Consider the following 144,179-nt stretch of genomic DNA (forward strand, 5'->3'; position numbering starts at 1 on the left):
ATAATGAATACATAAAGATAATTATATATATATATATATATATATATATATATATATATATATATATATATATATATATATATATATATATATATATCCTTCAAATCGAACATTTCCTTGTCGAATTGTGGTAGAATGCATACATAAATATCTTTCAAATATTTTTTGTTATAAAAAGATTTTGATTTTTACCATGTAAAGTCTCACATGCTGCATTTTGTATGAATTTCCAATCATTTAACTTATTGACGTTTATACTGTCCATACTTTTCCCTTGTATATCGCAACCAGTATAGACAGCTGCTTTTCACAATAAGAGGCTGATTCAGTGTACTGAAAACTATTGGTAATTTACGGTGTTCACAGTCTGAAATTTGCGTTTTCCTAACAAAAATTGTATGTTTAAACCAATTGTAAACATCAGGGTCCACTTTTTATATTTTAGAACTAATACAAATACCGGCTATGTAACCAGGACCATAATAATCAATGTAAAGTTTATAGATGCACGAAGACTCATGCTAATTACATTAAAATCGCGCATATCAAACAATATTCTGTACAGTATATAATTTTTTTAAAAATTCATTTCTGTTACATTCTGTAAGAGCCTAAACACGTAATACTGTTAGCACCTAAAGTGTTGGTCGTGACATAAGTCATGCAGACGTATGGTAGCGCTTGTCGGTACATCTATTTCTTTCTAGGCAGTTAGTTTTGTGTGCATCTGGGTCTATGGCTTGATATGAATGGTTGCTAAAGTGTTCTCACGTTGGGCTCTGGAACAAGCACTCTACCGAAAATATTAGTGTTCGTCCTCTTCGTGGAAATTAAAGATGTTATTTTGCAATAGTTTTCTTAATTTCGTGGAAATACACACACACACACACACACACACACATACACACACACTCTCTCTCTAAGGCATTGAACAAACCGGGTTGAGTCATGTGGATTTATTTTGTCACTTTGTCTGAAACACATCTCCACCTGTCTATTTTTAAAGCCGATATCGTTAAAATACTTATTTGTCGATTTCCTAAGTTGCGTGCCTTGTTAACCGTGCAACGTTATCTGGAACGGAGGAACTGTACGCACCGCAAATCTTTTCTACCTTATAAATGTGCTCACGCAATAGAAATGGAAAAAAAAGAAGAAACAAGCAATAACTTTATCTCAGATATTGTGTGTATATTTAATTGGGAATGCATATGGTCACAACAATTTATAATGTTATAAAATGCATCTCAAGAAGTTGTATTCACTGAAACAGTCGCATATGACATATTAATATATAGAACTAGAAGAGAAAATAGTATGTCCTGTATATCACAGCCTTGATTGAACTTCGGATACAGATCTGTAATGTATTCATTGGTTTGTACGTTTACTTACAACTGCCAATTTGGGAATGAAGATCATCAGAAAATGATTCCTTTGGCTGACACATTTATTGGTCAGGCTTTTAATTAAATGTGTCAGCCAAAAATGAGTAATGCTCTTTCGCTCCTGATATTGATCAATGAAAAGATTATGATCAACGTGATACCCCTTTTACCACTTATTGGCTCGTCCCCTTTTACCACTCGTTGTCTCATCCCCTTTTACCACTCATTATCTCATCTACTTTTACCACTCATTGTCTCATTTCTATCCAGTGTGATCCCTTTTGCCACTCATTGTTTCATTTCTAACCAATGTGATCCCTTTTAACACTCATTGTCTCATTTCTAACCAATGTGATCCCTTTTACCACTCATTGTCTCATTTCTAACCAAGATGATCCCTTTTACCACTCATTGTCTCATTTCTAAACAATGTGATCCCATTTTACCACTCATTGTCACATTTTCTAATCAGGGTTAGACACGAAAATCGCTTGGTGTCAAATATGACCAAGGTCCTCAGATCTTCTGGGTAATAACAAAAGTACCAACCTGCTTTTTTCTGAAAATTGGGTCCTCGTGAGAAAATGGACACCATCCGAGGTACCCGTTGGTGATGACTGGTCAGTGTGCTATTGTTCTTAAGTCATATAGACAGGAAATTCGTATTTTGGCACATCAAACTCTAGTGGCTGGTCATTTGGTTAATAAGACTTATCACAAGATCATACATCATTTTAATGGCCGAATATTAGAAGTCATGTTTCCAAATAATGTACAACTTGTTATACTTGTCAAATGGCAGGTTTTGCTCTCCTTGAATCAGTTTTTTAATACATATTCTTCATGGACCTTTGGTGTTTCAAAAATAGAAAATTTATTTGCATCGGATTCAGAGACTTATCTTTTATATTATGTCTCTGACTGTGAAGTAGCAAGAAATAATTTTCAGTCTGCTAGCAATAAATAATTTTTAGTCTGCTCACTCTGAAATAGAATTAAAGAAACTCCAACAAACAAGATTTATCATGATATCGAAATTGTGGATTCTACACCTGTAAAACTATAACCTTACAAGACGAATCCTCTCAGACAAGAGTGTGTTAAAAAGCAAATGGAATATTTGTTGGAGAAAAACATTTATCTTCTTGACATTAGATTGAATTTCTTTTTTGTAACGCGTAAATAATGGACGAATTTGTCAGTCTCAGTACTAAGGAAAATTATACACCTCATTTGGAAAACATGTCTAGAAGGGACATGTATACACATCATTTTTGGGAAACATGTCAAAAAGGACAGTTATACACATAATTTGAGAAACATGTATAACAGGGACAAATATGCACCTAATTTGGGAAACATATCGAGAAGGGAAAATCATTCAGCACCATATCTGTATGTGTGTTCAGATCATGTTTCATTTTTTGCGGGGTGTGTGTTATTTTTGTCTCGTTGCTCTTTATTGCTTTCTTTGGTCTGTTTTCTTTGTTTCTATTTTATGTGTGCTGCTTAACTAAAACAAACATTAGTTGGTTATGAATTTGTTAACAAACAATAAAACTATATATCAAAAATAAATATTCATCACTCATAAAGGAAGAAAGGTGAGAGAAATCGATTTGCATATGCATTGTTATATTGGGAATGACGTCATCTCTTTACGTTGCACACTTCGCACGTCATGCAGCGGTAGTGATATCCAGTAGCCGTGTCCACATACACTACGCATGGTTCCAGACTGTGTGTTAGGTCCATATAACGGACATACATGGAACACCTAAGGTAACTAAATAAAAATAAATAAAAAATAGATGAATAACTAAATAAAGAACTATTCATTGTAAGTGCACTGAATATCATGCCTGTACAAATAATTCAGAATATGAAAACATAATATCAGACTGATAATAGCCTTACAAAATGTGAATTAGCTAACAGCTATAGGTATACACACACACACACACACACACACACACACACACATGTATATATAAGACACCATTCGTACCAAGTGAATGGGCTGACACTATGAAAGGTACATCTATATAAAAGATACCATAGCTGTATGTTGGGTCCTGTTAATTGTCTTCTTAATATATTTAGATTAAACACATTCAACATCGCAATAATGCACGAATGAAATCTTTTTTTTGTGTTGATAGTTCGGAAATGTAATCAGACATGATGTTTATCGCATTAACTACAGTCAATCATTGGTGCTTTGTTAATATTTTGGACATATTAAAACAAATTTGATCTGTTGTTGTTATTGTTGTTGTAGGGTTTAACGCCATTTTTCAGCACACGATAGGCTATACATGGCGGCCATTATTATTGGTGGAGGAAGAACCCGGGAAAAGCCCGGAAAGAACCACCGACACACGAGAAGCTACTGGCAAGCTTTCTCACATACCCACACTGGCCGAATCCGAGACCCGAACCCACGCAGACAGAGGTGAGATGGCAGTGATCCTTAACGGAGAGCGCTTTAGACCACTCGGCCACTCGGGGCCCCCAAATTTGATCTATTTGTGTTGATCAATATCCATGCCGATTTCGTTTGCTTATCTGGCTCGACATCAGTCTAGAGAGGTCATTTTTATATTCGTGATAGTAGTACATAACGTTTTCTTCCCTGAGTTTGTTTCATTTTTGATCACGTTAGTCAATCTCCCGTTTTGTCTTCCTACACATGCAGAATTAAATTTCATATGTGCCTTTTTATCTTCATATTTTACTGGACAGCTGTCCTTCTAAATTGTGTTTCGGCGGCCTTCAAGATTTGCGTCAGCATTATGTAAAATTGATTCAATTGCAAAAATGAACCACTTTTTATCAATATTTATGACAATACGTGCTTTTGGTGTCCAATCAGATATATATATGATTGATTTTTTACTCTATGTTCATAATTATGTAATTTACCGCGTCAGCTTCCCGTTTCGTGCTCGGCGATCATTTGGTCAAATTGAACGAATTTATTCCAATAAAAGCATACATGCTAAAATTCCCCTCTTGCTTAAATCTGTGAATGTATCATCGTTTATATTTGAATAAGTAGCTCATGAAATTGTTCCATAAAATGAAAAATGTCAATTAAATGTTATTCATCTTTCATCAAATTCGTCTTTCTTAAATCTATCAACTATAAAATCCTTAATTATAGATACACAGTTTTCTCATATTTATACAAACATCTCTAGAAAGAATTCTTTCTAAAATGTACCAGCTATAAAAGCATTATATTTATTTTTTATGAATAGTATTTATACGTTTTAGTCTGGATCTTTTTATTCACTAAGACGCTGATACATAGATAACATACATTGGTGTAAATTTAATGACTTTATCATTATTAATGAATATAATTTCAACATGTTGGCATTACTACTGATGTTATTACACTTTACCCTAAATATCAATACAATTGTACCATTCCGACTATTACTGTGTAAACTATTGGTTGAGTTAATTTAAGATAGAGACAATGTTGGATGGCATGTGTTTGGCTGCTTTTATATCCCATGGCGTTGGAGGTCAGGACTGCTTTGTAGTTTTATTTAGTGACATTTATTTGCTCAATTATGCTTTAAAATCACAGTAGTGAATAAAAGGAGACTTTCGGTGAAGTTTGGCAGTTTTGTAAATTTAAGACAGAACTAATTTACCATCATATATATTGTCTTTCATGAGCAATTGTTTGTTCTTGTACTTTGATTTGTAATTTGTTTTGAAAAGCCAACCGCGTTTTACCAAAGAATTTTTGTCTTCCTTGATGGTCAACGTGAGTGAAATCATTTTTCAAAAGACCGTTATTCAGCAAGAATGATACTGATCCCTTCAAATACTATGAAACGAACTACTTCTTTGTTTAATTATATTTGATTATTTGAACTTGTCTGATTCGTTTATCTGCTTATTAATAAACGTTGACCGATATATTCAATTCATTTTCAAATATAAAAGAATAATTGTCACCTTTATTAGAAAATTACAAAACCAATGTTTATATCTGTCAAGATTATACTTGTATGGCCTATACGGATTACTGATTGAAAATAGATTTGAATGCATCCACAAATTTTGTTTGCCTTTTTCAGTCAATCTTTATTTGTTTTTCACGTGATTAAACTTAATCCATTTAAGTTTAGTTTTAATATTGATCCTATTAATATCGGTATATATACTGGTTTTCTGATCACAAATTGTATTGGGATTACCAAACAGTTCTTCATTTTTACTTTCAGTTTATTGATTTATAGTTTCTTATGTGCTATGCTTGGATTTCCAGTGAAACCTAACATCGTAACAATCATGACGTACTCCATCGTTACACATTTAATTTCCTGTGAGTCGAATTGAAAAATCTAGCCGAGCCTTTATTGATTCTAAATGTCTCATTTTCTCATGTATGAGTTTGTGCTAAATCTTCAACATAAAATATTCCTTCATTATCCTATCAATTAAAGTCTTCTAACTTGTATACCGAAGGGACACCTACACTTACTTTTCAGTTTAGGTCTTCTAACTTGCATACAGCAGGGACACCTACAGCTATTTGTCAGTTTGCGTCTTCTAACTGGTATACCGCAGGGACACCTACAATTATTTTTAAGTTGAAGTCTTCTAACTTGTATACCGCAGGGATACCAACACTTATATTTCAGTTTACGTCTTCTAACTTGTATACCGCAGGGACACGTACACTTATTTTTTCAGTTTACGTCTTCTAACTTGTATACAGCAGGGACATCTACACTTACTTTTCAGTTTACGTCTTGTAATTTGTATACCGCAGGGACACCTACACATATTTTTCAGTTCAGGTCTTCTAACTTGTATACCGCAGGGACACCTACACCTATTTTTCAGTTTGCGTGTTCTAACTTGTATACCGCAGGGACCTACAATTATTTTTCAGTTTATGTCTTATAACTTGTATATCGCTGAGACACCTACAATTATCTCTCAGTTTAAGTCTTCTATTTTGTATACCGAGGGACACCTACAATTATTTCCCACATTATACAAACTTGTAGTGAAATTCTTCTTGTTTCAAATTCAGTAAAACACTTCCACATTCTTGTTTTATAAGTCTAATAAAATATGTTTCCTAAAAATATTTTTGTCAGACTAAGCGGAAAATTGTCAAATATTTTCTGGTTCCAGTACGTTCTTGACTGTTTTTACTTCCTTACACCAGGCTTATTTTGTTAAGATATCTATCATTGTCAAGATATATATATATATATATATATATATATATATATATATATATATATATATATATATATATATATATAGGGAGAGAGAGAGAGAGTCTCGAACAGTTGGTCAAAGTTTGCGTGTAAGAAAGGAATATTGGTTCTCGTTTGACCTAATGTTGCCATATATTTTTCGTCTTTCTACATTTTCAATATAAAATACTTTGATCACAAACAATTACTCTGGTCTGAAAATCCATAATAAACTCCCTTTACAATAGGTAGCCCAAAATTGTTCTGAAATGATGCTTTAAAGCTGAGGGGCTATATCTGGCAACAGTGAAAAGGTACGTTATGTTGAAGGCCCAATTTTTGACTCAGTGTTGGTGAAAATAGTTTCATATTTTTGCCCATCCTTCTTCCTACAGAAACGCATTGATATCTTTGTTCATCCTTCTTCCTACAGAAACGCATTGATATCTTTGTTCATCCTTGCTCGTACAGAAATGCAGTGATATATTTGTCCATCCCTGCTCGTACAGAAATGCATTGACATATTTGTCCATCCTTGCTAGTAGAGTAATGCATTGATATCTTTGTCTATCCTTGCTTGTACAGAAACTCATTGATATCTTTGTCCATCCTTGCTGGTACTGACATATATTGATATTTGTTCTTAAATCGGCGTGTCTCCCGCCTAAATATGCAGAAATGTAATTATTGTGAAGATATATATTTCTCAAGATCCCATATATTGCACACATAGCTGTTTGGCTCTCTCTTGCGGGTAACCTGCAGTGTACGTAGAGCAAATATGGCGTCGCCTCAATTCCTCTTCAAAACGTGTATTTCATTTCTTGTGAATTATGTCAAGTTATTATATCTGTTAATTCTCCTTTACTGAAGAAGAGTGGCATCTTAATTTACTGTGCAATAATGTATTTTTTAGTGTATCTAGCGTCCATATCTTGTGTTTGTAAAAATTTGAGTCATTGAACCAAAACCAAAATTTTTGAAGTCCGCTGCCCGAGCAGGGGGACGGGAGCGGAGGGAAATAATTTGTGCCCCAATGAATCTAATCTTCATCTTTATAAATTATATTACCTGTATAAGATTGGCAGTCACATGCACATATTGTAGTTTACACCCGATTTTCCCAGTTATAGTTTACATTTATAATTTGGGTCGTGGCTACATATCCGGTACATGTATTAGTTCTACAATGTAAGAGGTGGACTGGGATATTTGTAATTGGTTAATATATGCAATATGCACACCATTTGCTTCATCCTAAATATAATTTGTGCCTAAGAAGCAAATATCGCATACTTTGCACACACCTTAAATTACAAATAGGTTTTCAGGACCTTTAGTCAGTCTTTAATTGTTTACATCAGCAGTCAGTATTCGCTGACTTATGAAAGGAAACAGATAGATAGGATAAACGTCAATAATTTAAATGATTGGCACTTCATACAAGATACAAGAATTGAGACTTTACCGATCATAAATTATGACCTTTTTTTACACAAAGAGTATTTGAAATCCATTTTGGATAATATATGAAACAATTTTGACAAGAAAAATGATCTAGTTGAAACCTAGCTATTATAGGATTATCCAGTTTTTTCCACTATTATCCGCGTTTCAGTTAAAAAAATCAAGTACGTATACAAGCATATACATACATTGCACAAAATCCAAAAGGAGATTGTAACAACTTAAACACTCTTCAAGACAGCATTTCATAAGGTCAAGTGACATGCGCGAACTTCACGCGTGCAAACAATGGGTTAAAAGGTCGGCAAGCTCAAGTAAAGAGATACAATTAAGAAGTAAAGTGTACTCATCTTCAACCATTGCACACAGACTTTACACCTTTGAATATATCACATCTGATACATATATCAATATTACGCTTTCATTATGGCCGCATTTAAATTAAATAAAATATTCGTCCTAATCTGAGGCTCGGTATTTGTCTAAATATTCGAATTAAATCTTATTAGAGTTTTATTGATAATTTGTAATAAAGGTAACACCTTTCAAAAATACAATCTTTCCAGTGGACACATGTTAATACTTATACACATTTAACAGTGATCTCGGGACGTCATTTTAGGAAGCTTGGAATATACAGAAAGTGAATAAAGTTAAACAAAAACATACAGACAGACATATAAGTGCAAATGGTCCAGGAACTTTCCTCAAATGGTCGAACTTTTTGTCTGCAAGATTTTTCTAATGACCTAAATATGATTCAAGCTTGAATAAGCTAATTTATTCTATATTTCTAATGAAATGCGTTCTGTACATTACGTGTACCTGCCCTCGATTGCATTTCGTCGTCTACAGCGGAGTGAGCATGAAGATTGTGTAGATTGTTTCGTTTGTTATTTTTTAAACGTTTCCACCGTTCTTGCTTTACCAAATTACAAACCTGAATCCCCTACAGCGTCTGAACCAATTTGTATTTATTAAAAACCCTATTTTGCTATAGCCCAAAGAAAACACTTTGTTGCTACAGCCCCAGAAAAACCCTATTTTGATACAGCCCAAGGAAAACCCTATTTTGTTTTGACCCAAGGAAAACCCTATAATGCTACAGCCGAAGGAAAACCCTATGCTGCTACTGCCCAAGGAACCCCTATACTGCTATAGCCTAAGGAAAACCCTATGCTGCCACAGCTCAATGAAAACTATGTGGTGCTGCAGCCCAAGAAAACCCCTATGATGCTACAGCCCAAGGAAAACCATGTATTGCTAGAGCCTAAGGAAAACCCTACATTGCCACATACAAGGAAAACCATGTGGTGTTACAGCCCAATAATACCCATACGCTGCTACAGCCCAAGGAAAGAAATTGAAATCAAAATGGCCTCTTATTTCTAACAATTTATGATACATGGCCTATTATTTCTTAGAGTTATGATACATGACCTATTATTTCTTAGAGTTATTATACATGGCCTATTTTCTTTTTACAGTTATGATACATGGCCTGTTATTTCTAACAGTTATGATACATGGCCTATTATTTCTAACAATTTATGATACATGGCCTATTATTTCTTACAGTCATGATACATGGCCTATTATTTCTTTCAGTTATGATACATGGCCTATTATTTCTAACAATTTATGATACATGGCCTATTATTTCTTACAGTTATGATACATGGCTCATTATTTCTTACAGTTATGATACATCCTCCGCATCAGATAGAAAAGCCAATGCCTTGTCAATACCTGAAAATTGGTCGCACTTTTTATTGTTTGATTCCACTCATTTCGATGTAAAGCTTTATATAATTATTGATTTAGATGAATTAAATTAGATACTCAATAAATTATGGCCACTTTTTGCGAGCTATGGTCCATATTTGTCTAAAAATAGATATTCAAACGGCACGCTGGCAATCAAGCTTGCTGACATTACTTCAGATTTCATTGTTACAAGATCGTCGATTTAGTCATTGATATATTTTGGTATTTATCGGACGTTTTAATCGTCTAATTTCATACATCATTACAACTTTCGAATACTTTTGGCTTTAAACTTTTATTTCTATTTTAAATGTAGCCAATTTATCTGCCAAGTTCATTCTTAAAACGGTTGAAAATAACTTGGAGATTAGTCTGCTGTTTAAAGTGAACATATAACTGGCTTACAGATACAATACTCCTGCAGCACCGTTTTTAATTGTAATAGTTTATGAAGATTCATTTATAGAATTCCCGGTCAGTTCGATTTTGTTCATCATTTTTGCAAAGATATTGCCCTTCTTCTATCTAAATTACATCAAATAATTGTGACTATTTCACAAATACAGTTTTGATAATTCCAACGAAATCTATAATGCATCACAATGTACCAAGGTCGTGAAGTAATTGTAAGATTTAGCTCGATTTTGACATATTTTGCCGAGTTCCTTCCTTGAAGTGACACAGGACACACAAATGATGCAAGCATTTAATATATTACCCGAGGTAGCAACATCTAAATACACGGATACAATAAAGATTGATCACTACGTTGATATTGTAGATGGAGATAGAAATAAAGTTGTGATATGGCAATTTCATATCAATGAGAGTAAACGTGCAAGCTGTTCTAGCAAATACGGTGTGAAATTTAATGTGGACGCATCCTGGTCGTATGTTTTTATTTATTTTGTTTGGTTGTGCCAGTGAATGCTAGTTCAATCTAACTTTGTAATACTGTATTACCTCTTAATCTTACCCTGTTTGAGCCCTTTGAGCAAGCGGCCTTTAAATAAGCCAACTTGATACAAGCGACCTACCCTTTTTTGCTTATCATTTTTTTTTTCTTTTTCTTTTAAAGTTATAAGGTTTTCTTTTCCTCTTGCCGTATGCTATCAAAAAGATAAATTTTGTGGAGACACATGTCGACTAGGAACACATGCCTGTACGGATCAACAGCTAATCACATCGAACATCGAACGATATACAGAGGACTTCATTTTCGTTTGAGTTGCAATAGTATATCAAAATATTGAATATTGCGTGAACGTGGATATGTAAAACGGATGCTGGCTATTGAGATAACGACACAGGATGTCGCCTCGAGGAGCATGAATCTTATAAACACATTCCTATTCTAACTTCATGTTCATGTCAAGATGCCTATAAAGTAACGAAAATGATCTTACGTCCTCATGTATTAACTTTACGACAAGAAATGACAAACACATATTAGATAAAAACAATTCCTTAGATTAAACTTGAACCATTTAAATTCCATTATTAGCTAAACAAAAAAACTATGATAACCACGCGTCATTAGTGTTGAGTCAACCGTCAGTCCAGGTCAGAAGGAAAATCTCATGTATCTTCTGTTTTCTCATAAAAAACTATTATATGCATTATATTACCATAAATAAGGTAAGGAAACATACATATCCCGGCTCTAAATAGAAGTTCAGAATCCCCTCCCACGTAAAGTAATATGTCGATCCCCTATACTCATCAGAGTGCAATGTCGCAAGAATGGTCTGCCCCACCTTCCTAAATCAGTGCAGTCTTGAATAAGTCAGACATTAATTTGTCAAAACGCAGTATTCGCGAAATGTAAATTATGAACAGTGGTATACAAATACGAGTTATCTAACTACTGTAAGAAATAATACACGTGTGTGTCTGTGTGTATGTGTGTCCGTGTTTGCACTTTTTGAGTCATATATCTGAGGAGTGTGTGTATGTCCGTGTGTGTGTTAGGTATTTTAGTCATATATCCGAGCAATTAAAAGCACTGACAAAACCCAATTGCTAATGCTGTATACTGCCGTTGATTCCTTTAACACAATTTTATTAAACCCATGTCGATATTGGCGGACTAACCATAAACAAATGGGACTACACTGTAGCATGAGCACTGAAAAACTGTTGCGATATGCTATATTTGCAGCTGGTGTATGTTTACTTGTATGAGTTACCATCAGTCAGATTTGCTCCTTTTGAAACTTCCCATGTCATTTCATAAGATATTCTTTTGATTTGTTATCATTTTCATCGGTTTCCGTGTATCACTACTTTTCCAAGCAATGCTCTGATGCTAGAGTCGTTTTCTTTTCTGTGTGCTCTAATAGTCGCTTTTAAATGGTTGACATTGGTACCTGAGTTTATTTTTCGTTTTATATGATTACACATATCCTCCAATATCATCTTTTTTATTTAATTCTGTCAAGTAAAGCACAACTACTTAGCTAGCTGCTTCATGATAAATTTAAATATGCAAGGTGACCGTCCTGCAAGTGATTGCACACTAAGGTTGACAAAGCGATTAGATAGATCTGTTTCTTAAAGAAACTGGTTCTATTTTAACCGACACATTTATTGGTTACTATTCTTAATTGGACTAAAGCGTCATCTCGAACTTGAGATTAAATATATGTTGCTTTATTAGCTTGTGCTCACTTCGATTAACGGCTGCATAGTCGGATATATGTTGTTGATGATGTTGTTGTTATTGTTGATGATGCAGTTGTTGTCGAGTTTTATGCCATTTTTCAGCACATGATATTCCGTACATGGTGGACACTATAAGTGGTGGAGGAAGAACCCGGGAAAATACATGTAAGAACCACCGTCCCACGGTAAGCTACTGGTCAGCTTTCTCACGTATCCACATTGGTCAAGCCCGAGACTCGAACCCAATCAGACAGAGGATAGACGGCAGTGATCCGTGACAGTGAGTGCGTTAGACATCTCGCCCATCCGGGGCCCCTGGTTATATAGGTAAACCAACTGTGTTTCAAAACAACGCCCTGAATGGAATACCGCCTTCTCATTGGCCAACTGAAAATAAGTCATAAATAAATAATGGACGTCATTTTCTTTTAACCAATAAGAGGACAGTATTCCATTAGGCGCTTTGTTCTTGCAAATTAAGAGGCGCGATCAGGTACATGTCGAGCGGTACAGTGGGAAAATGATTTGGCATTCCTTAAAGGTATGATGTTAAGTCAAACTGTTAATAGTGGTACACAGTCGAATGTCTGAGCTAAACATCGGTACAAAATTTATTACGCTACGCGAAATGTGGCTTGAAATAACAGCGTTTATTCTTAAATGGGTCGCGCGAGAAAGGAGAGAAGTGTCCTCCGTCGTAGTTATTATATATACATGCATGACAGGTCAATTTTAAGGAACGATACGAGCCTCAATGTATTACACGTGGTTCTAATATTTAAACATAGCTTAGTTGTATTTCATAGGAATAGTAGTATACTTGGTGCTAAAATTTCGCTAAATGCCCGTTGCAAAATAATTCAACTCAAGTTAATATAGAACTCATGACAATATAGAAGGCATGACAATTTCTACTCCATTTGTTCATTTCTACGCTGTACAACATTTCAACATTTCTAAAAGAATGTGCAACATTTGTACTTTAATTTCGTAACTCGTATTAACTGTGTGATATACGGAACGCTTACAGCAAGTTTTCTCATTATTGATTCATTTATTCATATCCGGATACTCTCTTTCGGTGACACAGATATCATGTGGTGACTTTAACAACGAATACATTTTCCCGAAGGGTGACATTTTAGAAAGAAAAAATATGTTGTCCTGTGCATGAAGTTTCAACAAAACACTTACATCAAAGGAATGAGTCGAATATAATTGCATCCTTATGTTTCGTATGCGTTTCACTAGCTCATGTGATTTGTCTTGAAAACAGGTCAATGAATGCACTTGTTACTGCGTACATGCCGTCTAGGTCCCGGCCAATGTAAGCTCGCGAAAAAGCTTGCCGATAGCTTCCTGTGGGTCGGTTTACCGGGGTTCTTCCTCAACCACTTATAGTGGCCGCCATGTATAGCCTATCATGTGCTGAAAATGGCATTAAACCAAAAATAACATCAACAACAGCAACAACAACCATTATTTGTTTGCTACAATGACTATTATCACCAGTACACCTATGAACTGTTAAGTATGGCACGTTATGTTGTCGAGTTTTTTTATTCTTACGTGTCTATAATGCTGATGATAAATAATGAGTTACAGTAAAGCACGTTTGTGCACGAGCAAACAACCGATATATATTCCAAACCCCAGGTTGATCTAGGACACTGACCAAACAAAACCAGTACAATGATTCCTGTTGTAGACAGATTCGTTAACGAACTTGGTTATTATAATAATAATTTCGTACAACCGTTTATATCAAAGAATAAAATGTCTAAGGAAGTAATTTCATACGCTTCATGCATTCATCTGTATTCGCAGTTAGTAAGTCTCATTATTATTGTTATTATTATTATTATTATTATTATTATCATTATTATTGTTATTATTATTATTATTATTATTATTATTATTATTGTTATTATTATTATTGCTATTATTATTATTATCATTATTATTATTATTATCATTATTATTATTATTATCATTATTATTATCATTATTATTATTATCATTATTATTATTATTATCATTATTATTATTATTATCATTATTATTATCATTATTATTATTATCATTATTATTATTGTTATTATTATTATTGTTATTATTATTATTGCTATTACTATTATTATTATTATCATTATTATTATTATTATCATTATTATTATCATTATTATTATTATCACTATTATTGTTATTATTATTGTTATTATTATCATTATTATTATTATTATTGTTATTATTATTATTATTATTGTTATTTTTATTATTGTTATTATTATCACTATTATTGTTATTATTATTGTTATTATTATCATTATTATTATTATTATTGTTATTATTATTATTATTATTATTATTGTTATTATTATTATTGTTATTATTATTATTAGTATTATTATTATTATCATTATTATTATCATTATTATTATTATTATTATTATTATTATTATTATCATTATTATTATTATTATTATTATTATTATTTATCTAATATGTCCTTGTTCTCAATTTAGAAATATTGTAAAAACATACCTTATTTTTATTCTTGGTTAAATCTCTCCAAAACAAATATTTAGTTTTTCCATTGGCAGAAAAAGTCCAATGCATAAAAATAAACATTCCATCAAGATTCAATACCGATCTTGAAGAAATACTAGTTTCACAGATAAATGAATTATTTTGTGAATTCTGTATTTCATCTAAGAATAGCAGTATTCGTTAGGGGTAGAGGCCAAGTGTTTAAAAGTTTATATATATATATATATATATATATATATATATATATATATATATATATATATATATATAGAGAGAGAGAGAGAGAGAGAGAGAGAGAGAGAGAGAGAGAGAGAGAGAGACTTTAGTATTTTATCGTGTGTGTTATAATGTATGTTCAAGAAAAGGACTGCGACTTGTACATTAAACAAACCTCTGGCATTGATTTTATGGGGATTTTAACAAGGATTTGCATGGACCATTTTTGTTACACAGCTTTTTATTGGCCTTTACTCTTTGACAGGGAATGTGCCAATATACCGTTAAACCCTAAATATGCATGCATACATTCAAACATATCTACCACATACATACTCCATATATAGTCTTTGTGTTTTCATTTAATGAAATTGCGGTTATTTTTTATTGAGAATGTAGAAACAATAAAACGAATAAAGTGCAAATGCTTTGAGTTGCGGTAGATTGTTGACGCGCTGAATGGAACTAATGTTCTCTACTTTGTATATTAAGATAATAATGAACATTTAAAAAAACACAAAGAGTTTGACGCTTTGGTAATGTCAATATGTACATTAGATTAATTGTATGCTTTGGTAATGTCAATATGTACAGTAAAGGAATTGTATGCTTTGCTAATGCCAGTATATACAGTACATGAATTGTATGCTTTGGCAATGCCAGTGTGTACAGTAAATGAATTGTATGCTTTGCTAATGCCAGTATATACAGTACATGAATTGTATGCTTTGGTATTGCCAGCATATACAGTAGATGAATTGTATGCTTTGCTAACGCCAGTATGTACAGTCAATGAATTGCATGATTTTGTTTGGTAATGCCAATATATACAGTAAATAAGCTTTGAAATGCTTAATGGCGTATATTATACATTAGTAATTTTTGGGAAATATTGTGGACTACGATATAATATCAATGGAGTTGTTCCCCTTTAAAAGAAAATTCTCAATAAAGAAGTAAATACATTCTACCACCATACTCCATTGTTATTTAGTTTTAGTTTAATCTTATATGTATCAGTAAGTAGTCAAAACCTGGAGTAGTAAAAGGGGGAGGGATGGAACGTGATTATATTTTTCAGAACTAGATTTACAAGTCGTTGCTATACATTATGCAAATAATGATGATTTAGATGTGAAGAAATATATCACTGATCAGACGGATGATGATGATGATGATGATGATGATGATGATTACTGAAATATATAGCTGACAAAGGCAGCTTGTGAATGTCGGCATTGTTGACATGTGTCTTTTTAATATATTTAACACCGTATTGGAATTTAGGCATACGGGCATGTGTATTTAACACCGTATTGGAATGCAGTCGTCCGGACTGTGTCTTTTTGATATATTTAACACCGTATTGGAATGTAGGCATCCGGACATGTGTCTTTTTAAGATATTTAACACCGTATTGGAATGAAGGCGTTGTTGACATGTGTCTTTCTAATATATTTAACACTGTATTGGAATGTAGACATTGTTGACATGTGTCTTTCTAATATATTTAACATCGTATTGGAATGTAAGCATCCGTACATGTGTCTTTTTAATATATCTAACACCGTATTGGAATGTAGACATCCGGACATGTGTATTTTTAATATATTTAGCACCGGATTGGAATGTAGGCGTTGTTGACATGTGTCTTTCTAATATATTTAACACTGTATTGGAATGTAGACATTGTTGACATGTGTCTTTTAATATATTTAACACCGTATTAGAATGTAGGCATCCGGACATGTGTCTTTGTAATATATTTAACACCGTATTGGAATGTAGGCATCCGGACATGTGTCTTTATAATATATTTAACAACGTATTGGAATGTAGGCATTATTGACATGTGTCTTTTAATATATTTAACACCGTATTAGAATGTAGGCATCCGGACATGTGTCTTTGTAATATATTTAACACCGTATTGGAATGTAGGCATCCGGACATGTGTCTTTATAATATATTTAACAACGTATTGGAATGTAGGCATTGTTGACATGTGTATTTTTAATATATTTAACACCGTATTTGAATGTAGGCATCCGGACAGGTGTCTTTTTGATATATTTAACACCGTATTGGAATGTAAGCATCCGGACATGAGTCTTTTTAATATATTTAACACCGTATTGGAATGTAGGCATCCGCACATGTGTCTTTATAATATATTTAACAACGTATTGGAATGTAGGCATTGTTGACATGTGTCTTTTTAATATACTTAACACCGTATTGGAATGTAGACATTGTTGACGTGTGCCTTTCTAATATATTTAACATCGTATTGGAATGTAGGCATCCGAACATGTGTCTTTTTAATATATCTAACACCGTATTGGAATGTAGGCATACAGACATGTGTCTTTTTTAATATATTTGACACCGTATTGGAATGTAAGCTTTCCGGACATGTATCTTTTTAATATCTATAACACCGTATCGGAATGTAGGCATCCGGACATGTGTCTTTTTAATATATTTGACACCGTATTGGAATGTAAGCTTTCCGGACATGTGTCTTTTTAATATATATAACACCGTATTGAATGTAGGCATCCGGACATGTGTCTTTTTAATATATCTAACACCGTATTGGAATGCAGGCATTGTTGACATATGTATTTTTAATATATTTAACACCGTATTGGAATGTAAGCTTTCCGGACATGGGTCTTTTTAATATATTTAACACCTTATTGGAATGTATGCATCCGGACATCTGTCTTTTTAATATATTTAACAAAGTATTGGAATATAGACATTGTTGACATGTGTCTCTAATATATCTAACATCGTATTAGAATGGAAGCTTTCCGGACATATGTATTTTTAATATATTTAACACCGTATTGGAATGTAGGCATCCGGACATGGGTCTTTTTAATATATTTATCACCGTATTGATATGTATTCATTGTTGACATGTGTCTTTCTAATATATTTAACACCGTAATGGAATGTAGGCATTGTTGACATATGTCTCTCTAATATATTTAACATCGTATTGGAATGTAAGCTTTCCGGACATGTGTCTTTTTAATTTATTTAACACCGTATCGTAATGTAGGCATCCGGACATGGGTATTTTTAATATATTTAACACGGTATTGGAATGTAAGCTTTCCGGACATGTGTCTTTTTAATATATCTAACACCGTATTAGAATGTAGGCATCCGGACTTGTTTCTTTTTAATATATCTAACACCATATTGGAACGTATGCATCCGGACATCTGTCTTTTTAATATATTTAATATATCAGGATTGTACGTATGAAATTCACAGAGACAGGATCAAATGCTGCTAATGGTTGCCTCTCAAATTCTGTATCCCAACTGTATGGTGACGACGAGTCAATTGAAATTGTGGTGTCAAGCTTGTCTTATAGTTTGTACTTTGTCACGGAAGAAATTTGCAAACATGTCCGGAAGGTCGACTGGAGAGAAGGTAGTTGAAAGTGGTGTACATTTGTTCCTTGACATTAGCTTGTTAGCAATCTCGAAGAGCTCATTGCAGCTGAAACTTTCCATGACCTTAGTAGTGTAGTGGGCTGATTTCTCTGCATGGACTATATTTGTGACGTTCTTCTTAGCGGCTTCATAGATTTGTTTATGAATAGTGAGTCTGATGGAATACTATATCAATGTCGTGATCTATTTCGCGTACAATACAAGATCGAATACACCCATTTTAGCCCATATAAATACATTGTCCACAAAGCATATTGTTCTTGAATATTTATGTGACAATTATTTATGTTTGTAATGAGTAAAGTTTAAATTTTATGTACTATACCTTTTAATTGGATGTACCACACCCACCCACCCTTTTAAACCTATTCTTATTATCGAGAACCCTTAAATACACACAACGGCAGCAGTCCTGGCTTTTAATGGGTACGATTTGAACCTACGTGTCTTTCTAACCATTCAGCCATCACGTATTCATACGAACTCCTGATAATACATAACAAAGATGGTATACATAAATTATAAATTACCACGACAACGCTTTACAAACTTGCTTGATATCGTCCTCCCGATCTGTCTGATCTTCCTTCGATGTTACCATTACTTCAACCGCTACTACCACTACTACTGTTGATGCTATTCTTTCTCATATTACGTCTGCTATTTATGGTATTAATTTTTCCAATACGCCCTACCAAAAGTATATACTATACATACTATATATGTACCAATACGCCATACCAAAAGCATGTACTATATATGCTATATATGCCAATACGCTATACCAATAGCATGTACTATATATACCATATATGTACCAATACGCCATACCAAAAGTATGTACTATATATAATATGTATGTACCAATACGCCATACCAAAAGTATGTACTATATATATATATATATATATATATATATACCAATACGCCTTAAGAAAAGCATGTATTATATATGCTATATATGTACCAGTACGCCATACCAAAAGCATGTACTATACATACTATATATGTACCAATACGCCATACCAAAAGCATGTACTATATATGCTATATATGCCAATACGCTATACCAAAAGCATGTACTATATATGCTATATATGTACCAGTGCGCCATACCAAAAGCATGTACTATATATATTACATATGTACCAATACGCCATACCAATAGCATGTACTATATATACTATATATGTACCAGTACGCCATACCAAAAGCATGTACTATACATGATATATATGTACCAATACGCCATACCAAAAGCATGTACTATATATATTACATATGTACCAATACCCCATACCAATAGCATGTACTATATATACTATATATGTACCAGTACGCTATACCAAAAGCATGTTCTCTATATACTATATATGCCAATACGCCATACCAAAAGCATCTTCTGTATATGCTATATATGTACCAGCACTCCATACCAAAAGCATGTACTATATATACTATATATGCCAATGCGCCATACCAAAAACATGTACGATATATGCTATATATGTACCAGTACGCCATACCAAAAGCATGTATTATATATACTGTATATGCCAATACGCCATACCAAAAGCATGTACTTTATATGCTATATATGTACCAGAACGCCATACCAAGATCATGTACTTAGTTTTATATGGTACATAGATAACTGATAAAAAAGTTAAGCACCTAGAATTAGCACGCGTACTTCCTTCGATGTGAACTACTTCTTACCAGTTTCAATAAAGTGCTGAACTGTCTTTATTTAAACTTTGATTTTATTTTGTTTTAGCAGATGTTATTTTACATGCACATTTGCCCCTACTGCTCCTCCCCCAAACATCCCGAATTTGCTGGGTTTCATACTTCATTTTGGTCAGTGAATTCACAACAATTTGTATGTGGCATAGTCAGAAGCGTCCATTATTACCAAAGTATCGTTACTCTTGTTCCCTCATGGAAGATGCTTGTTATTTTGATCATAATATTTGACAAAAATATTGGCCGTCACGTACAACTATATAAATATCAATGCAAAATCTATCTGGCAATGTATTGCAGATACAATTTTTTTGATAATGTGTGAAATGTGTACTATTTCTAAATCATGTCTTACCCTCTCCATTCATAGAAGAGGGTTGACATTTTCATTTTAATCTTTGGCAAAATAAAGGTTGTAGTATATCAACTCATACCAAATGTGTTGTAAAATTTATCAAGGAATCAGCTAGAGTGGGAATGTTTAGGATGTCGCAGCGCAAAATGTATACCGTCACGGAGTAAGGCAATAAAAATTAATTTGATATGATTTAAGAACAATATGATTTATTAACTGCATAGACGCATACACCGTTACCTAGGGTGGTTCATTTATTTTTATTGATGTTGTTTACTGATTTTTTTATATTTTTTTTTTTTTTTTTTGTTTTGTTTTGTATGACTGAACAATAAATACATGCATCTCATCGTAGATCGATCGCGGTGAAATTCTCTTATAGCACGGTGTGCACGGATACTTTTCCCTTGATCATGTACATTTATTTTTCTCGTGTATTTATATGAGTCTTATTGTTATATGCGATACAGTGATCGCTTGGATCTTGTCAGGGAGTGAGAAAACACTTACTTTGAACTACAGCCATATGAGTAAGTGTTAAATGTGATACATTTCCAGTTTGTAAGCGTATTTTTATAGTCTAAATTCCTTACATCACTTACTGCCTTTGTTATTCTGCGAATTAATACGCTAGAAAAACAGTCGGTATGTTACAATTTATCGCTAAGGGCTTTATTTGACATAACACAATTTAGTAACATATTTATGGATTTCTATTCTGTATTGTGTGTATTCCTTGTTATGACCAGATTCGTTTATGTATAGCTGTCTGTCTGTCTGCATGTATTGACGGATATACGGATAGACTGGCTAGAATAACCAGGATGGTGAGGCTATTATCCGTAGTATGGCAGTGAAGGCATTTTAACCGACTTTTGTATCTGTTGCATGATGGGAATTGTTGGATATGGACGTATAATTCTGGAGAAGGACCAAGAATTACGACATGAATTAAGTCTTAAATAAGGACTATTACGTTGTGTTATTTATACAAGGACGTATTTGGGAACCATATTTAATTTGCTTTGTTTCAAGTGGTTATTTGAACCTATACTTAATTTAGTTTGTAGCATATGGTTGTGAATCATACATATGTTTCCACTGTTATCATATGGTTGTGAACCACTTAGTTTTCATTGGTATTAAATGGTTGTGTGAACCATAGTAGTTTTATTAATGCATCATACGATTATGTGAATCATACACGTGTCCGTGTCTCGTATGACTCCGTAAATATTCCTTTCATTGTGTACACTATCAATGTGAGAACCATTCTCGTATTGTTGCACATACGGGTATCTGTAACATGTTCAATATAGTAGTAGTGGGTGGGTGTGCGAGTCAATCTGCAAATGCGTTGTAGTGATACTTTATTTATTCATCTTTTATTTGTTTCATAAACTTGAATACCCCCACATTGTGTTGCGTTATCATTCAATCCATGCATCCATTCGATTTAAATCTTGTTACATGCAAGTAGGACTACTCATGCACCATTAATAATACATCGTTGTGTGCGCTTTTTCGCGTATTCGTAAAATTAAAGACAAAAAATATGTATATGACCGAATAGCTAATTAAGCTTAAGATAGCGACTGCTGTAGATCAAACCGAAAGTATTAGTGAAGTTCGTAACAAGTCGCTGACGAACATACAATTAAAGGAATAAAACCGTCACGGTTTGATTACGAAGCCTTATCCATATGTGGTCATTGTCTTTTGATCACATGACGATATGGTGTTATCATTCGCCTGAATTCGAAACAGACCTTGGCGAGCTAGCATTTGAAAGACTGAAATCAGGCCAAGCTGTATAGTTTATTTCTAAACTTAGATCCGTCAATCATAAAAGATATAAAAAAATAAAGGGAATTTACAGTTCTGTTTAATAATTCCTAAGGTATATAAAAGGCTTTGGTTATGTAGTCATTATAGTCGGGTCCTCCCTGGGACCTGGGAAATTCGTTTTCTTTAAAAATATATTCGCATACAAAAACTGTACAGCGCCACCATAGAACAAATATGACAATTTACTCGATGATTTTTCTTATGTTCATATCATGTAAGATGTTCTTAGCAACGTACTGTGGCTGAATTTTATGTGGATATTATACTTTTAGAAATCGTACATGATCTAAGCATACATGTAACCAAAATGGCTGATCACATTTACTAGAATTGATTCAAAGTATACTATATTTAGCAGTTATTAAAATAGGGAAAACAAATCTTGACAGACTAGACAATATCAGCCTCTGAAAGTGCAAGTAACGAATTACAAAATATATAAAAGTTAAACAAGGTATCGGCGTTTGCTACCATTTCCTTATGACGTCTAGGAAGTGAAAACGGACATGCGGAGCTATGTGTTTTCACAGATGCACATCTGAAGATAAAGCTGGATACTCTATAACCCCAAATTACCTATCTATCTACACGTATCAATCATGATACTCTATAACCCCAAAATTACCTATCTATATACACGTATCAATCACAAGCCACAATAAAAGAAATTAAACCTTCTTTTAACAGTACAGGATAGCTCAGGTGGCCTAAGTGGTTTGAGCGTCTCCCTCGGATGCGGGTGGGCGCGTGTTCAAACCTCAGCCGAGGGATACCAAAAACTTGCATAAAAAATGATACAAACAGATGCCTCGCTTGGAGCTCACTTTTAAAAGGTTATTGTTAGGACTGGTCGGCTTGGTGTCAGGATAATGTGGCGGGTTGGGACATGATGCCGAATGTCACCTGTATGATGCATCAGTACTAGGCATCACTACAAACTCCTACACTGCAGACATCGTAGCGACACGACTAAAACTCTTTTAAGATTGCTTTTTATATTGTACTACCTTCGGTCTTCCAATAGTTGTCTCCATTAGGATGTCATAGGAATTGTGTCCCCATGCAAGCATTCAATAGTCAGATGGTGATCGCATATGTGTGCTCTTTAAAAATATTCAGAATAGTTGTATTGCCCATTTAACAAATGAAATCAAAAACTGGTATTTGTTCATAAAAAGCAAGCTGTTTGGTGCAAAATAAGTGATTACTTGTACCAAGAAATGTCTCCTTTAATCTTTTAATCCCGTAATCTCCCAAAGTACTTTATCAGAAATTGACTCTTTCACAACCCAACGAGTAATATGGCAGATACCATGTTAGCATACCACTTGTTCTCAGCAGATCAAGTGCTACATATGGTGATGAAACCATTGTTGTCAAAAACGTAATGGGAAATTTTACCACATTTCTAGAAAATAAAATCAATGCAATAGACAAAATGATATAATTCGCGATACTGAGCTAAACGAACTATGTTAGAAACATAACCCGACACACCTTACTTTGAAACTCTTTTTTTGTTCCCCAAAATGTACTGGACAACGTACTGGACAGAAATGGGATTCTAACAAATGTATTGATCAGAATGTTTCTTGAAGTAATCACCCTCCGACACTACAAAAAAGATCAAGAGCTTAAGTAGCCCTCCCAGGTTTGAACTCAGCCTAGATTAACAAATGACTCCAAGCAATCCCCCCTCCGGTCTTTTGTCTGACATCAGCGACCACTGATGTCAGACATAAAGGGAGGTGAGCAACTTGCTAGACTAGCACTTGCCTAGTCAGACTGATGCTTTAAAAATACATTAAATATTACTTGAACTGTTAATGAACGTAGTTTATTCGAATGTGTTTTATATCGTATAATGAAGACTGACACTTACAAAATCTCCATACATCCCTTCAAATGTAAACTTTCTGAATTATCCTCTTTTCTTCTCGATCAGGCAAGGTCCTTTTGCTATATACATATCCACCATTCACTGGAGACACTGATGTTACACTACATTAAGACTCAATGATGAAGTATTCATAATACATAATGCCTTGCAATGGTTATGGAACTAATTAATTTACCAACTCATAAGCTGACAATAACCTATGATTACTATAGAGTATATCTATTAAATGTGAAATCGGATAAGCTGACATCGTGCACAATAACCGATGATTGATATAATCTATATCAGTTAACTGTGAAATAACCCATTAAGCTGACATCATGCACAATAATCTATGATTAATATAGATTATATCAGTTAACTGTGAAATAACTAATTAAGCTGACATCATGCACAATAAACTATGATTAATATAGATTATATCAGCTAACTATGAATTAACCAATTAAGCTGAATCTGGCACACATATATATATTATATCAAGACTTAATCCATTTACTGGGAAATAAACGGAAAATCATTTCAATATAGTGACAACTTTACTAGAAAGGTCGAGATCAAAGAAATTTACGGAAATCTCACCTGAACACATAAACGGACACGTCATATCCGTAAAGTGGGCGGACTAGAAATCAAAAAATAATAAATTTGCCTGCAGTGCGAAAACAACCGAGATAATGAGACGACCACCCGTCACTCGGTGTCAGCCATTTAGAAACAGATAACACAAGTGATGAGTTAGTTGATTCTAACTGATAAATATATATATATATATATATATATATATATATATATATATATATATATATATATATATATATATATTAACTACTTACGCCTATCAATATTAAAATTACGATGTGACTGCAGATTACGATTTTGAGTTTGGGTTATTCAGCAGATTAAATGAGATATTAGAAATTATATTAAAGGAATGACGATAACAAGGAGAAAACATTAAAGAGGCAGATCAGTTAAATAAATAATTACGCTAGGTACTTAACAATAAACAAAACATAACAAGCATCAGATGAACAAACATTATATATGTATCGTTATTTCCGTATTATATCCAATACCCACTCTGAAGAAATTATAAATGCAGTAATACATATTAAATTCATATTAAATTCCATAAGAAAAGTAGTAGGAACTGTATGTATTGCCATTTCTTATCTCATTTGGGGTAATTTCCCCGTCCTCGCCTCTACCCCATGATATATTTAGCCCCTACCCGACCGCTTTACCCACCCAAGTGATTTGGGTCATCCAGTCATGGAGGTTAGTCTCGTCCGGATGGAAAGTCCCTCAAAAAGGTTTGCAAAAGGGCGAAACCCATCATTTCATATTACTATGTTGTCATCGTAGAAACAAAATCCTGCAATATATGAAAGCCTACGTTAGCGATCGATTTGCACACACTAGTCATATATGCCAAGACATTATTGATCGCAACTATACCACCTACAGAGGCTGTGTAGATTTATTTGCAGCAATGCATACACACTGACAAAGAATAATTTTAAATTGAAGACATGCTGCAGTCGTTTATATGTAAATGTCTAATACTCAATCAATAGGCATCTAGGCTATTTTGAACGAGGATATTGACGTTTCTAAACATGGAATCAATTTTCCAAAAGAGTGGATTATAAGAGATGTGGCAGAAAAGACTGAACACACTGTATCGACTGAAGTCATCATCTAGGTTCCTTAAAGATGTGATACGCCATCTCCAAATTCTTTTCCTTAATATACTGATAAATTGGTTCACGTGGGAGTGATCCTTGAAACGGAGCTGAATAAATTTGGGTAGATTTACAAGCAAAAAAGAATTTGTTGAATACTGAGCGCGAAAAAGTCGAGCCACAAAAGAAATTTGATATAATTGGATTGAAACGTACAAAGCGTGGCCATATTCGAGTTGGCGTAATACTCACTGACGGGTGCTTTGAGCTTAGTCATGGGTCATTAAACTCGTTTTGACTGATGAAAGGATTAATTATTTTCATCTTATTTGTGTTTGCAGATGAATTTGATAATTAAATTGATAATCACTATCTGCTTTATCCAAAACAACCTAATTGGAAACTTCGAGTTACCATACGGGAGCGTAATTGACTTTGTAAGGCTTACATTCCGCCTAGCCTTGAAATTAGTGTCACCTGATATGGAGAAAGAAATGAAAGCGGCGACGGGCACAACTGGAATCAGTGTTACCGCAGTTAGACAAACGCTTGTGTTTGTTTAGATAAGACGCTCCGTAGCTTTGGAACGCAACACATGCTGTGGTAGAATATGCCAGTATTGATATTGTAGAACACATATGGAAATATCACGTTATGGTCTGGGGGGCACTACCCTGTCTCTAATATGTCACCGGTGTCAAGACACTCAACCAACTAACAAGTATTATAAAACGCGTAGGTACAAAGAAAAATCACAAACACCTCTGGCTGTCAAAGCACAAACAGTTATAATACAAACAACACTAAAACAGAAACAAAATAAATAATATCCAGCATTGAAGCGATTACAGTTTCTGATCCTGATAAAATACCAAGTGTAAAGCAAAACATCCCCCAAAAAATTCCCACTTAGAATGACGCTTCACTCTCTCCTGGACTAAAAGCATGCCCACATTGCCACAGCTAAAGCAGCTCGCACGACAACACGGAATTTATCATACCAATTCGTATGAATGAAGCAGATATATTTGAATTATTAAAATCCATATTTGTACTGACTCCACAACTATTACCACCACCATCGGTTGTCAGTGACGAAGCAATAACAACAACAAAACCTAAGACAATTTGCACGAGAGTGTTATATCGGAATACCCAAAGGTACAATAGTAGACAAGCATGAACAAAACCGTCTCCGTACTGAAGGATGAACTGAACATAATCTTGTATCTGCCATTGCTCTGATGCTACACAAATACCAGAAATTTAAGATTTTCCAGATATTAGTATTTGATTGTCTCTACAAGTGAACTGTGGAATCATGGAAATTCACTTACACTTCACTCTGTGACCTTTGCTCCTAATAATTGGCTAATTATTTCGGGCTAGGAATATTTATATTGCTCCGAAATCCAATAATCACACAAGTAATCACACAAATCTAAGAATTCCTTAAAACGGGGCGCTATAACCAAATGTGCATGCTCCATATTTATTACACTAATATATCATGCAGAGAAGCGCCTTCTCAGCTCCTATTTGTAACTTATTGTTTATATAAAAGGAACATATCAACCTCATTCTTTTTTATATGAACGATATTATGCATATATCCTCATTTATTTTTTATGGACGGTATTATGAATATATCAACTAGCACAGCTCTTGTTTCGTGTACAAATACACCATATATTGGATACAGGCTCTCTCTCTCTCTCTCTCACTCACTCACTCTGTCTGTCTGTCTGTCTCTCTCTCTCTCTCTCTCTCTGTCTCTGTCTCTCTCTCTCTGTCTCTCTCTCTCTCTCTCAGTTGGCTGATCAGTCAGCAAATGGGTTTTACCACAATGTCTGATCACGTTCATTCTTCCGAGCAAGATACAGTCTAATATCCCCGGAAGAACGACTATAGAGTATTGTCAGCTATGTCGTGAATCTGGACCTATCAATGATGTTTATCAAACCGGCCAACGAAAAGGGGAAACATATCAGCGGAGGATAAAAGCATGTGTATGGTCGGTAGCAATGTTAATTAAACTAAAATAATGACTATATCAAGCTAAAATACATTTTAATTTCGAATTACCTCTTGTTGATTTATGTCATCGCTTAGTTTATCGTTTCAAAATGACATCCGGTAAATTAATTATTTCGCATTTAGTCTTCAAGATATTTGTCATGCTTGTTTGTAGTGCACTACTTTCTCCATTTTAACCATCCTCCATGTTTAAATAATATGTCTGTTATATTTATTCCATCAATATGAATGGACATACAAGTTCAAGAAAGAATAAAAGTGGGAACTAATCATTCTGCAAAGAGAACAGTCGGTAGGTAAAAACATGTACGGAACTAAATTTTGTAACGTACACACTGAGCATGGATGTGAAGAGTTGATTCACTACGTCAATGTGCAATTGTCTTTTATCAGTTTTATTACCGTTGGAAATACAAGTATGTTTAGGGAAATGTTGCATCAATTACATTTTTGTATAGAATAATGCAATCTTCATTTGGGTATGTATAGATCATCTGGTCATGACCCAGCTGAATGTATAGAACGGTCTGTCGTTTGCTATAGATCCATTTGTTATGACCCAGTCGAATTTATAGGACGGTCTGTCGTTTGTTATAGATCCATTTGTTATGACCCAGTCGAATTTATAGGACGGTCTGTCGTTTGTTATAGATCCATTTGTTATGACCCAGTCGAATTTATAGGACGGTCTGTCGTTTGTTATAGATCCATTTGTTACGACCCAGTCGAATGTATAGGACGGTCTGTCGTTTGTTATAGATCCATTTGTTATGACCCAGCATAATTTATAGGACGATCTGTCGTTTGTTATAGATCCATTTGTTAGCACAAGTTTGTTATCGGTATTTTAGTTAGACTACTTTGAAAAATGCCATGAAACTTGATGACATTTATCTCATGGTCTATTCGTCATAAATATAATTGGTACCACTCGGATATTCAGCATGGCAACCACAGTGGTCATCTTTTTATCACTACTACTCTTGAATAGATGGAGTCATGGACACCATTGCTACATCAATAACCTCTGTATGCTACCTAGTAGATTGTAAATGAAATGATGCAGGTCCTAAGTGCAATATGGTTACCGCATTCGCTGTCGTGAAAATCTGCTGGTATTGTACCCCATGCATTTATTTTCATAGGAGTTTTCACTAAAAGAATTTTCAATTATGAATACGTGTCCTAAACGAAAATGGTGCCGATTGGATATCAATTATATCGAAATGAAGATGGTGACATCTGGCATCCGTAATATCTTTATTATCCTTTACAAAAGTGTGACAGTGTGACATCCATTATACTTGCAATGTTCTAAATAAAAAATGTGCCAGTGTGACATCTATTATATTTGCAATGTTCTAAATAAAAAATGTGCCAGTGTGACATATATTATATTTACAATGTCCTAAAAGAAAATTGTGCCAGTGTGACATCTATCATTTTTACAATGTCCTCAATGAAAATTGTGCCAGTGTGACATCTATTATATTTACAATGTCCTAAATGAAAATTGTGCCAGTGTGACATCTATCATCTTTACAATGTCCTAAATGAAAATTGTGCCAGTGTGACATCTATTATATTTACAATGTCCTAAATGAAAATTGTGCCAGTGTGACATCTATTATATTTAAAATGTCCTAAATGAAAATTGTGCCAGTGTGACATCTATTGTATTTACAATGTCCTAAACGAAAATTGTGCCAGTGTGATATCTATTATATTTACAATGTCCTAAATGAAAATTGTGCCAGTGTGACATCTATTATATTTACAATGTCCTAAATGAAAAATGTGCCAATGTGACATCTATTATATTTACAATGTCCTAAATGAAAATTGTACCAGTGTGGCCACTAAATCTCATTACTAGTCATGATCATATTTAAGATTTTGTAGTCAGCTTAATGTCAAATATCAGCCTTACACCACCACCACTACCAAGACCACCAAATTTCAGTATTAGTTATGATCATATTTAAGATTTTGTAGTCAACGTAGTGTCAAATATCAGCCTTATAGCACTACAACCACCACCACCACCAAATCTCAGTGTTAGCAATGATCATATTTAAGATTGTGCAGTACTCTTCATGTCAAATATCAGCCTTATAGCATTACAACCAGCACCACGACCAAATCTCAGTATTAGCAATGATCATATTTCAGATTTTGATAGTACACTTAATGTCAAATATCAGCCTTATACTACTATGACCAGCACCACGACCAAATCTCAGTATTAGCAATGATCATATTTAAGATTGTGCAGTACTCTTAATGTCAAATATCAGCCTTATAGCACTACAACCACCACCACCAAACATCTCAGTGTTAGTAGTGATCATATTTAACATTTTGTTAGTACACTTACTGTCAAATATCAGCCTTATACCACCACCACCACCACCAAATCTAAGTGTCAGTAATGACCATATTTAAGATTTTGTAGTATACTTAAAGGTCACCTGCCACCTATATTGTACAGATGTGTGATTTTATTATAGTTATAAACAAAACGAATTGGTTATGTATGCACACCATAAAAATGTTTAATTAGACTTAAAACCCAACTTTATAAAATGAAAAAAGTATTCGGCAATCTCCGTAAACAATCGGTAGTTTCCGCGTGCCAAAACCGGATATGACGTACATTTATCCCTTCTATTCAACCTAGCCATTCAAGTGCTTAATTTCCCCACGTAAATGTCTATGTGATATAGCGTACGATCGTGCTTTTGTACAGCAAATATGGTGCACTGTGTTGATTACGTATGTAACCAAAAGAGTGATGATGGGGAAAAAGCGTTCTTTCTTTTTCCGAAAAACCATGTTTACCAGAAAAAAGTGTATTTAATCTGTGGGATCGAACTGGGGAGGGATGGGAATGTTGTATCATTTATGCTGAATTATAGTGAATTTGGCCCAAAGACAATTCGGCCCAACTCGAAATACAACTCGGCCAAACTTAACAATAGTTTGTACGTTCTTTTTTTAAACAAAAAGGTAGGTGCTATGTAATATAGGTTTTAGGGAAAAAAATAAATTTAAACAAACTATTTTGATATTCTTTGAAAGAAAATAATCATACTTCGTAACGTGCATATTTATGAGAGAAAACACAAACTGACATATCTTGCTTGTCCTAATATTTATATACATTTTTATGCTAACAAATATATGCATCTGCACAACGACATTCTCAATTTAAGTCTTCCGGTCAAATTATGAATAATCATCTATAAAACAAAAATACGTAACAGATAATATTCTACATAATACGTATACATTTTGCTAAGGGTAGTGTAGATGAGATATTATAACAAATATACTTCATTTCAGGCTTCACGTTGTAACACAGCTGCATACAATACATACTAGATTACACATGAGAGAGAGAGAGAGAGAGAGAGAGAGAGAGAGAGAATAATATTGAGCATTTTGTCAGTATTTAGTTTCTGCAATATGAAGCTCTTACCAGTTAATTTTATTGTTTGTTTTTATTTTTCAAGTTGTCTTAGTGTTTGCGCGCGTAAATTGAAAGCTTGTCATTACTGGTCAATATCGTCAATCATATTTGCTCCATTATTCCGTACAAATTAGAAAGGAAATAATTTTGTGTTTAATTTGTGCCCCCCCCCCCCCCAAGGTACAAAATAAATTGATAAACATACACTTGTTTGAAAATAAAATGGAAGAAATTAACCTTGCATTGTTATCATATATTCTTTCTTTTTTCATCATGCGAAAATTGTTTTCTAAAAATATATGTTCACGAACTCCGTCTATGTAGCGGATGCCGGCTTGCGTATGCATCCTTAGTGTAGTGTGTATCGCTTATGTCAAATAACAAAATCGCAAATGAGACGAAAGTATCAGCCGATTGTTTGAAGGCACCTGCCATTTACGCATGATAAGTTATTTATTGCAAACTGACCCAGACTGTATTGTAACCAGGTTAACTATAAGTCGGTATATCGCAAATAAAATAAAAAATCATTATTTTAATATACATTCAATGTGAGTGCAAATGATAATCTTTTTGCTGGCATGGGTTACAAAAGCATTATTAAAGCAAACATCAATTATGATTACATATGGCAAACGAATTGAAGCCCGGGCGATAAACACGACTGGCATGGAGCAATAAACTCATTGTTTAAACTTACCGACAGGATACCAAATACATAGGTTATTTTATTACAATGCAAACCAACCCCGGAAAATTGACTTTGATATCTTTTATTGTGCCGATTTTTTCTTCTGTAGTTGGCCGACAAAAGGAAGTCAAGTTTGGTGCCTTTGGATTCTTTAATCGTGCCGATTTCTTTCATTTTTTTTTATAAAGTCTGCCGACACAGGGAAGCCAGCATTGATTCTTTTTACCTGTATTAACAGGAATTTTCAAAATAAATTGAAAATTGGAACAGTTCTGAAAGCGACACAATCTAGTCCGTCGTGCACGCATACCGATATAAAGATGAACAGTAAATTAGTTTTGATTAGTTTCATCTAAAATATTCCCTATCCATAGTTTATAGTGTTTTATTTTTCGACAACAAGAAGCATGTACGTCGTCTTGTAGGGATAAATGTACGTCATTTCCGGTTGCGTCCTCTATAGGTGGGAAATCGTAACTAAGGGGAAGTAACAGCGTTGTATACTTCTATTTCGAGTAATTAAATTATTATTTCTTCTTTACCCTTGATAATTTTTTTTCGTTTTTTTGTGTGCGAGTATAATTATTTTTAATCATGTAATGCAAATCTGATATAAATAGGAAAATGTTGGAGTATGGCCGGTGACTATTAATGTCAAATATCAGCCTTATACCACCATCAGCAGCAAATCTCAATGTTAGTAGTGATGATATTTAACATTGTGTTGTACACTTAATTTAGAATATCAGTATTATGCTAATACCACTACCATATCTCGACACCATCACCAGCTTTACACCCTCCCCTCATCTTAATGTTGGTATTGATCAAATTTAAGATTTGTAGTATACTTAAAATAAAATACAAGCCTTAAACCAAAATAGTCTCATTGTGGATAGGCTATTCATAGTATCACAAGATGAGGTCAATAGCTGTAAAGAATTACTGGGTGTTGTAGATTTATCTAGAAAGCCGTACGACAAAACACTTTATGGGAATGAAGGTCCGTCATGTCAAACTGTTTTCAAAACTCTGGATCATGTGTACATTGGGAAAACTAGTTTTGTGCTTGTAAATCGTGTCACTGTTACTCCTGAGCGGATCATCATATCAACATTGGATTTTCATTGAAAAATTTCTTGTGATGTCTGCTTGGTTTAAAAATGTAAATCGTGCCAATCTGATCTTTAGTATAATTTTGTTCTGAACTTGTTTTAGACCAGAATAACGCATGGACGGGTCTTCTGTCCACCGTCCACCTTTATGTTAGAACAAGTTTGTTATCACACTTCTTCCTAAATTTCATGTAGACTTGCAATTAAACTTTGCACAATCATTGATCCTGTCATCTAGTTAACCCTAAATAAAAGCAGTGCAGGTTAGTCGTTGAAAATGGCCTGGAGCTTAGTCATCTTGTAAATCTTGTCCTCCTGAATGCATCGTTGTATCAACATTGGATTGTCACTGACAGAATTCTTGTGATGTCTGTTTTGTCCTAAATAAAAATGGTGCCAATCTGATCGTTATTATAGCTACTACAGCAGCCATTTTGAATTTAGTTATTATTGCTACTTTCCTGAACATATGTTCATTTCAACGTGGAGTTTTCTCTGAAATATTTATCATATTTTGTTGGTCCCTAATAAAAATGGTCTGGTGCTGTTTTGATCTTCAGTATGGTCATGACATCGGTTACCTTGAAAATATTGCTATTATGACACCTCTTGAGCAAAAAATAATATTGCCTTCAGATTTTGCGCCAGAAGCTTTCTTATGATGTATAATTGGTCTTAGATGAGAATGGTGATGCCGTGTTAAAAATCTTATTATTATCATTCGTTCTGAAAGGATGGTCATATCAACGTAAAGATTTTACGAAATAAATTATTAAGATATATTGTTGGTCGAAATGTAAATAGCGCTCTCTTGTAACTAGTTCTGAATGTTTGGTCATATGACCATGGTGATTTTGCTGAAAGACATTCTATAGTGACCATGTTTGAAATCTTGTTATTGATATTTCTCTTAGATGCTGGTATATGGTCATATTGATATTGTTCTTTCATTAAAAGACTTCTTATCTTGTCGTACTGGTCCTAATTGGAGATGATGCTGACCTGATATCCAATATGGCTACCTAGGCAGACAGCTTGAAAATCTTGTTATCATTGCTTATCCAAAAAATAGAAAGTCTTCTAAACACGATGTGTTGGTCATAATTGATGCCTTGTTGTTCCTTAATGTAAATGGTGTTTATCTGACATCCTATATGTCCATGACAGCAGACACTTTGAAGATTTTGTTAATGTTATTTAAATATCGTTGGGTAATATTGAAATGCAATTATTGACATGCGGTGTAGATTGGGTAATACTGAAATACAAATATTTACATCGACTGTTGATAACGTGATATTGAAATATAAATACTTTCATACAGTGTAGATAGCGTGATATTGAAATATAAATACTTACATAAAATGCATATAGGGTAATATTTATATACAAAATTTTGACATCCGCTGTAGATACAGTGAAATTGAAATATAAATATTTGCATACAATGTAGACAGGGTAATACTGAAATACAGTTACTTACGTAAAATATAAAATGTATGACCTAAAATATGACATGAAGAGATGGGAATGATTGCCATATTGAAATGGTTGACATAAACAGGTGATTTGAAGTGTATAATTTTTCCTTAAAAGATACATATTGGGTTAAAAGGTGGAATGAAACTTATGCACAACAGATTTTTGGCCCTTATGTGGGGTTCTCTAAAGTACAAACATTAATAATCGCAGACATGGCACGTGCCTGCTTATATTGCTTAAAATACAAATTAAAGAATCAGTTAGAGTTTTCATATTCTATTATTAAAACATTAATTAATAAACTAGTTATATCTTGAGATCCATTATTTTCTTCATTGTTAAAATGAAATGCACTGAGAAATTAGCTGAGGTTTTTGCATGGTCTAAGACCCTTAGCATAGTGGAAGTTTTTAAACTTGTCTGTAGTACTCTAAATCCTTCTTTTTCAATATTCTTGGTGATATTGATGGGCTAATCTAGAACTAAAAACGAAGAAATGAAATTCCTTCTATATTTCAAAACTGAGGTTGCGAATTTTTAAGCTTAAAGTAGGATTTGGTAGACAGTTAAATGGTGAAACAAAATTCCCACTCATGCATTTATTTTGAAGTCAGTTGTACACATCCACTTAACTTAGTTAAATTTGAATTTCTGAAAGATCAGCTTGTTTTTCATTGATTTCAGATCCTGGATAATGTCTTCGGAGTTTACATCTTTCTGCTGAGTACTTTCCATGTCATAAAAATTCATGAGGTTATCATTGACAATTCCAAAGTTAATTTTTGGGGTGTGGGGGTCTGAATTTAGAGAAGTTTTTTGGGGTGGGGGTCTGCGTTTAGAGGAGGCTTTTCTGTCTCCATGAATTTTATGCTAGGTTCATCACTTGCATATTTTATTATATGAAGTTTAATGTATTTAAAAAATCTGCTTTTTTAAAGAGTATATATGTTTAGCTCTGCTGATCAATGACTAGAAGAACTTTTAGGATGGGATGGCGATAGTCACGTGGTGGTGCTTGTACGAAATCCATCATTGATCATTTAGGACCTCAGGACTGTGGTTATTAAGGCTTGTAACATATATATTTTTAACTGCTTGCTTGATATATATTACAGTACAAGCCTATTGGTATCTTAATATTTCACAATTGTTGCTAGACGTTGAATATAATTTTCGGTTAAACCATTAAAGCTTCTAAAACACAAATGATAATAGTTTAATCCTTAAAACGTTTGAAAAGCACGCTGAAGTAAAGTCTTTAACCTTTAAAATCTCGACAAAGCAAACTGATGCAAGTAAAGTTACGGATGCCTCTGAAAAGTGCACAGATGCAAGTAGTTTAAGACTTTTTTCAGGGTTTAAGAAAAACCACTGATGGAAGCAGATTTAACATTAAGGCCTCTGAAAAAAACACTGATATAAGCAGATTTAACATTAAGGCCTCTGAAAAAAACACTAATGTAAGCAGATTTAACATTAAGGCCTCTGAAAAAACACTGATGTAAGCAGATTTAACATTAAGGCCTCTGAAAAAACACTAATGTAAGCAGACTTAACATTAAGGCCTCTGAAAAAAAAAACTGATGTAAGCAGATTTGACAGTAATGCCTCTGTTAAAACACAGATGTAAGCAGATGTAGCATTATGGCCTTAGAAAAGCACACTGATGTAAGCAAATGTAGCATTAAGGCCTTTGAAAAGCACACTGACATAAGAAAATGTAGCTTTGTGACCTCTGAATAGAACACTGATGTAACAGGACGAAGCATTAAGGCCTCTGAAAAGAACACTGATGTAGGCAGATGTAGCATTATGTTTTCTGAAAAGCACACTGATGTATGTGGTGTTATTCTTAAAGCCTGTGAAAAGCACACTGCTACAAGTAAAGGCACTGATGTACACAATTTAGTCATTAAATCTCTTGAAAGCTGGATAAGAAGATTAAACATTAAGGTCTCTGTAAAGCACATTGATGTAAGCAACTGTAGCAAGAATGCCTCCGAAAAGCACATTGTTGTAAGCAGGTGTATATTAAGGCCGCTCAAAAGCATACTGGTGTAAGTAGATGTATCAGTAAGGCCTCTTTAAAGCACACTGATTTAAGCAGATGTAGCATTATGGCCTCCAAAAAGCACACTGACGTAAGAAAATGTCGCATTAAGGCCAATGAAAAGAACACTGATGTAAGCAGATGTGGCATTAGGGCCTTTGAAAAGCACACTGATGTAAGAAAATGTAGCATTGTGGCCTCTGAAAAGAATACTGATGTAAACTGATGTAGCATTAAGGCCTCTGAAAAGAAAACTGATGTAAGCAGATCTAGTATTATGGCCTCTGAAAACCACATAGAAGTAGTAAGCAGATGTAGCATTACGTCCTTTGAAAAAAACACTGATTTAAGCACATGTGGCATTTAGGCCTCTTAAAGGCATACTGATGAAAGCAGATGTAGCATTAAGGCCTCTGAAAAGCAAACTGACATAAGTGGGGTTTTTTGTAAAGCCTGTAAAAAGCACATTGATGCAAATAAAGACACTGATGTCCACAATTTAGTCATTAAATCTCTTGAAAGCACACCAATGCAAGTAAAGACAGCAGTGTACACAATTTAGTCTTTAAAACCTTTCGAAAGCACACTGATGCAAGCTGGTTAATCCTTGAAGTCTCTGCAGTTGAATCATTAAAGTCTGTGAAAGCACAATGATATTAGTAAATTCAAAGAAGTTTAATCCGTAAAGCCTCTGAAAAGCACACTGATGTAAGGAAATGTAGCATTAATGCCTCTGAAAAGCACACTGAGTTAAGCAGATATAGCATTAAGGCCTCTGGAAAACACACTCATATAAACAGATGTAGCATTAGGACCTCTGAAAAGCACACTGATGCAAGTAAAGCACACCGATCGAGGAAATCACACTGATGCAAATAAAGCACACTGATGTGAGTAAAGCACACTGATGTGAGTAACCTATACTGATGTAAGCAAATCACACTGATGTGACTAAAGTACACTGATGTAAGCAAATCACACTGATGTAAGTAAAGCACGCAAAGGCAAGTAATGCACACCAATGCAAGTAAAGCACATTGACGCAAGCAGGTTAAATAGTGCAATTATGGAAGCTGTAATTGACTGTTCCATAGTGCAAACACGGTGTTTTAGGTTTATTCAACTGTTGAATACTTTCCACAAGGTTTGAATTTTAAAGTGAACGAGTTTTCCATATGCCTTACTTCGTAATCCTGTTTTTGATTTAAAGACATTGAACTTTTCGATATTTTAAAGTCTTTAATTTTGTTTATTAGAAGTATCACTCAAATACCGTTTAAACAAAAGATCCCATATATACATATGTATTTTTAAAACAGCAAGCTGACTACAGATTTCAACTAACTAATACCATTAGATTTTCCTCCCTGGCTCATTACTAACGGAATAATGTAGGTCGGCCCAAAGCAGTAGTATCATTGTTAGCGTTTTAGAATTTGGTGCTGATGTAGGTCGACGCACACTATGCCCCACAACTTTCCATTAAATCACACGACTGTACGTGCTTTAAGAGAATGTACTTGAACCAGCGATGAGCCTAGTATTCCAAATGAGCCTCAAATGAAATTGAGATAAGAGACAATGCACTGACAAACTAACCAATTTGGTATCTGTCAATGAAGTCGCCTGAGGTTTTCCATTTCTGCCAAAACAATCTCAAATTCAGCTGCAGTATTTGTTTTTTTATCTTCGATACATATCGAGTACAGCTGAGTAATTGTTCTAAGACTAGTATGGGCAACCGATAGAATTTCTAAATAACCACGTATTAGGTTACATAAATGTAACGACGAAATTATATTATCAGCATCACCAGCCATATCGTTGCTATCAATATATCATCGACATCAATTTCCCATTCCAGCCAGGCCAAGTCAAGTTAATGTTGCTGTGGCGATTCCAACAAATGCATCGACTATTTCTCACATCGGTAACACTGAGGGTCTATCATAGTTATTTTCTCAAGTCGGTAACATCGAGGGTCTATCATAGTTATTTTCTCACGTTGGTAACATTGAGGGTCCTTCGTAGTTTTTTCAGTAATGTGATCGATATTATAATTGCTAGACGGGTAAAACCTCTCCATCCTCATCACGTGTGGACACGGTATGCACTTCACAACAATTATTCTTTTGTTCTGGTACAAATGTCCAATAATCATAGAAAGTCACATTCCTAGGGATACCAATGAGATATAGAAACAAAACAAATCAATTACATCATTGAATGGTGTGTGAAACACTTGTTCTCGTCTTTGTCGAAAACAATATTATCTGAGCAGGTGCGCCCCTGGTGAATAACAATGTAGATTTTTCTCTTCTTGGTTCAGTCAACTTTATTGTAATATATTTAACATAGAATGCAACCATGGTAGACACGGAGGTCAATCTCGCTTCATCCTGGAAAAAAAACATTTGCCTAATTTTGCAACTGACGGTGACGTATCTTTCTCTCTGGCGTTTTCACCTGCATATGCCATGACTGCAAGCTAGCCTCGATTTGGCAGGTGGTTCCAACTGTCTATTTCTTTATTACATTCTTCTTTAGCATATACTATTGCGTAGTTACTCCATTTTGAAACAGAAAATTACTATCAATGTTGGCATCCCTATAAGATGGTTCAACAAACCGTCACCAATTGCATCGCCACATTCAGAATGTATCATAATATATAATAACAAATATTAACCGCTGGATAATATCCTCAAGTCGTGTTTTCTCTCAATAACAACACGCATGGATATCACACGTCGATGCATAACTTGCTTTATAATGTGCAGCTCTAAGATCTCCACACAGGATCTAATATCTTCCAAAATTTGCTACACAGATGGTTTCGTTTCTTTGGTTTGGTGCTTTAGAGCACAGCAAACAAGTAGGTAATTTAGTACTGAGGCAAGTCGAGTGAAGTGCCTTGTCCAAGGACTCATCATGTTAGATGACGCAGGATGGTCCCTTATTATGATTCCACCTGTACCATTTCGGTTGTGAGTCCGACACCCTAACGACTGTAGGATTCGAACCTGCACCCATTCAGTTGTGAGTACGGCACGCTAACCACTGTGCCAAAGCTTCACCGGTTCCACCGAAGGTAAAAATCCAAACAGAACCAAGCCGTGAAAGCTACATTTGTAGAAGATCCGCATTCATAATTACCACTGACGGTATCACATGTTAAACATATTTGAATCGTTGAGTTGTTTTTTCGAAATGTCAGACACGATATTATATCCCTCGCGTAAAACTATTTTGGCCAAATAAAATCTCGTCAGACCAATCAATAATTGTTTCTTTTGACGATCATATGATCAAGCGCGTACAGTAATATTCAATAGAAATGACAGGGCTGATGGCAGGCTCAATACTTTATTAAAATTACTTTTGAAATCCCGCTTCCTGTTGCTTCAGTGTAGTTTTCTTGGATGTATAATATACCAATATACTACATATGAACCACATACTACGTATGTACCACATAGGGAAACACGTGAGAGCACAATCTATCCAGAATTCTATAACTTCCTATTTCGACTGCTTCGATTAGTATTTTTTATTTTAAAGGAAATTCTTAAATGGTCTTTCTATAACCAATTCAAAACCGTATTCTATACTTTGAAGGAAATCTATAAACAATCTTTCTCCAGCCAATACAAAAACGTATTCTATACTTTAAAGAAAGTCATCAACGTTATACTTCTAACCTAAGTGTACTAGGATCATCAGATACCGAATGTAATCCCAGATATACGACTAGTAATGAACTCCAGGTTCCGAGATCATGGGACCAGCTATCCCATAACTACAACTAATAATGAACTGCAGATTCAAAGGTTGGGGAACCAGCGATTTCAAAAGCTCTTCTGCTGTAAAAGGACCTAATTTTTAGAGTTCTCCACCCTTAGTGACGCGTATTTCAAAATCCTTGCTTCGATTAAAATGTATTGATGAGTTGGAAAGGCATATTAAGGCCCCACTGTACAGCATTTTATCTGTGTGTGTACGTGTGTATGTGTGTTTTATTTTGCATACGTTTGTATGATTTCTCATATGAAGAAATGCAGATACATGTGTAAAGTATTTTTGAACGTAGCGTAGTTTACTTCAGTTGAAATTAACGAATGCATCATACATAAACGGCAATGGACACGCAAGTATTAAATATATTTTCAAACAGGCATTATTCAGAGAAAGAGGCAACCTCATCGAATGTAGGGATCATTTGCAAAAGAATTTATATTGTCACATAACTGTTTCGTAATAGGAAATAGAATTGCATTTATATAATAATTCTTCCTGGCACTTAATAACTTTTATCCAAATATAGAATTCAACACAATTTAAGTGAAATAAGCTTTCCATTCCTGGACATATTATCCATATCGCTGCTGATTTGTATAGTAAACCCACATCTAGACACATTAATGTGGACTTTAAATCGTGTAATTCCATATTGATTTGTATAGTAAACCCACATCTACACACATCAATCTGGACTTTAAATCGTGCCATCCCATATTGATTTGTATAGTAAACCCACAAATGCACACACCAATCTGGACTTTAAATTGTGTCATTCCATATTGCTTTGTATAGTAAACCCACAGCTATACACATCAATCTGGGCTTTATGTCTATATATTGAAAGTGTGTGTTGACACGGGTAGTAAACTCATCACATCACTTACACGGTATGTCAGCTACAAACTGTCGTTACACATACAGTTCTTTAGGAAATACTTATTGTACTTACAGCTTGAGTTTCTATTTACATGTATAATGATGAAATTAACCAAAGTGACTCTGAATACAAATATTAAACCTTGTCTTAAAGAAGAAAGTACAGCAGTACAAACACTGCATTGCTAACTCCGCATTCGATCGAAACAAGTGGAGAATAAAATAAATAATGAACCAGCAAGAGGAAATTCCAGCATTTACATTTATTTACATTTGAACGACATTATTATTATTCTTTACTTGTAAATTCAACTCATAATACACTGTTTGTATTCTCTCTCTCACTTTAGCTCCGCGAGAAGTGAATAGGGATACTATAGCGACAATGGGAATTAGCATTACAGACCGCCCCCCGGGAACATATAGCGACAATGGAAATTTAACATGGAGAAAAATCGTGGGACTGTTGAGCGACAAGGGAAATTAACATGGAGAAAAATCGTGGGACTGTTGAGTGTCAAGGGGAATTGAACATGGGAATAGGAGACTGTATATCGTCAAAGGAATTTAAACAGGGTGGGACTGTATAGCGTCAAGGGAAATTGAACATGGGATTTTTTTTTTTTTTTTAAAAATTAAAAAAAGGGGTAGGCAATCGAAAGTCATTCTCTTTTCGAGAAATGTGGGTGGCCCTGAAAAGGGCCTTTGGTTTTCTTCTTCTTCTATTTTTTTCTATTTCTCCACCAACTTCTTATTTTCTCTCCTACACTCTTTCTTTTCTTTTCTTTCTATTGTTTTCTCCTCCTCTTCTTTCTTCTCTTCCTCCTCTTCTTTCTTCCTCTTCTCATTTTCTTCTTCTTTTTCAATTTTTTCATTCCATTCTCTTATCCTTATCCTTTCCTCTTCATCCTTCTTCTCCTCCTTTATTTCTTTCATCACACCACTTATCATGTCCTTTACTTTTCTTAAGTTATTAATCTCCATCTTTACTCGATCGCGACTATAAGAATAGTGGTCTTCATGTAGTCTCACTAGCTTTTGTTCCATCATGCCCAAATTGTCCAGGACGTCTTGTAATGTTTGCATTTTATCCAGTTGGTTTGAAGCCATCTTCTCTGTAGAAAGGTTTGAACGACGAATACTGTGGGTTCTTACACGAAAAGCGCGGACGTGATGGAAAACATCCCCCTAAGACATAAAATTGATATTACCTAGATCATGACCAAACAACGCGCGTACATGAAGGAAAACATCCCCCTACTTTTCTCATGTCATATAATATACTATCCACATAAGTGAAGCAACATTTAACAAACCCCAAATCTACTATTTACGCACGCAAATCATTAAAACAAAATCCATAATCTACTATCCACACAATCGTACGTGAGCTGTTACAAAACCCAAACTATACTCTCCACATACGCTAAGAAACAATAAACAAACCCATAATCTACTATTCACACAAACGTACGTGAGCGCTTACAAACACAAACACACAAACACATACCCTCAGACAAAAAAGAGTCAGTGTTTATATTCACACTACTCTACCTACACACATTGGCAAATCGATGGTTATTTCTTTTCTAGAGTAATGGGTAGCCCTGAAAAGGGCTGTTGTTTTTTTTAAATTCCAGATGCACCTATCTAATGCTGGCACCTTCCTGGCCTGGCACCACACACACATCTTCTTCCCCAGTCTCCTTTCACCTTTTTTCTTGGGAGAGCAGAGCCGGGATATGTGGCTTCAGAATCCCAATTTTCTGTCTCTGGGATTCTGAAATTTTCTCTCTCTTTTTCCTCCTCTTCTTTTCTTCTTCTTTCCTCCTCTCTCATCCTTCCCTCTTCGACAATAGCCTCCGCGGCCAGTTCGTTCAACAGGCACCTGGCATATTCCAGGTGCATCTGGAGTTCTAGCAGTTTCACACTTCTGGTGTTCATTCTGGTGGTGTTGATCAATCAACAAGGGTAGCTAGACTGCCGAACGAGTTTCAATTTATAGTGAAAGCGCGGACGTGAAGGGAAACATCCCCCTAAAAACATAAAATTGATCTTACCTAGATCATGACCAAAACAACGCGCGGACCTAAAAGAAACACTCACTCACTTTTTTTTATACTACCCATTCCTATTCTAAAAGAATTATTTTCATTAATCACTTCAATATACTATTCACATACGCAAAGCAATCCAATCAAACCCCCAAATCTACTCTCCCCACACCTCTAAGAGCAAAAAAAAGAAAGACATGATCTTAATCTACTATCCATACCAACGTACGTGAGCACTTACAAACACACAATCTTATACACAAACGCATACACTCACACTATAAAAAAGAGTCAGTGTTTATATTCACACTACTCTACCTACACACATTGGCAAATCGATGGTTATTTATTTTCTAGAGTATTGGGTAGCCCTGAAAAGGGATGTTTTTTTGTTTGTTATGGCAATCTTTTAGTTTCTAAGAATGCGTCGTCCTCTGAGGATAGACTTTCTGACGATAGGTCTGCTTCTTCGGAAAGAGAAGAAGAACTCTTTGGTGTCGATACGACAATCGACAAAGCCTCTCTCAGGTTCAGGTTCCTGCTGCTGCTGCTGCTGTTGTTGTTGTTGCTGTTGCTGCTGTCTCTGAAGTCTGTACTTCTCTGTCCATTATTCTTTCTCCCTGTTCACTTCTTCTCTGAAGAGCTCTTCTATCAGGTCTTCAGTGACTTTTAACATTCTCACATTCTCTATCTCTTCAGCTTTCGGTATTAGACTGTGTCTGACCCTATGCAAATTCACGTAGGCTTCGTTTAGCTTAGGTAGTTTGGAGCACATCTTCGTAGGAGGATGAGTCGACAATGGATGGTTAGACTGGAAACTACCCCGGTTCTTAAAGTCAAAGCGCGGACGTGAAGGAAAACAACCCTCCACGGTTTTCGAGCCGGAACGTTCAATGAGTGACATGAGAGGGATAGTAAGATGTCAAAGAGTATGAATCAACATTCTTATAGCCAAACAAACGACAAAGGCATTTTTTTTCAAAACACAACATTTTTTATTCAAAAATCACTTAACACTAACCATCAACTCTAACATTTTTAACAATAATCCAACATTATAACATCAAACATTTTTTTTCTAATCACAAACATTTTTTTCAATTTACAATCTACTTTAAACAGGGCTGACAACGTTGTGAATGAAATTGTGATTTCCTCTGTTGGAAGTCATTAGGCCATTGATGGACACTACGTTTCCTAGCTTGAGACAAAAGATAAGCATAATGGTCACAAAACCATCGATCTACATTCACATCGTTTCTAGAAGAAGAACGAGGATCAAAATGAGTCACTAAATGTTCTAAGGAATAGCCCAGGCTGCGATGATGCAGAAAATACACACAGTACTGTCCACACACCAAGGAATCTGTGCCTTGTAATTTCACATTATTGAATCGGGTGGTCTGAGCATTTCTTCTCATAAAGTCAATGATATCGTCTTTCAAAGGGGGCAATCCGTACGAATCGAAATATTCCACACAGCCTTCTTGAGGAAAGTAAACGGCTACCCAGTGGGTTCCTGGGAGATGACTGTTGTCCGTGTTGATCACATAAGCTAGATGGTCTTGAGGTTTGCGATGAGGGAATTCATCTTTAGCTCAGACGACAGGATTCCAAGAAGCCGTATACGAACTGTGGTTCAAAAGGTAATAAAGTTCCCACGTATCCATTTGTGTATGTTTTTTTTTTCTTCTTCACAGGTAATGATAAGTCATCAATTCGATCCTGACTTTTTGCTTGAAAATGCCTGACAAGTAAAAGGCGTTTGGCTCCGACTTCTTATTCTGGTCAAAGAGAGATTCGATGTGACGACGCTCCAGAGACGTTAATGGAGGAGAAGAATGTTTATCAAAGCCTTTATACCACTCGTTCAACACGAATTCTATCTCGATGACACCCCAAGCTTTGTCCAGATATTCGTCCAATTTTTCTTCTTGGCTCAACATCAGACATTTGTCATGTTGAATTTGACTGGGATGATCGTTGTGACATCCATAGCACTCTTCCTTGATCAATTCTTTCATTACATCTGTCAGGAATGTAGCAAAACAGGAAACTAAATGGGCTTCTTGTTCTGGCCATCTTGACTTCATCATGATAACTTCTTCGTCTTTGTCTTGGGATTCTTCCTCCACAGTTTCCTCACATTCCATCTTCAAAGTTTCTCCACTAGGTAAAGAGGGATAACAGTCTTCCATAGCTTCTAATAATCTAGAATGACTTCTCTCAAACTGTTGATTTCTATGGTATTGTCAAATTCCGCATACAGGATGACGTTGACTTGTTCTCTGGGGGTAGTGCACTCGCAAACTGAATTTCCACACGAATCTGGCCGGATTGTATAGGGTGGAAATGTCCCTCGTCGCTGTCTTGGTCTGGAGTGAAATCGAAAGCCCACAAAGCATAGCCTCCTGCATAATCCTCGTACGTAATACCGTGACTGGTGTTGGTTCCTAACTGACCAGTGGCTTCGTACAGGGACAAGTACGATCTCAAATAATTCCTGTCACCGAACTTAGGCTCAAAAGGTCGGGTACACAAGGTCTTGCCGTCGCGACTGACTTCAATCTTGGACACATTGTAATGTTGAAACTCAAAAGGATTTTCATGGTAGGCTCCGTTGAAGGCTGAATTCTTGACGATACCAACAATCAAACGCTTGGGTAACTGTCCTTGGAACAGATGATCTTCGATCATGGATCGCTGTCCAGCAGGAATGGTGAACGTTTTCACTTCCACTCTTCCTATCGGATACTTGGCAGTCGTTCTGCTCAACGTCTGACTGACGTCGTTTCCCACTTTAGGTAACACTTCCACACGACGTACGTAGAGTTTGGCTTCTTGGATGATGGTTTTGTAAGTGGAACCATCAGCAGCCATCAAATGGAAAGTGGCACTGCTGCGATTTAGTCTCAAGCGCATATCCACCCCGTTCAGCAAATACTTTTCTTGTAACCACATGTCTAGATGCAAGCGATCCATCAGTTCTAAACTACGACTTAGATGAATTTTCGCTCGTCGTTCTACAAATCCCGTTGTATTTTGGGCATCCCCAGCAACTGTAAGGCTGTTGAACTTAGTCGCTTTGTCAGGTTTCCATACCACGCAGGCATCCAGATGAGTGTTCTTGGCTTCTTTTCCGTACGTCAAGAGATTTTACAGGTAGGCACGGTAAGGGTAAGTATCCATGCAGCTGCTGACTAGTTTGTTATTCAAGTACAAGTCCACTTCGCTAAACAAGGAATGCATGAAATTATTGACGGGAGCTACTACATCATCATTGTCTATGTTAGCGTTGGGTGGTTCGATCACTTTCACTTTCAAGTACAGGTAACTGCTATTCAGATCGATGTAATCTTCGGGCTGTCCTTTGATTTCAAACTCGATGGGAGCGGAATCCGTCAAAGAGGAGAAGGGATGAAATTCCACCCATTGTGATTCTTGCATGGTCATCATGGTGGGGGGCATGGCAAACAGATCCAGTTCCGACTTGGAACAAGCGCAAGACTCTCGGTGCATCATTTTTTCTCTTTCTCAATAATTGAAAACGTCTAAGTCTCGAACGGTTCTTCTTTTCTTGGTCTTTCTAGTTTAGACGTGTGAAGTCTGGTGAAAGGATGTTTTCTTCGTCGTCTCTTTCTGCCTTGTCCTTGCTGAATGCCTGACTCGGTAGCGTGCAGGGCATTTATAGGTGTGTCTCGTCGGCCCAAAAGGTCTTTGCCCGTTTGCAGCAAGACATTTTTGGCTGCCCTCATGAAGGCTTATTTAGGGTTTTGTTTGTCGATGATGACATTTTGAGAAATTCTTTGCCTTGCGTCAGTGCCGCATCTTTCAAGGCGCGCAATCCGCGTGTCACCATCGGTTTCAACACCGGGGCCACCGAACGAAACGCCGATTTTAACATATCTCCTAAACCGTGTCCTCGCTGTCGAGCAACACCTCGGTACACTAGATACATGACTTACGAGTCGTGAGAGAACCGTTTTCGAAAATGGAGTTTCACCGTGACTTTTCCTTTGGTGAATGGAATATTTTGTCCCAGATCTCCTTTTATAGCAATGTTGACCGTGTCCAAATACGACTTGCTGACAGGCAAATAGTGAGGATGTACAAATTCGCGGTGGACGTGATAAGTGTTTCCACCTTCCTCGTCAGCGTTCGTAGCAGAATCCACTTTGAAAGGAATGACACGCAGTAACGGCACAGAGGTGTGTCCCACCACGTTGTACTCCACCACATCGGAATACACGAACATCAAATTCAGTCCTTGGTTCAGTTCTACCGGGGCACGAAATAACTTGCTAAAAGACTCGTTGTCGTAAATGATTGGTAATTCCTTTTTCTTGATCATGGCCATTATCATGTCCATGTTTCCGCCCAACATGTCAACCAATTCAGGACAAAATAAAATGGACAGGATTTTACTCCCGTCAAATTTCATCAAGAAGCGACGAGCTGCTTTGTGGTATTCCATGGTGACACTTTTTTTGACACTTTCCAAAGCTTTCAGAAACACGACATTAAACCTGGAGGCTATGGTGCTGACCAAATGTTGGCCACTAAAATAATAGCCTGGAGGAATGAACAAGTGATAGGTGGTTTACTTTTGATTTTTTGTGCTAGGGGTTTTCTTGTCATATTTGCCATAGGTATCCAAGTACTGTTGCAATGGTTCGTCATGAACTTCCACATCAAAAACATTTTGATTGGGAAGGACATTGAGGACTTGGGTCGGGTGAATGATTTCTACTAAAGCCACTTCCCAATGGGCTTCGTGATCTAATGGGATGGCCTGAGGTAATTTGGCCGTGTAACAGCACAACGTGTTGTTGGGAAACAACTCCATGGAACTGTCACTGGGTAAGGTTAAGTAAAATTGGTTTTGGTGACTCATAATTCCAGAGTTATGTGGCTGTCCGAGGGGTTACTGGACGTCAGAGGCGTGTCTCCTCCTAAAATGGGGTCGTTGTTGTTGTTATTGGAGTGGTGACTGGCACTGGCACTGGACACAAGGTTCCCGTGGTTCACGTTCGAAGAGAATTTCAGGGAGGGATTGGGAAGCAGGTAACCGATGCAACTGCTCAATAAAATGGTCCACAATTGTTTGTCTCCTTGTTGCAAACTCAAATTGGCAATGGCTACCCCGATGACACAATACACCACGAAGATTTGGCAGAAAAAGACGATTTGCGTTTTAGGCACACGTTTTCCACACCACACCCACAAGGGTTGTTTTTGTAAATCTTGCACAGAAGAACTGGGTGAAGGAGTGGTCGACGCAGCTGCGTCTGTGTGAAAGGGCATGATGGTCACTTCTTTTTATAGTCGATGACTTGCGAAGCATCGATCCAAGAATCAAAACTGGGTGGATATCCTTTCCAACGTACTTTGACTTCTTTGACACGTCGTTTGCCCACTTTACGGGTTCTGCGTTCGAGAATGCTTTCGATTTCGTACACGTCGTCTTCTTTTTTGGTGACACGTTGTAACTCGGGCAAATAAAACGTTCCTTTGAGCACTTCTCCGTTCATGTCTTCCAATTTATAGACGGTAGGATGACGGCCATGCACTCGTCCAGTGACGCGAAACAATTCGGTCGTCCATTTAGGTAAGTAACCTTTGTCAAAAGTGCGTTTGGTTTTGCCAATGCGCACCCAATCTCCTACGGTCAACTCTCCACTTTTCTTGGGGACAGCCCTCGTCGGGGACGTACCAAACGGACGCTCAAACACCAGCACTTCGTTGTCGGGAGTTACTTCTTGCGGGGCACGTCCGATGCTTCGATGGTAAGATTGGTTGTAAGCTTGCACCAGGTGCGGTAAGATGTCGATGTACTTCAGAGTGTGGTGATGCGTAAAATATTTCCACATGCGTTCTTTGAAAGTGCGTTGAAAACGTTCCACGATGCTGGCTTTGGTTTCGGGATTCTCGGTGGTAAAGAAATGAATGTCACGTTTCTTTAATTCTTTTTGGAAAGCTTGTTTCAGAAATTCGGTGCCTTTGTCCGTTTGCCATCGAAGAGGGTGACGACCGCTTTGTTTCAACACCCGTTGCAGGGCTCGCACTAACTCGCTGCTCGATTTGGAAGTCAAGGGCACGACCCAGGCAAATTTGGAAAAGACGTCGATGACACAAAACAAATATTTGTAGCCACGATTGTAGCTGGCCAAATGAGAGACATCGGCTAAATCGGCTTGCCATTGATGATCGATGCCTTCCACTCGGGTGCGACTTCTGGCAAACTTGCGTCGAATGGGTTTGTGTAAAGTGTAGGTAGCTTGTTCTTGTAACCATCGTTGCACTTGAGGTAAACGGAGACTTTTCAGTCGAGTTTTGGCAGCACGATACAATTTTTGAACTCCTGCGTAACCTGCAGAATGGGAGGGATCGTAGTAAATGCTGGCTAAGACTTTTTCCATTTTTTTTTTTTTGTGTTTGTTTGTTAATAAGACACCCACTCTTGGAGGATGCTACTCTTTTTCTCTTGGGGTATTTTCTTGGATTGCAATGCTTTGCGTGTGCGACCAGCAATAGGTGTTGAAGAGGAGGATGTCTGAGCGGGGGATATCGGTTCTTGTTTCACTTCTGTCTTCACTTCTGTCTTCACTTTCTTTTTCTCTTGTGAGGAGGAAGGGGTGGCCATCATCTTTTTAATCCATCCAATTCTGGAGGTAGGTGGTGTTGTTAACTTGCGTACTTTTTCTGGTGGAGTTTGAAACCCTTCTTCTTCTTCTCCTTTTTCTGTCTTGGTCACTGGTAGTGGTGGTACTGGTACTGGTGATGGTGCTGGACTTTTCATCAAGGTCTTAAAATCTTTCAGAGTGGGTAGAGCTGTTTCGTCTAAAGCTTTTTGGTGAAAGAGTTGCCGTCGTTACAAGAGTTGACCGTACTTTTGCGATTTTTCTGTTTCGGACAAATCTTGGCGATCCATCAAGGACTGCAATTCGTGTTGTAACTGGGACATCTCGCTCAAATTGGGATTGGGAGGTAAATGCGGGGTGCGTTGTTCTTGCCACCGATGGTATTCCATCCATCGTTTGTAAGGCACTAAAGCTAGTTTTCGTCCTTCCATGGGGTTGTCAGTGGTCGATTCTGAGATCTTGGGACTTCCGAGGGTCTTTTTATCTTGCTCCCACCAGTCCTCTCAACATGGTTCCCAAGACTTCTTTTAGCAAGGGACCTAACAAGAGGGGTCAAATGCCTCCACGTTGGACCAACATCTTCTTCTTTTGACGAATGGGAATTTTCTTTTGAACCATTTGGCGAAGAACGTGACGATGTTTGCCTAAGCATTGTTTCTGGTGTTTGGACAAAGGGATCGTGCCTTTCAAGACGTTCAAACAACATTCGCACACGGTATCGATGACCTCTTTGGAGGCCGATTGAATGAGTTTTTTTCGTAGGGGTGGAGAAGCTTTGGACAGGACAGATAACATGTCCCCATGTTTGACTAAACGAGGAGGTAGTCCTTTACTTTTCTTTCCTTGGGGTTTTCTGGAGGGTGACATCTTCAGGAGCACCAAAACACTGATACCCCGACTTGGTCACAGGCCTTTTTTTATACTGGAACGCGTCGCCACTGATTGTCTTTACGTCGTATCAGTTTGAAGACAGGCATGACACGTCGTGCAGGGGTACGTAACGGACTAAATCGAGCCAGTTCTTGCTTGGACAAATCCAGTAAACTTTGTAACATGCCCGATCTTTCTTGGACTTTGATTTTGGGAGAAGGTACTTTGTGAGCAGCAGCCACTGCCACTAAATTGGAGGGTCCTGCGACTGGGGAAGTTCTTTTTGGGGTCATCAACGGAGAAGTTCTTGGTGTGATCAACGTCTCCAAGTACTCTTCAGTTCTATGTGTCATTAACGGAGAAGTGGATGAACGTGAGGCTGCCGGAGACGCAGTTACCGCCGTGGCAGGTCGTGGTTTGCGAGTGTAAGGTTGCGTCCAGGCCGAAGTGCCTCTCCTGCGACTAGTTTTCTTCTGTGGGCTTTTCTTTTTCTGGCGACTTTTTCTCTGTTTCTTTTTCTGGGGGCTTCTTTTCTTTTTCCGGGGTGGTGTCTGGTAAGAGGAGGGTCCCGCCACTGGAGAAGTTCTCCTTGGGGACCTGGTCTTTTTCTTCTTCTTGGAGCTTCGTTTGACTTTTTTCTTGGGGAGAAGTTTGGGGGCATTAGGATCCCATCTTAAGAGAGAACGAATGATGACCCCTCCTAGAGTACCGCTCCCTCCAGGTTTCAAAATGATTTGTTTTTTGGTTTGAGTGTCGATGCGGGGATCGGCCAGTTGGACCAAAGCGACTTTGTTTCGATCGAAAAAGCGTTTGGTTTGATGAGGAATCTGAATGATTCCTTGGAGTATTTGACATGCCGTCACCGTGAACCATCGTAAGACTTCTTTGAGACTAGCTTCTAAGACACGAGCTCGTATTTGTGGATTTTTTTCTCGACTGATGCCATACAAGGCACGAATCAATTTGACGGGAAGATGCGATTGAAGGGACGTCATGTTCAAAATGTGTGAGACAGACGAAAAAGGGTCTGAGGTTTTTATAGATTTTTTTGTGGAGTGAAATTAAGTCATTAAGTCAAGGATGGAGACGTGTACAGGACAGGCCCTCCGTCTTGGCACCAGTGGTGAAACAAGTGGGTACGAAATCGCAAATCCTCGGGGGTCGTAGGTTTCAAATCGACGAGTAAATATGCGTGTGGAGTTTGAGTGGCATCGTCGTACGCCTGAGTCAGCCAAGGCGTTCCTAACTGTTTGGCTAAGACTTGCACTTGCGATTTATCTCGAGGGCTTTTAAACAAGACCATGTAATGCGCATTGAGACTGATGGTGCGATGGGCTTTACTTTGTTGAAACAAATTTTGGTGATGTAAACGACACTGGCATTACGGTGATGCCCTTTGCGCGTGAACCACAGTTTAATTTCTTCATCGTCTTCTCCTAACATGTCGTCGAAAATGACCAAATGGGTTTGACGGGAGTCCGAGATGATGCCGTCGTCTTCTTTAGGAATGCCTTCCACAAGCACGATGGAATCGCCTTGACTTTCTCGCAAGAGGCCGTACGCCCATTGCCACTCTTTGTAACACCACACGATCCGTTGAGGCGGCCGATCGATCAAATGATGTTTATGTTCGATCAAACGTTTGACGAATTCGGTTTTGCCTGAACCGCTAGGTCCAGCAATGAGCATGTTAAAGGGATGGCGAAGATACAAAGCCTCCCAACTGGCACGATCTAAGTGTTCGTCGATGACTTTGACAATAGAGGAAGAGGGAGCAGAGACAACAGAGGTAGCCATAGTGTGAGAAATGTCACTTGTGACACGAAAACAAACAAGACAAGAGTTTATATACTTTTTTCAGAACACGTTTATTGAATGTTTTAAACATGAATACGAAAGACAAATATACATAAAAGCCAAAGGCTTAAGTACAAGGATAAAAGGCACATGATAACCATTAACGTGGAATAAAAACAAGTGTCTGTACAACATGTTTTGGGGAATGTTCTAACCAGTTCTATAGTAGGGGGTAAGGTCACACAAGTGTCCTCCCGAAAGGGTCTTTCAGGCCTGTCCACGACAGTCCTGTCCTGAGTGACGGGTTCTTCTGGTACCGTCACTAACACAGGTTGAAAAGTAACTTTTTTCCTTGAACAACTCTCGTGCATACTGGGCCACTTCTTGGGTCCAAGCCTCAAAATCCCATTCTTTCCAGGCACGGACATCTGTCCAATGGGGATGTAAGTCACAAGCTACACACACATCGTCATACACGTCTTGGGTAGCTAAAAGTTTAAGACCATTTGGGTGGTAAGTACTGATCGTAAAGAGTCCACAAGGAATCGGCTGGTAAACGAAATCCCAGAAAACAAGTCACTAAGACACACATTATACGTCGTCCCAAATTGATTGGATACAGTTTTTGTAATAATTGATGGTAATGATCCACGGTTTGAATATTTTCATTGAGTTCCTTCCACGGAATCTGTTCAATGATATGTGACATAATCCGTGGTATGGCAGCCTGATTAGCAATACAGGTAATTTCTAACTAGACATGTTTGTTCTCCAGTAGGGAATTTAAATGTTACATACTGTAACCGAAACATCAGAGTTTGTCTAGATGTTTCGTCTTCCGCTAAGCAGATTCCACGTAACAAATGTTGGTAATCCTTTAACTCGTCTTCCTCAATACGTTGCAGTAGGTGAATCTCGAAGTAACCAAAATTACGAACGTCTAGTTCATCATTCACAAACTGAAAGTGTTCAACAAGGTCTGACCACTGAAAAAATTTCTGACGAATCAGTCCTCTTATACCATTCAGGTACCAGTGGTTAAAGATCTGGTGACGTAACGGATGCAATTGTTCTTTACGTTTGACTTGTATTTTCACCAGCTCTCGGTAAATCCTTTCTCTCAACTCCTCAGGCAAGCCCAAAATGTTCTCTTGTAAAGTATCCATAAGTATATACACTGTTTTTGGAATCCTTGGGTGGTGGATAATAGCCTCGTTTACCTTTGTGCCTAATGTAATATCCACTCATAATCAGTCTTCTTATACTTTGGAACAGAGCATACTTTAAAAACGGTTGAATAACTTTGCGTTTGCGTTTCACTTGTATTTTGATCAGTTCTCGGTAAATGCGTTCTCTCAACTCCACAGGCAAGGCACGAATGTTCTCTAGCAAAGTATCCATGAATAGGTCATACTAAATCCTCTTTTGTCTGACACAAGAAATGTATTGTTTGCACATACATGGTTTTACTTCAGAGTCGAATTTAAATCGTTTAGTTACTAATTTACACATTACAATTCGTTCAGAAGTTTCCTCTTTCACTAAGTTGACATTGTGAACAAGATCTTGGTAATTCGTTAACTCTTCCTCTGGAATTCGATGCAGTAAGTTTACAATGTAGTAGATATATTCATCCAGAGCAAACCAATCCTTTTTAAAACTAGGGGATCGTTGATCAATGTCTGTCCAATGGAACACTTTCAACTGAATCAGTCCTTGTATAGCATTCAGGTACCAGTGGTTCAAACACCGGTGACGTAACGGATGCAATTGTTCTTTACGTTTCACTTGTATTTTGACCATCTCTCGGTAAATGCGTTCTCTCAACTCCACAGGCAAAGCACGAATGTTCTCGTGTAAAGTATCCATGAACAGATTATGGTAAGTTACTTCAATCTCTCGGTCCCACTAAGGGTAAGTAATGACAATTCGGTGACCATCGAGCATGTTCTACGTAGGCCGAATCTTGCGGTTCCCAGTGGTGAAGTGACACACCGCAACTGAAGCACTTGACTTTATCTCCTTCGCCCAAGTAGAAAAATCCGGCTCTGGCTAATTCTTCGGGGGTCGGTACTCCCAGATACTTAGGCCATTTTCCTTTGAACGATTGAAGACGATTTTCAAAGTCGCAGTATTCCGACAAACGCACAGGAAACGAATATTCGTCTTTCACAGGTTCGTTTCGATGAGGGTTGGGTGACATGAACAGGAGTTTGCTCAAGGCTGGATGACATCCGTAGGGGGGTAGACGTGAAGGTGAACATTCCCCTTTAAAACGAAACCCAGTAAAATGTCCAAGAGGACGAGCGGCATCACTTTCGCATCCCTCAGGTTTGACACGCACAGCATCACTTTCCATGATAGGGGTAGTGACAGTAAAGTTCCCATGATGCTTTACGGCATCGCTAAGGTCACAACGTACAGCATCGTACCCATCGCAAGGCTCACAATCGCATTCCACTTCAGAAGCCCCACACTTGAATTGTGCCTTTCTAAACAACTTGTTTTGTGTTTCTCTGAAAGTATTCATCTTGTTCGCTCGGGCTTGGTAGTCACAATGAACTATCGATCTTGCCTAGGGTTCCTTTTTATATACAGACCAATACCGACGTGTCCATACGGTAAGGTGAAATGATTGGGAATTCGAACTCGCTTCTGGTACACGATTTGATAGACTTTTTCGAAGGGTCGACTGACGATGTGGTGAGTGGGTAAACGTACAATCTTGTTCGGTTGATAGGTGGTCACTTTAAAGTTTGCATCCTCTCACAATTGCAACGCTTCTTTCAATACCCCAAAGTTGACCACACGACTGGTACGATAATTCAGAGTCAGTCCTTTCACTTTGCACGTCGTGTGCACTTCTCCTTGTGGGTCCCGGTATTCGTAGCCGTAATTTTTGGGACCGCCACTGACGAAACTTAGAATCTTGTCGTCGGGATGCTCGTCTGTCCAGGCTCCTAAACGGTCTCCTTCGATGTCAGGGTGCTGTTGACTCGGGTGATGGATGTAAATGCAACCGTCCGTGTCAAAGTACAGGACGAGTTCCCCTAACAGTTCTAAAGCGTCGTACAATTTTAAGCGAGCATGAGCTGTCACGTAAGCCGCAATGATGACATTTCCAAAAGGGTCGTCTTGTACAAAGTCCAGATCTTCTTCGTAATTGACCAAGATCAAATCCTCGCGAACGACGTCCACGTGTTTCATGTATTTGGTTTTGTCGTGAATCATCTGGAAGTAGCGGGAAGGTTCTGTCAAATATTCCGTCTTGGGTAAACACGGTCGTTGTGCCATTTTACCCCACAAGCAATTTAACATCACTTTGGCAAACGATCGCCTGCCTTCGTTTTTCTCGATGTGGTCTAAAGAGACGCCTTCTTGTTCATAGTATTTCTCTTTGAATTGTATTTGGTCTTCGGGAGTGTAACACCAGGACGGATAGCCGCTGGCTTCTTGCTTCCGTTTCAAAAAGGCATCCACGTAGTCGGCAAAAATGCCTTTCTGAGTGGGGTCACCCTTGTGGTATTGTTGTTTCTTGGGAAAGTGGCAAATTTCGTACACTTCTAACAGTTGGTATCCCATGTCCAGAGCTTTGAACAATTCTACGCTGACCCAGGTTCCCGTCAAAGCCCGTTCTTCCTGGGTGTGCTGACAAGGCTGATCTTGGTTGCACGTTTCGGCACAAGTACGGCACAATGGAAACATCAGTTTGCCTTGGCAATGGTGAGGTAACACGGGATGGTACAAGTTCGTGGGAGGCAAAACTTTACACTTGATCAGACCTTCGTATTGTCGAATGTTTCTCAGGTCGATGTGTTCCGTGAACAATTGTGGGTGCCCTGCAGGAAAGCGACAATATTTGCACACGTGGGGATACAGCGAACACACGTCCAAGTATCTGATTTCTTCTCCTTTCTCTTCGTCGGCTTGGTACAGTAAACAGGTGGCATTGGTCCTTCCTCCGTACAAACTATCCCTCGGGTTCAGCGGGTCCATGAACTGGTAACTTTCCACGAGGCGTTTAAACTCGGGATCGGTTTTCATACGGTGATCGTACTCGTGTTCCCACATTTCCACCACTTGGTATCCTTCCTCTTCCAACTTTAGGCGTCGCTGACAAGTGTCCTGGTACAAGTCTTCCATGGTTCGTTGTAAAAACTGATTTTTAGTGCCACGGTCAGGGTAACAGACGGGACATCCGTGAAATAAGCAACCGTTAAACTCGTACACGATCTTGGGGTTCTCTAAGTCCCAGCCATCGACCGAATGCGTTCCAATGGTCTTTTCGCCCCCTCCGTTGCGGGCATGCTGAATCCATTTGTCTTCCTTGTCGCACAAGTAATGTAACCAGCGTAGGGCTTTGACCGAGTATTGACGTTTGACATAGTAGGTCGTTTGAGGACTGATGACAGCTACGGTGTTTTCAGGCATGAATCGTTGTCGATACACTAAGGAACACGCTTTGGCAATGGTGCAAGCTTCTTTCAAAGGATCGACCCCTCCGTGTTCCATGAACAGTTCTCGAAATTTTCCACAGCAACGTTGTAAAATGTCCACGTCAGAACGACAATACTTTAACATTTCTTCCTGAAAGTCGAAAGGGTCCGAGGCGTGAGCCTGGTACCAAGCGTAGAAAGCTTCTCGTTGTTCGGTACGAATGTTGTCGGTGTCGTAATAGTGAGCCTCAGGTAAATGGGGTAGAACGGCATGTTGATTGGCTTCCGTATTGAAAAAGTGTGGAAAGTACCCTTTAGCCATTTCTGTCATTCCAAACGTTTTAGGCATTCGGCTCAAAGGCATGGCCAAGTAACTCATCGAATCTTTAAACTGTACTTGTCCCACTTGCATGAAAATGATTTTGGCTCCGTTCAAAGTCACTTTAGGACGCTCGGTGCCTTGTTCCGTATAGTATCTCAAAAGAAACTGTCCATCTTCTCCGGAGAAATTGTGAGCCATCACCGTGGCATGACGATGACAATCTCCGTAACGTTCGATGTCCTCTTGGCTCCACGTCTTGTCAATGGGGTCTAAAACCCATTGGGCAAAATCGGCTAACGTGTTCGGTCCTCGAAAGATTTTTTCACGCCCTCCGGGAATTTTGCTACAGTGAGGGCAATGACTGAAGATAGGTTCCTGAATGCACTTCTCGCACGCTCGATGAGCCATGCAGAAATTAGGAATGTGAATACCGGTCTCTTGCATGCATTCGAAATCAAAAAAGATGAAATTGCCTTTCTTCTTGTGACCGTCCTCTTTCTCTGGTGGAGGTTGGTATTTTTGCACGTAGCATTGGTGTCCCAAGTCCACGATGTGGTGACAAATGTGACATTTTTTCTTTCCTCGACATACGTGTGCCTTGGCAGTATTGGTACATATGCCTTGTCCACACGTAGGGCACAATCTCAGGAGTTTACAAGCACATTTCTGCTGTGAACCTTGCGTCTTCAGATGTTGTTGGTAACAGGTAGGGCTGACAAACGTGCGCAGACAAGTTGAACAAGGCACTGGTCCTTCGCTCAGACAGGGTGGAGAGGCCAAACATCCTGAGCATTTCAATCCGCAATGTTTGTTTTGCTCTCGATTATTATAACCATGGTCACATTTCTCACAGTAATAACCGTATCCCAGGAATGCAGTGATACTGGTAATGGTATCGAAATGGTCATCATGATAATAGACACGAATGTATTTTCCGTCCTTAAAGTCTTGGTCTCGAAACAACAGAGGTCCGCGCACTTCTTGAGGGTGCACTTTCAAGGTGTAGCGTAGAGCTAGGGCATCTTGCAATTTTTGCATCTCAGGAATGCCACAGGGTGTGTCTTTGGATAGGTCAGCTTGTTGCAACAGGAGTTCTGCTTCGTTTCGTTGTTTGACTCGGTCGGATCGTTGAATAGTTTTCCAGGTTCTTTTCCATTCTACCGTGTCGTTCTTGTTGGCATAGGTTCGTCCCACCACGATGGCTCGGGCTAAACACATCTGGTCTTGAGAATTGTGAATTTGGACGAGACTACGCTTAATGCTGCGAAGCTCGTTCACCAATAACATCTTTTTGCGTCCAGTCCCTTGACGAGGAGAGACGTGGGTCATGTCCAGTGTGGCTTTTCCATCGGTGATGTCAAACTGATCATTGGATTGTTGCACGTGTTGAATCTTGTCCATGACTTTGGAAGCGGTCAATTCTGCAGGGGTGCTAAACTCGATCCAAACAGGGGATCTCAAACCGTCGTGCTGTATGGAAAGTCTCAAGCGATCGTCTTCTTTGGGTTGACATTGTCGCTTGAGTTCGGTGAGCAAAGAATCCCACTTCCCGTAATGAACCCTTCTGCTTTCTCTAACGGTACTTCGGACTTGAAATCTTTAAACTTCACTGTGTATTTGTAAGCCGTGGTTCTAAATTTTCTAGAGGAGCGCTTTTCCGTCTCTCGAATGGAATAGTATTTTTCAGGGTTGACTAAGGGTGGTGAACTTGGTTTAGAGGGTTCGGATTCTGGTTCACTCGTGTCCTCTTCAAAATCACTGGCATGAATTTGTGCCAAGACTTCAGCCCTGGTACGAGGCGATAGATCACGTTTCTGCCCCTTACTTTCTTCTTCTTTCTTCTCGAATGAATAGGATCGTTTCATCTTGAATAAAAAACGTCAAATGACTCAAGTTTAAACACCATGGACTAATTTATAGTCATGGCAAACCAGCGTATATAAAAGGGTGTGTGTCTTTGTCCTTTCACTATTCATTTTACTCTCTAACTGAGCACAACGATGGAAGAGACTAGCCAAATCGAACGTTTCATCAGAGCTTTGCGAGGGGTCATTAGAAAATTCTCTTCAGACCAACCCACGGACTACTCTCCTTCCTTTCGAGATAAAAGTCAAGATACTTGCTATATCTGTCAAAAGAAAGGGCATTGGTCTTCAGAGTGTCCAGACCGTCAAAAAAGAAAAAAAGGGGCTAAAAAAGACAAAAGTCAAGATACCTGTTATTATTGTCAAGAAAAAGGACATTGGTCTCCAGATTGCCCAAAAAAGAAACAAAAGGAGTCAGAAGAAGAGAGGGATTCTTCAGAAGAAGAGAGGGATTCTTCAGAGGAAGAAAGAAGACAATTCTATTTACAAGAGGCAAAGAAAAAGGAGAAGCAAAGAAGAAGGGAAGAAAGTGAGGAAGAGGATGAAAAGATTGTGACGGTGAAGAAATTTAAAAAACAGAGACTAAACAAGGAGACAGAAGAAGTTTATGAACTTTTTAAAGTGCTCTGTTGTGAATTGTGAATTGGATTGTAACTATGGATAAAATAATAAATTAATTATATAAGGTAAGTGTCTTTGAGTTTTGATTTTAAAATAAGAAGCTACACTCACGCACGCATATACACGTACTATAGGGGTAAAATAGGTTGTTTGTTTTTTTGTTGAGTTATTGGCAAATTGAAAGGCTATCTTCGAGAAACGTGGGTGGCCCTGAAAAGGACCCTTTTTTGGTGTAGGGGTGAGTTTAATCAATCAACTTTAAGGGCCGTAAGCCTTTGCCACGGCCAAGGCCTACTTCTGGACTGCGTACTGTTGATGATGATTGGGTTGAAATCACTAAGGGTGGTACGGTAGTCTTAGTCACAGGGTTGACGTGTTTAGCTCGGGAAGGTTGTATTCTCTTTGGTCGTAATAAAGAAGTCTGATACATTTGTTTCAGACTTCTTAACTCCGCTAAAATGTCCAACAGTACCGTGACCGTTTGATTTTCACCCTCTTGTTTCTTTGCTGCTACTTCTTGTTGTTGTTGTTTTTTTCTTACCTCTTCTTCTTGTTGCTGTTGCTGTAGGAGAAAAGCTTGTTCCGCTTCCTTTTGTCGTTGTATAAATTTCTCCAATTCTTCTTTCTGTCTCTGTCTGAAATTCTCCACTTGCGGTAATGAAGAAGTTAACGAAGGTTCCGGAACAAATTCTTGCGAGGTAAGAAAATCCACAAAATCCCAATTCACCTCTTCTGAAAGTAAGTCCGGGTTCCCTTGGGCGGTCTCCACTGCTGGTGCACCCCAATGGATCGTTTTTTGAGTTTCCGTCATGTTGAATCACTGTCGCATAGATTGACTGCACACAGGCGCTAGCGAATCTATATAGACCACGTGACGTCACAGACTGCTCTCTTCGGATTGGATGCGGGCTGACTGAATTTTGTAACGCGTGTTGGGATTGGTGAATGAACTCAATCCGTTTCAATCCTTCCTGTACCTATAAATAAGCGCAGTTCACTGCATTGATTCATCTGTTCTCGTCGCCTCAAGATGTGGACCACAGTTGAATCATCCACCCTTGTGTCTTCAATGATGTTTAGGACAGACATGCTCATGTATGTCCGGTCCAAGTGGACTGGTGTTGTTAGGACAGATACTAGTCAATGGATGAGAAGAGTTTACATAGAAAGACAGGGATGTCTCAAGAGAGTACTTGTGTATGGACCTGCAGTTAGAAGGAGTTTAAGAAGAAGAAGAAGATGTGACAGATGCCATCTATGTTAATATTAATATTAACATAAACCCAAAGGCCCTTTTCAGGGCCACCCACATTTCTCGAAAAGAGAATGACTTTCGATTGCCTACCCCTTTTTTTTTTAAAAAATTTTTTTTTATTAAAAAATCCCATGTTCAATTTCCCTTGACGCTATACAGTCCCACCCTGTTTAAATTCCTTTGGCGCTATACAGTCCCCTATTCCCATGTTCAATTCCCCTTGACGCTCAACAGTCCCACGATTTTTCTCCATGTTAATTTCCCTTCTCGCTCAACAGTCCCACGATTTTTCTCCATGTTAATTTCCCTTGTCGCTATATTTTCCCACGATTTTTCTCCATGTTAAATTTCCATTGTCGCTATATGTTCCCGGGGGGGGGGGGGGGGTCTGTAATGCTAATTCCCATTGTCGCTATAGTATCCCTATTCACTACTTCTGCGTACAAATTACAAATTTCCGTTTCAAAGTAAATAAATTCTGCTTTCAGTTATTAGTTTTTAGTACTGAAGTATGATATAAATAGTTTAAAAACGCAAATTTGAACGTAAAAATCAAAACGTGAAAATACAAGTAAAATAACTGCGATGAGCAATGTTAAAAGAAAGTTTGAACATAAAACTACACAAAGTATTAAAACAATTTAGGATGCCACCACGAGGTTTAAACTCGCGACCTCTTATTTGGCAGGCGTTACACGTAGAAATAACGACACATGTGGCTCTTTATATCCAATATTCTAATGCCAGGACACATGCTAATCACAATTTCATAAACCGACTGTATTGATTTATGAAATTACTTTTTACCAACAGTTTAAAAACCACATTACTGCAACACACAAGTGCCTCAAAACTGAATCATACAACAAGCGTATCAGTCTGGCTAGATGTCGTATTTCACCTTTTTTCGAAAGACCTTAAAACAACGGCTACTATCAGCTGAAGAATTCTTAAACGCGCAAATACATTTTCTCTAATCATCTAGTACCACACTGTGACTTCACACTTGCATGGCTTTTCGTGATTTACATTTGAATGACCCACTAGCAAGACCCACTAGCAAGCGTTTCATACTTGCATGGCTTTTCTTGCTTCACATTTGAATGACCCACTAGCAAGGGTTTCACACTTGCATGGCTTTTCTTGATTTACATTTGAATGACCCAATAGCAATGATTTCACACTTGCATGGCTTTTCTTGCTTCACATTTGAGTGACCCCGTAGCAAGGGTTTCATACTTGCATGGCTGTTCTAGCTTCGCATTTGAATGACCCACTAGCAAAGGTTTCACACTTGCATGGCTTTTCTTGATTTACATTTGAGTGACCCACTGGCAAGGGTTTCACACTTGCATGGCTTTTCTTGATTTACATTTGAATGACCCACTAGAAAGGGTTTCATACTTGCATGTCTTTTCTTGCTTCACATTTGAATGACCCACCTGCAAGGGTTTCGAACTTGCATGGCTTTTCTTGATTTACATTTGAATGACCCACCTGCAAGGGTTTCACACTTGCATGGCTTTTCTTGCTTCACATTTGAGTGGCCCACCAGCAAGGGTTTCATACTGGCGTGGCTTTTCTTGCTTCACATTTGAATGACCCACCTGCAAGGGTTTCAAACTTGCATGGCATTTCTTGACTTACATTTGAATGACCCAATAGCAATGATTTCACACTTGCATGGCTTTTCTTGCTTCACATTTGAGTGACCCCCTAGCAAGGGTTTCATACTTGCATGGCTGTTCTTGCTTCGCATTTGAATGACCCACTAGCAAAGGTTTCACACTTGCATGGCTTTTCTTGATTTACATTTGAGTGACCCACTGGCAAGGGTTTCACACTTGCATGGCTTTTTTTGATTTACATTTGTATGACCACTAGCACGGGTTTCACACTTGCATGGCTTTTCTTGCTTCACATTTGAATGACCCACCAGCAAGGGTTTCACACTTGCATGTCTTTTCTTGCTTCACATTTGAATGACCCACCAGCAAGGATGTCAAACTTGCATGGCTTTTCTTGATTTACATCTGAATGACCCACCGGCAAGGGTTTCATCGTCTTTGATTAATACTTTATGCCATGCACCAACAATCTGTACCAACCACTCAATACTAATAGTGATTTATATCTTCAAATAATTAACACGTACACATACAACTATATCAAGATAATTCCCAATGTCACGAAATTCGGGAAGGTCCACTGGAAGAAACTAATAAGTGCTACCATAAAGTCGCGCACGCGCGCGCGCGCGCGTGTGTGTGTGTGATTTTGGATTTTAACGTAGCTTTAACAGTGTTTCAGTCATATTTCTACGATGTCTGCAGTGTGACAGTTTATAGTGATGTCTAGCACTGGGGCATCATGCAGCAGACATGTACCGTGATCAGGGCCAGCGCCAGACCCGGCCAGACTATCTGGCGCCCTAGGCAAGATTAGATTCTGGCGCCCCCCTCCCCCCGGAAAATATCAATTTCAAAATTTATAAACAATACATTTTTTTTAAAAAAAATGCGCCCCTTGAAATCAGCGCCCTAGGCGGCTGCCTAGTTTGCCTATATGGTAGCGCTGGCCCTGACCATGATCACCCACCCAGTCACATTATCCTGACACCAGGCCGACCAGTCCTAACACTAACCTCTTAATGCTGAGCGCCATGCGAGGCATCTGTTAGTATCATTTTTGTAAGTCTTTGGTGTGAGTCTGATGGGGATCGAACCATGTGTACGTGTGTGTGTGTGATTTGGATTTTTAACGTAGCTTTAACAATGTTTCAGTCACTGGGCATCATGCCGCAGACATGTAACATGATGTCCCATTCAGTCACATTATCCAGAGATCAGAACGACCAGTCCTAACACTAACCTCTTAACGATGAGCGCCAAGAGAGGCAGCTGTTAGGACCATTTGTATTAGTCTTTGGTATGACTCGGCCGGGATTCGAACCCACGACCTCCCGCGCACGCTATAACCACTAGGTCACATGAGCGGTTCAGCACAATGTCTTGTAAATACTGCACATTATGATGTTTCCAACCCTATCCCCAAAATTAGTATTTGCTCAGAACGAATATAGCTATGAATATGTGTGTTTATGTGTATGTTTATGTGTGTGTGTGTATGTTTATGTTTATGTGTGTGTGTATGTGTGTGTGTATGTTTATGTGTGTGCATGTGTGTGTGTGTGTGTGTGTGTGTGTGTGTGTGTGTGTGTACAGCTAAACAAGCTCGTCATAAGGGATTACACAGCTTTCATGTACAAAACAAAATACAAAATGCTAACCCCCAAATCTAAGAAGAATTATGGACTCCTGCATTTTAGATTCATTATGAAAAATTTACAACATGAGACATAAAAATAAAAATTCGTGTTACAATAATAAACCAGTAGTCTATTGCGTTTACCAGAGAGAGAACCAACATATCTTGTCATAATTCAGGGTTGGGGACAAACGGCGGTAACACAGCCTGTCGAAAAATCAACGGTTTTTACAAGATTTGCTAACAAAATTATATCCCGGAAGAGTTGTGGCTGTAACATAGCGTGTCGAAAAACATCGGTGTTTACAAGATTTCTTAACGAAATTATCTCCCGGAAGTGTTATGCATCACGGGTCTGAAGGTTTTTCTCAGTTTAACGTCTTTGTTTATCACATGATGTACATGGCGAGGAATATCCTTGATGGAGGAAGAACCCAGAAATACCCCGGCAAGAACCACGGACCCAAGGGAAGTAACTGAGCAGCTTTATCGCACATATTCACGACGGCCGAGGTGAGACTCGATGCCATGTGAACGGAGGTAAAAGGTTAGTGATTTGTAAAGGCATTTTCCAGGGTTCTTTCAACAAGCAAACATGGCGCTAATAAAGAAACATTGCATTACCGATATGAAACTTCCATGTTAATATTGAAATATTTCTGGAGCAATTTCAGTTTTTTTTCTTTTTCTCTCACGCAAGCAAGACCTTTCACAGTCAGATAATAGCTAAAACATCACAGATAAACGGCTAAAACCACCGAATAAACACCATGTCAACTAAACGACAGGTACACGCTAGCTGTTGTAAAGCAAAAGTAACTTATATAGTGCAGATTGACACAGGTGCAACATTATCAAAGCCATGTACGTTCAGTAATATACTTTGGGGAAGCAATTTAGAATGTGTAGTAAGCTGTAATATTCTTAAGCAATTTATATTTGGCAGAAAGGTTTATCTATACTTCTGGAAAACAATTTAAAATGGGCAGTATTTGCCACTAGGAATTGTAATACTTACCGACTTCAAACAGAATAATCACAATGTCTCTTTTCTGCCAATGTCTTCATCATATTATAACATGGTATTTTGCCGGTTATTGATTAATAATGTAATAACGGTACAGGTTGAAGGAAAACAAGATCCGTTTTGTGTTCTGGTGGTAATGATTTGTGAGTGATTACAGCACAAAATCCGTAATTTTAATTGATTGGACCCAGCAGTTGATACACTTCTACATTAATGATTGAATGGTTTGTTCTACTATGACGTCGCTAATAACATCACCATCACCAAAGACTTAGTGAAGGGAGGTAATATATATATAAGCCCAGTACTGAGTAACAAAGCTAATTTCACGATATAGGGGATGATCTTCACAATCTGTGTATACAGGACATTATGACTCTAAAGTGGCACCTTTGCTAAATGTGGAATCGTATTGAGAATATACTTGTTGCTTCCTATATTTGTGTGCTGTATAAAGAGTGCCTCACGAAACAGTAAGAAAAGCGAACTTGTAAATATTTGTTTAAACTATATCCTACTTTTGATCTTTGTTTACTTTCATTATCTTGGCAACGTTTCAAATACTAAACTTATAAATGATGTTGTGTGAAAAGCTGATTGTTGTATATAATCATGAGAACTTACAACTCCTCGATTTATCTCAGTTGAGATCTCCTCACAGACAGGCTGTTCAGTTTCATCTGTAATGAAATCTGGACGATCATTTTGATATCCTAAACATAAATGAAAATCATCTCATCGTTAATAACTGGGCATACTAATTTAATACGAAATAATATATTAAACTGCGTACAAATAAACGATTGCAGTCAAATTGTCTGTGACAGACAGTTAAAAATATGAGAGTTAATTTGACAGTTAATTTGGTTTGCAAATAGTTATTTGTCATCCAAATTTAAAAGATGAATATTTAAATCAGCATAGTCATCATAGTTATCATCACCTTTATCATTCACTAATATTATTATTATATAAATCAGAATATTCATCAACTCCACAGTTATCATTCATCAATAGTGTTATTATTAAAATCAGCATATTCATCACAATTATCTTTCATCAATAGTGTGAATATATAAATCAGAATATTCATCACCACCACAGTTATCATTCATCAAAAGTATGGTTATATAAATCAGCATATTCATCAACACCTCGGTCATCATTCATCAAAAGTATGATTATGTAAATCAGCATATTCAACCTTACCGCATTTATCATTCATCAATAGTGTGATTATACACATCAGCATATTCATCAACACCACATTTATCATTTATCAATAGTGTGATTATACACATCAGCATATTCATCAACACCACATTTATCATTTATCAATAGTGTGATTATACACATCAGCATATTCATCAACACCACAGTTATCATTTATCAATAGTGTGATTATACACATCAGCATATTCATCAACACCACAGTTATCATTTATCAATAGTGTGATTATACACATCAGCATATTCATCAACACCACATTTATCATTCATCAGTAGTGTGATTATACACATCAGCATATTCATCAACACCACATTTATCATTCATCAGTAGTGTGATTATACACATCAGCATATTCATCAACACCACAGTTATCATTTATCAATAGTGTGATTATACACATCAGCATATTCATCAACACCACATTTATCATTTATCAATAGTGTGATTATACACATCAGCATATTCATCAACACCACATTTATCATTTATCAATAGTGTGATTATACACATCAGCATATTCATCAACACCACAGTTATCATTTATCAATAGTGTGATTATACACATCAGCATATTCATCAACACCACAGTTATCATTTATCAATAGTGTGATTATACACATCAGCATATTCATCAACACCACAGTTATCATTTATCAATAGTGTGATTATACACATCAGCATATTCATCAACACCACATTTATCATTCATCAGTAGTGTGATTATACACATCAGCATATTCATCAACACCACAGTTATCATTTATCAATAGTGTGATTATACACATCAGCATATTCATCAACACCACATTTATCATTTATCAATAGTGTGATTATACACATCAGCATATTCATCAACACCACATTTATCATTTATCAATAGTGTGATTATACACATCAGCATATTCATCAACACCACAGTTATCATTTATCAATAGTGTGATTATACACATCAGCATATTCATCAACACCACAGTTATCATTTATCAATAGTGTGATTATACACATCAGCATATTCATCAACACCACATTTATCATTTATCAATAGTGTGATTATACACATCAGCATATTCATCAACACCACATTTATCATTTATCAATAGTGTGATTATACACATCAGCATATTCATCAACACCACATTTATCATTTATCAATAGTGTGATTATACACATCAGCATATTCATCAACACCACATTTATCATTTATCAATAGTGTGATTGTACACATCAGCATATTCATCAACACCACATTTATCATTTATCAATAGTGTGATTGTACACATCAGCATATTCATCAACACCACATTTATCATTTATCAATAGTGTGATTATACACATCAGCATATTCATCAACACCACATTTATCATTTATCAATAGTGTGATTATACACATCAGCATATTCATCAACACCACATTTATCATTTATCAATAGTGTGATTATACACATCAGCATATTCATCAACACCACATTTATCATTTATCAATAGTGTGATTATACACATCAGCATATTCATCAACACCACATTTATCATTTATCAATAGTGTGATTATACACATCAGCATATTCATCAACACCACATTTATCATTCATCAGTAGTGTGATTATACACATCAGCATATTCATCAACACCACATTTATCATTTATCAATAGTGTGATTATACACATCAGCATATTCATCAACACCACATTTATCATTTATCAATAGTGTGATTATACACATCAGCATATTCATCAACACCACATTTATCATTTATCAATAGTGTGATTATACACATCAGCATATTCATCAACACCACATTTATCATTTATCAATAGTATGATTATAAAAATCAGGATTTTAGTCACAGTTGTCATTCATCAAAAGTATGATTATATAAATCTGCATTTTCATCAACACCCAATTTATCATTTATCAAAAGTGTCATTATGTCAAGCAGCATATTCATAAACACAACTGTTGTCATTCATCAATAGTGTTTTATATAAATCAACATATTCATCAACACAAAATTTATCATTCAACAGTGGTACGATTATTTAAATCAACATTATCACCAACACACCATATTTGTCATGCATCAAAAGTGTTATTATATAAATCAGGGTATCCATCACAGTCATCAGTCACCAATAGTATTATTATACAAATCAGCAAATTCATCACAGTTATCATTCATCAATAGTATGATTATACAAATCAGCATATTCATTGACATCATGGTTATCATTTATCAATTATATGATTATATAAATCAGCATATTCAATACCACTACAGTTATCATTCATTAATAGTATGATTATATAAATCAGCATATTCAATAACACTACAGTTATCATTCATCTATAGTGTGATTATACAAATCAGCATATTCATCACAGTTATCATTCACCAATAGTATGATTATAAAGTCAGCATATTCATCAACACCACAGTTACCATTCGTCAATATTATGAAAATATCGACTTGCATATTCATCACAGTTATCTTTCATCAATAATGTTATTATATAAATCAGCATATTCATCAACACCATAGTTATCCTTCATCAATAGCTTGATGATTTAAATCAGCATATTCATCACAGATAGCATTCATCATTAGTATGATGATAAAAATCAGCATATTCATCAACACGACATGTATCATTCATCAATAGTATGATTATAAAAATCAGCATATTCATCAACACCACAGTTGTCATTCATCAATAGTGTTTTATATAAATCAGCATATGCATCACAGTTATCATTGATCAATAGTATGATTATAAAAATCAATATATTCACCACAGTTATGATTCATCAATAGTATGATTATATTAATCAGCATATTCATCAACACCACATTTATCATTCATCTATAGTATGATGTTTGTGCTTTTTGTTTCGCTTTTGGTCAATGATACCTTCATTATACTACCATACCAGACAAGAACGATCAAAGATTTCCGTGTAAATATATTGATGTATATGTAGCTAAAAGGCTCGTCATCAGCAATGGGATTTTGACGGTGTTCAGTCAGATCCTGACAGAAACTCATTTCAAGAGAAACTTGTTTCAGCAAATTGAAAATTCATTATATTTAAATACCCGCTACATATAAAACTTCATCGGCATACATTCTTAGTGTCCATACCGTTATGGGAGAACAAATTGCGTGAATGATGACACGACAAGTGCAGATTAACATGTCTTCATCAGTCGTGAGCATAACCGCTCCTCTCTCTCTCTCTCTCTAACGAATTCGATTTGATACATTTTGTGTTCATTTGGCATGTACATATTATTATCTTTTGATATTGTACTCAATCTAATTTTGATCCACGTACTTTATAATGGGAAGAACTAATAATTCAGTCCCCCCTGTGTCTCGCTCTCTCTCTCTCTCTCTCTCTCTCTCTCTCTCTCTCTCTCTGGCTCTGTCTCTCTCTCTCTCTCCCGTATATGTGCCACGTGCACACTGCGTGGTAAACAGATGAATATCAACGAGAATTCGTGGGTTGCAGAGTGGACATATGGGCTGTACTACAACTAATATTTTGTTATAGCAAATTTCTAAATAGTATGCTCTGTCGTTGCTAATTTTGTTGATGTATCTGCCTTTGAATCCGCTCGAAGACCATATCATCGTCATGTATCTAAGAATACCATATCAGCCCACACAAATTCAAATTAAGATCTGATCTCATCATATTGCTTAAGTACGTACATATTGTTTGGCGTATAAACAAGGTATACGCATTGTTTTGCCAGGATCTATTTGCATTATTGAGGGGTTAAGATATACGTAAGATAAAAGAATATGCATGCTATATGGAGCTCTGACAATCTGTGTGGCCGCAAGTGTAATAATTTATGCAGCGCGTGGAGACATGCCTTGCAGTTCATTAAGGCGCTGTGGCTGCACATTGTTTTCTAAATTATAGAAATTACCTCGCAATCTATTGTCTAAAGACCACATAGCGTTACTTCCAAAGCAATGGATGTAGTCTTGAAAATTATGTTTGAAATAGTTTGGATGACAAAGGATGATGCAATTGTGTTAACGAAAATGTTGTCTCAGTCAACCCATACCTTGACTGTGTTTGTTGGCAACTTTCTTTTGGAGACTGTCAAGACCAAAATTGAGTTTCAGTCTATGCAACAAAGAGGATGGTCCCCTACCACTGACATCTTCTGAAAAGAAAATGAATGCATTAGATAGCCCCTTCAATGAAAACCTTAACCAAGAAGGAGTGATGGATGGACGGATGAATGGACAGACATAAGTAGGTAGCAATATATACTCATGTCATTGTCATTGTGGACCATAAATACAACCTAATAAAAGCCTAAAAACATTACAAACACCCATGTGGGATGTCACTGCTTTCTAAATATACTTGATCCAAATCTATGCACGCAGGCCTGCCTAGAAACAAGATATGTGGTATTCTGTGCTTAGTTCTTTGCCAAGACAGCGTAATCACTAAAATTCCAAGCAAGGATTCTATATAATATGGACATTCTCTGCTAATGCAAACATAATGTAGGGTTTAACATATTTCTTCTTAAATCACCTTGTCTCTCGGCCAAAGACAAGTTGTCTGGAATGTTTAAATTTAAGACATGACCCCGCCCATCATGACGATAACTAACCTATATTTCTACAATATATGACAATATATGCACACATGCAAGAGGAAAAAAAGAGTGATAAGTAGATAGACTGCAGCAAGATAAACGTGGTAGTAATAGATGGATTCCATGATGCTGGTTAAGTTTACTAAACTTGTATGCAAATTGTTATTTTGGACTGTATACATGTGTGCGAATTAATACCTAAAGATAGCGAGATATCAAAAGAGAAAAGCATAAATTGTTTGCAGTTATAATTTTCCTTGAATAGTGCCTTGCATGTCGCTACGATGTCTGCAATGTGGCAGTTTATAGTGATGTCTAGCACTGGGGCATCATGCCGCAGACATGTAGCATGATGTTCCACCCAGTCACATTATCCATACACCAGGCCGACTAGTCCTAACACTAACCCTTTAATGCTGAACGCCATGCAAGGCAGCTGTTAGTACTCTTTTGGTAAGTCTCTGGTATGACTTGGCCGGGGATCGAACCCACGACCTCCCGCATCCTAGGCGGACGCTCTAACAACTAGGCCACCGGAGCGGTAACTCATTGTCTGGAATCAAAGCATAAATGTTCAACCACTCCGTATAAGTGCTGTATGATGTTCGTTTACTGACTCTAAGGAGTACTGAAAACATCAAAAGCGCATGTTCGGACAATTCAGCTGCATCGTTAAACATTAATGTGTGTTTGTAGTCGAAAATAGTATTACGAGCACCTCAGCAACACCCACATATGTGAAAGTGGAAAGTAATAGAAAATTACAGGGCATCGTTACGATGTAGGGCCAAGGTTTAATCTCGTGTTGGCTTTAATGTGTTGATTCACTTCTTTTATAATTTCGCTGGCTGGAGCTGGCATTGCAACTGTCGACGGTAAGTGGAAAAATACCATTGGAAGTACTCTTTCAACCAAGCGTCGTAATCGATCTCTAATCGATAACACCGCCTGCAATCCGATTTTGTTGTGACCGATCTGCAACTACGTTTATGATCTATCAGCAACTGTTGAGTGGTCTGTGTAAAGCTCGAATACGAGGTCATGAGCATATTTGGTGTGCGAGTGAATAGATCACTGGACAAAACGGCTAAGTCCAGTTATTTTATGTCGTGCAAACAAGTTTCCACGAGTCAATAATACTCAGGGCTTATATATATCCACACAAAACTGCCATTATGTTAGACTGGTTGATCTCTAATGTTCAGATGTAAGGTCAAGTTCTCACCGCGAAATACATCATATGCCCATTCGGGTCGATAATGGTGAAAGGAAAATTCATCAACCGTTGATTGTTACATTGAAGATACACGTGAATTGGAGTAATTGATTTTAGAAAATTCGCTTCCTCAGTCGAGGTAAATCGAAACAATATATAACCCTGCACCAATTTTTAATAACTGGAACTGATAGAGTTCTACAATTTAGTGAAATAATGTAATATCTGCAGTTTTAAGATTTCGGAGCAAAAGCTTGTTGAAAGCTTTAATTAGGTATTGTATGTAATATCTATGTGTGTTTTGCAGTCTACAACAGAAATGCAGCAATACTTACACAAAGAAAGTTTATATTTTTATAAACTGTTCCCAGTTTAGTCAAATAAGACCTTGATGCAATCATAACATTAAAAGTATGTATATACATTTTTACAATTAAATATATCATTGAAAATTAACCTTTGCTGTTCACAAAGTATATACTAATAGGGCCTTGTTTCTTTTCCATAATATTGTATTTATCGAGACTATAATAAAAAGCGGAAGCTGTAGTTGTTTTTCTTGGTTTCGATTCATTAATACCGTATATCCATTATAGCAGAATGACAATGAGGACTGTATATCCATTATAGCAGAATTACCATGAGGACTGTATCAATTTCTAAATCTTATTTAGGCATACTTCAATCATTGCAATACAAACTTTGAAAAACGTCCAGTCAAACACACCTTCTGGAATTTAAGATTTCACAAAAATGGATTTGCTGGTCATACATTTGATTAAGATAGATACGGTTTATTGGCGTCATCATGCATGTACTAAAATTGGAATGTTATCTGAAAATATGGCCAATCTTAGAAATGCTAGATATCTTGTACCGACATATGAAACTAATACAGATACTACTCATAATGAACCCATGCATTTACCAATCTCGTGGCATCATTTATTATGCAGAAAGAACCATGAATGCTTCTATGGGAATGATAGGGGCCATAATTAAAAGTTATATCCACTGAAAAAATGTTATTATACTATAAAGATTTTTAGAAAATATACAAAATCTAAAGTTTTAGAGACAAAGCTGGGAACAGAATGACAATATTTAGATATTTAATATAATAATGTATGCAGCCTGCTATAATAATACTTAAATTAGGAAACAATCATACAACATATATAGTGAAGAAGCAATACAAAATAAATATTGTAAAACTATTGAAAAGAAATGACCGATAATCATTCATTGGTTGGAACAACCTATTTACTTAATATAAATGCATTACTCTAATAACCAATTAAAGTTTGTTTTGAAAAGTCGATTGATACCGATAATTTTGCAGACAAAGTGGCTAGCAGACGTGCAATATAATGACAACGTCCATTTACTCAACAATTAGGAGCATCTTATAATATTTACAGAAATCGCCCTAGTAATTCTATTTACATTTACCTAACTGATTACATAATATAGCCAATCACCCTAATCATATCAAACTTCAGCAACACTTTCTGCACTAGATGACGTTTGAGAAAGCCTTGAGATGTCAACAAAGACTGGCCAACAAGAAAAACAACATTAATGATTCATTTGTTTCAAATCTATTAAGCAAAAACGAAAAACTAGAATTCTTTCACAAGGTAATTTGCAATATAGGACACACTTGAGAGCTTAAGAGTAAGAAATTAGCATACATCTTTTACATACGTATTTCATTCTCTTTCATCCTACCAATGGATATGATAATTTAAAATACTAAATCAAAACAAGCACATCTATAGTAGTGAGTACATCCATTGGGTTTATTTGATATATAAAATAAATTTGCACATTTCACTTTATGCAAGACATATCATTTCATAAAATATGACAGATGTCTTCTCATCAAGTGATCCAATTGAATGTTTAGAATGTAATATCATGCACATATTTTAAATAATCTATTAGAACTGCAGTGAATGTTATAAGGCCTTTAGGAGACGACATAAGGCCAACCAATCTCGTAATCAAGGTCAGTCAAATGAGGCATGATGGTAACGTTGTGATATTTATCTGGTTTATATTACCAGTCAGCGGAAAGATATAAGTCAGGCTAAACAGAGCAAGCAGGATATAACCATTTATACATTTACAACTGTATACGATTCATCCGTAACTAAACAACAATATATTGCCAGTCGCACCATTAGGAATAATGGTAAAGGTTTCAATTAAACATTGAAATTTCCATTTCATGTGAAGCGGGGGTATTTTATAGTTTTATATAGGATGGGATCCAGAGCCAAATATGTTTGAAGGGCAAGAAACTAGTTGCATTTATGTTAACAATAGCTGACCCAACCGTCATTGATGTTGCATACTGCAAGCAATCAGGTCCACCTTCAAAGATACTCGCACACTACCAGGAGCGTTGCTCATCGGGCGACATTTGTCCCAGTCAAGTAGAAATATAATGTTAGATTAACATCAATACAATGGTTGCGACGTCTGTTTTACTTTAGAGTCGACACAGTAAACATCAATGCTTTAATAATAATGGTGAAGATTAATCCTAAGCGTGAAGAAAAAGAGGGAGATTCCAATAGTTATATTTTTAAATGAATGATAATAACATAAGAAATACGGATTACCTTTTCCACCGGAATAAACAGGTTTGTATCGAGAGATCATATTACTCCTCTGGCTTGTGACATAAAGGTGTCCATCCTGCTGGTCCCAGAATAAGTCATTGGGATCCCATGGTATTTCACGACTGTATATGGTCACCAGTTGACCTTTGGATGTAAGATGATGAATACAGGGAGGTAATACTGGGTGGTTATTACACACAAAGATAAACCCTCTTGTATCAACAATTATGCCACCCGGATTCTTCAGATCATTATGTGTGTAAACAAATTTAGGTTTACTGGGATTCTGAATATCATATGCATATACACCTATATCAGGGTAGTCAGAACCAGCATAACGCGAAATATAGATCATATTGTTTATTGTGGCCAAGTGACTTTTACTATAATGATAACCCTTACAAATCTCGTGAATTTTGTCAGTATTTCCATCTTTGGGGGACACAATACATAGGCATAATATACCGTCATTCTCACCAAAGACAATAACCTGATTTGTCAATGCTACTACTCCATGCAAATTATCAATATATGGATGTATATACATTGTCCTGACCGGTATGATGCAACATGTGCCACGTGTACACCGTATCAACATGATTTCTATTGCATTGTTATTCAGTAGTGCACATATTTCCATGTCATTTACAGTACATATTCCACAGGGTTGTGAAAGTAGGTTGTGTGATACAGCTATTAATTTCCCGTCCTGACGTCGGTAAAGCTGTATATTACACGCGCTTTGGTCTGCGACAATTATCATGTCTCCGGATACCACAATACCTCTGTAGTCGCAGTCAGAGTTGGCTGTGAAAAAGTAAAGATAAAATATAAAATCAAAGACAAAACCTATTAGAGTGAATAGTAACTTAAAATACAAAACAACTTATACACATATTCATTAGATGAATTGGCTGTTTATGACCTTAGACAATAGTCTCATCTCGTAACTATAACCACCACAATCATCGAAGTCATCAGCGTCGAATAAATGTATTACTTGTATTATTATATTATTATTTGTGAAAAATAATTTTATCGCTCGAGCATTTGTTACATATATTATATATAATTTCAATTCGATCTAAGTTGTGTTTCATTTGATTTGATTGTTTGTGGGTTTTGAAGTCTTTGTCAGTGAAATGTAAAATGTACTATGAATTTGATATTTTCCAGAAAATGCAATGTGACCTGAGTTTTATCTTAGATATATAATAATATAAACACTTGTTTCTATTTTTGATTTAGTTCCTGGCCTTGATTGAGGGTCAAGTAAACATCTTTATCTCAGAGTAAAATTATTGGTTCTTATCAAGAAGATACAGGAACTATGTGACTTCTACATATAAACATGATCACGTGATCCTCTATTTCGCAAGGGGGCATTTCCAGAACTGCGAAATACTTAGTATTAATAGTGATATTTAAAGAGAGAGAGAGAGAGAGGGATCAGAGTTCATGCATTTAAACACTTGATGTCAAGTTGTTTCATCTCTTGTGACCAGTACTTGAGTTTTTGAGATATGTGTTAATTTCTCTTCAGATTACTTGGACTCTAAACCAGAAATTCGTTTATCTGGAAATATTATTGAATTCATACAGAACTCTTGAACACTTGAACTCTTTTATTTGGATTTCCAAGACCGGAGGATTAATTATTATGTTTCTACAAGGAACTGTAGGTGTCACCACATTACAGGCTACATCATTTGCCATCGCCTTCCATCTTGGATTTTTCGTCGGGACTCGAACTTGAAATCATTAGAACATTTCAATATGAGGACTTCGAAAGCTGTATTCGTGGAGAATTATTAGATTATTTTTGGAGTTGATTCTTAATATCATACATTCGTCTATTTGTTAATTTTTTACAGTATTCTTCTAGGGAAATAAATGATTTGTTACATTTGTTCAAAGTTTGTTGTTTTCACTCTTTCTTGTGTTACTGTTAATTCGAGCCTAAACACGTAACATATTATCAAAAGTGTATGTTCTATTTACGTACAGTCACGAGTGTTTAATGTCCTTGAATTCATCAGCCATAGTTTTGTGGCTCGAAATGTTGCTTTCATATTTAGAGGTGTGATCCCGACCTTGTTGGTGGAAGTGGTTTTGCATACATGTTCGATACATCCCTACTTGTATGCCTCAGATGTCGAGTATGACAACAACAACCCCCCCCCCAAAAAAAACGAAAACAATACGGTTAGATTCAACGCTCACAATTAGGCTACTGAACGTATTTGCATAATGGCGCCACCTCATGTACATTGTAGGTTTGATTACTCGCACAATTAAGTACATCCCTTGAAGTCGAATCATGGACACCATTGCGCTCAACTTTTATAATATCTCCAAAATACAATAATAAAGTTTCGGAAATAATGCTTCGAAAACTATGCTGATACCGTAAAAGCTGAGTTGTTGTTTGCTTTCATGTAAGCGACCTTAGACCATACCTGCCAACATTCATGCCGGGAGGAAAAAAAAAATTCCGATCTGTGGGGTCGCTCCTCGCCTACCTCCCGATTTCATAATACCTTCCGATTTTTGCAGGGAACTCCTGATTATTACATTGTCTTTGATTTTCATTTCTTCTAAACAAGAAAAGTCCTACATGTTCTGCTGTATCACCTGTGAATTATTGTTGTGACGGAATAATTATTTTAGAATAAAGACTTCGCCTCTTCACTAAATGTAACGTTAAGTTTAAAAATTATTCACCTAAATTAATGATCTTTATTTATCTCTACAATAACAAAAATATAAAAAAAATAAACCAGAACAAAAATATTACCCATAACAATAAAATCGTCCACCATTATTTTAAATTTCAACAATGATCACTATACATGATGCAACTCCATATGATATAGCTCCATTCCAACGAAAGAAACTTACACCAGTGAACACCTGGCATTTTTATATCGCATATACCTATGTGAAACTGGTATAGTTACAGGTCAAAATTCCCTCTTATCACAAGCCAGTTCCAGGGTTTTGATGAGTAATTGGCCTGTACTGCTGTCGCAAAATAAAAGACGAATTCACCGACTATCGACATAGGAGACGCCGAAGCATCAAGCTTTCCATTGTGTGGAAAGTTATATTTGTGTAGCTAAAACACAAAACTAAAATTGACTGATGTTGATCTGAGTTGACTTCTATGAGAATTTAACCTTTATTATTACAAGTCTTCGTGAGCATGTAAATTATGATGGTTATGTGCCTTGTACAAATAAACGTAAATATCTTCTTTTTTTTAAAAAAATTATACCTCAATTTGTAGGATCGCATATATCAGTGAAAATTACTAACTCTTGAGCGTGTGATTCAACGTAAATGAAACATCTATTAAAGGACTCGTTGAAATGTTATCTAGAAGACTGCAACTTGGTCGAAACAACGAATAAAGTAAGATCTACAGCATGTTTGGGAATAAGTAGGGATTTAAGTGACGCTATGCACGCTTTGCACTGTATAAGTACTGTACATTATAGTTCAGCATGGTCTCCCTGGTAAACTCATCCAGCCCGCGAATTTTGAAGTCTGAATTTACCTTTATTTAACTTCGTGTTGGATAAATCAGAAAATATGCACTTGCAAAATAATAACAAAATCAGTCATAGTACTTTATAACAGTTTAATAATGATCGGGTCACCGAAAGTTTTTTTGTCTTAGGACACGAAACAAAATATTGTTTCCTGTCCCAAGATTTACAGCCATTACAGTGGTCAACAAAAATACATAAAAAACTGTCAAGTTTACACATTGTCCCGCGGATCAGCCGACCACCCTTCTTCCAGGTCTTTTTCCCCCCAAATTATTCGGCTTATACGCGAGTATATATGGTACGTTACAATTTATATTAGCGATGCCTATTTATAGCAGACATAATGAGAGAGTTGGGGTGGCGGGTAGGTTATATTTATTCAGCCATGCTAGCATTCACATCAAGTTATACAATTTCAGCGATGCTAGTATTTACATCATGTTATACAATTTCAACCATGCTAGTATTCATATCATGTTATACAATTTCAGTCATGGTAGTATTCACATCACGTTCTACAATTTCAACCATGCTAGTAGTAACATCATGTTATACAAGTTCAGCCATGCTAGTATTAGCATCACGTTTTACAATTACAGCCATGCTAGTATTCATATCAGTGGGTGGATTTGTTATATACATTATTTGCATGCAAACTGTGGCGGGTTTATGGTGCTCTCCCAACATTGGCTAGGGAGTTCTCTCAACCTAGACTTTAAACGTACGTATGTCAGAATGTTTATCGCTTGAAATTTAGCGGCATAGTTAACTTGTTTTAATGTATTGTATTTTACTCCAAGCAGACACTTTCAACGTTCAAACTAACTTCAAACTCTACCTGAACTACACAGAAACGTTGGCAACGACTTTATGCAAAGGTAGTAGATATATCGTTACAAGGACAAACTATAATAATGGTGTCTGTCAGAGATAGAGCAGTCTAAAGCCATGCCACACCGGAAGTCATGATCCGTCAATCTCCATAAACGGGGGATGAAATAAATATAGAGATGGTTTGGGTTTTTTTTTTTTTTTAGTGTGTGGAAGACCTTGGTTTGTAATCGAGGGTTGGTCTACGTGACTGGACCATGTTTTTGTAAAGAACATATTACATAGCTAATTCTTGATAAGGAATTTCTTTTAAATGTTAAGATCATCACTACCAAGAGGTACACTTACTTACAGATGATAAATTCAATGTCAATTTTTTGTTTACAAATTATACGACTTGCTAATGAATTTAATCGAAAATTCTACTAAGATGACGGAGTATTTCCATAAAATGTTTGTTGCGACATAGCTCAGGTTGGGAGTTATATAAAGCTGTTTACTTCAAAATTAATGACTCCGAATCTTAATATCCGTCTTGAGGAATCAAGCTTTTAATTGCGTTCAGTTGAGGTGGTTTGATTAATGTATTTATATCATTAATGGAATTGCTAAGTGATCTTAAAGGTCTAAGATAACTATTTTGGAATTATTACGAAGTCATTCGCACATATTCTTGATTGCATCATTTCAAAACTTTAAAACTATTGGCACATTATAACGCATTAAAAATTGGAGGTCATTCGGAGCACCATTGTAATTTATGTGCAATATTCTTTACTTTTGGAATTGTGATAGAACACTTAGGATTATTTGGGATTTATTTCACAATACTATAGACTTCTTTTTAAATTTTCATTTGTTTTCTACCTAAATAAATTATATGTTGAGGTTTACTAAACTTGTTGGTTTTTGCTCTTTACTCGTACTTAGTTAAAGGCCGCAGAGTTGTGACAATATCCCTAGAGTAAAAGGCCTTTTTATGTGTTTCTTAATCCCTAAATGTTTTCCCTAATTCGACAAGACCCCTCGGCTCTGTTATATAATGATCAAAGTGCTATAAATTATATAATGTCACTAAAGTGTGTTATGTATATTTAATTTAATTTGTTATTCCATTACATGCTGTTGTAATGTAATATTGCTTACTGGATTTAATATTGTCCAGAACAGAGTTCAGCTCTGTTTGACGTAATTGATTGTTTTATATTTATATTTTTATTTTCGATGTAAACAGTTAATAATAGAAACATTGTATCTAGTTGCTGACCTTGTTTCAAAATCAGTGACTTTTTGTAAACAACTTTTTTATACTTTTATATTATCCTTCTAAGAGTAAAAAATCATTAAGTTGAGCCAAGATTATGCCTGGATTACGTGACGTTAGGAGTGTTGGCCTGGTGTCAAGATAACATGACTGAGTGGGCCATCATGCTAAATGTCTGCGGCACAATGCCCCTTGTGATAGACTGTACTTTAAACTGCCACACTGCAAACATCATAGCGATATTACTGGAACATTGTTAAAGCTATGTTGAAATCTAAATCCCCCCCCCCACACACACACACATACATACACACACACTCACACGCGCGCACGGATTAAATGTTCCTATCGGCTGTATCCACTATGCCATACAAGTTAGATATTCATATCTACCATATCCAATATGCCATAAAAGTTAGAAATTCCTATCTCCTGTATCAGCTGTGCCACGGAAGTCACATTTTCATGTATACTGTAATCCTATGCCGTACAAGTTAAATCTTCCTGTCTACTGCAACCACTATGCCATAGAAGTTATATATTCATATCTACCATATCCAATATGCCATACAAGTTAGATATTCCTATCTCCTGTAAAAACTATGCCACGGAAGTCACAGTTACCTTTATACTGTACTCCTATGCCATACAAGTTAAATCTTCCTGTCTACTGCAACCGCCATGCCATAGAAGTTATATATTCATATTTACTATATCCAATATGCCATACAAGTTGTTGCATCTCCCTATCTACTGTATCCACTGTCATCCAAGCTTCTTCTTCTTATCTACCGTATCCACTATGCCATACAAGTTACATCTTCCTATCTGTTGTATCTAATATGCCATACAAGTTGCATCTTCCTATTTACTGTATTCACTATGCCATACAAGTTGCATCTTGATATCTTCTGTCTTCACTAAGCCATATAAGTTATATATTGCTATCTACTGTATCCACAATGCCAGTCAAGTAACATCTTCCTATCTACTGTGTTCACTATGCAATACAAGTTGCATCTTGCTGACTACGGTGTTCACTATGCCATACAAGTTACATAGTCCTATCTGCTGTGTTCACTATGCCATACAAGTTACATAGTCCTATCTGCTGTAACCACTATGCCATACAAGTTACATCTTCCTGTCTACTGTATATACTATGCCATGCAAATTACATCTTCCTATATAATGTATCCATTATGCCATACAATGTACGTCTTTATATCTACTGTGTTCACTATGCCATACAAGTTGCATCTTCCTATCTACTGTATCCACAATGCCATGCAAGTTAGAACTTCATATCTACTGTATCCACTATGCTATAGAAGTTAGATCTTGCCATCTACTGTATCCATTATGCTATACAAGTTAGATCTTCCTATCTACTATGTTCACTATTACATACAAGTTAATCTTACTAGCTACTGTATCCACTATGCCATACAGGTTCTAATAAATATACTATATGACTTAAACTTCACAAGTTATTCTTGTTTGCTGTAGGCAGAAAAATAATAGTCATATTTATATCAATAAAGATGACGTGATTAATGTTTCTGAAATTCCGTGAATTTGTTTATTTATTGAATTTTTTATTTATTTGTTTTAGCCTTTTGACCTTTACTATTTGAATGTAAACCTTTTCATATCTTTTGAGCATGATTCACTTGAATTCGACATAGGAAAGTAAATGTCTCGAGTTTTAGTAATATTATCTGATTAAAACCGAGGTAATGCATAAAGACATAAATAGATAAGTAAACGTTTGTCCAAGTTTAAATAAATGCAGCAATGTTATTTGATCACAATATTTGTAGCTTGAGGGATCTTTGTCCAAATATGACGTTTCCATGGAAATATGAACATAAACAAGCGTGTTTGTTTAATCTGTGGATTCATAATAACTCCGTGACAATATAATCTTATCGTTGCGTCGAAATGAAAGTTTGTGTAATATTCAATTGATAACTCCGTGAACACAGTATCGTATCATTTCGTCGAAATGAAACTGTATGCAATATTCAAGTGATAACTCGGTGAGAATAGTATGGTATCATTACGTCGAAATGGAATTGTGTGTAATATTCAATATATATATATATATATATATATATATATATCCCCAGTCGCCCTTCCCCACCCATTGTCGGCCCTGCGTGCTCATTTTTTTTATATCTACGGACTAGATGACACAATGATTAGTATTATCTATTATTAAGATATTTATTAATAACAGTTTCCTGAGGACAGACTCTGACTATGATGATAATAATTATGATAATATTTATGATCGTTTACAGCAAGGGCTGTTTTTGGGTGGATGGGTGGGTGGGAGATGGTTTTGTTGTGTTCGATTTACTAAAGGCAGCTGATATTGCCACAAGGACTGGAACTGTTGACATAGCCACATGTAAACACGTTAAAATATGTTTTATGTGATAAATATAATCTCTGAATATCGTCAATTTCTGACATTGACATACCGCATATAAAATTGTAATTTTTACCGTTATCGTTGACTGCACTTAATAAAACTGATGCCCTAATACTTAAGATGTTATTAATTTGAGGCCTAATGAACAAAGGACATAATTTAACAAACGTATATTTATTTTTACATTTTTTTACAGTGATCTTTAATGAATAAATTTTAAAATAGCTTTGTTTGAGAAAGATCCACTCATTATACGGTATTTATTATACTGTCAGGGCGTATAAGATCCACTCATTATACGGTATATATTATAATGTCAGGGCGTATAAGATCCCCTCATTATACTGTATATATTAGAATGTCAGGGCTTATAAGATCCACTCATTATACGGTATATATTAGAATGTAAGTGCGTATAATATCCACTCATTATACGATGTATATTAGAACGTCAGGGGGCATCTCAAAATAGCCCTCCCTCTTTGACTATCCTTCTACAAACATACTTGCTACACCTGTCTAGGACTTGTCGTAACGATACGTACAATTATAAGGGACTTGTAGTAAGGTTACGTAAATTTATAAGGGAAAGCATGTATCTAACTCGTAATCTGTCAGCGAAAGTCACAGTTGATAGGAAAAGATGTTTAAAAAAGAGCTACAATAATGATGGATCTAACTTTTATTGAAGATGAAAACAACATTAACTTAGTTTTATATTCTAACACTCTTACGAGGAAACAAGTTTTTAGTGATGATGACAAGTTGTTTAGTGGCGACAAGTTATTTTAATCTGGATGCAGCATGCCGTCGTAATCATGCTTTTCAAAACAGGAAAAATATTAAAATCTGTACTGTAAAGTTCATAACTTTTTCGGAATGTAAACTGCATAAAAAAGAAATCTTCGATATTTTGCTGTCAATCGCTCAAGTGAAAATAAGTACTTGTAATTGTCATATGTTAGTAGCTGTTGTAACACCGGTTTACAGTGCAGTAACATCCGGAATATGCTGTTACAGTTACACCCACAGTACCCTATCCCCTAGACACATTATGCTGTCACAGTTATCCTACAGTACCCTATCCTCTTGACAAGAGTAGCTGTCATACCGATCTAAAACGCTCACTGTTACGGATCACTGCCGTATCACCACTGTCTGCGGGGTTCGAGCCAATGTGGGTATGCGAGAAAATGTACCAGTAGCGTCCCGTGGGTCGATGTTTCTACCCTAGGTTTTCTCAGGTTCCTCCTCCTCCACCAGTTATACTGGCCTCCGTGTATATCCTTCCTAATGTTATAAAATTGTGTTAAGCCCAACAACAACGAAAATATCCATCCGTTATCTGAAAGATTCGGTGTTTATAATTTTGCTAATTGCATCAAATGTAATATTTGACTTCTCATTGAAATTTCAGCAAATTTCATTTTGTTGCAGTGGAAATCGAAACTAAGTCAACTTTAATAGTTAAAATAAGGCAAGCTAAAGAATTTTCCTTTTCCGCCATGACCATTAACTATAAACTACTTGGTTTAAATTCAGTGAAGATCAGAAAGGCTGTAAAATGCGATAGATTATGAATTATCTATAAATTAAAGAAACATAAATACAAATATTAATAATCCCGCTTTTTTAATGAATCTTGTCGAAACTCGCTTCTACTTTTCATTATTTCGTTGCGAGGAAAAACAAAAATTGGAAATTCAGTAGTGAGAGAGAAATTAATTTTAGCAGGAGGAAAACCTTCAACCGTAACTTATGCCAAGTGACCTAGAGTGACCCGGTTAGTTATAATGGGATGCGTACACCTTCTATTAGATTTGTATACATACAGTCTTATACGATACCAGTGATACACAGTGTTATAATGGTATGCATACACCTTCTATTAGATTTGCTTACAGTCTTATACGATACCAATGCTACACAGTGTTGTAATGGTATGCATACACCTTCTGTTAGATTTGAATACAGTCTTGTACGATACCAATGATACAAAGTGTTATGCTGTTGTTGTTGTAGGGTTTAACGTCATTTTTCAGCACACGATAGGCTATACATGGCAGCCAGTATTATTGGTGGAGGAAGAATCCGGGAAAACCCCGGAAATAACCAAAGAACCTACTGGAAAGCTTTCTCACATACCCACATTAGCCGAATCCGAGACTCGAACTGACGCAGACAGAGGTGAGATGGCAGTGGTCCGTAACGTAGAACGCTTTAGACCACTCGGCCACTAGGGCCACATAAAGTGTTTTAATGATATGCATAAATTTCTATTAGATTTGTATACAGTCTTATACGATACCAGTGATAAAAAGTGTTATAATGGTAAGCATACACCTTCTATTATATTTGTCTGGTCTTTTCGATACCAGTGATACACAGTGTTATAATGGTATGCATACACCTTCTATTAGATTTGTGTACAGTCTTATACGACACCCATGACACAAAGTGTTATAATGGTATGCAAACACCTTCTATTAGATTTGTATGCAGTCGTATACGATACCAATGATACACAGTGTTATAATGGTATGCATACACCTTCTATTAGATTTGTATACAGTCTTATACGATACCATTGATACACAGTATTATAATGGTATGCACAGACCTGTTAGATTTGTATACAGTCTTATACGATACCAATGATACACAGTATTATAATGGTATGCACACACCTTCTATTAGATTTGTATACAGTCTTATACGATACCCATGATACAAAGTGTTATAATGGTATGCATGCACATTCTATTAGATTTGTATACAGTCTTATACGATGCCAATGATACACAGTATTATAATGGTATGCATACACCTTCTATTAGATTTGTATACAGTCTTATACGATACCAGTGATACACAATGGTATAATGGTATGCATACACCTTCTATTAGATTTGTATACAGTCTTATACGATGAGCATGATACAAAGTGTTTTAATGCTATGCATACACCTTCTATTAGATTTGTATACAGTCTTATACGATACCCATGATACAAAGTGTTATAAAGGTATGCATACACATTATATTAGATTTGTATACAGTCTTATACGATACCCATGATACAAAGTGTTATAAAGGTATGCATACACATTCTATTAGATTTGTATACAGTCCTATACAATACCATTGCTACACAGTGTTATAATGGTATGCATACACCTTCTATTATATTTGTGTAGAGTCGTATACGATACCCATAACACAAAGTGGCAATATGCTCTCGAGATAAGAAGGCTGTACAAGAAATTCCTTGAATATGCAGTATACACATGATGTAATTTATTGTTCTGCAGCTGTCGTTCACTACGTCTCTCTCTCTCTCTCTCTCTCTCTCTCTCTCTCTCTCTCTTGGTAACAAAACAAACAAAACACATATGGACATTAAACTAATTTTAAAATCATTAAAAAAGTCCACCTTAATCTCGATCGTTTCGACTTTTTATGGACTAAAAGTAGCAAAGAAAACCTCCGTGAAAAAAAGAGCGTAGCTGATTTTCTCCCGGTATATATCGATGTCTCTGGAATTACGATGTTAAGTTACCAGGAGAGACAGACAGACAGATTGTCAGATGAACAATATTGATGTGAGTAACAGTAGTACCTAAGCCTCGTTTCTATTTAATAAAAAAAATGTCTAAGTCATGTCGGTTATCAAGGAGACAGTACACATACTATATCCACATATATACAGTGTAAAACATTATGGGTAGACGTGTGGACCCATGCAGAATATTAATTGTTTAAACCGAAATGTCACAGGCTGGAGCTGAATTTAGCAATTGTATTTATGAACCGATAGTTGCACCACTGAAGAAAATATATATTTGCTACCAGTCCAAAATGGCGGATACTAACCCAGTTGACGGCGGGACCGAGTAGAGAGATTAACCCATTTGACGGCAGGACGGGGTAGAGAGATTATTCAACCTCGACACGTGTCAAAATAATAGCATGTACATAATATGTATCAGATAGGTGGATATAAATCAATGAATAATAATGAGAAAGTATGGATATTGATCGGTTAAAAGATATGTATATAATATGCATTGTTTTTGTTGGTTTTTATCATTTGTTTCATCGTTCTTTCTTGATACAAACTGGATATTCGACCAAAAAGAAAACGTGATCCAATGTTTACAGGAATGTCGTATCGTTGCGCAGAATTTACCCGACTCGCAGAATTGTCCGACATGGTAGGTATACCTAGCCTACCTGATATATACCGCATTCTATAATATACTTTTCGTGATCTGGAAATTCAAAGTTCTCTACAAAACTAACATTCTTGGAAATAGACTTGAGTTTATAGTGAAATTTCAAAATGAGGATATAGTCTTGTATTTTTTTTCTTGTGATCCAAGAAAATACTGCTAGGACATCATCACGAAGAGGGCAGATTTAATTCGCAATATCGTATGCTCCTTTTTATACTTTCACATTTTATTCTAGGGAAATAAATTATGTACTGACGTTTGCAAAGCGGTTTTCTCCTTGCTCTTTCTGTTACTTTCTATTGGTTATTTTAAGGCTAGAGATTCGTAATAAAGTGCAAATGGGTTTTTATATGTAATATACATAACATACGGCTTTCTAGCGTCACCTTCCCAACTTTGACCAGATTCAAGTCAACCTCTTTCTGTCCTCCTGTTGCCATGGAGTCGGTGTAATGAGCTTTCAGAGTTATTGACTCCAAGTGAGTTCTCAACCTGACGCAGTGAGATACAAGGACTGAGCTGCAAAATATAGACAACAACATTCTAGTCATATCCATATCATGTACACATATACTATCTAATTGTATACATTATTGTAGAGACATCGGGTTGCTCTTTAAATAAAATGTTTGCATGTCATGTACATTATTAGTTAATTTATAACGTTTGGTAGATATATCATGTTCTTTGTAAACTAAAATGTCTAAAAGGTCACATGTAAAATCTGTTTTGTAAATAGTGCTAATAATTAATTCATCTATTGCACCAATAATCATTGGAGAGAAAACTCTGATTCAAAGAGAGATGTATACGGTCGTGTCGATCGATCGATCGATCGATCGAGAGAGAGAGAGAGAGAGAGAGAGACTAAGAGAGGGGTGCTTTTCCACAATGATGTGTATGCCTGCTGTCATCTTAAGTTATTTAGCCATCATAGATTTACCTTGTTGTCTTAATGGTCTTGCATCATCTTAAGAGGTATGTTGTCTTACATATCTTGTATCATATTAGAGGTTTCTCGTCGTCTTACTGGTCTTGTATCACATTAGATGCATCTTGTCGTCTTAGTGGTCTTGTATCATATCAAAGGTATCTTGTCGTCTTACTGGTATTGTATTTTATTAGAGGTATTTTGTCGTCTTACTGGTCTTGTATCATATTAGAGGTTTCTCGTCGTCTTACTTGTCTGGTATGATATTAGAGGTATCTTGTCGTCTTACTGGTCTTGTATCATATTAGAGGTATCTTCTCGTCTTACTGGTCCTTTATCATGTTAGAGTTATCTTGAAATCTTACTGGTCTTGTATGACATTAGAGGTATCTTGTCGTTTTACTGGTCTTGTATGATGTTAGAGGTATCTTGTCGCCATACTGGTCTTGTACCATATTAGAGTTATCTTGTCGTCTTACTGGTCTTGTATCATATTAGATGTATCTTGTCGTTTTACTGGTCTTGTATGATATTAGAGGTATATTGTCGATTTACTGGTCTTGTATCTTGTCATTTTACTGGTCTTGTATGATGTTAGAGGTATCTTGTCGCCATACTGGTCTTGTATCATATTAGAGTTATCTTGTCGTCTTACTGGTCTTGTATCATATTAGAAGTATCTTGTCGTTTTACTGGTCTTGTATCATATTAGATGGATCGTGTCGCCTTACTGGTCTTGTATCATATTAGAGGTATCTTGTCTTTTTAATGGTCTTGTAACATATTAGAGATATCTTTTTGTCTTACTGGTCTTTTATGATATTAGAGGTTTCTTGTCGTCTTACTGGTCTTGTATGATATTAGAGGTATCTTGTCGTCTTGCTAAACTTGTATCACATTAGAGGTATCTTGTCGTCTTCATGGTCTTGTATCATATTAGAGGTATCTTATCGTCTTACTGGTTTTGTATCACATTAGGTGTATCTTGTCGTATCACTGGTCTTGTATCACATAAGAGGTATCATGTCGCTTTACTGGTCTTGTATCATATTCGATGTATCTTGTCGCCGTACTGGTCTTGTACCGTCTTAGATGTATCTTGTCGTCTTAATGGTCTTGTACCATATTAGAGGTATATTGTTGTCTTACTGGTCTTGTATCATATTATAGGTATCTTGTCGTCCTACTGGTTTTGTATCATGTTAGATGTATCTTGTCGTCTTACTGGTATTGTATCACGTTAGAGGTATTGTGTCGTTTTACTGGTCTTGTATCATATTCGATGTATCTTGTCGCCTTACTGGTCTTGTACCATATTAGAGTATCTTGTCGTCTTAATGGTCTTATACCATATTACAGTTATCTTTTCGTCTTACTGGTTTCGCACCATATTAGCGGTATCCTGTCGTCGTACTGGTCTTGTATCATATTAGATGAAGCACTGTGCGTCTGGGGATTCGCTCGTTATAAATACTGCATATGTGGGGTTAATGGTGGGAATACGTATTTTAGATGATGGTGACTTAATGGTGACTATACATACTATGTATATATATATATATATATATATATATATATATATATATATATATATATATATATATATATATAAGGAGTTTTTTGATTTAAATAATATGGACAGATAGTGACTTAGAGGTGAGTATACATACTATAGATGTGAAGTGTGTCTGTGTAAATAGTATGGATAGATGGTGATTTAGTGGTGGGTATAAATACTATAGATATGGAGTGTGTTGGTGTAAATAATATGGATAGATGGTGATTTAGTGGTGGGTATAAATTCTATAGATATGGAGTGTGTCTGTGTAAATAACATGGACAGATGGTCCAAGTTAACTAAGGGTTTCTCTGTAATGAGTATACTTGTTTCCAAGTTCAAAAGTGCATGCACAGACCAAACTAGTGCAATGACTATTCAAGAAAATTCAAATGACTTTAGTTTCGACATGCTTATTTCCCTTATTAGATTTAGCTAGGTATACAGTATGGATGAAAGAGGTAATAACCCAGACACATAAATATGTTTCAATGTACGGGCAATAGTGTCCAATGCTACTTTGCACGTATCTTTGTATGACTATTGTAACCTAAGCCCATACGCCTATTAGCTTATTAAGATAACAGGTGCTCGATGCGATCTTAATGTCAACGAGAACAATAAAACAATCATTCCTAATAAATAAATTACCTCGTATTACGCCAACCAATCGTTATATCATAATATACAATATTATATTATGATAACGTCCTATGTCAGAGCGGGTCATGAGGGTAATCTGAGGTAGTTTTGTCACTCGGTTGTAGTTTTCCTTTAGTTCATTACCTTCCTCTAAATAGTACGCTGGCTTGGAGCACCTGTGACCAATACTATAACGTTGTATTTCTCTATATATCAGTCTGCCCAGTCTTTTTACCGATAATAGGATTCATCGACACCTTCATGACCACTACTACGAATATTTCACGGCTACCACTAGTATTTATACTACAAGGAATTACTGGAATGTCCAGTGCTACTACTGTTCATGCCATTACCGTACTGCTGCTACTAATACTACTCTACTACCATAGATAATAATAGAGTGGCAAGTAAAGCAAGTTTTCTGCTGCTGCTGCTACTACTAATGCGGCTAGTACTACTGCTACAACAGCTACTACTACTGCTACCTATACTACTACTAGCAATAGTATATCTACGAATATAATAGCAAGTGAAACAACTTGTGCTGGCACTGCCACTACCACCATGACATTATACATTGATGAATAAAACGACACTGTTTTGTGTGAACCCATCTGGCCGAATGATTTAAGGCGCTCGCCTTTACAAACTATGAACATCTCATACTAGTCTGCGTCGGCTGGAGCCTTAGTGCAGCGAGGGTATGTGAGAAAACTTCCTGGGGTCGGTAGTTCTTCCCCGGCTTTTCCGAGTTCTTTCTCCACCAGATATACTGGCCGCCATGTGTAGCAAGCCCATTCGTTGAAGAATTACAATAAACACAAAACACATTTTTCTACATTATTGATGGTTTTCTTTTTCAAAATCGAAAGGTTTACAAATAAACATGAGGGTGCGAGGAAACTATAGTCATACAACCTCATCTGGTCATTGATTGATTTATTGTTTGATTGATTCATTCATAAATCTTCATTTTCAACGTTATATTTCAATACCAATATAAAGAAATTTTAGGGATTCAGCAGGATTTGGCTTAAAATGACATATAAATGAGACATACATACATACATACATACATACATACACACATATATACATGCATACATACATACATACATACATACATGCACACACACACACACATATATACATGCATACATACATACATACATACATACATACATACATACATACATGCATACATACATACATACGTGGATGTATAATTATTATTATTGTTGTTGTTGTTGTTGTTGTTGTTGTTGTTATTATTATGTTAGTAGTGGCACATCCAGATAGATGGAATAATGCAAGCAGTTCAGTTTAGAAGACAGTAAGATCCATTTGTAAAATAAAAATTATCTACATTACGTCCTAACTGCGGACATTGTTATTTCGTTATAATGTTGATGAATTATCCATGGATAAAGCATTCATTTGGATAGGCCGGGAGGTCTTCTTCTTCTTGGGAAGGGAACATGGCTCCCATTTATGTGGCTCATATAGCCAATAATGCTGTTAAAAATATAGTCAAAACCCAGCCAACAAGAACAATAACTACCTTTAATGTCGTAAGTGTGCCAATGATGTGCCAATAATTGTGTTATGTTCACAATATGCGAAACCATAATTTTAAAAATAAAGATAAAACATCACAAGACGAGGGCTATGTTGTTATATTTAGAGAATCATTACAATTACTAGACCCATTATATTGAAGTGTATTTAAATACATCAGTGTTGTTTGCTAGATGTGTGCAGGTAGATAAGCACATTCAGGTTTCGGCTCCTAGTCAGACTAGCCAGATAAACTTTAACTATAAATGACAAGAATGACTCATGAAGTACATAATGATGAAAGAAGACAAAGTTTCACTAAATATGTCAATATGGGCTGTTGTCTAAGTATTTGGGAATAATGCAAATTGGTTTACATTGTAATATAGTTGCGGATACAGAATTATCTTAAATGTTTACAAGAAACTAAAATTACGCCAGACTCTGATAAGTTGCACAGTATATGCTTTTGTATTGCAAGTTAATATTTCTCTCTTCTATTTCATAACACACACTGCAGAGTGAAACATAAGAACTCTGTGCTTCATTTGTGGTTTTGAAAATATGTTGACAAGATTGAATTAAGATAATGCCTCCAGGAGAATATTAGTGTTTCACGATTGAATTAAGGTAATGTGTCCAGTAGATTATTAGTGTGACACGATTGAATGAAGATAATGTCTCCAGGAGACTATTAGTGTGGCACGATTGAATTAAGGTAATGTGTCCAGTAGACTATTAGTGTGACACGATTGAATTAAGGTAATATGTCCAGTAGACTATTAGTGTGACACGATTGAATTAAGGTAATGTGTCCAGTAGACTATTAGTGTGACACGATTGAATTAAGGTAATGTGTCCAGTAGACTATTAATGTGACACGATTGAATCAAGGTAATATATCCAGTAGACTATTAGTGTGACACGATTAAATTAAGGTAATGTATCCAGTAGACTATTAGTGTGACAAGATTGAATTAACGTAATGTGTCCTGTAGACTATTAGTGTGACACGAATTAATTAAGAGAATGTGTTTAGTAGACTATTAGTGTGACATGATTTAATTCAAGCAATTTGTCCAGTAGACTATTAGTGTGACACGATTGAATTCAGGCAATGTGTCCAGTAGACTATTAGTGTGCCACGATTGGATTAAGGTAATGTGTCCAATAGACTATTAGTGTGACAAGAATGAATTAAGGTAATGTGTCCAGTAGACTATCAGTGTGACATGATTGAATTAAGGTAATGTGTCCAGTAGACTATTAGTGTGACACGATTGAATTAACGTAATGTGTCCAGTCGACTATTAGTGTGACACGAATAAATTAAGAGGATGTGTTTAGTAGACTATTAATGTGACACGATTGAATTAAGGTAATATATCCAGTAGACTATCAGTGTGACACGATTGAATTAAGGTAATGTGTCCAGTAGAATATTAGTGTGACAAGATTGAATTAACGTAATGTGTCCGTAGACTATTAGTGTGACACGAATTAATTAAGAGAATGTGTTTAGTAGACTATTAGTGAGACATGATTGAATTCAGGCAATTTGTCCAGTAGACTATTAGTGTGACACGATTGAATTCAGGCAATGTGTCCAGTAGACTATTAGTGTGCCACGATTGGATTAAGGTAATGTGTCCAATAGACTATTAGTGTGACATAAATGAATTAAGGTAATGTGTCCAGTAGACTATTAGTGTGACACGATTGAATTAAGGTAATATATCCAGTAGACTATTAGTGTGACAAGATTGAATTAAGGTAATGTGTCCAGTAGACTATTAGTGCGACACGAATTAATTAAGAGAATGTGTTTAGTAGACTATTGGTGTGACATGATTGAATTCAGGCAATTTGTCCAGTAGACTATTAGTGTGACACGATTGAATTTAGGCAATGTGTCCAGTAGACTATTAGTGTGCCACGATTGGATTAAGATAATGTGTCCAATAGACTATTAGTGTGACATGAATGAATTAAGGTAATATGTCCAGTAGACTATCAGTGTGACATGATTGAATTAAGGTAATGTGTCCAGTAGACTATTAGTGTGGCACGATTGAATTAAGGCAATGTGTACAGCAGACTATTAGTGTGACACGATTGAATTAAGGTAATGTGTCCAATAGACTGTTCGTGTGACACGATTGAATTCAGGCAATGTGTCCGATAGACTGTCAGTGTGACACGATTTAATTAAGGTTATGTGTCCAGTGGACTATTAGTATGATATATACATGTTCCTGTCCCGTTAGGCAAACCTAGTGGAAAATTATCTTTTCCTTACAGTTTAGATAGTATGTTTAAGTGCTTAGTAAAGACTTATAAAATGGTACTAGCAGCTGCCTCTCTCGGCGCTCAGCATAAAGAGTTTTAGTATTAGGACTGGTCGGCTTGGTGTCAGGTTAATATGACAGGGTGGGGCATCATGCTACCAATCTGCAGTATGATGCCCCAGTGCTAGACATCAATATAAGCTGTCACACTGCAGACATCAAAGTGATATGACTGAAAACTAGTTAAAGATGCGTTACAAATGCAGACTACACACACGTAAAACTTGTGATCATCATCATTTTGATATTATTATTATTATTATTATTATTATTATTATTATTATTTAAAATCAGGTTTTGATATAGTGACGCCTATCCCCGAATACAGTTGTAAATATATAATTCACCTTAATAATGAATATTACACAAAACAAAATTGATCATTAAAAATGACATCTTAACACTGATACCGGAAAACAATTGTCAAAGACGGACAGACGGTCACGGATCGGATACAAAATCTGTATTTTATTTCAAAATCAACTGGAAATAATCAACTTCGTACACAAAGATACAAATTCATTCAACAAATCTTTGTTTTCTGAAATAAATTGATTAGATCGTACAATTGTTATCGTTGTAAGGAAACGCTTATGTAGTCTTATATGTTTACGGATATGCTGCTAATATCCAAAGATTTGAATTGATGTTAAACCTGACTCAAAGATCACATGTGTTAAAAACAACCTGTCTTCAACTATCACTTTTGGGGCGAGAAACCAGTTAGTGTTGTCCAAATAGGAGAATTCAGTAAACAAGAAAAGAAAAAGAGAATCAGAATGTAACTAAACTGATAAAGGGGTGTGCACGCATGCTTGCATGTAATTGTACAACTGAATCGGTGTGTCCGCGTGCGTGCATGTAATTGCACAGCTGAATGGGTGTGCATGAATGTATTCATGCAATAAATGCTGTTGAATGGATGTGTATTGATGTTTGCCATTGTAACATTACAGTAGAAATTTTAGTTCATTATCAAAGAAACGCTCCTGGAGTTTGATTAATGTTTTAGGGACATGGTCATGGGGTGGCCTTTCTGGACGGTTAGTGACAGCAAATAAGTGCAGTGAGAATGCATTTGTCAGTATGTTCTGTATCCTGACCATCATCATCGTAATTAAAACATATCGTCCTAGTAATGAAGATGATGTAAAATAAAACTTTAGGTGTACCTTGATTAAAATACAAGAGTTATTATTCAAAGGGTCAAGAAGCGGGGAAGATCGAAAGAAGAGTACTGCTGTACCATAAAAGTCAGTCTCTACTACTACACGTAAATTCAATGACTATGCTGTGATATAACTTACCTACTCAGCTCTGCCTTATTGTATTCACACTAAACTCACACAATTCTGCCTGGTTGTAATTACACTTACCCCACACAACTATGTTGTATTCATGCTTACCCGCACGAATCTTCCTAATTGTATTCACACTTACCCCACACAATTCTGCATCGTATTCACACTTGCCCCACTCATCTCTGTCTTGTAGTATTCACACTTACCCCACACGAATCTGCCTGGTTGTATTCACACTTGCACAAAACATTGTCTTACTGAATTCACCCTTCCCTCACACAATTCTACCTTGTTGCATGCACACTTACCCAACAGGAAACTGCCCTATTGTATTCACACTTACACACAACACTCTTTTATTGTATGCACACTTGCCCCACACAATTCTACCTTGTTGCATACAGACTTACACACACGACTCATCCCTATTGTATTCACTCTTACTCACACGAGTCCGTCATATTGTATTTACAGTTACCCACACGAATCCGCCCTATCGCAGTTTCCATTAACCGACACGACTCCGCCCTATCGTATTTACCTTTGCCCACACGACTACACCCCTTAATGTATTCACACTTACCCATACGACTTCGCCTTATTGTATTCACACTTACCCACACAACGCTACATTATTGCATTCGCATTTACCCATACGACGCTGCCTTATTGCATTCACATTTACCCATAAGACGCTTCTGTGTTTTATTCACACTTCGTAAACGACTCCGCCTTATTGCATGCACACTTACCCATACAACTCTGTCTTCTTGTATTCACATTTCCCCACTCGACTCTGCCTTATTGCTCACACTTATCCACACTACTCCTCCTTATTGTATTCCCATTTACCCAAACGAATCCGTCTTATTGTATTCGCATTACCCACACGATTCCTCCTTATAGTATTGGCATTTTCAGTACTATATATTTAGTGCATTGATTTAAAATATATGAATATTGTAAATTAAGAACATGATTTGTTTCTTTATTTTCAGAAAAGGTAATCGACATGGTTTAAAAATCTCACCTTATAAGCAGCTCAGCAATTGATGGAAATGTGGGAGTCTTTAGTTGGAAACACTGGCGAGACGAATGTCGGGAGAGTTGCAGGTATCGAATTACGTCTGCCGGCGAGTTCGTATGTATCTGATTTGTGAACTAAATGTGTTATCTCTATTCCGATGCCTGGGTAGGTCATGTGACAATCAAATGGGTGCGCATCTTTAACCGGATTCGTGTTATCGTCTCCATGCTTGCATATTTTAATATCTGCTGCAAGATGGGGCCCATATCTGGCCATCATTCAGGTGTTATCGATATGGAATCTCGTGTTGACGCCGTGCGTTCTTGCAACACTATACGTGATTGTGTGTTTGGATACAATACATACAACTTTTCTTGATTCGATGCCGACTGTTATATATATCTGTATACAAACTTAAACTCTGCTGTGAAATGATGGTGTATGAAACAATAATGGCGACTTTTACTTGATATGCTGGATAATTTAGGACTGCAGTGTAAGCCATGTGTCAGTGATCTTGGATACTTTAGGACCGTAGTGTACGAAAGGTGTCAGTAATTTGGGATAGTTTGGGACTAGTTTACGCTATGTGTCAATGCTACAGGGTACTTTAGGATCGTAATGTACTCTAGGTGTTTAGTAATACTTGTTAATTTAGGAATGTAGGTTACTCTAAGTGATACTTGGGGACTGTAGAGTATGATAATAATACCAATAATTCTTTATCGTTAAAACTCACTGTTAATCTTGTCGCATCTTAAAAACAGTAAACAACTAGAAACTTGTTTGTTTTAGGAGCTACGGTAACAGTTCAATTAGAAAACTATGGGTAACTTATCGCTATCGTTGCATTTGGCAACCAATTGGAATTGACCTTGTATAGGAGGAACATAAATTCTACGTTATAATTACAGTATACAAATTATTCGTGTATTCTTAAAACTGAGATACCAGTCAAGTGAGGTAAACAAATGCAATATGGAACTTACCCAATAATTAGACACACCAAAATTTAGGACCAGTTTAAAAAAGTAATATGACAGGAGTTAGTAACTATTCAAAATAATTATTCATATTTTTCAGAGCTATGTGAGGCCTTTTGTGTGTTTTGTTTTAAATATGTCCATCTCTCCTTTATATTTTTCTTTCCTTTTAATTCTTTGCTGTTAGTTTTCTCTTTCTTTGAACGTATCAGTCGATATTCGAGGTTGACTATTTGCAAGCGTGACAAGACAAAGTTTCAAAATTATTGTGTGGAATATATAACGGTACGACCTCCCAATATAATGGACGAACATTTAATCATATTTTCTTCTCTTTTCTTCCAGCAAAAACGTTGAAATCAATTTTGCTGATAATTACATTTACAACACCTTCCTTCTTGGAAATTTATATATGAATGAGTGGTCAAAACTTCACTCTGCCCGAATCATTGTATTATTTCAGCCAATGCCTTCCGCTATCCGCTTTCTGGCTTTAATTTATATTTTCTTCTTAATAACCTCAAAACTTTGGCTATAGTCTATTTATTTCTTGTGTGTACGGATATCCAGCTAAAACGAATTGTAACTAATATTCAGTTAAAGTACTACGTATTCTTCATCCACAGTCCTACTTGTATCTGACCACGGACTTTCATAATAGTCCTACTTTTATCTGACCACGGACTTTCACAATAGTATTATAGGACATAATATTATTATATAGATATGAATAGTTTGTGTCTGATTACGGACTTTGATGTTATTATGAAGACCTGTACATGTCGAGCGTCCGAACACACACTTTGATGTTATTATAAAGACCTGTACATGTTGACTGTCTGAACACACACTTTGATGTTATTATAAAGACATGTACATGGTGAGTGTCCGAACATAGACTTTGATAATATTATAAAGACCTATATATCGTGTGTCTGAACACAGGTTTTGTCATTAATTTAACGACTGGAATGTGTGGTGTCTGAACACGGACTCGGATACTACCATAAAGACCTGAATTTTGTGTCTGAACACACACTTTGAAATCATTATAAAGACCTGTATATTTTATGTGTCCGAACATGGACTTTGATGGTTCTATAATATTTAGGCTTGAATATTGTGCGCATTTTGAAAATATCAACCTTTTGATAAAGTAATTGAATAACGTGAATAACTGACTTACCATTAGATGCAATGTGTTAATTTGCTGCTATAGCAACTATTCTGCTAAAATAAATTATAACTAACCTGCAATATCAATATTTTTATATTTTATATATCACACCTACCCCCGGCCCCGTCTTAGTTGTGCCTGAACACAAACTTTGATAATATTATTATAAAGACCTGATTATTTGTGCAGATTGAAAATATAAATGTTGCTTAAATAATTGAATAAGTCGAACATACACAAATTCGTCACTTAATTAAATAAGAAAAAATAAACAAAACTGTGTAGGTAATATAATTAATCAAATATACGAAGACTGACTGAATAAGTTTAATAATAGAGTAACTCACGCGAAATAAAAACTCGCTCTCTGGAATAACTCACTTATGTAAGTCGCAGTGACCCACGTAGCTCAACTAGGTCATCTTTGATGGATCCTATAATGATAATGATATGATTTCAACAATATTATGAGTCCTTACAATGAACGAGGCTTTAATAACTTTTTCAATCATGACAAGGAATATGGTTTTAAGGACTTTTAAAATCTTTCAAACGGATATGGTTTTACCAACTTTTCGACTCCTTAACAAGTATTAGATTTTTCAGTTGTTACGATGGTTACGGTTTTAAGAACTTTCGGAGTTCTTAAAATGGTTTCATGAATTCCTTTGTCTTAATTCTACTTACACGGAGTCCTTACAAATGTTCCATTAATTCCAATGCCTTATTTCTATTTACACGACCGACAAAAATTGATTTCGCTATGTACACTGATGCATGTTAAGTCGGATCCTTGACTAAATCGGTTATCGTTGATACAGTTGGATAGGTTCTGTGTACAGAGTTGAGATTGTGGGACGAAGAGTGTAGGGTAGGATGCATGTCAGTCTGATTAAAGTCAGATCTCCGCTGTCCTACGTAACCTTTGTGACATTTGAATTAGCCATTGGAAATGCAGATTTAAAATTTCTGAACGTGGATCAAATCGTTCGGTACACATTCATTCTCTTCAACCACACTAGTAAGTGTATAAAGGGCGAATATATTAAACTTCATCTAGTTGATTGATACAATTAGCGGTTATGGCAATAACATAGGTTACCAGAGCATAAACCTTATGCGGTTGCTGTCAGATCATCGTGTATAACAGTGGACATTTGATTGTAATCAGATTGGGATGCATGTAATCAAGTCAACCCTTGAAATATATACACTTAACTACCCTGGTGTAAATTCTGTCCAACCCTTGAAATATATACACTTAACTACCCTAGTGTAAATTCTGTCAGTATTTTGAAAAATTCAAGAACTATTATTATGTGTTACTTTAGCGTTGTATAATTATTACTGACTATTTGTTTGTCTCGTGTTGTGTACCTATTGCTATTTGCTACTTTAGTGTTGTGTAACTATTGCTGAATATTTGTTACCTTAGAATTTTATAATTAGTATTGACGATCCGTTACTTTAGTGTTGTATAACTATTACTAACTATTAGTTACTCTTGTGTTGTGTAAATATTAATACTTGTTACTTTTGTGTTGTATAACTATTACTGACCATTTATTACTTTTGTGCTGGGTAGCTATTACTGAATATTTTCTACTTTAGTGTTATATAATTGTTATGAGTATTTGCTACTTTAGTATTGTGTAACTATTATTGTATATTTGCTACTTTTGTATTGTGTTACTATTATTGACTATTTGCTAATTGAGTATTGTGTAACTATTATTGTCTATTTGCTAACTTAGTATTGTGTAACTATTATTAATTATTTGCTACTTTTCTAGTTTTTATGTATTATTGACTATCTTCTACTTTAGTATTGTGTAACTATTATTGACTATTTGCTACTTTTCTAGTTTTTATGTATTATTGACTATCTTCTTCTTTAGTATTGTGTAACTATTATTGACTATTTGCTATTTTAGTATAGTGAAACTATTACTGTGTATGTCCTACTTTTTGTATAGTTTATTATTATTGTTTATTTCCTACTTGAGTATTGTCTAATTAGTATTGGCTAATTGCTACTTGAGTATTGTGTTACTATTATTGACTGCTTGCTACATTAGTAGTGCATACCTATTATTGACTATTTGTTACTTTAGTATTGTGTAGTTATTACTGACTATTTGCTACATTCCTATCCCATATATATATTATTGACTATTTGCTACATTAGTATTGCATATCTATTATTGACTATTTGCTACATTAGTATTGCTTATCTATTATTGACTATTCGCTACTTTAGTATTGCATATCTATTATAGACTATATGCTACATTAGTATTGCATATATATTAGTTATTATTTACTACATTAGTATTGCATATATATTATTGACTGTTTGCTACATTATTATTGCATGTATGTTATTGGCTATTAGCTACATTAGTATTGCATATATATTATTGCCTATTAGCTACTTTAGTGTTGTTAACTATTATTGACTATTTGCTACTTTAGTATTGTGAAACTATTATTGTCTATTGGCTACTTTTGTATTGTGTAACTATTATCGACTATTTACTACTTTTATATTGTGTTACTATTATTGACTATTTCCTACTTCTGTATTGTGTTACTACTATTGACTATTTCCTACTTTAGTATTGTATGACTAATGAACACTTATACTTTACATCCTGACAAAAAAAAATGAGTTCCTCGTGTTTTCTGTTCTTTCTGTGTCTTTACTGTATATTTTTAGTTGTGTTTTCAACACATTTGTATTTTTTTATGGCGATCAAATAGGAGATTACTATCTTACTAAGTGATGTTGATTGTAACGGCTCTTTAACACATTACACTCTTTATCATGGCGATGAAACAGGAGATGAGTGCTTTTCCCAATGATACACATATACAGCCGAGCAGGGCTGACGTGGGCTGGCAATTAACCCAGGAACATTGAATTACAAATCCGTCTCTCAATCCGCTGAGCTGTTGCGCCCTTCTCCCACTTTTAATTATTTATTACAACGTATTATAAAGTAACTATATATATAAAATATACAGTCAGACTGGGAAGAATGAGTACTCTCATAATTATTTGTACAACGTATTAATCCCGTGCATATGAATAAAATATAATAGACAAGGCAGACATGTGAGAACGTGTACTCGTGCATTTTGATGATACATTGTTTGAAGAAGGTATCTTCATCCGTCGCATGAACAAATCTTTCAGTGAACACGTGGAAGTTCACAGAATGTAGGACAAAGAGACGATATCGATATACTTGAGATATTTACTATCGGGACTATCACGAATTTGTCGTTAATTACATCGCGGTAGACGGCACAAAGTCGTACGAGGTGCAAACTTGGGCAGATAAAGAGGATAAAGCCACTATCTTGGTTATCATAGCTCTAATGTTACCTGTGCCGAGCAAGCTGGTGCCAAGACATACATGTTGCAGATAACGATTATATTAATGCAATATACCCAGAGTCGTGGCCTAGATGAAACCCAGGCAGTAAATGGGTGGGTGGTTGAAAATACAGAATACACGCTGACGAAAAAACCTGTCAAGCATGTACACCATATTTGTTGATATAACCTTAATTTGTTCATAAAAGGATTTTTTAAAAAACGTATGATGCATCTCATACCCTCATGTTAAAATAATCACGTTTGTAAATTCTGACAAATTGTGCAGTTTTCTATCGTTCAACACAAAATGTGCATAAGCTTTCTTTATTTCAGAACATTTCTTGTGACAAGCAATCGCTTCAAAACTTGTATTCTTGACTCACGTCCACTTTGAAGTAATGTATACACTTAGTGAGGAGTCAAGTAATGTATATACTAGTGAAGAGTCAAGTAATTTACACAATTAGTGTGGAGTCAAGTAATTTATACATTTAGTGAGGAGTCAAGTAATTTATACACTTAGGAGGAGTTAAGTAATATATACACTAGTGAAGAGTCAAGTAATATATACACTTAGTGAAGAGACATGTAATGTATGCTCCTAGTGAGGAGTCAAGTAATATATACACTTAGTAAAGAGTCAAGTAATTTATACACTACTGAAGAGTCAAGTAATTTTTACACTTAGTGAGGAGTCAAGTAATTTATACACTTAGTGAGGAGTTAAGTAATATATACACCTAGTGACGAGTCAAGTAAATTATACACTTAGTGAGGAATTAAGTAATATATACACCTAGTGACGAGTCAAGTAATTTATACACTTAGTGAGGAGTCAAGTAATTTATACACTTAGTGAGGAGTTAAGTAATATATACACCTAGTCACGAGTCAAGTAATTTATAAACTTAGTGAGGAGTCATGTAATGTATACACATAGTGAGGAGTCAAGTAATTTATACACTTAGTGAGGGGTCAAGTAATATATAAACTTAGTGAAGAGACATGTAATGTATGCTCCTAGTGAGGAGTCAACTAATGTATACACCTAGTGATGAGTCAAGGAATTTATACACCTATTGAGGAGTCAAGTAATTTATACAGTTAGTGAGGAGTCAAATAATGTATACACATAGTGAGGAGTCAAGTAATATATACACCTAGTGAGGAGTCATGTAATGTATGCTCCTAGTGAGGAGTCAATTAATTTATACACATATTGAGGAGTCTAGTAATTTATACACCTAGTGAGGAGTCAAGTAATTTATACACTTAGTGAGGAGTCAAGTAATATATACACCTAGTGAGGAGTCATGTAATGTATGCTCCTATTGAGGAGTCAATTGATATATGCACCTAGTGCGGAACAGTTCTCGGATTATCTTGTTCCAATCCCACATATATAGATATCAATGTTTCAGCATGAAGCCTTTCTGCTACAAAGTGTATTTTCATGTGCTGAAAGCAGCCTGATGTCAAAGAGGGACCGGTTAATTAAGTTTCCGGTGGTTCGATTGGATTTGAAGGAGAACGAAATTTTTATTGAAGCAGAATACTTTATATTTTCTTTTGCCTGATTGTTTTACTCTGGGACATTAAGTATTTCTCTTGGAAGTTCCTACACGGGTTGATAACGATCAATGTTTTGTCAAAGGAGGCGGGTAACCTACATTCTGATTATATTATTGTTTTAGATTTTTCTTGAAACATTATTCATTCTTGTCTTAAGATCCGAAGCAGACACATTCTTATTATTGTGTTCCCATTTTTTTGGGGGGGTGGATCTATTGATTCAAATTCTTATTCCCTGGAATAACAAAGTGCTCAATAATATTGCGACAATAATTTGGAATAATAGTGAATTCAGACAAAGACATTATGGGTTGTATTAGTGTGTTGCGTCAAAAGACTCTAGCACATCAAAACACCACGGACCATTTACACATTAGCACGTTCGAGACTACAAGCATATCGATACATTCTAAATCGGTATTTGTATCATTTATTGTTTTGGAATACCGTTGAAATTCAATTGGCACTTCATACGTTTAGACTACTGATAACAATTTTAGGACTACTTTGGATATAATTTACATTGTTTTCAGTTCTATTTAAATTATCAGTTTGTATTTTAGGGAAATAAATTATGTGATGAATTTTACGATACTTGTTGGTTTCCTCTCTATTATGTTAATTTGTTTAAGGCCATATATTGGTTACGCTTTATATCTCACTGCCAACTGGATATACTGATACACTTTGAATAATGGTCGCTGTTCTTCTCACAGTCATATGGACATATATAAGATTTGGAATAAATAGTCGTTGTGTTACTCACGAAGAACTGTGCACACAGGCACAGCGTTGAGTTGATAGTTGTTGTGCTTCTCACGGCCACCTGTACAAACTGGCATAAATTAGGAATATATGGCCGCTGTGCTTATCACAGACTAACTGGACACAGTGAATCAATTTTAAATAAATGGTCGCTGTACATCTCATGTCCAAATGGACCTGCTGGCACAGGTTTGAATCAAAGTTTCCTGTATTACTCACGGACTTCTTGCATCATACGATTATTTTAAATGTTAAAAATAGCTTGTGTAGAGTCCTCCAACGCTCTTGATTATAGTTTCCGATATACGTCGTTTCAATTGGTTCAATGCCATCTTAGTAGCATATGGGGGCTGTTTAGGGTCTATGACAAATTTAACATTGGGCGAAACCTTGGGTTCGTATAGGAAAAATGGAAGTCCCAGTCAAAAAGTTGTCCCGATACTATGGGGTCTATGGGAATTTAATATGGGAATTGCACCTGGAAAATTGACCATGGGTGACGTTACGATGCTTATAGGGTCACAACTAGTTATAGGGTGAAAGCATGTATAGGGACAAAGTTTGATGGGGACAAACATAGACATGCAGAAACAAACAAATACACATGCAAACAATGAAGATGGAAACACACAGAAAAGAAGACAGAAATGTTCTAAAGAAAGACTCACAGATAGAATAGAGACTCGAAAAAGAAAAGCCTACAGCATCGGTATAAAAAATGTATTCAAGTATATACGTAGGGTCTTTGATCTGTGCTTTGGTCTAAGCACCATCCCTTTGATATATAATAATTTGGACATGAAACAAACCAATTTGCGAGTTATTTAGTTTTTGGCTCTAGTAAGCTACTTTTTAAACTTAAAGTTTACGCCTTTCTAAAAAAAACACGTCATATGCAACGTATTTACATTATATGTTCATATATAAGAAAAAGCGAAAGCAAAACATGTAACAAACAAATTAGACAAAGTTCACGTATCTCTCTATATCCGTCACACACGTTGTTTAAACTTTTGTCTACTATCACTTTTGACGCAGCGTAGATGTTTCCTATCACTTACTCCCATTCATTCTCAAATCTGCTGTTATGTCCATCGTGCTAGGTACACTTATCGGTAAGCAGATCAAGTGCAGTCATCGTCTTCTTCCCATGGAGGTACAACGTATGTCATATGAACGGTCACTTTGTCAGATTTTTCTCTCTTCATCTGCACGTCTTCAATATCCCTCAAATGTTAGGAAGACGTAAATTCTGCAGGTGTGCTAAACCCGAGACATAGAGGCGAGTTTAAACTGTCGTGATACATAGAAAGGATCAAACGACCTCGATATTTGATTTGGCAGTGACGTTTAAGTTCCTCAAACAGTGAATCAAGTAGGTCCGTAATACAACCTGCTACTTTCTTGGGTGGAACGACAGACGTAAAGTCTTTAAATTTTACCGTCTAGGTTTAAGTTATCGTCCTAAATTATCGCTGAGTTATTTTGGATGATAAAGTACTCCTTTATGTCTACTTAATTATTTTCCTTCTCCGACGCACTTTGCTTTCACGGTATGGTGGTGACGGAGGTCAGTGATGTTTGTTCCTTTTCATTTCTCATCTGCCAGAAGTTAATTATCTTTCTCATCGCTTGACCCCCACAATGAAGAGCCTTTCTTGGAAGTCGTCCCTTTTTATACTGGGTGATATCAGCATGTCCATAAGGTAAAGTCTTGTGGTCTGGAAGTGGCACTGGTTGCATGTAGTTTGTCATGGCGTTAGTGCATGAACAACAAAGATGTGGTACTGCATTAATGATGTTATCGTGATAACATAGCACCACACCGGAGATTATAGTTGGACTTGTCTTACTCTCGATACTTGCTGTTTGAAATGATTCAATTTTCTCGATTGACTTTGGTAGTTACAATAATCTATCCGTCTTAGTCGATGTCCCTTTTTATATTCTGACCAATATCGACATGACTGTACGGTAAAGTGAGGTGGTTCCAAAGCCGAACTATGTTCTGGTACACGGTTTGATAGACTGTTTCCAAGGGTCGACAGACGATTTGGTGTGCGCGTAAACGTACTATCTTGTTCTGTTCTCGAGTGGTCACAGTAAAGTCATCATCCTGTCCAGACTGTAAGGCTTCTTTCAATACACCAAAAGTTCACCAGTCGACTGTTGCGATAATTGAGGATCAATCCTTTCACATTACAGTCTGTGTGCACTTTTCCTTCTTGGTCCCGATATTCGTTTCAGTAAATTTTAGAACCGCCACTAGCAAAACGTAGAATCTTGTCGTCGGGTGTGCCTGTCCGCAGTGAATTGTTCAAGGTCAAGGCAACTCATGATTTCCAACGATTTACAGATGGAAGAAAAACATAGTTCTACAAATTTAGGGTGTACGTTTAGGAGAAAAATAGTTACATGACAAGCGGAACAGATTATGTAATTATTGTGACTACTACTGATCACACTTTTCGAGAGGTATCTTCAAATAAGAAAATTTGTTATTAGATTTTAATCAAAATTACAAGGACGGAGAGAGGGAGAAAATGTTATTCTTACTTTTAAAAAATATCACGCATCTTACATTTGTATAGTATATTTTCCATACGAAATGTCTAAAACGCACATCTCATTGAAATTAGTATTTATATAGTATCCGCCCACTATTGTAAAATATCACAAGAGTGAATAAGAGACATAGCCTACTAAAATCATTCTGTCAAAAACGTCATGTAAATTTCTCCCAGAGTAGTACATCCAAATATGCCGTGGTGTATCTCGCAAAATGAGACTGAAATTCCCACGAGTTGCCCACAGTAGGATTGTTTGTGCATCAGTTTCTTTGTGTCTGTAAAGTGACTAGTGGACAGGTACGTCTGATCTTCCTGCTTTGATAATAATAACAGAAACCGATTTGAAGCTAAGGCGGTAAAAATATCGGTTAGCCAATAAGTCACTTAGAAAGAGAGACTTATTGTTTGGTTCTAAATTCATGGCAGGTAGCGTAGTGGCTAGTCGCAAAATAAACACATCTAATTTATGTAACTGTGCGAAGAGCGACTGAAAGAGATTCGAAGCTATGGTGGCAGAAAAAAGTGTATCCGGTAAAATTGATTCTAACGACTGCCGCATTGTTTTCCCTAGACTCCTGCATTTTTACCATTGCAGTAGAGAGTGACTGGTGTGTGAACTTACAATCCTGTGTTGTGTACCGTAACATTTATTCTTGCCTCATAAAATACTTAACTGTGCCATTATTGGTAGCGTTTTGAAACTGACCAAACAATTGTTTTCTAACTTTGACATTTTGACATACACACATTGGCATAGGTAGAGAGAAATTATATAGTACCGAGTGTTAGTTTTTACAAAACTAGTGAATTTGAGGTTTGTATGACGTAAATAAACTAAAGTACAGTGATAACCCATGCTGTCGGTTCATTGACCATGCATTAACATCAGAAGAAATATGATCTCTAAAATACAAAGATATACGGCAAGCATAATTAGAATGAACACAAAGAGAGAAAGCGGTAGTAACAAAGGTATGTTTTCCTTCATGTCCGCGTACTTAAAGTTTCCATCCCCTTGCAAGAAAACCTTGGTACGTTTTGTAGAGCTTGAAATATAAGAAAACTGAACCAACTTAAGCATTTAGCTATATTTTCTTTCGCAGTTACAGACTAAACAACATAAATACCGTTACATCTATAAACAATCTTACATCTTCTATCAAAAATAAATACATCAAAAATAGACTTAAAGATTAACGACGACTAACCAACAAAACCTAATTTAACAAAGGCAATGCTGTGTGTCGAAATTCCTCTCACTTTGAGAAAGTATTTGGATGTAATCTGCATGCACCAACAACTTGAAAAACTGTATAAATAGAGTTAAACCTTAATTCAAAATTCATTGATTGCGTCTTTAGGAAATATACATAAGCACTAATAATGGGTGGAACATGGAAGAAACACTTAAAGCTTTGATATTTCTGAAAAAATGAAGGGATATTCCTGCAATTCTTAACCAGCTGTATATCCTGGGACTGGTCTGTGGGATATCCACAAATAAAGAAGTATATATTCGGATCACGTTGCAAGTTGTGTGTAATTTGGAAAATTGTATAAATCGGACATATATTTTTCTCATGACACTTGTTAAGTGAAGTGTCTGTGCAAGTATCAAAAGCTATAGTCACATAACGTGTGTAAGGCTTGTAAACATTTCCACGATAGAAAATGTGAAGTATCGCAAGCTTTTATCACAAACGAACTGGAACATAAGGGCTTGGCAGTTGTTGTTTAGACACCTCCGCTCAACTTCTCAACGTACTTGCTCTATCTCATAGTTTGGTCGCTGCTGACATAAAAGGGTAGTTCTTTTAAAATTGGGCTTAGTATTGTTTTACATATCAAATAAAGAAATCGTGTGCTAAAACATGGTTGGTAGACATCGTGGTCAACGACAGAGTAAAACGTGACAGAGAACGAGACATCGTAGTTGAGTAGCATGTTTTTCTGGAGTACGTACTTGTCCTAACGGCGCAGTACCGTCTCTAGTTCTCTTCATGACACGAACGCTCTGGGCTTATTTCTTGCAACTTGTTTCTTTCGTTGTAGGGTCCGAATCGAAGTATCTTCAAGCTGCATGAGGAAGTTTAAGACGCACCATTTTTGTATGCAAAAGTCAGCCAGGGCTCCTAACTGATGGACTTTTATTTACCCGTGTGAAATATACCAAGTCATTGTCACAACAAGAGGTAGAGAGCGATATATATATATATATATATATATATATATATATATATATATATATATATATATATATATATATATATATATATATATATATATATATATATCTATATATATATATATATATATATATATATATATATATATATATATATATATATATATATAAAGAGAGGGAGAGAGAGAAAACGTGGTTAACGTGGTTAAATCATTTCTGAATCTGCAATCGAGTTGAAATTGCGCGAATTCATTAAGAGAGAGGAAGAAGGTAACAGGCAGCGACATGACATTACCTCACATAGGAAAAGAAGCGTTCACTCAAATCCAAACTGAACCAACACCATCCACGCCTTCAAGCAGACCGAGAGATCCTATTTCAATATTCCAAGCCAAAGTCCATTACCACCACTAAACCCTGAAAAGTACTACCACATTCAAGAGACGGAAAAGAGCTCCTCTAGAAAATTAAGAACCACGGCCTACACGTACACGGTGAATTTAAAGGTTTCAAGTCCGACGTACCGGTGGAGAATGCAGCAGGGTTTATCACCGATGTGTGGAATTCTTTTTCAACAAACTGAAACAGCAATATGAAGCCAACAACAATCGCTTGATACCTTCCATTGATCACGACAGCTTGAAGTCCCCCGTTTGGGTCGTGTTTAGCAGCCCAGCAGAACTGACATCTTCCAAAGTCATCGACATGATTCAACATGTACAACAATCCAACGACAAGTTTCACATTACCAATGGAAAAGCAACACTGTTCGTGACCCACGTTTTACTTCCCAAAGAGACAGAACGCCAAAAGATGTTATTGGTGGACGAACTTCTCAGCACCAGAAAGAGCCTTGTTCAAATTAAAAACACCCAAGACCACATATGTATAGCCAGTACCATCGTGGTGGGATGAACGTATGCCGACAAGAACGAAAAGAGCCTGGGAGAATATTCGACAATCGGACCGAACCAAGGAACGAAGTGAAGCAGAAATCCTGTTAAAGCAAGCGGGGCTATCTAATGACACACGCAGTGGCCAGATTGCAAGATGTCCTGGCTCCACACTACACCTTGAAAATGTACCATCAAGAAGTGCGTGGACCTCTGTAGTTTCGAAGCACAAATGTCAAACACCGAAAATACATGTACGTCTATCATCACGGTGAAAATTTTAATGGCATCACCAGTATCGTCCCATTTTTGGCATACGTACCAATAGTGCCAAGGCACACATATGTTCAGGAAAGAAACGATGTCAGATGTTTGACAAATCGTGGACTTGGAATATGAATTCTACATTCAAAAATACCATTTCAAATAAGAGGAGGAAGATGACCAGAAGAAAGAGAATTTCATCTTTTTCGATTTCGAATACATGCAAGAGACCGGCATGCACATTCCTTATTTCTGTATGGCTCATCCAGTATGCGAGAAGTGCATCCCAGAGCCTATCTTTAGTCATTGCCCTCACTGCCTCAAGATTCCTAGAGGACGCGAACAAATCTTTCGGGGACCAAACACAGTAAAACATGACCCCATCAGAGAGACGTGGAGCCAAGAGGACATCGAACGTTACGGAGATTGTCATCGCTATGCTTCGGTAATGGCTCACAATTTCTTGGGATACGATGGACAGGTTTTTTGAGATACGGAACAAAGTACCAATCGTCCTCAAATGACTTTGAACGGAGCCAAAATCATTTCCATGCAAGTGAGACGGGTGCAGTTTAATGACCCGATGAGATACTTGGCCATGCCTTTAGGTCAAATGCCTAAAACGTTTGGAATGACAGAAATGACCAAAGGCTATTTCCCACATTTTCAATACCGAAGCCAATCCATACACCGTTCTACTCCATTTGCCTGAGGCTCACTAATACGACTCCGAAAACATTTGTACCCAACAACGAGAAGATGAAAAACGAGAAGAAACAAATATCAGTGACTTCTTTCACCACCATACCGTCAAAGCAAAGTGCATCTGAGAAGGGAAAGAATTAAGTAGTCAAAACGGATTATTTTAGCATCCAAATTAATCTGCGACTTCGAGAACAGTTAGGACGACAACTTACACCTACACGGTGAAATTTAAACACTTCACGTCTCAAGTTCCACCCAAGGAAATAGCAAGTTTTATTACGGACCTACTTGACTCACTGGGTGAGGAACTCAAACGTCAGTGCTAAGTCAAAGATAGAGGTCGTTTGTGCCTATCTATGTATCACGACAGTTTAAGCTCGTCTGTATGTATCAGGTTTAGAACACCTGCATAATTAACTTCTTCCAAACATTTGAGGCCTTTTGAAGACGTGCAGATGATGTGAATAAAAGTGACCATTCATATGGCATCCTTTGTACCTCTAGGGGAAGAAGACGATCACTGCACTTGATCTAGCACGATGGACATAACAACCGATTTGAGAATGAAAGGGAGGAAGTGATGGGAAACATCTACACTGCGTCACAAGTGGTAGTTGACAAAAGTTTAAAGAACGTGTGTGACGGATATAAAGAGATACGTGAACTTTGTCCTATTTGATTGTTTGTTAAAGTACTGTTTGTGCTTTTTCTGTAAATTTTTAAAAAGTAGTTTACTAGAACCAAGAACTAAATAACTCGTAAATTCGTTCGTTTCATGTCCAAATGTTTGTGTATTAAACGGATATTGCTTAGACCAAAGCGCAGGCCAGAGAGCCCATGTACATATTTGAATAAATGTTTTGCACCCATACCATGGACTTTTCGTTTTCGAGTCTCTATTCTGTATGTGAGTCTTTCTTTAGAACATTTATATCGTCTTTTCTGCGTGTCTCCATCTTCTTTGTTTGACTGTGTATTTGTTTGTTTCTGTATGTCTATGTTTGTTGTCATCAATGCATTTCACCCTATAAATAGTTTTGACCCTATAAACACAATGACGTCACCAATTTTCAATTCCCCAGGTGCTATTCCCATGTTAAATTTCCATTGTCCCTATACATGCCCATCCATGTTTAATTCTTATAGACCCAATAGTGCCGGGATGCCTTTTTGACTGGGCCTTGTACTAATCCTACACTTCACAAGGTTTTTGTTATTCAATTTCCCATAGACCCTAAGCCACCCCACGACCTTTCTTAATGGGATTTCCAAAGACCTTAAACGGCCCCTATATACTAATCATTTAATAAGGTGAAATATTAAACCTAATCTTTTCAAGGTCACAATATCAGGTACATATTTATTGCACGGATTATATATGTTTGCATACATTTTTTCCAATTTAACCAAAACAGAATGTCAATACGAGTCGTTTCACCTACAAGTACACTATTTTGTGTTAATGCATCTTTGGATGGACAATCTTGCGACATAATGATGTTTGAAGCAGGAAAAAAGATTTGAGTCAGCGACCTGTCTCTGATATCTTTCGATTATTTTTTGTGCGTGAGGTCATGTCGGTAACAAGCAGCAACATCGCCATGTAATGGTTCTTCGCCTCGCCATAATGTAATTAGAATCTAATAATATATATATAACCGTGTTTCATATCTGTATAGTTATATCTGGAAACTTGTGTTTCACACACTAATTTTAGTTAGTTTGAAATATGTTTCAAACGTGAACGCGGTATCACCACAGTAATATTACATTTTATCCACAATCGAAATGCAACCAAGTATACGATGGAGCACAATCTTTAATTTTACTATCCAAATAAACAATGCATATACAGAGAGAGAGAGAGAGAGAGAGAGAGAGAGAGAGAGATTTACTAAGCACACTATTATTTCCCAAATAGTATTTGCCAAATACAATCAGTATATATTTTTTAGTACTTTGGAAGGGTCTCAAAACGGATGTTGTGGTTTTCTGTCAGCAGGTTCTCTTCGTTAATATTACAACTATCAGATCGGGCATCACACACCGCACCTCGTTTCAGCCAATATGTTTTTTGTGCAGACCCAGATCCTAAAACTAGGCCATTAGACTTATTCTGCCAGTTTGTATTGTCCTCCTTCATCCAATCTGGATGGCTCAGTGGCCGGAATTTTCCTAGATCTTCATCCAATTGGTGTTCAGACAAGGTAGTTTTCTCTCCCTCTTGTTTGCTCAGCACACGGTAGACAATGAATAGCGCGACTTTGATTGATTGCTAATTGAATATCATCGTGTTCGACGAATTGGACATGTGTGACTAGTTAATGTACACCTCGTCACACTTGTTTAGTCATCCGCCTGAAGCTATGATGTATGCACTGCACACTTAATTACAATGTAAGGAAGCTGGAATGGAGAAGAATGTGAAGGAGTCTCGACGTCAATGGAAGGTCTTTTATATAAGGGGCTTTCATGGGTTGAATAATTTTGATGTGTTTCAAAGTGTTTGAAAGGTGTCATCTTGACCTGAATTTTGAAGAAGAATGATTTCATTACTTATTGCTAGTGGTTAGTGGAATGTAGAGCTCAAAGGGTTTTTATACCGTTCATGCCTTAAGTTGCATTGTTGGGACTGTTCTGAACTATTAGGTGTTCCAGCCTGATGACTTGTTTACTTTCGTTCAATCCGTACTACCTTGTGTAGCTGGGCCTGATGGTTTCAGTTATTAACCACCTTATACCGTAGAATAAAATCAGGTGGTGCCAATGCTTAATTGTTGTTTTTCTGGATGAGGGATGGGGTGGGTTGGATGCATTTACCGCATTGTGTAGTGGACCCTGATGCTATTTGACTTTTGACCACCTAATATTTTTATTTTTTGGACATGTGTTAATGAGTCCTATGTTTAGCTTATGTGTACTGAACCAGTCATTGACACAATTGTGCTGCGTGACCTGATAGTCTGAGCTTTTGACCACCTTACACACTTAAATGTGGTGTCAGATTGTTATTTATCGTTTCCAATCGTTGCCACATTGGGTGGCAGAGGCGGATGACCCGGGCTTCGGGCCAGCGTATATTGATTGAGTAATGTTTAAGGTCGTAGTTATTGCTTGAATTCATCCCTATCATTACACCGTTTCAAGGTAGAGGTGGAAGGAAGTTGCATGTTATGTTTGTATAGACCAGAGTTACTTGGTTTGTGGATGAATACAGCGGAGATTATGAAGAGTATTATGTGATGGAGGTGCTACTACATGTAGTATTTACCAGTGTGTTGACATGTAGTATTTACCAGTGTGTTGGCATGTAGTATTTACCAGCTTGTTAATATTAGTGCAGTTTATTGTTGACTTAGTTATGGTATGACTGGTGACCACACCGTTTTATATAACTAAAGAGTGAACGTAAAGGAAAATATTCCTGACACAAAACAACCGAGACAATCGGAAGCGAGAGGTCGCGGATTTGATGTCCGGCCGAGTCATACCAAAGACTTATAAAACTGGTACGAACAGATGCCCCACCAGGCGCTCATAATCAAGAGTTTAGTCTTGGTACTGGTCGGCCTGGTGTCAGGATAACGTTATGCATATTTAAATTAATTGTCTGTATGTTATGTTTAACATTGCATTTTTTCCATTACATGCTGGTGTAATGTAACATTGTTTACTGGACTTGACCGTGTCCAGAATTGAGTAAATGAAACATTGTAACTACTTGCTGATCTTGTTTCAAAAATAGTGACAGTTTTGGTAAACATATTTTTTAAATAAAAAAAATGTTTACATTTCTTATAGTAAGAATCATTAAGTTGGGTCAAGCATATATCAATTGATAAAGAAGACTTCTACTTTTTACAGAAGAATGAACTTTTGACCCTATCCGAGAATCTGTTTAGAGGGCATATACTCGTAACAATAATGTGACTGGGTGGGACATGATGCTACAAATCTGCAGTATGATGCCCCAATGCATGACATCACTATGAACTGCCACACGGCATGATGCCCCAGTGCTAGACGTCACTATAAAGTGGCACACTTCAGACATTGTGGCGATATGACTGAAACGTTTCTATACCTAGGTTAAAAATCCAATTCACACCCCACCCCCACACCAATTAGCCTTATATTGTTTTAGGAGCTGTAATAAACCCTACCTCAAATCCACATAATCCTAATCACACCCCCACCCCCACACCAATTAGCCTAATATTGTTATAGAAGCTGTAACAAACCATACCATCAAATCCGCATAATCCAATGCACACCCCCACCCCCACACCAATTAGACTCATCTTGTTATAGGAGCTGTAACAAACCCTACCATCAAATCCACATAATCCTAATCACACGCCCACCCCCACACCAATTATCCTCCACTTGTTCTAGGGGCTGTTACAAACCCTACCATCAAATCTACATAATCCAAATCACACCCCCACCCCCATACCAATTAGCCTCATAATTGTTCTAGGAGCTGTAGCAAACCCTACCATCAAATCCACATAATCCTGAAACTTTCATACCGTACGGTGTAGAGCTGAAGCAATTCTTGTTTGATTGACGATGACTGGTACGACTGATGAACACACTGCTTTATAATTCCTACCTTAACATGCTGAGCTAAAGTAATTCTTGTTTGATTGACGACAAATGGTACGACTGATAAACACACTGCTTTAACATTCCTACTTTAAAATGCTGAGCTGAAGTATTTCTTGTTTGATTGTCGACAACCGGTACGATTGATGAACACACTACTTTATAATGTCTTAAGTACGTACGTAAAGGGAAACTTCCATCGAACAAAATAAAATTCCCACGAAACAGAAGACCAAAGATTTGAAAGAAACAATTCATCTACCTAAATTTAAAAAAGAAAATTTTTACTTTTTACATACAAAAACACATTTGATGAGGGAAAGTGATTTGTATATAATGCAAAAATTAATTTTAAAAAATCTCAATTAATATTGTGAATGATTTAAAGGCGTTCTGGACAATGCCATTTTGATGCATCATGACTGTTGACGGAAGAAACTGAAATCTATTGGGAACATTCAATTATTTTTGACCTGAAAAGACGTTTAGGATTAATTTACTTCAAATCATAATAATGTTAGTTCCTCTTGAATTGCATTTTATAACTTTGAGAATGTGTATTGAATTTTACAGTACGTCCAGGTTTTGCTTCTTTCTGATCCGTAGTTGATAACCATACAGTCGATACATTTTATTTTCTGTCGGTGTTGATATATTCCACCATAGAATGTAAATCTTGCATGATTTTTATATCGTCCTCGTAAATAGATGGCCTGTAAATCATGTATGATTTTATATTGCTCCGACATTGATTAATTCAACCATCCGTATTATTGCTTGATTTTATACTGTGACAATGGTGTATTTTTCGTTGGGCTCGTGGATATGTAATACTGTCTAACATGTATGGAATAACTTCATATGTCAACTCTTGCTTAATTAATTATTTTATATCCAATGACATTACTAGGTCGATTTTGTTTTGCATGTCATCGTTGTCTGTGATAATTATTTATTCCATTATTAAGGGTTTTCATTGTACCAATAACGTTTCTGATATATACATATTCACCAAAGTTTATTTAGTTTGGCTAATTGGTTCATGATATATACATATACACCAAAGTTTAATTTGTTTGGCTCACCCACCCACCATCCATGTGTTGCTGGATTGGTAACTTTAGCTGGCAAGACATCTCTTTATAACTCTGTCTCTTAATCTTCATCATACCATCGGCAAATTCATCCACTGGTTTCATGTCATGTCTCACTTTTATGACTGGCTTCATGTCGTGTCTCACTTTTATGAATGGTTTCATGTCGTGTCTCACTGTCATGACACTCCTGGGAATGGGGTTATCAGTATCTACAAACGTATATTGTATTAACGTTATATGTCATTGTATTAATGCTATATGTCATTGTATTAACGTTATATGTCATTGTATTAATGCTATATGTCAGTGTATTAACGTTATATGTCATTGTATTAATGCTATATGTCATTGTATTAACGTTATATGTCATTGTATTAATGCTATATCTCATTGTATTAATGTTATATGTCATTGTATTATGTTATATGTCATTGTATTAATGTTATATGTCATTGTATTAATATGTCATTGTATTAATGTGTTATATCTCATTAAACAATCATGAGCATACAAAACTAGTAGCAAGGTGTGAACAAGGTTGTTGTATTGCTCTGCATATTTAATTTGTAGTGTGTGATTGACCTTTATCCATAACTGAAGGTAGGAGTTGGGCCACAATGTCTAACATAATGTAGGGTGAGCATGTCTACACAGTTTGACTTGACAATGTCTAATATAATGTAGGGTCATCATGTATACCCAGTTTGACTTGACAATGTCTAATATAATGTAGGTTGATCATGTCTACACCGTTTGAATTAACAATGTCTAATACAATTATAATGCATGGTGATCATGTATATACTGTTTGACTTGACAATGTCTAATATAAAGTAGGGTGATCATGTCTACACAGGTTTACTTGACAATGTTTAATATACTGTAGGGTCATCATGTCTAATACAATATAGGATGATCATGTCCAATATAATGTAGGGTGATCATGTCTAGACATTTTGACTTGACGTCTTTATACATCCTTTATTTTATCTTTACAAAGTCTAGAGACTATATTGTACAGTCTTGATGGATATTCCCATTATGATTACAGAGTATAAGAATCTCTATGATTCTTTATCACTTAGATAGTACTGGAAACGAACATTTGACCCTCGTCCTTGTCCCTAAATTGAATCATATATTTTTTATATTTTCGGTTTCTATATTAAGGTTTATTACATAAATAATATTAATACCTCCCTTAAGACCGACATTGGAATGAGTCTGCTATGCTAACTTTTGATTGAGGGTATATATCTTTTTAATGAGTATTATTGCCCTGCTAGTTTTTATTTGATGGTATCTATTTATTTAATGAATATTATTGCTGTACTAGTTTTTACTTGAGGGTATCTATTTATTTAATGAGTCTGTTTGCTGTGCTTGGTTTTACTTGAAGGTATCTATTTATTTAATGAGTAGTATTGCCCTGCTAGTTTGTATTTGAGGGTATCTATTTATTTAATGAGTATTATTGCTGTACTAGTTTTTACTTGAGGGTATCTATTTATTGAATGAGCATTATTGCTGTGCTAGTTTTTACTTGATGGAATCTATTTATTTAATGAGTCTTATTGATGTGCTAGTTTTTACTTGAGGGTATCTATTTATTGAATGAGCATTATTGCTGTGCTAGTTTTTACTTGAGGGTATCTATTTATTTAATGAGTATTATTGCTGTGCTAGCTTTTACTTGAGGGTATCTATTTATTTAATGAGTATTATTGCAGTGCTAGTTTTTACTTGAGGGTATCTATTTATTGAATGAGCATTATTGCTGTGCTAGTTTTTACCTGAGGGTATCTATTTATTTAATGAGTATTATTGCTGTGCTAGTTTTTACTTGAGGGTATCTATTTATTTTATGAATCTTATTGCTGTGCCAGTTTTTATTTGAGGGTATCTATATATTTAATGAGTAGTATTGCTCTGCTAGTTTTTATCTGAGGTTATCTATTTATTGTATGAGTTTTATTGATGTGCTAATTTACGCAGACTTCAAATATTTACACAAAAACAATGCAAATATCTAGTTGTCACAAATACAGAAAATTGTCGCGAGAGCAGCATCAATATGTATATAACAAACTGTTGAGATAAGCATCAACTCTTTCCGTATACCGAATATGTGACCTATTTTAATTATGTGTGTGTGTGTTTGTGTGGCCTCATATTGACCGTCGTTGCTCTGGGTTGATTGTGTGATTTGGAGTTTTAACGTAGCTTTCAGTCATATCGCTACGATGTCTGCAGTGTGGCACTTTATAGTGATGTCAAACAGTGGGTCGTCATGCCACATACATGTAGTATGATGTCCCACTCAGGCACATTATCCTGACACCAGGCCGACTAGTCCAAACACTAGCCTCTTAATGCTGAGCTCCAAGCGAGACAGTTACTATTACCATTTTTGTAAGTATCTGGTATGACTAAGTCGGGGCTCTGGGTTGAGTTTAACACTCATAATTATTGACAATCATGGCATCCACCAGAACTGAACGCAATACTATCATGTAAAATAACTGAAAAATTAATTACCTGATCAGTCTGTAATTGTGTTAAAATTGTTCTTTCTCTTAGTTTGATTCACACTCTTGTTTTGAGGGATGCGCCTTCTTACTATTTTTTACAGTATGTATTTAAATAAAGTGTTGTAATTATCCTTGCTATTACCAGTTCCGACCACAACTGTATTTTCAATATAGCAAGTTTGAAAGCCATCATGCTACGTTTAATATGACTGACGGGGAAGGGACCTGATAAGTCCTAGCACTAAGCTTTTAATGCAGAACGCCAAGCTAGGTAGTTGTTAGTACCAATTTTATAAGTATTTGTTATGACTCGGCCGGGGATCTGGCTTGAGTTTAACACTCGCAATTATTGACAATCATGGCATCAACCAGAACTGAACGAAATACTGATCAGTTTGTAATTGTGTTAAAATTGTTCTTTCTCTTAGTTTGATTCACACTCTTTTGTTGCGGCCTCCGCCTTGTTACACAACTAATTATTTTACAGTATGTGTTTAGAAAAAGCGTTGTAACTGTCCTTTTATTATAATTCCGACCACAACTGTACTTTTAATATAGCGAGTTTGAGAGCCATCAGGCTACGTTTAATATGAATGTCGGTGAAGGGAGCTCGTTTAGATGAAGACCAATATGACAGCCCCCGTTGCTTGACATCTTAATGTATAAATAAATACTAGAACTTGGAGGGTTTTTTGTGTAGCCATTGACGTCATTCCAACACAGATGGTTTCCCAGAATAAAGACAGACACGTTATCTTCTAAGACCGACTATTACACTAGATTTACATAGATATGTTGTACAAAGAATATATTCCTTGTATCGCTCTGCAGTTTATTTGAAGGAGGAAATGCAGCTTACGAGCATACATCAAGATCCAGTAACTGTGCTGTGCACAGATTCAATAAATGTAAAAGTCAACTGAACTGCAGCCAATCAAACATCTCACATTACAGTGATAACCAAGGAACGTAACCTGGAAAGGACAAAATTATATTTTCTCTAAGTAGTCGAAATTCTATTAGATCTAGCTACTTTATTCAATTACATGGTGACTTAAGGCATAGTTATACACCCTTTCCAGTTTCAGCAAGTTCGCACCCCATACATTCCCATTTCTAAGGTCAAACAACCTCCTCCCCACCATTTCCCATGTTGAATGTCATCCAAATTATTTGAAGGTTCAAACTATATACATGGCTTAATATATAAGGAGCAGTAGACTGGCGCAAAAAGATCACAAAAAGATATGACGCACTCCGCTTAATTTAGTATGAATGTATGGGCGTGGGTGGAGTTGAGTGGTAGGAGGAAGCAGGTCACAATTCTAACTTCCGGTTTAGTACCCACGAATGTAGTCCCAATATAATTTTAGGACATTTTTGCTCGCTTATTTTGTGCTGATACAAAGGTAAGATATAGTCATTCTTGGTACTGAATCAGGTTTCACTGAATTGAATATGTTGTTTAGAATAGGACAATTTTGGTGTGGTTGTCTGTGCATTTGGCAACATGGTCCGGTTCTTTGTCGACAGTTCAGCGTGTAAAATAATGCCGGACAATCTACGATAAGAACTTCTCTGTTAATTCTTGATTGAAATATTTTATAATAACCAAATGTATGATCTGAATAGAGTTTAAACATCACTTCTGAGAAAAATACTACTCTGTCTGTCTGTCTGTCTGTCTGTATGTATGTATGTACATTATATAGGTGTATGCCAAAAAATGAGAAATAATGGTGATTTTTGTATAATTCTTTACTTCCTTTTTCAAGGAAACTAAATATCATGTTTGTCCCGACGTGCCATTCATCCATCTGAAATGGTTTTTACCACACACACATACGCACGCACGCACGCACGCACACACATACATACATACATACATACATACATACATACGTACATACATATATACATACATACATACAGACAGACAGACATACATACATACATACAAACATACATACATACATACACACACATACATACATACATACATACATACATACATACATACATACATACATACACATACATAAATACATACATACATACATACATACACATATATACATACATACACACACACACAGACACATACATACATACATACATACATACATACATACATACATACATACATACATACATACATAATAACAATGAGGACGTTTGGGATAAAAACATATAATGATATGATTAATAACAAAAACACCATGACATTAGAAAACATTAAAAGAACTTGCTGAGAATATTCACGGTATGAAACATTATTAGGTCTTTAAGTTTGTTCTTGCAGTCGAAATAAGTGAGTTTTGAGAGCCCTCAAGAATGTGATCACTGTGTCTTTATGTCTAAGTTCAGTGGGCAATTCATTCCACTTTGCTGACCCCTTGTATGCAAAAGAACGCTGTGCATATGACTTTGTTTTCATACTTGGAATAATGAGTATACGATTGTCAGAAGAGGATCGTATGTATCTAGCTGGTGTGTAGAAATGGGTGAGGTCGGATAGGTATGTTGGACAAAAGTCCAACAGTGAAATGTAGTACAGAGAACAAATTTCGTGTTTAATTCTGGACCTAATGGATAGCCAGTGTATGATAAAGAGCAGCGGGGAGGTGTGCTCTGATCGTGGTTGTCTAAGTACGATCCGAGCAGCTGTGTTTTGAACTTTTTGAAGTTTTTGGAACAGATATTGAGATGAACCAGACATAATTGAGTTAAAATAGTCCAGTCTTGAAAGTACTAATGAACACACAAGTGTTTTAGTGGCATCAAGGGAAAGATGTCTGTGAAATGAGCTGATGCGTAAACAAATAAATTACACTCACGTTACGGTTGTTTAAATTTGTTTCTGAATGAACTGAAACAGATGTTTCGTGGACTGCCTCGTACCAGCTACTCTGGCACATTCCGCGTTGATACAGTGTTACGGATTTAGGCTAGTTACATTATATAATATACGCAAGATAAGGTCTTTACAAATAAATTACAAGTGACAAGTAACATACTCTTTTCTTTACCCGGTGGTAATAATAGCAACAAAAATATACTTACAGTTTTACCTCCTGAATATCCTCAAAATGTATTTTCTTAATTTGCAAATCCGAATTACGTGAGCCATCTCATAGGTTTTCAATCTGGATTGCACATTTCGAAATTGTGCTGTAATTTCGATAAGTGCATTTTGATGGTCCTTACTGCACTCAAGATGAAATTAGCATTAAATTCTGTAGCGTCTTTTATTAATTGCAATTGAAAGACTTCATATTTTCCCCACAATATGATTTCAAACATTCAATGACAGAAACAGAAACACATTTGCAGATGTTAACACGCTTCTCCCGCCCCGCTTCAATCCGATGTATTTTATGTATAATTTGCACAGATAAATCCAGTCCAAAATCACAAACTTTCGTCCAGTCGAAACAAAATACCAAAATATATTCATTCCAGATCAAATGGAAAAAGTTGTTGCAATGCGCATTCATTCACAATATGACTGCAAATTCCAATTTTAACTAGACACGCCATTTAATTTCGAAAGTTATGTCGAGCGCGCACTATGTTCAAATTTATCTGGGCGGAGTTATGTGCGCATTAATAATGATGTTATTGTGTAATGGCAAATCTGCACTTGTGTATTTAGTTTGGAATCCGGCATTCATTCATTTACGTTGTTTCTTGAAGTATATTTTGTTTATATAATTAAACCTTAGGTAGAATTTAAAAAATGAGCATATCATAAAAAGATTACTGCATTTGTATGGGAAAATATGAACTCGTTTTGTCTTAAGGATATACTGCACTCCCAAGGTCGTGCAGTATCCCATCCGAAAACTCGTTCATATTTTCCCATACAAATACAGTAACCTATAAATGTTGCGCACATAATTTGCCATGCCATACGATAATTTATCCTAATTCACAGGTAATGTGTCATAATTAACTGAAAATGTGTCATAATAGATGTAATCTGTGACACTACATTTACATTTTGTCACACTACACCGGTACTTTATCATACTGCATTGATAATATGCCTACTGAACTGATAATGTGTAATATTGCACATATAAGTTGTGATACTATAATGATAATGCGTCATACTAAAATGATGATTTTTCATATTGTTCTGATAGTTTGTGTATTATATTGACAATGAAAACTGTCCACAATAATTATACATGTCCAGGATCAGATTTCTCACAACGCGTTTACTTTGCCCTTTATTCAAGAATAAAGGAATCATTGCCAACACTTCTGCCTATCTTGTTTATATTTCCATGATTTGCACCAAAGTTATGAAACCATTTACCAACACATCTGAATGTCTGTCCATTTTTAAGTCTGTCCATATTCAAGTCTGTCCATATTCAAGGCTTAATTGGTGATGGCATAGCTGGATTTACTCCACTTGCTGATAGGCCTCTAATCATCCTCATTCTGTGTATTTTCATGCCTAGCATTCCTTTTTAGATTCAATCAACGACAGTCAACGAATGTTTGTATGTGCGCGAACGACGTCTACCAGTTATAATAGTATCATCGGGCGAAATCTAACTATCTGCCTGGTGAACTTCTTTGGGAGTGCTAACATTAAACCGTCCGTACTGAATCGTTTTAGGCAGCGGCAGATAAATTTGCCATATTGCATGTTGGACCAACCAATCTGCGGAAACAGCGGTGTGACAATTGACACATAAGAGAATTTACTAATCGCTGATCTGCCCCTCCATGAGAGATCAATTGTCAGCTACTGCAGCTTGTTCACCACTCATCGACGATCTTATCAACCAATTAGCGAGTGATTATCTGAGCGATTTGTTTGTTACATACTTCAACGTGGGAATGAACTAGAAGTCTGCGATATGTCGTTGTTGTTATTATTGTTTTTTATACGCGATGTCATGAGTATGGCATGTTTGGTCAGTCACATATATTGGAATATCTCCTTGTTTTGTCTTGTTACGATAGTCGAGTCTAATATCAAGTCTAGTTGCAGGACAACACTTATTATATCCCGGAAGATGCTTCTCACCAGGATACTTAGCCTATGAATTCCTGGCAATTTCCCGAGTGCAGCAGTTATATCACCACCACGTTTCGCTTGCAAATGTGATAAAATGTTTTTGTACCATATATGACGCACTTGCCTGTAAGTGCAAGTCGACGATTCTTTCTCGTCGTTGTTGTTAACTAGCTTGCATATGTGAGACCTTTATATCGAAACATCACAGATTCATATAGTTTATCATGTTTATACAACGGGAATTATAAGACTATACTGCAACAAGAGATCAATCACCATCCACCAATGGCAAACTCCACTCGTGAAACTATCATCGGTGAGTCTTGGTCTGGCAAAGCCCTGTTGTTACTTAACCTTATAATGAGATGGCTCAAGTGGGACAAACGTTATTTGGTTGTACCATCTGCAGATGATCACCGATTATATAGCGTTCTTAAGGAATCAACGAAAGTGCAAAGCCTCTAAAGGAGGACGGCGATGTTGTTATTGATTATATAACGGACAGCAAGGATGCTCCTCCGGTTGAAGATCTTGATCGTAGGTAGACATAAAAACACCGACGTGATCTACGTCACACAAAGATACACTAAGATTCCCAACAATCATAATAGATAACTGCAATATTTGTGTTGTCTTCAATGGCGTTGATACAGACACGCCTCGTAATATTGATCAGACTTGGTTTTCCGGACACATGGAGATGAGTAGATTTACAACCTTCATTGCAAATGCGCAGGGGGAGCCACATGAGTTTATTACAATCCATCTACATGACCTTGCGTCACGATATCGCATTGGTCTCGAAACAATGTTTTTTTAGAGACCTGTCGCCGGCTGCTACTTTGTGTTTACTCATTGTATAGAAACCGGTTGTAAACAGCAGCGTAAACAATGAACTGTGATCCACCACCAGCAGCGCCTGGATCATCTACAGCAGCAGGGATGGACAGATGGGCTCATTATCAAGTAGACAGGTACTGAATGAAGACTACATTTTGTTTACTATTCACAGTTCTGTATAAACATCAATCACCGTCAAGCAAATATGGTAGGTCACATGAGATGTTTATTGGGAAAGACTTCTCATGAACATAAACCGACACGGGGAGAGTATAATAGTTATCAACTGCCTTTGAATATTTTACAAGTTAGTCAATGTAAGAGATATATGGCATCATGTATCTCAGTTTCCTTCAGGTCCTCCAACTGTAGCTATAGCCCATTTTACTTCCGTTTGATTACGGTAATAATCGACATGGCTGGATTCAAATTAAGGACAGGAATGACAGATCATCCGGAACATTAGCAGATGACATTCTGCTCTAAAATAAAGTCACTGACTCTGATATATTTGTCTGAGTTATGTTTACATAAAAATATTTTAGGCGGCGGCAGATAAATGTGCTATATTGCATGTCGTGCCAACCAATCTGCGGATAACACCTATGGTACAAGGCAGTTTACTAATTGCTGCTCTGTCCCTCCAGTATGCTATTGGGCTATAATAAATCTATTCTATTTTTATTAATTATCGCCAATTAATTGTCAGCTACTACCCCTAGTTCACCACTCATCGATGATTTTATCATCCAATTGGCGAGTGGTTATGTGAGAAATTTATTTGTAACGGACTTCAACGTGTGAATACAATTGACGTCTGTTATACGTCGTTGATGTAGTCTTTTATTTTTATACTCGATGTCATACTTGGAAAATGCATTTATTGGATGCTATCCTGGTTGTGGCTGGTCGCGCTAGTCTAGCTTATCATCAAATGGAGTTCCAAGACCACATTAATTATATCCCGTAAGATGCTTCTCAACAGGATACGTAGCCCATGACGTTCACGACAGCGACATCACCACGTTTCGCTTGCAAACATGACACATTTTTGTTTTGAACATATTTGACGCCCTTGCAGGTAAGTGCGCGTCGATTTTTCTTTCTCGTCGTTGGTTTTAATTAGCTAGCATCTGTGAAACCTTTATATGGAAAAGATCACATATTCATATAACTTATCGCATTTATACAACATCAATGCCATGACCTTTCTGCAACAGACGAGAAAGAACCAGTCAAGCACCATCCGCCAATGTCAAACTCCACTCGTGGAACTATCATCGGTCCAACTGGGTCTGGCAAAACCCAGTTGTCGCTCAACCTGATAATGAGCCACATGGGTTTATTAGAATCAATTTACACGATCCTAGGTCACGACATCGCATTTGCCTCAAATCAACGTTTATTTGAGAGACCTGTCGCCGGCGGATACTTTTTGTTTGCTCATTGTCCAGCACCCGGCTGTAAACAGTAGCGCAGATAAAACATGACGATCCACCACCGGCCGTTGCTCAATTATCTAAAGCAGCACGGAGGGACCATTTATGGGGGGTCATCATCAGGTAAATAAGCAATGAATGAGGACTGTATTTAATTATCAATTCAGAGTTCAGTATGATTGATTGATTGATTGAGTGATTGACTTTTAACGGCGCTTCAGCACTGTTAGGCTATTTAGCGCCAAACAAAGTGTTATTTGTATAATCTTTTAAAACTTATAAATGTCTTATATCGACCAGCGATATAAAAGAACAAATGGTTGAAATTAAAAACGGTAAGATGGTAACGGTGCAAAATAAAGCTTCCCGATCAACGGGAGATGTAAATGTTCTATGTCAATGAAAAAAGATAAAAAGGTATTAAAATGGGACGGTATATATATTGCATAAAACTGCACAAGGTGATAGCATAAAAGTCAGAGTTCAGAGCAAATATTTACTGCTTTCAGGAACACAATAATACGAGTGATGTTTATAGTATCAAAAAGTTCTTTCATGTCATGCACAATGTAATAACGATCGTGCGTAGGTTGTAGGTCAAAGCACTCTATCATAAAGTGCTTGACAGTGAATGGTTCATTGCAAGAAACGCACTCTGGTGGGTCTTCACCTTTTAGTATGTGGGTGTGGGTGATATAATTATGACCAATTCGGATTCTTGCAATGACTACCTCCTCCCTACGAATGGTTCTGTAGGAAGGAGTCCATTCTCCTAGAGCTGGCTTGATTGCATGAAGTTTGTTATTCACGGCATCATTCCATCATGCCTGCCACTTCTGACGAAAGAACTTTCTGATACAAGGTTTAAAATCAGTATATGGTATTTTAAAATCAGATGGTTCTTGAGTAAGGGCCATTTTAGCAGCGCGATCTGGTTTTTCGTTACCTTTATTACCAATGTGGCTAGGTAACCAACAGTATATTATATTGTGGAGACACTCAGCTCGGTATTTTTGACGAGTATGTTTTTCAATAATGGATTCTCCAGTTTTCTACTGTGTAGTGACTGGAGTACTGATAGCGAGTCGGAGAAGATGATACTCTTTAAAATATGGTTCTTTTCTATATGTTGCAGAGTAAGGTCTATTGCTTTGATTTCAGCTGTAAAAATTGATGCTCCATTTAAGCAAGCGAACTTGCGTTGTGTGATTTCCACAAACAAAGGCTGCAGCAGCCTTTTCCTCATCCTTTGATCCGTCAGTGTAAATTCTGGTGTAGTTTTTAAATTCGGTGAGGAGTTCATGGTAAGAGTTGTGGAAGACAGAAGGGTTTGTTTCGGATTTTTTCCCATCGTGTAGTGTAAAACGTACTTTTGGTTGTTTAATTAGCCAGGGTGGTGTTTCGGAGATAGACGTTTTCTGAATTTTAGAAAGATCTATATTTGTAGTGTCAAGTCTGGATGATATTCTAATGCCAAAGGAAGGTATGGCGTTTGGTTTATTTTCGCATAAGTTTTGTATTTGGGTTGAAAAACAACCGAAAAAGCAGGATTCAGAAGGTTTGATTTTAATTTGAGAGCATACTGTGCGGAAAGCATTTCTCTACGACGCGATAACGGTGGTTCATTCGCCTCAGCTAGAAGGCTTTCACACGGGGATGTTTTATGTGCTCCCAGAGCCAGTCTTATTGCCTGGTGATGAACTGGATCAAGCATTTTAAGATAGGACTTTCTGGCTGAACTATACAAAACGCAACCATAGTCTAGTTTAGAGCGAATAAACGTTCTATATAAATTCAGGATGGCTTTTCTATCAGCACCCCAATCAGTGTGCGCTACTACTTTAAGTAGGTCAAGTGCTTTTAAGCATTTGGCTTTCACGTTTTTTAGGTGTGGAATAAAAGTCAGTTTTCTGTCAAAGATAATACCCAAAAAGTTTGTTTCCTCAACAACTGGAATAGGTGTTCCGTCCAGCGTGAGTTTAGGTTCTTCGTGGTGTCGTCGTAATTGACAGAAATGCATGCATACCGTTTTTGATTTCGAGAATTTGAAGCCGTTCGTACTAGCCCAATTTTGAGTCTTGTTGATATTTTGCTATAGTTGTCTTTCAATTGTATGCATGTGCTTTGACCGATAACATATGAGAAGATGCTTCTCACCAGGATACTTAGCCCATGACGTTCACGACAGCGATATCACCAACACGTTTCGCTTGCAAACATTACACATTTTTGTTTTGAACATATTTGACGCCCTTGCATGTTAGTGCACGTCGAATTTTCTTTCTCGTCGTTGTAGTTAATTAGCTAGCATCTGTGAAACCTTTATATGGAAAAGATCACATATTCATATAACTTATCGCATTTATACAACATCAATGACATGACCTTTCTGCAACAGACGATAAAGAACCAGTCAAGCACCATCCGCCGATGTCAAACTCCACTCGTAGAACTATCATCGGTCCATCTGGGTCTGACAAAACCCAGTCGTTGCTCAACCTGACAATGAGCCACAAGGGTTTATTACGATCAATTTTAACGATCCTGGGTCACGACATCGCATTTGCCTCAAATCAACGTTTATTTGAGAGACCTGTCGCCGGCGGATACTTTTTGTTTGGTCATTGTACTCCACCCGTATGTGAACAGTAGCGCAGATTAAACATGACGATCCACCACCGGCCGCTCCTCAATTATCTAAAGCAGCGCGGAGGGACAATTTATGGGGGGTCATCATCAGGTTAAAACAAGCAATGAATCACGACTGTATTTAATTATCAATTTAGAGTTCAGTATGAACATCAATTAATGTCAGCAAATATGGTAGATCACATGACATGTTTGCTGTGAAAAAGGCTTATCATCAGCAGAAACAGACACGGGGAAAGTATAATAAATGTCAACTGCATTTCAATATTTTAGAAGTTAGTCAATATTAGAGATGTATGGCATCATATACCTTAGGTTCCGCCAGGTCCTCCAGTTGTAGCTACAGCCCCTTTTACTCCCGTTTGATTAAAGTAATAATATATAATTTTATATTCGTTAACGACATCAATGATATAAACCTACTAAATAACATTGTGAATGTTTCAAGAGTTTAAAATTAATATAAGCATGTTGCTCACTTTTCTATAATTGTTGTTTTAACTTATTTCTTCCTACCCTAACCCTGACTGTTCAATATAGCTTATTAACTTCTTTACGAAGTCGTTCACGAAGCGTGATTGAACTAAATTTCTTAAAATGCGATGTTATCCCTCTACCTCACTATCTGTGATGTCTACTAAATAGAATGTTGCCTAATATTACATCGGAACTGAAACGAAAGATGGGAGAGTGTGAGACGTGATATATGCAGTTACTACGATTATGTAACCTCGGTTTGACTGACACTTTGGACTGGTCAACTACCCGACTGAAAATGTTTTTAATTGCTGATCGATCTTATATATACTTCTAAGAGATATAGACAGTACTTAAAAAATAAAAAAAAAGTTATCTTTACGACTTTATTAATTATCAAACAAAGGTTTAGAAAGCAAAACCATAGACCCTGTATATGTAATGTGCATGTGTAATTTCTTTAGTTTTTGCTTAGCTTTAAGAATTTGTCAGTCATATCGCTACGATGTTTACAGTGTGGCAGTTTATAGTGATGTCTAGCACTGTGGCATCATGCCGCAGACATGTAGCATGATGTCTCACACAGTCACATTATACTGACCCCAGGCCGACCTGTCCTAACACTAACTAATTAATGCTGGAGGGCAAACGAAGCAGCTGTTAGTAAAAAATTTATAAGTCTTTGGTATGACTCGGACGGGGATCGAACTCACGACCTCCCGCATCCAATGCGGACTCTCTAACTACTTGGCAACCGCAGTGATCGTCTAGTTAATGTACTATCCCTAATCTTCAGCAAAATTAAATCATGAATTACCTCGGATGATATGTGAAGAATGTGAAGTATCGGCTAGATTAGGAATTTCTCCATTAGCGGCTGCCGTTAGTAGAATGTGAATATAGTATTAATTCAATTACGTATATGAAACATATTTATACGATACCTCGGCAGCACTATGCGGGAGAAATATTGAATCTTATGTATAATAGAAAAACTATCGGATTCTTGAAATTCTGCGCGACTCAGTTCGAACGTTTTTATTATTTTTATTAAAATTTCCTGCTTATACAATTTACTTTGAAAGTGTTCCTTACATGAAATTCGTAGTACTAAGTTTAAAATTTGCAACGAAATCAATTAAATAAATTATAAACTATTTGATTTACTTTTGATCATTTAAGTCGTCCCGATGGGCCAGATATATTTGCAATGACTAAACATTCTTTAAAAATTTGATTTGAAATTAGAAATAGGTCTTAATGGCCAAGTCAATATTTTATCTTTGTGATATCATGCAATTTGAGCAAATCATATCAACTAACTTATTTGGATTTATCACTATTATCCGTTGTATACTTTAAATATTGAATTACGTTTGCAATATCCTTCTACAACACCGTTACTAATATTATCTGTATTTTCATTTTTCGGTTATTCCCATACACTTACATCAAGTTTATTCACAGCATTTTAAACAGAGTTTCCCCAATTAGCTTTGTTTCACAAGACTGAAGTACACACTATTTACATCACGGGTGATAAGGTTGTCACCTTTGAAATATGGCAAGTTAACAAACCTCAAGTTGGGCGACGACTTATCTCTGCTTTTTTGTACATACGTCTGTTTCATTTCATTCTGACCTTTAGGTCAATAGACAACCATATTACTAGCACGCGGTTTTTTGCAATATCATTCACGTAACAACTAACCTGTCGATCTTTAAATTCAATTTAAAAGCTTAAGAGTACGTGGCATAGCCTTCATGCAGTTTACCAGTAACAGGGTTTATAATCTTCGCCCCATTTCCTTTGTTCAACGAAGAAAATTCAGCAGCAAAGTAAATGGTCTCCTTTCTAAGTAGATAAAATAGTGTTTAAATATTTCTTTCTTGAGATTCTTATTTTACAGTACAGTTCATCAACAAATTAAGGATATATATATATATATATATATATATATATATATATATATATATATATATATATATATATATATATATATATATATATATATATATATATATATATATATCAAAAGATAAAGATATACAATGATGCATGTCTTGTTGCGCAGAGCATTTATATATGGAAACCTTTGAACTGGCGGTCATGTCCGATAAATACAATGTTAACTGAAACCTGGTTTTCTGCAAGATGATACATACGATGTCATGTATTGACATGTTGTATACAAGCTTATAGTAATATATTAAAGTAAAGCAAACAAATTTACCCACTGGAAAGAAGTTATGAGGTATGCATAAGCAAATAAAATTATGCAAAATAAACGTCTTCATGAATAAAAAGCAGGTACAGTTATATAGAGACTTTAGAAATCTAATAATTAAGATCTGCAACGATTCTTGCAGACAACGGTTGACACGTGAAGGAAATAATAATGTGAAAAGATCCATCAGTTGCGTCTTTGTTAGGACAAATATAATGGAAGACACACGTTGAAGATATACGTCCGTGAAGAAACGAAATACAGCACTTATAATGCAATCATGGAACAAGAATAAAGAAAATAGAAATTCGTTTTTATTGCGCAATAGAAAAATGTAATTATGTAAACAACGATTAAACAACAATTTTGATATTTCCTAATTTGAGATTAAGTAGCCAAGCATATTTGCAAGAAAATGTGCTCTATTTTTAAATCTGTTCACAAAGGTGCTACTACGTTTACATGCATTAACACCGATCATCTATAGACACGGATAATAGTGCCGATTAACGCAAATTCATTAAACCAGCTGGAATACATTAGAGAATCTGAGCATGAGACCGAAAATTACGGTTAAACCGAGAGGATGATTGAACGTGACTAAACGACACGCTGAATAACCGCTTATCTCTATATTTATTTTTTAAGTATGTCAGTGCGAACACCGATCCCAGATGTCTATTTCTTTTATTGAACTTTCAACAGTATTTTAAATCTCTAATGCTTGCTCGAAATTGCCATGAATATACATATACATATATAATTATCTGCTATGCAACATACATTATTTATTTAAGAAGAGTCACAAAGTCGTCTAGCTTTAAACTGTACGAAGTCAATATCCTTCCAATACATTTTATATTCTAAATGCATATTGTAGTGACTAACTCCTACTAAGATACGACCGCTCCGGTAGCCTAGTGGTAAGAGCGTCCGCCTTGGATGCGGGAGGTCGTGGGTTCGATCCCGGCCGAGTCATACCAGAGACTTAAAAAATGGTACTAACAGCTGCCTCGCTTGGCGATCAGCATTAAGAGGTTAGTGTTAGGAATGGTCGACCCGGTGTCAGGATAATGTGACTGGGTGGGACATCATGCTACATGTCTGCGGCATGATGCCCCAGTGCTAGACATCACTATAAACTGCCACATTGCAGACATAATAGCGATATGACTGAAAAATTGTTAAAGCTACGTTAAAAATCAAAATCACATCACATCACTACTAAGATACCGAGACTCCATGGTATGATGTAAATACAATTCTAACGTTAAACTTCAATTTTTTTGCAAATTATGCGGATACCTGTCAGTCAATCACTTTGTAAATAAAGTAATAACACTAAACTCATGTATGTATCGTACCCTTTAAACAACCTACCATCTCCCACCACCCTACCGATCGGTCAGCTCTAACAACACTATCACACATGGAGTGAAGATAAGATAAAACGAGACTGCTGTCCATACGCATTGAGTTCTTAAATGTGAGATAAAGAAAATGATTATCATAATGTTCATCAGGCTAGCTCTCTCGTTTTGTACAATTTCTAGAAAAATCAACTCCAAAACAAGAGCTGAGACTTTGCTTGTGAAATGTCATGCTTACATAGACTGAAATCTATCAGTATAATATTGGTCACATACATTACAATTAGATCCGTGGATTCGAAAAGTAGTGCATGAAGTTTAGCTTTAATGTTATGAGTTTATCTAGTATTTAATCGCCTAAGTTAATGATGATCAATGACTTTACATGGGATATTTGACATCGACATACGTATTTAATTACATTTTTTATCGGGAAGTCTTGGTACAATGTTGTAAATGAACTTCAAGTAAAATTTAGCCGATATATAATGCATATTGTATGTGATTGTTTGCATTGTCAAGGTCATGAAACTTTTTTAATACGGCAACTTATAAACTGAAATAGTGCAGTTATCCTTTGATTTGTAAAGATTCTAGATCTTGAAGGTTAAATAATACAAAATAATTAATTTAGTGTATGTTGCACTTAATTGAACTTTGTAAGTCACAAACTGCTATGGAAATCTCTGGCGATCATATAAAAGACAAAGACAAGGATGTATGAGTTATGTTATTGTACCTTATGTACATAAGCTGAATAACACAGACAATCTATCTCCCAACTGAAGATGTCGACTTATCCTATTTCAAATGAGAAAACACAATGATCCATGATGGTACGCCTTTGCAGCTATTACGTGTGATTCAACGCAAATTGGTAGAAGCTCTGTGATAAAAAAATATAGAAAAATGGTGCAGTTATGTTTGAAGAACGGAAGAGGAAAATGAATATATTATTTGCGCTGATTGCGTGGTATGATATTTAAAACGGAATTTTAAGCTGTTCTTGTAGGACAGGCTTCTATGCTTGAAGATGGGTTGGCCCTTTATTTGGATCGAAATAAAAGGATCGCAGCAGTAATGTTTGACCCATGTGTGTTATCAGTTCACTAATATACATTAATTTTTGACCCATGTGTATGATCAGTTCACTAATTTACAGTAATGTTTGACCCAATTGTGTTATCAGTTCACCAATATACAGTAATGTTTGACCCAATTGTGTTATCAGTTCACCAATATACAGTAATGTTTGACCCATGTGTGTTATCAGTTCACTAATATACAGTAATATTTGACCCATCTGTATTATCAGTTCACTAATATATAGTAATGTTTGACCCATGTGTATTATCAGTTCACTACTGTACAGTAATGTTTGACCCATGTGTGTTATCAGTTCACTACTGTACAGTAATGTTTGACCCATGTGTGTTATCAGTTCACTACTGTACAGTAATGTTTGACCCATGTGTGTTATCAGTCCACTAATATACAGTAATGTTTGACCCATGTGTGTTATCAGTTCACTACTGTACAGTAATGTTTGACCCATGTGTGTTATCAGTTCACTACTGTACAGTAATGTTTGACCCATGTGTGTTATCAGTTCACTAATATACAGTAATATTTGACCATGTGTGTTATCAGTTCATTAATATACAATAATGTTTGACCCATGTGTATTATCAGTTCACTACTGTACAGTAACGTTTGACCCATGTGTGTTGTCAGTTCACTAATATACAGTAATGTTTGACCCATGTGTGTTATCAGTTCACTAATATACAAAGGAGTGAAACAAGCATAAGTTCTACTTTATGCAGATCACGAATAAAGAAGAATCTTGAAATCTGAAAGTAGAATCGATATACCCAATACAACTCTAAAGTATCTAAGTTATACTAGTACTAATGTTAAAGGACATAATATAAACTATTTACTTGAAATTTACAATATCGCAAACATAGAAAACTGACATTGACCATACAAAACGTATTTCTAATTTCAAAACAAATATGTTCAGAACGCTTAATTTTGGCGAATATGTCTGGCCAATTGGGAGCATTAAAACGATACAAAGTAAATACAATAATTTATAGCGTACTTAATTAATTTTGTTATAAATTATACAACTGAAAACTGTACATATATGTTAAGTAACACTTTTTGTAGTCAACTATGAGCAGGATATTGTTGCTGGCATTTAAAACACTTTTAAACGGATTCGTCCAGAATTTCAATAATTCGATATATTTGTCTCTCATACAAACCAATCGACATTTTTTCTTGCATTCTGCTTCCCAGTTTTCATATCAATATTTGCTATATATTTATATCATTGTATTTTTATTATTTTCTCACTCCATTAGTGGCTTCGGCAAAATGCTAAATCCTAATCTAGCAGATAGTTTACATTTTCATGAGATTGTCAGAGGTTAATTTTTCCCTTACCTTCCCTGAAGATTATGGACAGTGCTTTGACTTGAAAATGTATATTGTTTTGTTTTTAGAATAGGTTAAACCTTGTTTTAATAAGTAATATCGAAGTAAAGATAACTTTCGTTTTTCATTAGTACTCTTTATCTATCTGTTAGTTATCAGGAATTCAAACATTGTTCAGTCTGGTAGTCGACACGACTTAAGTGTCAGTCCAGCCCAGGCCACATAATAATAAAGACTGCAAATACCACCTCTCTCCCACTCCCTCTCTTTTTCCAGTTTCAATGCAATACTTGGTACAAATCCATGTAGTAGGAAACAGTTATGCCGAGGGGGAGGTATAACACTGTACTTTACATATTTAATTAAATCATGACTCGTGAACGTCAGTGATAGGAAACGATGCTCTTGTAAGTAATGCACATAAACAGGTGGTTGTATTTAGTACATCTTACTGATGTTGGTAAGGTGGATACATAGCGCATGTAATTAGGTATATATAATAGTCAGGGTTAGGACAGTTAGATATAATTTAAAAGAACATTTATAAAGAAATGAGCCACATGCTTAAACGTCTTTGAAGGTCTTTAAACAACAAAAAATACTCTCTAGCAGGATTATGTCTTTGAAATTCATAATGAAAGATGATTGAAAACATTGAGCCTTTGAGTGTGTTTCTCTACAATGACATCAAAAAAATAGTTATAAGTATGCCTGCCCAAGGAATGTGACCATAACTGAGACATATGATCTCCTGAGAGCAATATGGACAACCCATCAAAAACAAAGTTATCTTTAAGTCGAGATTACTTAAAAATATAAGGTTTAGCTATAAGCCAGAAACAAAAGAATAGACCGTGACTGGTCAATACACTAAGGTAGGAATGGACCTCAGATAAGATCGTGGAGAATGTGATGTGTCGGCTAGAATAGTACTTTTTGGGTTTGCCACTGCCGTTAGTGGAACGAGAACATAATAATAATAATAAAATAGCAAATAATGCATACCAAATATTTAGGTGAGTACTGGTCAGCACCATGTGAGAAAAATGTTACCTGGTCTGTATGAGAGACAACTATAGCGAATTAGTGAAACTGGAGGAAGCCATTCAAATGCGTTCTAAATTTCATTAAAATGTCCTGGTCATTATTAACTTCACAAAGTATTCCTTAACATAAATGCACACATTTCAATATAAAAGTTAGACGAAAATGAATCAACTATGCTATAAATTAGTATAATTACTTGTATCATTTTATAGATTCCTATTGGTCAGACACAATTGTTCTTTATAAAATCTGATTTGAAATTCAAAATATGTTTTGATGATTAAGTTAAGGTTTTATTGTTTTGACACCGTGTAAGTAATGTAGATCGTTTCGACTATATCATTTGACTTTATGGCTAGTATAAGTTTAATATTTTAGAGTTTTAAAGGGCATTTCGAATCTAATTCTCGTTTTAACTTACTACATTTTTGAATTGACTTCATGCTTGATCTGTAGACAGTCTTTCACTTAGTAGTGAATAGATAACACGTATAGGTCAAACATAACTTGAGCGCAACAATGACGGGGTGTTTCAATACCGTCTGTCTCTCCTTCCCTACGTAGGTATAAGTGAAGTTGTTGTTGTTGTTGTGGGGTTTAACGCCATTTTTCAGCACACGATAGTATATGCATGGAGGCCATTATTAATGGTGGAGGAAGAACCCGGGAAAACCCCGAGAAGAACCACCGACCCACGAGAAGCTACTGGCAAGCTCTTTCAGATACCCACATTGGCCGAATCCTGGACTCGAACCCACGCAGACAGAGGTGAGATGCCAGTGATCCATAACGGAGAGCGTTTTAGACCACTCGGCCACGCGGGGCCCCGTATAAGTGAAGTTAGATTGATCCGCTTATTATTAAACCACGCGTCGACAGACATTCAAATCTACACTGATATAATAACATGCAATTTTGTTTTTAATATATTTCCCCACCAACAACGCAAATAATAGCTGCATTTTCATTTTCGGCTCATCAACACACCTATGTCAAGTTTCTTCATAATATTCGATATAAAGTTTAAGAAAATTTGCTTTGTTTAGAAAGGCTTAAGTACACAGTGTTCTCTTCACAGTTTTGTAATGTATCTTCCTTTGAAATAGGGCAAGTCAATAAACCTAGATTTCATTGGGCGATGTATTGAATTTGTTTGCTTGGTGCAGACATTTGTTTCATTTTACTCAGACCTTTATGTCTACAGGCAACCATGTTACTAGCACGCGGTTCTTTGCAATATCATTCACGTGACAACTAAGCTGCCGATCACTAAAGGAAAATTAGACGCTTAAGTGTAAGTGGTATAGCCTTCAGGCAGTTCAATAGTAACAGGGTTTATAATCTTCGTCCCATTTCCTTTGATAGACGATGAAAATTCATCAGCAAAGTTAATGGTCACCTTGCAAAAAGAACAAATAGGGCTTCACTGTTTTTTTATTTGATAGAGCAGTTCAGAAACAAATTAAGGCCAAATAGATCTAATAACATTTATAATATATTTTGATACAAGTCTTGTTGATCTAAGCATGTACCGATGGAAACCTTTGAACTGGCGGCCATGTCCAACAAATACAATGTTAAATGAAACGAGACTTTATATAAAAAGAAACATAAGACCACGTGTATCTGCATGTTAATTCTAAGCAGATGTTAAACGGTTAAAGCTCTCTAATGAAGTTAACACATTGAAAAGAAGCTATGAGGTTTGCTTAACCAAGTCAAATAATACACAATAATTAGATGAACGCTTCCATGAATAATTTAAAAGAGATGCAGCTGTGTATAGACTTTACAACAGCAAGCATTATTATCTTCAACAAAAATTGCAGACACCAGATTATAAATGAAATGAATAATAATGATAGAAAATACACCAGTTGCTGCTTTGATAGGGCAACTAGAATTTCGATTGGAATATTCTTATGAAGAGACCCGTGTTTGAGTTAATATAACATACCACTAAATAATGAAACCGTAGAACAAGAAAAAACAAACATTGTAATTAGTATTTATTACGTTTTAAAGGAATAATAGTTATGCTATGCTATGAAAACAAAGATTAAAACCGAATTTGAATAATATTTCCTAATTTGAGATTCAATGGTCAATCATTGAAAGAGAATTTGTCATATCTTTAAATGTATTCACAACTGTGATGTTAACTTTAACATCCATCAAAGCAGAATATAAGCAGACCTGGATAGTAGTACTTATTATCATAAATCACTGGATTCAAAGAAGTAGTGTATGACATTTGATGTCAACGTTACGAACGTCTCTGTGTGTAATCACCGAAGTTAATGATGCTCAATACACAGGATATTTGACATCGAAAATATTAAATACAGCTTCGATAATTAAGTCTGAATTATTCAACTGAGTCAATACAGCATAATTTATACTTTGTGCAATTCACTAATAAAGTAAAAAGAAATATGTGCAAAATTTTTAATTAGAATAGACACGTTGTAGATAACCGAATCCACGTGTATTGCTATTGTAGCTATTTGTGGTAGCTTGGGTAGCGATTTTTAATGGTCGGACAAAAGTTAAGGGTTTCTAGGATATGTATCCAATGTTATTAGTTTACTTATTCAAACTTTGGTGGTAATCTTTTTCAAAACTTGTAGCTAAGGAAGATATTCTTGGTTGTTAGGATTGCTTGCTTGATTAACGCATTACGTGTTTATCGTTACCACTGTAGCTTGTCATGGTTGCTAGATTAGCAATTCCAAGTTTGCAGTATTCGAAACCTTTTGTTAGGAGTGTTGTGCTTAGTTGTAAGTGTAGCTATTTTACTTCCAGAGAATCTTAGAGATTGGATAAGACAATACCCGTCGGAAAATACTCTAGGAACTCCCTCAAATCCAAACTAAAGGTTCAGCAAAGATAGAAAACATTAATTAAAAGTATATGTTGGCATGGAAGCAGTAACAACTCCACTGTGTTAAATAACAAACACCATACCACACCACCATAATGTAATGTATTGTTCTTCTTACTTTAGTAGAATGTCTCTATACGCATATCGTTTAACATATATATATATATATATATATATATATATATATATATATATACATTTGGAACTCAAGCGTTTGGTTCGAAAAAAGCTGAAAGCCAAAGACAATTATATCCACACGGTATGTCATTTGGCACCGTGCAAGTCGACTTCTATTTAGATCCAAACAACCATCCATATCAATTATAATTGATGACGTACTTGAATCAAACATTTAAGATTAGACCGTTTTCATGAAAACATTAAGCTCAATTTCAATGCACAAGTTCACAAATCAAAACTTTTCTATATGAAAATAAAGAAAACCAACACTCTAAATTTTAGTGGGCTTAAGTAGAGCCCAACAAATTTTGTTTACACGAAACTGCGAATGCCGTGTGTAAGTAACTGGTACACGACAACTCTATATTCGCTAAAAATGCCTTGATCTTTATTTTTCTTGCTTGATAACAAAACTTATTTTTCTCCCAATATTACAGTCTATAAGTAGATTTGTATCCTAACATCTAACTCAAACGGAATGCAAAGTTACAGCTTGTTTTAATACAACTGCCATTTAGTGCTCCACCTTATTCAAGCAAGGACGTTTTTGTGTTCTTGAGAGAGAGATACAAACATATGTAACGAAGACATCCATTTGGTCACAAGCATCCTTATCACCAACGGCCTTAAGCAGTATTTCCTGGGTTTTCCACAAGGCAACACTACAAAATAACTCATGTTACAAGCAGTGATTTATACAGACCTTACTGCAAGCTGCAAGGCCATCTTATCATTTTGCAAGACGACCTTTCGACTGGATCTAGCCCCATAAAAGCAGATTGTTCACTGACTTTGGTAGTAAAAAGTAATACTATATATTGGTTGATGGTGGAAACTTTAAGTCTTACAACCTAATGAAAGACGCAATTAAGTATATATTTTTGTAGATATCGCATCACCGCCCTTGCTGCGTGATGCAGTATTACCGTGCTCTGAACTGTATTACTAACTCAGAAATTCCAGTGTTGATGTCGAAGATATCTAATATGCCCTTGAAAAATCTAATTTGTGGTTTGAAGTCCTGTATCCCGATACTGGTGGAAATGCCCAGACGAAACTGAATATCTACTGGCTTTCCTTGGCATGATGCCGTATAGAATGTATATGTTGATTAACATCCAGGCTTCTTATATAAAAGTGGCGCTACAGGAAGGTAATCGAGTAACACTTTCAACAGTGAAACATTTTGCAAAATGTTGCTAACATTCTGCTCGGATACAGATAATGATGTCCACATGTATATCATTATGATCATCCAACAAATACACTGTTGTAACGTAGAAAATGCATTAAGACAATTACTTAATAAACAAACATGCACTGGTAAATAAGATAGATTAATTGAACAGGAGTGTATCTAGCATAATCATAATCAAGGTTCTCAGTGAAACTTTGTAATTTTGTTCAATTTGTTGTGGAGCGAAATATATTTGAATATTTAGTAAAAACGCATAGGTTTGAGCACTACTACCAGAATTAAACTTCAGTAAGTATTTGTGAGATTCTATCGAGAAATTTCTCAAAAGGCAAATTAAGTTCAATGCAAATATTCTTGAAATATTAATTATATGTCCTTATATTATTAATTGTGGAATCTAATAATTAAGGCCATTCCTTTAAGACATCAAATGAAAAATTAATCTTTGATTACCACTGGAAATGGTTTATTAGTCGCAAATACTAGGATATCTATTTGACATTTTTACAATGATATATATTTGTACATGCCCTACCTGGCCGTATCTTATTGCATTTATAAAGAAACAATAATCAACTTGCCATGCGAACATTTATTAGTATTTACTAATCATTTAGATAAGACAGATACACTGATTGTATACAAGGAAATTACGACCGACATGAAATTGCGAACATACATATATGTTATTGCTGGGAATTATTTCTATGAATTTTAATTTGGATCCAAACCTACAAAATGTATCATCATACCAGTTCAAGGAAATTTCATTCTGAATATGTGTACCATAGTGGAGAGAGTATAATAGCTATCAAGTGAATTTCAACATGTTAGAAGTTAGTCAACGTAATAAATGTATTATGTCAAGTATCTCACAAATAATCAGGTCCTCCAGCTACGGCAACAGCCATTTTCATTTACGTTCGACGAATATATGTGTAATGTACATATGTGTAATGTACATAGGTGTAATGTACATAGGTGTAATGTACATAGGAGTGTAATGTAAATAGGTGTAATGTAAATAGGTGTAATGTACATAGGCGTAATGTAAATAGGTGTAATGTACATAGGTGTAATGTACATAGGTGTAAAAAATAGGTGTAATGTACATAGGTGTAATGTACATATGTGTAATGTAAATAGGTGTAATATACGTAGGTGTAATATAAATAGGTGTAATGTAAATAGGTGTAATGTACATAGGTGTAATGTACATAGGTGTAATGTAAATAGGTGTAATGTAAATAGGTATAATGTACATAGCTGTAATGTACATATGTGTAATGTAAATATGTGTAATGTACATCGATGTAATGTAAGTAAGTGCAATGTACATAGGTGTAATGTAAACAGCTGAATGTGCATAGGTGCAACGTACATTGGTGTAATGTACATATGTGTAATGTAAATAGGTGTAATGTACATATATGTAATGTACATAGGTGTAATGTACATAGGTGTAATGTACATAGGTGTAAGGTACAAAGGTGTAATGTACATAGGCATAATGTAAATATGTGTAATGTAAATACGTGTTATGTACATAGGTGTAATGTACATATGTGTAATGTAAATAGGTGTATGTACATAGGTGTAATGTACATATGTGTAATGTAAATAGGTGTATGTACATAGGTGTAATGTACATAGGTGTCATGTACATTGGTGTAATGTACATAGGTGTAATGTAAATAGCTGTATGTACATAGGTGTGATGTACAGGTGTATGTAAATATGTGTAATGTACATAGCTGTAATGTACATACCTGTAATGTAAATAGGTGTATATAAATATGTGTAATGTAAATATGTATATGTACACAGGTGCAATGTACATAAGTGTAATGTACATAGGTGAATGTACATAGGTGTAATGTACATATGTGTAATGTAAATAGGTGTATGTACATAGGTGTACATTATATACGTGTAAAGTACAGAGGTGTAATGTAAATAGGTGTAATGTACATATGTATAATGTACATAGGTGTAATATACATATTTGTAATGTACATATGTGAATGTACATAGGCATAATGTACATAGGTGTAATGTACATAGGTGTAATGTACATAGGTGTAATGTAAAGAGGTGTATGTTCATAGGTGTAATGTCCATAGGTGTAATGTCCATAGGTGTTTGTACATAGGTGTAATGTACATAGGTGTAATGTACATAGGTGTAATGTAAATAGGTGTATAAACATACGTGTAATGTAAATACGTGCAATGTAAATAGGTGTATGTGCATAGGTGTAATGTACATAGGTGT

At 36.2% G+C, this 144,179-nt stretch overlaps 1 protein-coding gene across 1 annotated transcript; it reads right to left on the reverse strand.

Annotated features, from left to right (window-relative positions):
- Positions 1-3,037: 3,037 nt before the first annotated feature.
- Positions 3,038-97,504, reverse strand: LOC149789660 (uncharacterized). Its single transcript, XM_089973347.1, has 6 exons — positions 97,379-97,504; positions 88,379-88,527; positions 75,685-76,491; positions 71,290-71,391; positions 66,606-66,694; positions 3,038-3,174 (listed from the first exon to the last, which is right to left on the reverse strand). The coding sequence occupies exons 2-6, from the start codon at positions 88,446-88,448 to the stop codon at positions 3,166-3,168; spliced, it is 1,077 nt and encodes a 358-aa protein (XP_089829473.1). The 5' UTR covers positions 88,449-88,527; positions 97,379-97,504; the 3' UTR covers positions 3,038-3,165.
- Between the last annotated feature and the right edge of the window lie 46,675 nt (positions 97,505-144,179).

This window comes from Sinohyriopsis cumingii, chromosome 10, assembly GCF_028554795.1.
Source record: "Sinohyriopsis cumingii isolate HCF-2022 chromosome 10, ASM2855479v2, whole genome shotgun sequence".
Classification (NCBI taxonomy): domain Eukaryota; kingdom Metazoa; phylum Mollusca; class Bivalvia; order Unionida; family Unionidae; genus Sinohyriopsis; species Sinohyriopsis cumingii.

Excerpts from the sequence above, each read along its gene's own strand:
- LOC149789660 (XM_089973347.1), bottom strand. The coding sequence starts at position 88,448 with ATGGCAACAGGAGGACAGAAAGAGGTTGACTTGAATCTGGTCAAAGTT. Across the intron at positions 76,492-88,378 it reads GAAGGTGACGCTAGAAAGCC|CCAACTCTGACTGCGACTAC; the intron begins GTATGTTATGTA and ends ACTTTTTCACAG. Across the intron at positions 66,695-71,289 it reads TGCCAACAAACACAGTCAAG|GATATCAAAATGATCGTCCA; the intron begins GTATGGGTTGAC and ends ATTTATGTTTAG.